The sequence below is a fragment of the Protomyctophum parallelum genome (genome assembly GCF_964188405.1).
Source record: "Protomyctophum parallelum genome assembly, chromosome: 11".
Taxonomy (NCBI): domain Eukaryota; kingdom Metazoa; phylum Chordata; class Actinopteri; order Myctophiformes; family Myctophidae; genus Protomyctophum; species Protomyctophum parallelum.
Window position 1 is genome coordinate 37,674,650 of NC_139707.1, and position 121,896 is coordinate 37,796,545.

The following is a 121,896-nucleotide window of genomic DNA, read 5'->3' on the forward strand; positions in this document are numbered from 1 at the left end:
ATTAGACGAGCGTCTAAAAATGGGATAAAAAACGTCTAAAAATAGACGTCTAAAACATGTCTAAAAATAGACGTGTTTTAGACGTCTATTTTTAGACGTTTTTTATCCCATTTTTAGACGCACGTCTAATATCCGGCTATTGCTCAGTGGGATGGTCAAAAAGGATGAAAAACGAGGATTAAAAAAAAATCAAAAAACGATGGGCAGTGGCTCACAGCCTCAGCCTCAGCCTGACTACCTCTAAACTCTAATCGTCGTAGTGGTTAAGATGTTGGCTTTCCACGTGGGAGACCAGGGTTCGATTCCCTGCTGTTACACTATCATACAAAAGAAGACCTCAACAGCGCTAAGAAACATCTGATTAATATGAATTCTGTGTTATTTAAACTTTACTAACTGAAGGCTAACGCACAAAAGATCACTTCAAAATTACCAGGAGACTTTGCCTGAGAGTGTCTGACTGATGGTGCAGTGGTCTAATCATCAGGCTTTCAGTACAGACATTCCATGTTCAAGTCCTGTTCCTCCTACAGCTCAATGCTGCAGTAATTTGAACTTTTCAAGGCTTGAATAAAAAAATAAAAACTCAAAAGCACCAGGAGACATGTGCTGAATGCCCAAAGGTGCCTTGGTGTAATGGTGTGGAGCGCTTGACCCGTTGCCTCTGCTACAGGCAGTTGGCAGGTTCAAGTCCCATGTCATGACATCAAGGTGCTGGAGGACCATCGGGAGACGGTGCTCTCTCCCCCTGTTTCCTGAAAAGTAACAGTTGGGGGTTATGTTTGAAAGAACCCTGTCCACCTAAAATTTTACATATAAGAATTAGGTCAAACAAAATAAATAAAATAAAATGCATTTGGCCCATCTGACAGAATAGTATTTGCATACTGGGCCCCGATTATAATCGTTGACAATGGCAATGTCATTTTTCTTGACTTTTGACAATGAAAAAACTACACTCTATAGTATATTTGTTTAATAATCGTCGCAAAAACCATGAACTATAGTTCATGATTTTCGCAACGATTTAAAAAACCAATATGAAAATGATGATAAAAACGGCATTCTATAGTTCATGGTTTTGGCCCATCATCTGACAGAATAGGTTGTGTATTTGCATACTGGGCCCTGATTGGTGGCCCAAAACTTGGTTGGAAAGTCCCTCTTTTATGTCTGGCTTCCAGGCCAGTTGGAAAAGGGCACACTGAGAGGTGGTAAGAGTATGTTAAATTGGACATTTTCATGGTAAAAGGTTAGCTGGACAGGGTTCTTTCAGACATAAGCCCCAACCGTTACATCTCAGGAAACAGGGGGAGAGAGCACCGTCTCCCGATGGTCCTCCAGCACCTTGATGTCATGACATGGGACTTGAACCTGCCAACTGCCTGTAGCAGAGGCAACGGGTCAAGCGCTCCACACCATTACGCCAAGGCACCTTTGGGCATTCAGCAAATGTCTCCTGGTGCTTTTGAGTTTTTATTTTTTTATTCAAGCCTTGAAAAGTTCAAATTACTGCAGCATTGAGCTGTGGGAGGAACAGGACTTGAACAAGGAATGTCTGTACTGAAAGCCTGATGATTAGACCACTGCACCATCAGTCAGACACTCTCAGGCAAAGTCTCCTGGTAATTTTGAAGTGATCTTTTGTGCGTTAGCCTTCAGTTAGTAAAGTTTAAATAACACAGAATTCATATTAATCAGATGTTTCTTAGCGCTGTTGAGATCTTCTTTTGTATGATAGTGTAACAGCCGGGAATCGAACCCTGGTCTCCCACGTGGAAAGCCAACATCTTAACCACTACGACAATTAGAGTTTTGAGGTAGTCAGGCTGAGGCTGAGGCTGAGGCTGTGAGCCACTGCTAGAATAGCAGTAAATGAAGCTCAATAACTAGCATTAAACTTTAGGAAGAGTGGGATTTGAACATGAACTCTCTGTGCTGAATAACCCCTACTACACGAAAAACGGCGTGCTATAGTATACCGTACGATATGGGCTATAGCCCATGATGAAAAACGAGGATATAAAAAAAAAATCAAAAATTAAAAAAACTATGGGCTATAACCCATCGTTTTTTTCATTTTTTTTTTTCAAATCCTCAAAAATGATGAAAAACGGCATGCTATAGTATGCTGTACGATATGGGCTATAGCCCATGGTCCAAAATGATGAAAAACTAGGATAAAAAGAAAATGCAAAAATTCAAAAAACGATGGGCTATAACCCATGTTTTTTTTTATTTATTTTTGTTTTTTTTTCAAATCCTCAAAGATTATGAAAAACTGCGCGCTATAGTATGCCGTACGGTATGGGCTATAGCCCATGGTCAAAAATTATGAAAAACGAGGTTAAAAACTTTTTTCAAAAATTCAAAAAACGATGGGTTATAACCCATGTTATTTTTTTTTCATTTTTTTCAAATCCTCAAAAATGATGAAAAACTGCGTGCTATAGTATGCCGTACGGTATGGGCTATAGCCCATGGTCAAAAATGATGAAAAACGAGGTTAAAAACTTTTTTCAAAAATTCAAAAAACGATGGGTTATAACCCATGTTTTTTTTTTTTTCATTTTTTTCAAATCCTCAAAAATGATGAAAAACTGCGTGCTATAGTATGCCGTACGGTATGGGCTATAGCCCATGGTCAAAAATGATGAAAAACGAGGATATTTTTTTTTTCGAAAATTAAAAAAACGATGGGCTATAACCCATGTTTTTTTTTTTTTCATTTTTTTTAAATCCTCAAAAATGATGAAAAACTGCGCGCTATAGTATGCCGTACGGTATGGGCTATAGCCCATGGTCAAAAATGATGAAAAACGAGGTTAAAAACTTTTTTCAAAAATTCAAAAAACGATGGGTTATAACCCATGTTATTTTTTTTTCATTTTTTTCAAATCCTCAAAAATGATGAAAAACTGCGTGCTATAGTATGCCGTACGGTATGGGCTATAGCCCATGGTCAAAAATGATGAAAAACGAGGATATTTTTTTTTTCAAAAATTAAAAAAACGATGGGCTATAACCCATGTTTTTTTTTTTTTCATTTTTTTCAAATCCTCAAAAATGATGAAAAACTGCGCGCTATAGTATGCCGTACGGTATGGGCTATAGCCCATGGTCAAAAATGATGAAAAACGAGGTTAAAAACTTTTTTCAAAAATTCAAAAAACGATGGGTTATAACCCATGTTATTTTTTTTTCATTTTTTTCAAATCCTCAAAAATGATGAAAAACTGCGTGCTATAGTATGCCGTACGGTATGGGCTATAGCCCATGGTCAAAAATGATGAAAAACGAGGATATTTCTTTTTTCAAAAATTAAAAAAACGATGGGCTATAACCCATGTTTTTTTTCTTTTTCATTTTTTTCAAATCCTCAAAAATGATGAAAAACTGCGCGCTATAGTATGCCGTACGGTATGGGCTATAGCCCATGGTCAAAAATGATGAAAAACGAGGTTAAACTTTTTTCAAAAATTCAAAAAACGATGGGCTATAACCCATGTTTTTTTTTTTTTTTTTTTTCAAATCCTCAAAAATGATGAAAAACGGCGTGCTACAGTATGCCGTACGATATGGGCTATTAGACGAGCGTCTAAAAATGGGATAAAAAACGTCTAAAAATAGACGTCTAAAACACGTCTAAAAATAGACGTGTTTTAGACGTCTATTTTTAGACGTTTTTTATCCCATTTTTAGATGCACGTCTAATATCCGGCTATTGCTCAGTGGGATGGTCAAAAAGGATGAAAAACGAGGATTAAAAAAAAATCAAAAAACGATGGGCAGTGGCTCACAGCCTCAGCCTCAGCCTGACTACCTCTAAACTCTAATTGTCGTAGTGGTTAAGATGTTGGCTTTCCACGTGGGAGACCAGGGTTCGATTCCCTGCTGTTACACTATCATACAAAAGAAGACCTCAACAGCGCTAAGAAACATCTGATTAATATGAATTCTGTGTTATTTAAACTTTACTAACTGAAGGCTAACGCACAAAAGATCACTTCAAAATTACCAGGAGACTTTGCCTGAGAGTGTCTGACTGATGGTGCAGTGGTCTAATCATCAGGCTTTCAGTACAGACATTCCATGTTCAAGTCCTGTTCCTCCTACAGCTCAATGCTGCAGTAATTTGAACTTTTCAAGGCTTGAATAAAAAAATAAAAACTCAAAAGCACCAGGAGACATGTGCTGAATGCCCAAAGGTGCCTTGGTGTAATGGTGTGGAGTGCTTGACCCGTTGCCTCTGCTACAGGCAGTTGGCAGGTTCAAGTCCCATGTCATGACATCAAGGTGCTGGAGGACCATCGGGAGACGGTGCTCTCTCCCCCTGTTTCCTGAAAAGTAACAGTTGGGGGTTATGTTTAAAAGAACCCTGTCCACCTAAAATTTTACATATAAGAATTAGGTCAAAAAAACAAAAACAAAAAAAAAAATGCATTTGGCCCATCTGACAGAATAGTATTTGCATACTGGGCCCCGATTATAATCGTTGACAATGGCAATGTCATTTTTCTTGACTTTTGACAATGAAAAAACTACACTCTATAGTATATTTGTTTAATAATCGTCGCAAAAACCATGAACTATAGTTCATGATTTTCGCAACGATTTAAAAAACCAATATGAAAATGATGATAAAAACGGCATTCTATAGTTCATGGTTTTGGCCCATCATCTGACAGAATAGGTTGTGTATTTGCATACTGGGCCCTGATTGGTGGCCCAAAACTTGGTTGGAAAGTCCCTCTTTTATGTCTGGCTTCCAGGCCAGTTGGAAAAGGGCACACTGAGAGGTGGTAAGAGTATGTTAAATTGGACATTTTCATGGTAAAAGGTTAGCTGGACAGGGTTCTTTCAGACATAAGCCCCAACCGTTACATCTCAGGAAACAGGGGGAGAGAGCACCGTCTCCCGATGGTCCTCCAGCACCTTGATGTCATGACATGGGACTTGAACCTGCCAACTGCCTGTAGCAGAGGCAACGGGTCAAGCGCTCCACACCATTACGCCAAGGCACCTTTGGGCATTCAGCAAATGTCTCCTGGTGCTTTTGAGTTTTTATTTTTTTATTCAAGCCTTGAAAAGTTCAAATTACTGCAGCATTGAGCTGTGGGAGGAACAGGACTTGAACAAGGAATGTCTGTACTGAAAGCCTGATGATTAGACCACTGCACCATCAGTCAGACACTCTCAGGCAAAGTCTCCTGGTAATTTTGAAGTGATCTTTTGTGCGTTAGCCTTCAGTTAGTAAAGTTTAAATAACACAGAATTCATATTAATCAGATGTTTCTTAGCGCTGTTGAGATCTTCTTTTGTATGATAGTGTAACAGCCGGGAATCGAACCCTGGTCTCCCACGTGGAAAGCCAACATCTTAACCACTACGACAATTAGAGTTTTGAGGTAGTCAGGCTGAGGCTGAGGCTGAGGCTGTGAGCCACTGCTAGAATAGCAGTAAATGAAGCTCAATAACTAGCATTAAACTTTAGGAAGAGTGGGATTTGAACATGAACTCTCTGTGCTGAATAACCCCTACTACACGAAAAACGGCGTGCTATAGTATACCGTACGATATGGGCTATAGCCCATGATGAAAAACGAGGATATAAAAAAAAAATCAAAAATTAAAAAAACTATGGGCTATAACCCATCGTTTTTTTCATTTTTTTTTTCCAAATCCTCAAAAATGATGAAAAACGGCATGCTATAGTATGCTGTACGATATGGGCTATAGCCCATGGTCCAAAATGATGAAAAACTAGGATAAAAAGAAAATGCAAAAATTCAAAAAACGATGGGCTATAACCCATGTTTTTTGTTTGTTTTTTTTTGTTTTTTTTTCAAATCCTCAAAGATTATGAAAAACTGCGCGCTATAGTATGCCGTACGGTATGGGCTATAGCCCATGGTCAAAAATTATGAAAAACGAGGTTAAAAACTTTTTTCAAAAATTCAAAAAACGATGGGTTATAACCCATGTTATTTTTTTTTCATTTTTTTCAAATCCTCAAAAATGATGAAAAACTGCGTGCTATAGTATGCCGTACGGTATGGGCTATAGCCCATGGTCAAAAATGATGAAAAACGAGGTTAAAAACTTTTTTCAAAAATTCAAAAAACGATGGGTTATAACCCATGTTTTTTTTTTTTTCATTTTTTTCAAATCCTCAAAAATGATGAAAAACTGCGTGCTATAGTATGCCGTACGGTATGGGCTATAGCCCATGGTCAAAAATGATGAAAAACGAGGATATTTTTTTTTTCAAAAATTAAAAAAACGATGGGCTATAACCCATGTTTTTTTTTTTTTCATTTTTTTCAAATCCTCAAAAATGATGAAAAACTGCACGCTATAGTATGCCGTACGGTATGGGCTATAGCCCATGGTCAAAAATGATGAAAAACGAGGTTAAAAACTTTTTTCAAAAATTCAAAAAACGATGGGTTATAACCCATGTTATTTTTTTTTCATTTTTTTCAAATCCTCAAAAATGATGAAAAACTGCGTGCTATAGTATGCCGTACGGTATGGGCTATAGCCCATGGTCAAAAATGATGAAAAACGAGGATATTTCTTTTTTCAAAAATTAAAAAAACGATGGGCTATAACCCATGTTTTTTTTCTTTTTCATTTTTTTCAAATCCTCAAAAATGATGAAAAACTGCGCGCTATAGTATGCCGTACGGTATGGGCTATAGCCCATGGTCAAAAATGATGAAAAACGAGGTTAAACTTTTTTCAAAAATTCAAAAAACGATGGGCTATAACCCATGTTTTTTTTTTGTTTTTTTTTCAAATCCTCAAAAATGATGAAAAACGGCGTGCTACAGTATGCCGTACGATATGGGCTATTAGACGAGCGTCTAAAAATGGGATAAAAAACGTCTAAAAATAGACGTCTAAAACACGTCTAAAAATAGACGTGTTTTAGACGTCTATTTTTAGACGTTTTTTATCCCATTTTTAGATGCACGTATAATATCCGGCTATTGCTCAGTGGGATGGTCAAAAAGGATGAAAAACGAGGATTAAAAAAAAATCAAAAAACGATGGGCAGTGGCTCACAGCCTCAGCCTCAGCCTGACTACCTCTAAACTCTAATTGTCGTAGTGGTTAAGATGTTGGCTTTCCACGTGGGAGACCAGGGTTCGATTCCCTGCTGTTACACTATCATACAAAAGAAGACCTCAACAGCGCTAAGAAACATCTGATTAATATGAATTCTGTGTTATTTAAACTTTACTAACTGAAGGCTAACGCACAAAAGATCACTTCAAAATTACCAGGAGACTTTGCCTGAGAGTGTCTGACTGATGGTGCAGTGGTCTAATCATCAGGCTTTCAGTACAGACATTCCATGTTCAAGTCCTGTTCCTCCTACAGCTCAATGCTGCAGTAATTTGAACTTTTCAAGGCTTGAATAAAAAAATAAAAACTCAAAAGCACCAGGAGACATGTGCTGAATGCCCAAAGGTGCCTTGGTGTAATGGTGTGGAGCGCTTGACCCGTTGCCTCTGCTACAGGCAGTTGGCAGGTTCAAGTCCCATGTCATGACATCAAGGTGCTGGAGGACCATCGGGAGACGGTGCTCTCTCCCCCTGTTTCCTGAAAAGTAACAGTTGGGGGTTATGTTTAAAAGAACCCTGTCCACCTAAAATTTTACATATAAGAATTAGGTCAAAAAAACAAAAACAAAAAAAAAAATGCATTTGGCCCATCTGACAGAATAGTATTTGCATACTGGGCCCCGATTATAATCGTTGACAATGGCAATGTCATTTTTCTTGACTTTTGACAATGAAAAAACTACACTCTATAGTATATTTGTTTAATAATCGTCGCAAAAACCATGAACTATAGTTCATGATTTTCGCAACGATTTAAAAAACCAATATGAAAATGATGATAAAAACGGCATTCTATAGTTCATGGTTTTGGCCCATCATCTGACAGAATAGGTTGTGTATTTGCATACTGGGCCCTGATTGGTGGCCCAAAACTTGGTTGGAAAGTCCCTCTTTTATGTCTGGCTTCCAGGCCAGTTGGAAAAGGGCACACTGAGAGGTGGTAAGAGTATGTTAAATTGGACATTTTCATGGTAAAAGGTTAGCTGGACAGGGTTCTTTCAGACATAAGCCCCAACCGTTACATCTCAGGAAACAGGGGGAGAGAGCACCGTCTCCCGATGGTCCTCCAGCACCTTGATGTCATGACATGGGACTTGAACCTGCCAACTGCCTGTAGCAGAGGCAACGGGTCAAGCGCTCCACACCATTACGCCAAGGCACCTTTGGGCATTCAGCAAATGTCTCCTGGTGCTTTTGAGTTTTTATTTTTTTATTCAAGCCTTGAAAAGTTCAAATTACTGCAGCATTGAGCTGTGGGAGGAACAGGACTTGAACAAGGAATGTCTGTACTGAAAGCCTGATGATTAGACCACTGCACCATCAGTCAGACACTCTCAGGCAAAGTCTCCTGGTAATTTTGAAGTGATCTTTTGTGCGTTAGCCTTCAGTTAGTAAAGTTTAAATAACACAGAATTCATATTAATCAGATGTTTCTTAGCGCTGTTGAGATCTTCTTTTGTATGATAGTGTAACAGCCGGGAATCGAACCCTGGTCTCCCACGTGGAAAGCCAACATCTTAACCACTACGACAATTAGAGTTTTGAGGTAGTCAGGCTGAGGCTGAGGCTGAGGCTGTGAGCCACTGCTAGAATAGCAGTAAATGAAGCTCAATAACTAGCATTAAACTTTAGGAAGAGTGGGATTTGAACATGAACTCTCTGTGCTGAATAACCCCTACTACACGAAAAACGGCGTGCTATAGTATACCGTACGATATGGGCTATAGCCCATGATGAAAAACGAGGATATAAAAAAAAAATCAAAAATTAAAAAAACTATGGGCTATAACCCATCGTTTTTTTCATTTTTTTTTTCCAAATCCTCAAAAATGATGAAAAACGGCATGCTATAGTATGCTGTACGATATGGGCTATAGCCCATGGTCCAAAATGATGAAAAACTAGGATAAAAAGAAAATGCAAAAATTCAAAAAACGATGGGCTATAACCCATGTTTTTTGTTTGTTTTTTTTTGTTTTTTTTTCAAATCCTCAAAGATTATGAAAAACTGCGCGCTATAGTATGCCGTACGGTATGGGCTATAGCCCATGGTCAAAAATTATGAAAAACGAGGTTAAAAACTTTTTTCAAAAATTCAAAAAACGATGGGTTATAACCCATGTTATTTTTTTTTCATTTTTTTCAAATCCTCAAAAATGATGAAAAACTGCGTGCTATAGTATGCCGTACGGTATGGGCTATAGCCCATGGTCAAAAATGATGAAAAACGAGGTTAAAAACTTTTTTCAAAAATTCAAAAAACGATGGGTTATAACCCATGTTTTTTTTTTTTTCATTTTTTTCAAATCCTCAAAAATGATGAAAAACTGCGTGCTATAGTATGCCGTACGGTATGGGCTATAGCCCATGGTCAAAAATGATGAAAAACGAGGATATTTTTTTTTTCAAAAATTAAAAAAACGATGGGCTATAACCCATGTTTTTTTTTTTTTCATTTTTTTCAAATCCTCAAAAATGATGAAAAACTGCACGCTATAGTATGCCGTACGGTATGGGCTATAGCCCATGGTCAAAAATGATGAAAAACGAGGTTAAAAACTTTTTTCAAAAATTCAAAAAACGATGGGTTATAACCCATGTTATTTTTTTTTCATTTTTTTCAAATCCTCAAAAATGATGAAAAACTGCGTGCTATAGTATGCCGTACGGTATGGGCTATAGCCCATGGTCAAAAATGATGAAAAACGAGGATATTTCTTTTTTCAAAAATTAAAAAAACGATGGGCTATAACCCATGTTTTTTTTCTTTTTCATTTTTTTCAAATCCTCAAAAATGATGAAAAACTGCGCGCTATAGTATGCCGTACGGTATGGGCTATAGCCCATGGTCAAAAATGATGAAAAACGAGGTTAAACTTTTTTCAAAAATTCAAAAAACGATGGGCTATAACCCATGTTTTTTTTTTGTTTTTTTTTCAAATCCTCAAAAATGATGAAAAACGGCGTGCTACAGTATGCCGTACGATATGGGCTATTAGACGAGCGTCTAAAAATGGGATAAAAAACGTCTAAAAATAGACGTCTAAAACACGTCTAAAAATAGACGTGTTTTAGACGTCTATTTTTAGACGTTTTTTATCCCATTTTTAGATGCACGTATAATATCCGGCTATTGCTCAGTGGGATGGTCAAAAAGGATGAAAAACGAGGATTAAAAAAAAATCAAAAAACGATGGGCAGTGGCTCACAGCCTCAGCCTCAGCCTGACTACCTCTAAACTCTAATTGTCGTAGTGGTTAAGATGTTGGCTTTCCACGTGGGAGACCAGGGTTCGATTCCCTGCTGTTACACTATCATACAAAAGAAGACCTCAACAGCGCTAAGAAACATCTGATTAATATGAATTCTGTGTTATTTAAACTTTACTAACTGAAGGCTAACGCACAAAAGATCACTTCAAAATTACCAGGAGACTTTGCCTGAGAGTGTCTGACTGATGGTGCAGTGGTCTAATCATCAGGCTTTCAGTACAGACATTCCATGTTCAAGTCCTGTTCCTCCTACAGCTCAATGCTGCAGTAATTTGAACTTTTCAAGGCTTGAATAAAAAAATAAAAACTCAAAAGCACCAGGAGACATGTGCTGAATGCCCAAAGGTGCCTTGGTGTAATGGTGTGGAGCGCTTGACCCGTTGCCTCTGCTACAGGCAGTTGGCAGGTTCAAGTCCCATGTCATGACATCAAGGTGCTGGAGGACCATCGGGAGACGGTGCTCTCTCCCCCTGTTTCCTGAAAAGTAACAGTTGGGGGTTATGTTTAAAAGAACCCTGTCCACCTAAAATTTTACATATAAGAATTAGGTCAAAAAAACAAAAACAAAAAAAAAAATGCATTTGGCCCATCTGACAGAATAGTATTTGCATACTGGGCCCCGATTATAATCGTTGACAATGGCAATGTCATTTTTCTTGACTTTTGACAATGAAAAAACTACACTCTATAGTATATTTGTTTAATAATCGTCGCAAAAACCATGAACTATAGTTCATGATTTTCGCAACGATTTAAAAAACCAATATGAAAATGATGATAAAAACGGCATTCTATAGTTCATGGTTTTGGCCCATCATCTGACAGAATAGGTTGTGTATTTGCATACTGGGCCCTGATTGGTGGCCCAAAACTTGGTTGGAAAGTCCCTCTTTTATGTCTGGCTTCCAGGCCAGTTGGAAAAGGGCACACTGAGAGGTGGTAAGAGTATGTTAAATTGGACATTTTCATGGTAAAAGGTTAGCTGGACAGGGTTCTTTCAGACATAAGCCCCAACCGTTACATCTCAGGAAACAGGGGGAGAGAGCACCGTCTCCCGATGGTCCTCCAGCACCTTGATGTCATGACATGGGACTTGAACCTGCCAACTGCCTGTAGCAGAGGCAACGGGTCAAGCGCTCCACACCATTACGCCAAGGCACCTTTGGGCATTCAGCAAATGTCTCCTGGTGCTTTTGAGTTTTTATTTTTTTATTCAAGCCTTGAAAAGTTCAAATTACTGCAGCATTGAGCTGTGGGAGGAACAGGACTTGAACATGGAATGTCTGTACTGAAAGCCTGATGATTAGACCACTGCACCATCAGTCAGACACTCTCAGGCAAAGTCTCCTGGTAATTTTGAAGTGATCTTTTGTGCGTTAGCCTTCAGTTCGTAAAGTTTAAATAACACAGAATTCATATTAATCAGATGTTTCTTAGCGCTGTTGAGATCTTCTTTTGTATGATAGTGTAAAAGCCGGGAATCGAACCCTGGTCTCCCACGTGGAAAGCCAACATCTTAACCACTACGACAATTAGAGTTTTGAGGTAGTCAGGCTGAGGCTGTGAGCCACTGCTAGAATAGCAGTAAATGAAGCTCAATAACTAGCATTAAACTTTAGGAAGAGTGGGATTTGAACATGAACTCTCTGTGCTGAATAACCCCTACTACACGAAAAACGGCGTGCTATAGTATACCGTACGATATGGGCTATAGCCCATGATGAAAAACGAGGATATAAAAAAAAAATCAAAAATTAAAAAAACTATGGGCTATAACCCATCGTTTTTTTCATTTTTCATTTTTCAAATCCTCAAAAATGATGAAAGACGGCATGCTATAGTATGCTGTACGATATGGGCTATAGCCCATGGTCCAAAATGATGAAAAACTAGGATAAAAAGAAAATGCAAAAATTCAAAAAACGATGGGCTATAACCCATGTTTTTTTTTGTTTTTTTTTCAAATCCTCAAAGATTATGAAAAACTGCGCGCTATAGTATGCCGTACGGTATGGGCTATAGCCCATGGTCAAAAATTATGAAAAACGAGGTTAAAAACTTTTTTCAAAAATTCAAAAAACGATGGGTTATAACCCATGTTATTTTTTTTCATTTTTTTCAAATCCTCAAAAATGATGAAAAACTGCGTGCTATAGTATGCCGTACGGTATGGGCTATAGCCCATGGTCAAAAATGATGAAAAACGAGGTTAAAAACTTTTTTCAAAAATTCAAAAAACGATGGGTTATAACCCATGTTTTTTTTTTTTTCATTTTTTTCAAATCCTCAAAAATGATGAAAAACTGCGTGCTATAGTATGCCGTACGGTATGGGCTATAGCCCATGGTCAAAAATGATGAAAAACGAGGATATTTTTTTTTTCAAAAATTAAAAAAACGATGGGCTATAACCCATGTTTTTTTTTTTTTCATTTTTTTCAAATCCTCAAAAATGATGAAAAACTGCGCGCTATAGTATGCCGTACGGTATGGGCTATAGCCCATGGTCAAAAATGATGAAAAACGAGGTTAAAAACTTTTTTCAAAAATTCAAAAAACGATGGGTTATAACCCATGTTATTTTTTTTTCATTTTTTTCAAATCCTCAAAAATGATGAAAAACTGCGTGCTATAGTATGCCGTACGGTATGGGCTATAGCCCATGGTCAAAAATGATGAAAAACGAGGTTAAAAACTTTTTTCAAAAATTCAAAAAACGATGGGTTATAACCCATGTTTTTTTTTTTTTTCATTTTTTTCAAATCCTCAAAAATGATGAAAAACTGCATGCTATAGTATGCCGTACGGTATGGGCTATAGCCCATGGTCAAAAATGATGAAAAACGAGGATATTTTTTTTTTCAAAAATAAAAAAAACGATGGGCTATAACCCATGTTTGTTTTTTTTTTCATTTTTTTCAAATCCTCAAAAATGATGAAAAACTGCGCGCTATAGTATGCCGTACGGTATGGGCTATAGCCCATGGTCAAAAATGATGAAAAACGAGGTTAAACTTTTTTCAAAAATTCAAAAAACGATGGGCTATAACCCATGTTTTTTTTTTGTTTTTTTTTCAAATCCTCAAAAATGATTAAAAACGGCGTGCTACAGTATGCCGTACGATATGGGCTATTAGACGAGCGTCTAAAAATGGGATAAAAAACGTCTAAAAATAGACGTCTAAAACACGTCTAAAAATAGACGTGTTTTAGACGTCTATTTTTAGACGTTTCTTAGACGTCTATTTTTAGACGTTTTTTATCCCATTTTTAGACGCACGTCTAATATCCGGCTATTGCTCAGTGGGATGGTCAAAAAGGATGAAAAACGAGGATTAAAAAAAAATCAAAAAACGATGGGCAGTGGCTCACAGCCTCAGCCTCAGCCTGACTACCTCTAAACTCTAATTGTCGTAGTGGTTAAGATGTTGGCTTTCCACGTGGGAGACCAGGGTTCGATTCCCGGCTGTTACACTATCATACAAAAGAAGACCTCAACAGCGCTAAGAAACATCTGATTAATATGAATTCTGTGTTATTTAAACTTTACTAACTGAAGGCTAACGCACAAAAGATCACTTCAAAATTACCAGGAGACTTTGCCTGAGAGTGTCTGACTGATGGTGCAGTGGTCTAATCATCAGGCTTTCAGTACAGACATTCCATGTTCAAGTCCTGTTCCTCCTACAGCTCAATGCTGCAGTAATTTGAACTTTTCAAGGCTTGAATAAAAAAATAAAAACTCAAAAGCACCAGGAGACATGTGCTGAATGCCCAAAGGTGCCTTGGTGTAATGGTGTGGAGCGCTTGACCCGTTGCCTCTGCTACAGGCAGTTGGCAGGTTCAAGTCCCATGTCATGACATCAAGGTGCTGGAGGACCATCGGGAGACGGTGCTCTCTCCCCCTGTTTCCTGAAAAGTAACAGTTGGGGGTTATGTTTGAAAGAACCCTGTCCACCTAAAATTTTACATATAAGAATTAGGTCAAACAAAATAAATAAAATAAAATGCATTTGGCCCATCTGACAGAATAGTATTTGCATACTGGGCCCCGATTATAATCGTTGACAATGGCAATGTCATTTTTCTTGACCTTTGACAATGAAAAAACTACACACTATAGTATATTTGTTTAATAATCGTCGCAAAAACCATGAACTATAGTTCATGATTTTCGCAACGATTTAAAAAACCAATATGAAAATGATGATAAAAACGGCATTCTATAGTTCATGGTTTTGGCCCATCATCTGACAGAATAGGTTGTGTATTTGCATACTGGGCCCTGATTGGTGGCCCAAAACTTGGTTGGAAAGTCCCTCTTTTATGTCTGGCTTCCAGGCCAGTTGGAAAAGGGCACACTGAGAGGTGGTAAGAGTATGTTAAATTGGACATTTTCATGGTAAAAGGTTAGCTGGACAGGGTTCTTTCAGACATAAGCCCCAACCGTTACATCTCAGGAAACAGGGGGAGAGAGCACCGTCTCCCGATGGTCCTCCAGCACCTTGATGTCATGACATGGGACTTGAACCTGCCAACTGCCTGTAGCAGAGGCAACGGGTCAAGCGCTCCACACCATTACGCCAAGGCACCTTTGGGCATTCAGCAAATGTCTCCTGGTGCTTTTGAGTTTTTATTTTTTTATTCAAGCCTTGAAAAGTTCAAATTACTGCAGCATTGAGCTGTGGGAGGAACAGGACTTGAACATGGAATGTCTGTACTGAAAGCCTGATGATTAGACCACTGCACCATCAGTCAGACACTCTCAGGCAAAGTCTCCTGGTAATTTTGAAGTGATCTTTTGTGCGTTAGCCTTCAGTTCGTAAAGTTTAAATAACACAGAATTCATATTAATCAGATGTTTCTTAGCGCTGTTGAGATCTTCTTTTGTATGATAGTGTAACAGCCGGGAATCGAACCCTGGTCTCCCACGTGGAAAGCCAACATCTTAACCACTACGACAATTAGAGTTTTGAGGTAGTCAGGCTGAGGCTGTGAGCCACTGCTAGAATAGCAGTAAATGAAGCTCAATAACTAGCATTAAACTTTAGGAAGAGTGGGATTTGAACATGAACTCTCTGTGCTGAATAACCCCTACTACACGAAAAACGGCGTGCTATAGTATGCCGTACGATATGGGCTATAGCCCATGATGAAAAATGAGGATATAAAAAAAAAAATCAAAAATTCAAAAAACTATGGGCTATAACCCATCGTTTTTTTCCTTTTTGATTTTTTTTTATCCTCGTTTCTGGGCTTCTTTAAAGTTGTCCTTCTGGAAATCAGTGTGCAAAGCAAAGTGTCACAGTTATGACTAATGTGGGATTTGAACCCTGGACCTGTGGCTCCCAAAGACAGCCTCTCATCAGACTGAGCTAACTGCTGAATACTACTACACAGCTTTTTTGTTTGTTTTCTTCTTCTGAAATCGGTCTTGAAAATAAAGATATGAGTCGGGTTTGAACTCACCATCTCCTGATCATGTGGCAGCGTTCTAACAGACTGAGCCACTGGGTCCAGACAATTCACACTGCTTTTTTGTTTGTTTTCTGTGAGATCAGCCTAAGAGTCAGGATTTTCTGTACAGCATTTCAACTGCCGAAAGCCTGGATGGAACCAGGGACCTTTAGATATTCAGTCTAATGCTCTACCAACTGTGCTATTTCGGCTTGTAAGTGTCACATCCAGAATATATTTTTCAATGTATTGTTAGTTCTTAAACAAATAAACTCATACAGTTTTCCCCCATTGAGATCAGCCTGGGAGTCATACGGTTTTCTGTACCTCATTTGACCTGCTGAAAACCGGTTCCATTTGTACACTGTCAAAGTAACTAACTTAATACTATCAACATCTATCTATTCTATAGTCCCTCTACAACAATGGTTCCCAAACCTTTTCTTGTCAAAGACCCCCACATTTACACTTTATTAACCCGTGGAACCTGAACCTGAACCTAACCCTAACCCTAACCCTAACCCCATAAGAGAAGATTGTTACAGATCTAGCAGTGATCTAGAATGATCAATTATATTAAAAAACGTCAAAAACTGTGAAAATGAAGAAAATGAAGTTGAAGAATTACTATAAATCTAAAACAGGTCAGAGTATTTCATCCAGTTATAAACAAGGAAGTGGTCCGGGTCTGCGACCATTTGATTGGAGGAGACAATGTAAGGAGCCCTAGGATTGGCTGAAGGCAGACCGATCTGATTGGCCAAGGAATCTGTCAATCAGAATGATTGGCACGTCAAAAACCAGCACCTTCCTACTGAGTGTGTTGGGTTTGAACTAGCACAATTCTACAAGGTACTCTACAGATAACTTGTGATTTATCCGCTGGGCCACTTAGTGGCACACAGTTCAGCTGGAATTTCCAGGCCACTTGATGTCAGTGTGGAAAGGAAAACTTCACAGTAAATAGTTGAGTGGGGTTTGAACCTTCAATCTCCAGACAATGACGACAGCACCCTAACTCAGTTACCTATTGCTATCTGCAACAACAGTCTTCCTTTGCCTGTGAGTTAGAGTTTGGAGTTGGATTTTGGCTGATATTTTTTATTACAAGGTACTCTACAGATAACTTGTGATTTATCCGCTGGGCCACTTAGTGGCACACAGTTCAGCTGGAATTTCCAGGCCACTTGATGTCAGTGTGGAAAGGAAAACTTCACAGTAAATAGTTGAGTGGGGTTTGAACCTTCAATCTCCAGACAATGACGACAGCACCCTAACTCAGTTACCTATTGCTATCTGCAACAACAGTCTTCCTTTGCCTGTGAGTTAGAGTTTGGAGTTGGATTTTGGCTGATATTTTTTAATCCTCCAAATCATGAAGTACACATGTATGTCTTCCAAACCCATGAACTATAGTATGTCTTTTTTTATCCTTCAAAATCATGAAAAACAACATATTATAGTAAGTCTTCCGAAAATATATACAGTTTTCTGTAACTCATTTCAACTGCCGAAACCCAGGATTGAACTAGGGACGTTTAGATCTTCAGTCTAATGCTCTTCCAACTGAGCTATTTCGGCTTGTAAGTGACACATCCAGAATGTATTTTTCAATGCATTGTTAGTTCTTAAACATAAACTCATACAGTACATCGCACAGTGAGATCAGCTTGAGAGTCATACGGTTGTCTGTACCTCATTTCTACTGCCGACTCACCATCTCCCGATCATGTGGCAGCGTTCCAACACACTGAGCCACTGGCTCCAGACAATTCACACTGCTTTTTTGTTTGTTTTCTTCTTCTGAAATTGGTATTGAAAATAAAGACTTATTTGGGGTTTGAACTCACACTGAGCCACTGGCTCGAGACAATTCACACTGCTTTTTTGTTTGTTTGTTTGTAAGTGACACATCCAGAATGTATTTTTCAATGTACTGTTAGTTCTTAAACATAAACTCATACAGTTCATCCCACAGTGAGATCAGCTTGAGAGTCATACGGTGTCTGTACCTCATTTCAACTGCCGAATCTCAGGTTTGAACCAGGAACCTTCAGATCTACAGTCTAACGCTCTCCCAACTGAGCTATTACGGCTTGCAAGTAACACATCCAGTATTTATTTTTACATTGACTGTTACTTGTTACTTCTTAAACAAAAAAACTCAAAGTTTTTCACCCAGTGAGATCAGCCTATAGGATTTTCTGTACCTCATTTCAACTGCCGAAAGCCTGGATTGAACCAGGGAACTTTAGATCTTCAGTCTAATGCTCTACCAACTGTGTTAATTCGGCTTGTAAGTGTCACATCCAGAATATATTTTTCAATTGATTGTTAGTTCTTAAACAAATAAACTCATACAGTTTTCCCCCAGTGAGATCAGCCTGGGAGTCATACGGTTTTCTGTACCTCATTTGACCTGCTGAAAACCGGTTCCATTTGTACACTGTCAAAGTCACTAACTTATCATCTAGTATAGACCCTCTACAACAGTGGTTCCCAAACCTTTTCTTGTCAAGGACCCCCGAATTTACACTTTATTAGCCCGTGGAACCTAACCCTAACCCTAACCCGGCTATAATCCATGGTCAAAAACAATGAAAAACGAGGATTTGAAAAAAAGACAAAATCACTTCCAGACCATGGGCTATAGTCCATGGTGTCGGAGTGATTTTCGTCCTCAAAAATGATGAAAAACGGCATGCTACAGTTCCCTAACCCTAACCCTTGATCGTAGGAGATAGTAATGTAGGACTCTACAGATCGAGTGCTATCCAGTCATAAAGTTTGAACACTTGAAGAAACTAGTACAGAAAACTGGAAACACCACCAATGTGGCGCACTGCATCCTATCCGTAGGAATGAACAATCGACAGCAGGTGACAACAGAAACAGGAGGGAAGACAATGAGGGCGGACACAAGTGTGGCCTACATGGGTCACATATAATTCGCCAGCTGGTACCCACTAAAGGCCCAATCAGATCCCAGTTTAAACCCATATAGGTAAACACAGGTGGCGCACACATGGTTCTGAAATAAAATGGCCCATTTGGATACCACCTAAGATCCAGTTAGAAACCCACGTAAGCCCATATGGGCTACGGGTGGGCCCTTTGTGAAAACTGGGTGCACGGCCCACTTGGAACCCATGCCCATAGCCCATGTCAAAACCCAATTGGGCACAGATGGACATGTTAGCTGGGTCAGTCCCTCTGCAAATGTCTCAAACTGTTGAAGCATTCTTTTGTATGTTAGCCTTCAGTTAGTAAAGGGAAGTTGAAATACTCCAGCATTGAAGGGACTGGGATTTGAACATGGAATCTCTGTACTGAGAGTCTGACCATTAGACCACTATACCATACATCTGCTGAGTGGTTTCTTAGTACTCTAGAAGTGTGGTAACCTACGGTTAGTAAAGGCCTAATTTAGCATTTAAAGCTTTTTTTTTTTTGCTTTTAAAAAATGTATTTCTTTATAAAGCTTTAGCATTTATAAATTCACTGTTCTACCCCGCATTTGTCTTGTTCAAAGCAATGAAAATAACTAAACACGACTAAACATACTGGTGGCTAAACATCGTTCCAGTGACAGAGACACAGCACAGGCAGTGGAGTACTCGGCCCCAGTACTTCAAAGTATAGATAGCCTACTCCTGGTTAAGTAGTATTAGCGAAAGTAAGTACTAATACTAGTAATAGTCGATTAAAAAAGCTCCTTGCAGTCTTGTTTCCATTCAAGTAAGTGTCCATAAATACAAATAACTTGAGTATTTGTATTTATTAAGTAAAGATAGGCCTACTAAAATGTAGAACTCAAGTAAATGTACTTGATTACTGTCCACCACTGCAGACAGGTGTTAATGTTAGAGAATGAAATCATTGGGCTTCAGAGTCATTCTTTTACAGAGCAGTGGGATATAGGCAGTGGTGGTAACTAACCATAACTAATGAATTTTTTTACAGGGGCCAGTTTAAAATTGCAGCCGCCAGTACTAAAGTGCTCTTTGAGAGCGGTTTTGAAGGAGGCTATGAGGCGATGAGCTGCCTCTGGGTTGAATGTGGTTTTGGAACTCCCTCCGGTTGATGTGTGATCGTGGATTTCGTTGACATTGAGGTATGCCAAGTATTGGGTATCTTAAGTGGTGTAGCGATTATTGTAGACCAGACCCATTGCAAGTTGCTGTACTCAACCCTAAGCCATTCTAAGGAACAAATTGATAAGATGATGTCATGTTGTTTACATTATATTAGGAACACCTGCTGTACCACTGATGCTTATATACTTCAAAGATGACAAGATACCCTTCATGATAGTTGTGAGAGATGCTTTTAATGAGTGTCACATGACTTCAGACATAGAGAGAGAGGTGTAGTCTGTCAGACTAGCATCACTGTCTCACACTATACAAAAACACTGCAAAGAATGTCGGAATAGTAGAAAAGGGGAGCCATAAATATTTGACAGGTGAAGTCTCCACTTTCATACCCCAAAATAATGTATTTATTATACAAAATAGAAAAACATGTTTCTGCTGTAGAAATAATAATAATAATAATAATAATTACAACAACAAAATTAAAAACACAAACAGACAAGACATGAGAATCAATATGATTGTAATGTATGACCCATTTTTTTATGACCTCTTATGACACAGACGCGCACACGCACACACACGCACACACACACACACACACACACACACACACACACACACACACACACACACACTACAGAACATCCACTGCACTCACTGCTAACTGTATACAAAAGTGTAAGTGATCTGGAGCGTGTTTGATCTAAAGGCTCTTAGTGACCGCGACAGGAGATTTGAAAGGATACTGTGTCCTGTGAAAGAATAGCAAGCCTCGGGGCGGGGGGGGGGGGGGGGTAGGGGTCACATGGGATTTGACAGATGAGGGTCTATGATTGACAGTTCTGCGCTGCCTCCTGCTGCAGCACCATCTCATCCTTGCGGACGGGGAACGTGTCGATGGTGGTAAAGATTTCGGCAGACGTGATGGGGAACGCGTAGCGCTGCTTGTCGATGCCCTGTTTGTCCACCAGCACCATGTGGTAAGATCGTTGTGGGATCTGGAGTAGTAACCTGAATATACAGTGATATTGTTGTATTATTATTATATCCCTGCTGTCATTTTTCAGGAAATAAGAAAACCATATATTTTTAAAACAAAGCAATACAGCCTCATCAAAGTTGGTGTTGGTGTCAATTACTTCCATGAGAGGGGGAGAGGTGGTGGAGTTAGTTTCTTTAGCAGACATTTTGTGGGTCCAATGGAGTTTTCGAATATATATAATATAATAATATATATATAATAATATTTTCGAAACAACACACAGACCTATAGGGTGTTCAATGTGTGTGTGTGTGTGTGTGTGTGTGTGTGTGTACCTGAGTTGAAGAGACAGGCCTGGGGTAAGAAGCCTGTGTCGAATGCGGCCAATCTGAGCTGGATAAGTCCCCACCAGCTCAATCACTGTCACATGCCTCAGGTCCAGACCACACTGGGCGTGCTGTAAAACACCACAGAGAGAACACAGTCAGACAGAAATCCTGTGAGTTAAATGTTAATGTAATGAGCTGCTTCCCTTGGCACTTCCCCCGTCATCTGTGGCACGTGGGGTGAAATCAACCCTCAACGGCATCTGCCAGACATAACACAGGTTGGCCCTTGCATCCAACCCAGTAGTAGAAGCCACGGGTGAACGCATGTACTGTATGTCGGACATTAAAAACCCTAACCCCAAGCCCTAACCTCAAGTCTTCACCGGCCATGCATGTCAGACCCCCGTCGCCTCGGTCATAACCGGCCACGGTTTAAAACTTTACTTCATCGGCACAAAAAAGTTGTTTGCTGTGTTGGCACAGAAATAGTGGCGTAAGCAGGATTTGAACCCGGGAGGTGTGGATTTAGATTCTACTGAGCAGGTGGCCAGAATGGGTTTTCAGGCTGCGTTAGAATATGACAACGCCCAACTCACGAAAAAAGAAAGAAACCCCGCCAGAAGCCCCACCCAGTAGGGGCCCATCCCCTCCCCATATTTATGGCAGAAGCCGCTGAGGGCTGATCTGTGGCGCTTCCTATGGTGCTTCCGTCATCTATGATGCTTCCTATGGTATATACTGTACCTGTCATCTGGCTCCTTTTTGCACAAAATGCCACAAATCAAGAATGCAGCTTCCGATTGCTGTGAAACTCACTCACAGTAGGCCAAGAAGAAAGAACCTCCACCCCTTTTTTCACATCGGCCCCATGGTGGTGCTACAACAACCCACTTAAGGTTTTGGACAATAGCTCCTGAACCATAGCTTGTACAACAAGATCATATTTCCCTTGTTTCCTTGGATTCTCACTCCATATAGGGCCCAGCCACTGTTTCTGCCGTGTTGCATTTTCTTCAAATCACACATTTTGCTACTACTCCTACAGATTAAACTCATGTGATCATGTGATCAAGATGTACAAAGTTCGAGATTGCATATTATTCCTATAGCGAGAAAGAAAGTTTCCAGCGGACTCACATGCTGAGAGCAATGTAAAGTTGGGCTGTGTATCACCAAAGGTCAAGCCTTGTAAAGCTGACAGCCATGTAATGGCTTTTGACATGCAAGGAAATATATCCAGGTCCAAGTAAAAATAAAACAGCTTTATCAGACATACAGTATGAAATCATTGCTGTGCCATTTTCTGTTCATCAGGTACTGCGACACTAAAGTCCCAGTCAATAGAAAATCCATTTGTTTATGCGTCCTTCTAATTAACCCATGTAGTGTGTATATCACGTAATCGGTTTGATTGATAGGTGCGGGATAATAATCACATACAATGGCTATGAATACTTTTTACTGTTGTACAGTTGCTAAAGAAAAAACCTTAGGCTGTCAAGAGGAAATTCACACAAAATGTTGTGAAAGTGAAGTTTGATCTCTGTGGAGGCTTAACTAGTCCACCATTACAGGATGACATGAAAACACTGTTATGGTGTTAAAGGTATCAGAAACAGCAAAGGACGAGAGGCAGAGCTGCACAAAGACTGATGAAAATTCTAAATGTACAGTACGGTAAATGTTACATAGCAACAGCCTTGTTTGTACAGGCAATTGGGGGAGTCGAAATTACATCTTATTAAAAATTCATTTAGTTGGGACACGTGTATGGTTTTCTTTCACTTTGCCATAATTTGGTGAGTGTTTTATAAAAACAACTCTCATTGTCATATCACACCTGAGGGGGTTGTCGCCCCCCTCTTCACGTCAAGACGGAACAATGCCCATAGGTGTGATATAATTACATTATACCAACCATGGCCATATGGTTGCTTAACACACTCCCTCGATTGTGTTAATTGTATGATGCCTATAATGGCCATTATCTAATGCAAATCCAATTCTGAGCCATCTGAAATCTTCCTACTCCATCTGAGTCTTCCCACCTTCCCACATGCAACTCTCATCCCCCCCCCCCCCCCCCCTCACCTGTAGGTTGGTCATCTGGAAGCGGTAATAGTGATTGGCAGCAGTGGGGGCGGAGATAATGAGAAGCCGGCGTTTCTCATAGAACTGGTCCAGCAGCGCCGCAGCTGTCCGCACGCCCACATTGATGTTCATCGCTGTGAGAACACATGACGGAACATGACAACATGACAAGGTTACGGCCGTTTCAGACGTATTGTGAAGGAAAAAAAGCTCACCACAATCCAGGTCTATAGTAGTCTTTTGATGCAATATTATGACATTTTGCTGAGGACCCCCTGAATCCCCCTCAAAGGCCTCACTCTGGCCCCTTTTCCACCGGTTGGTTCCCAATGGGAACCGGTTCAGTTCTTTTTGGTTTTTAGTCCATGAGCCAGAGCTCCAAAATTGAACCGTTAATTATGAATTGATTAGGCAAAGCCATACCTATATTAGATTGTTATCACCATGAAACTTCCCCAATTTAGTACTTACACGAAGACAATGATTTATTGTATTACAAATTTTACATTTAAATATGCAAATGAGGCATTATGTATGAAAATATGCAAAATAATCGAAAATATGAAAAAGCTACTACTGTGGAAGGGTTATAATGTATTAATTTACTTGTATTGATCCTATAAACAATTTAATATAGGGTATAGTTTGCCCACCAATTTTGGAGCTCTGGCTCATGGACTAAAAACCAAAAAGAACTGAACCGGTTCCCATTGGGAACCAACTGGTGGAAAAGGGGTCTCTGAGGCCTTTGAGTGTGGGTCCACCCGTCCATCCAACCAAAATACTCTTTGAGGTCAGTATTTGCTGAGGGGTTATTACATAACGTTGCTGTCCGGAGGAACAACCTCATAACTCAATTTTTTAGGTTTTTGATTTTATTCCATTTCCATAAAGTAAGTGGATGTTTCTAATCGATAGACAGCGTGCTATGACAAAAAACCAGACCCCGTTTTCACATCCACTGAACCACTCAATTGTAACCACTTCAGCATGGGTAATTAATGGGTGAATGTGCACTTGCTGTAAATTTAACCCATTTAGACCTGAGGATGATTCTACAAATGCCTTCTAAATGCTGACAGTTATCTGAAAAACCCATGTTTCTATGTCAGTCTTTCTCAAACAGTTTCATGTCAAGAACCCCCAAAAATATATGTATTTGTATATATGTTACGTAATACATACGTGTACAAGTGGTTTCAATGCCGGACCATGTGAGGGCAGACTGGCACACCCTGGCAGCGCTTCCCCCGATGTCGAAGCCGCCCGTGCACTTGAACTCACACGTGGCACCGTAGTTGTCCCCGTCACTGTCACACTTCATGTAGCCATTGTCCGGCGCGAAAAGGGGGCTACATCGACGCACTGCACAGGACAGAGTGACTCACATGTGACTCACGGAAACAGCAGGACCAGGAAATGCTACGTCAATCATTTATAAATAGCTGGCATTCGTTTTTTCATGTCAATTCCCAATTTTCGACCACCTTTGTCACAGACAGTGAACGGCTACTGTTTGGGAAAGTGTAGACACGTGAAGAAATGAAAAAAGATCCGCACGGGCTGTGGCCCGAAACTTTACCACTTCAGTAAATATATAATTGGGAGCATAAAATGGTGTGCAGATTCTTTTCATTTCTTCATTTGTGACTTTATTTTGATCCAGCACCCAGCCTATATAGGTATATAAATGTGCGTTTGTTCAGCCTCCTCTACTACAAGCCAGATGCTTTTTCTCTCCACTTGACAGGGGGTAGTGCGTAAAGCAGGTGGAGGAAGCTTGAAATCGGATGCACTGATGTTTACACACTGTTTTTGTAATTGACTAAATGACTGGACATTAATTAAGAGAACACAATAAAGCCCAAACTGAGTGAGCACATTTCAATCTATAAGACCAAGCCTCATCAGCAAAAACATAATTCTGAGATATAAAAGCAACAATAAAATTAAGTATAAAACAAATATTAAAATAATGAAATCTCATCTTAAATGCCACAGAACAGTAGTGCATTGAAACCATGGGTAACTTTCACTGAATGAAAGGTATTCTCCAGCAAAGATTCTAGCTTTCCGTGCGCATCCAAGTGGGGGGAGGTGCTGGTAGGCAAGGCATGAAATGTAGACCACGGGAAACTTCCTTAGAAGAGGAAGGGACCGCACACTCGCCAGAGACGCTCAGGACAAGATTATTTTTTGCTTCATTGCTTTATTTGCACGAAGCGTTTCGCCGTGTAGGCTTTGTCAGGTGCTTTGCATGCGCGTCGTGCAAATAAAGCAACGAAGCAAAAATAATCTTGTCCTGAGCGTTCTCTGGAGTGTGCGGTCCCTTCCTCTTCTAAGGAAGTTTCTCTTGGTCTACATATATATATATATATATATATATATATATATATATATGTGTAGACCTCCTCTGTGACGCTGCAGGGATTTAAGAGCTTTACCTCGTACTCGGAAAGAAAAGCGGCAGGATGCTTTGTTCGCCGCACGATCAAAGACAGTGTAGGACATCTTATGAAGGCCCTCCAGGAAGTCCGCCTTGGGGGGCTTCCCTTTCAGAATCACACTGTTGGAAAAAAATAAAGAAATTAGTTGAATGAAAGTGAAATGAGAAATGAACAATTTGGCATGGGTAGAGTGTGTGGGGGTTTAGACCTGAGAGCAGATTCTACAAATGTCTTCTAAATCATGACAGTTTTCTGAAAAACCTCATGTTTCTATGTCAGAGGTTCTCAAACTATTTCATGTCAAGGAGCCCCAGAATAATCTGAATTTGGCCACAGACCCCAAGATCTCAAAATAGGGACACCTATTTGAGATTTGAGTTAAAAATGTTCGCTGGGAAAGAATATACCGGTATTCAAAGATATCCACCGCATTTTCACGATTAAAAAAAAATAGCATACCTACAAGCTCGTAGCGCGGCACTCTGTGCCACGCTATGAGCTTGTAGATCTGCTATTTTTCTTTAATCGCTGAAGTATAACACAATGCCCAAAACACCAAATGGGGTTCCTGCCCTGAATGGGTAAAAAGTGGATTATCTGGCCCAGGCTGTAGCGTAACGGTCTGGGCACCGGACTGGTGATCCAGTCGCGGTGTGCCGCGGGTTCGACTCCCGGACCCGACACGGCCTTTACCGCATGTCATCCCCCCATCTCTCTCCCGTTTCCTGTCAGCCTACTATCTGTCCCTTAAAAAATCAATAAAAGGCGTAAGCCGCAAAAAAATATCTTAAAAAAAAAAAAAGTGGATTATCTGACTGACTCTGTGAGGATTCCATCTGCTGTGTCCATGCCCTCTGGGGTGTCCCAAGCCACCCTCGCCGTTAGCTTTCCTGGCTCTGCCCACTTATCCTTCACATTGGGGCACTTGATCACTGGAGGGTCCCCATCTGCAGAGAGATAAAGAGAAAATAGAGATGGGAATAAAATAGATATGACGGGGTTGATAGGATGAAAATAATTTGATGAAAGAAAGGTCAACAGAGATGTTTGGAAAAATCTAATTGTAAATATAATATAATTAGAAAGAAAGACATTTTTATGGAAAAATACAGCGACTATTTTTGACACCAAACTGACGTAACCTCCAAATGTTCTCTAAAAAACACACCCGTGTGAAGTGAGTGGTGCAACTCCGTGTGGGGGTCCCCGGACCCACAGAAACGCACCCAGGGTGCCGGCCCCGTTCCAGCCCCGCGTCCGAAACGGTTGAGAAATGACAGAGTTACCGTGTGGGGGTCCCTCTACTGTATACCCTCCACTACTGTACTGTACTGTCACTGTACTGTACTGGCACACCCGAAATCACCATATATACAGTTAATATGTGCGTGTGTGTTTGTGTGTGTGTTAGGTTGCGCACAGGTGGTGAAAAACAACCATGCTGTTTTCGTGCTCAGACGCACCCAGCCAGCCAGCCACCCACACACATAGCTCCGTAAGGAAGTGGATGCACCACTCAAAAAGACAATTAATGAATGGGAATCAATGACACAAAATCAGACCCGTCTGAAGTGAGTGGTGCTGTACTGTACTGTACTGTACTGTACTGTACTGTACTGTACTGTACTGTACTGTACTGTACTGTACTGTACTGTACTGTACAAGCCCTCCTCCCTGGCCTGTGTGTGTCTCTGTCTGTGTGTTAGGCTGTGCAACAGTGACACTTGGTGGTGAACAAACGCTATAACGCTATTTCCGTGCTTGGACACAGCTAGGGACAGACCCAGGGACACAGCCACACACATAGCTGTCTATAGGAGTGGTTGCACCACTGAAAAACAATATTCTGTGTCGCTACAGTAGAAGTTGAGGGATCCGACAGGGTCAGAGCTCTATGGGACTACACCAGTGCGTCTTAACCCATTCTGAACTGAGATCAGATTCTAAAAATGTCTTCTACATCCTGACAGTTTTCTGAAAAAGCCATGTTTCTATGTCAGTCGTTCTTCAATTTTTCAAAAATAGCAGACCTACAAGCTCGTAGCGCGCCACTGTAGATCTGCTATTTTTCAATAGCTAAAGCATAACATAATGCTAACACCAATTACCCTGTGATTATTAACCTTTATCAAGGCTGTATATACTGTTAAGCCATGCATGTGATAGCATAAAGACAGTCATTACATGTTCCCAGAAAATACTGCTCGTTTTGAGGCTCAGCCTGCATTTTTCAGGATATAAAACTAAGGTTGAAAGCTGAGTCATCATTTATCAGTTCCATGGTGACGGCAAATCAACCATGCGTGCATGCATTTGTCTTGTACGATTACCAAGCTAATTATTTAGTGAGGCATGAGGAATTATCTTTGCGGCAGGCCCTCATCCAATAGGCTCGAGGACTCTCCTATAAACTCTGACCAGCTATGTGGATACCGACCCCACTTTTAAAGGTCGTATATAAATCGTTTACACAGCCGGTTTCCACGGTGCACAGCACAGCCCTTATGTCAGTTAGAATTCAGACAAACAACAATTCTGAGATATCATTTAGTTTAGCTCCTGCAGTCTGTTGAGTTGCCTGCAGGCTAAATTCTTCTGGCTCAATAACAGTGCTGGGGTTGTAGTTGTAGCTGTGCACACATGCGTATGTAGAACAGTAGAGTCAACACAATTATGCTCATGCTTGACACGCAAAAATCTAATGCACACATTATTATTATGATTAACTTGAGGCATTACTTGCTGTTTAAAGGAGAATTCCATGCTAGAAGGCTTTCTTTTATTTTTATTTGTAGTAGTTACGTCCAGGTGTTATTTTGTGCAAAAGTGCATTATTGGCTATTTCCCCTACCATAAGCCCTCAATGAATTGAATTGAATTGCATTGAATTGAATGGGGCATTGGGGTGTTGTGCTAATTCGCTTATTTCCATCGCTCAAAAATCGACTTTTTTTATATATCCTCTCTTCATAATGTAAATAGTATCCCAAGCGGCACACTTTACTACTTATTTCGATGTAAATATGGCCAAAAACTGATTAAACTTTGCTTTTTATTGAACAATACGGAAGATACCGGTACCCACCCTAGCAGAATTGTAACATCCATGGCCCTGGGATGAGGGCCATGGATGTTATTTATATTTGTAATCAGCAGAGGCGTCAGGTTCCTATAACGGCGGTGGGTGCAGCCCCCCCCCCCCCCCCCCCCTCCGCGGGGAAAAACGAGTTGTTTTTTTCGTTTGGTACTTTATTTACAGTTTGCTAATGAAGAGTATACTCTGAATATATTCTTTGAGGTTTGGCCTTATATCAAACATACTTGTTTCAACATTTCAGCATGATCAATGATAAACAGTAAAGCAGTCGCTTTGTGGCGGTCGCTTACGAGGAAAGTGTTTCTCGAGTCCTTACAGCTATAACATTAAATTGTTTCAGCATCTTGTTTCAACATTTCAGCATGATCAATGATAAACAGTAAAGCAGTCGCTTTGTGGCGGTCGCTTACGAGGAAAGTGTTTCTCAAGCGGGCTCTGGTGGGAGCAGCCGGGTCTTTGAGGCCGCAGCGGCGGCGCCGAATTGTAGCATGGACTGGACAAATCTCTTCTTGGCTGGAGGGTGCTTCATCATCGTAGTCAAATAAATCCTGTACTGTATTGTATGCAACATTTATACGCTCTACCTGGCAGCAGAACAAAAGCCACCTTATTAGCATTTGAATGCCCATGGGCGGCGGCCCAACACCTATCTGGCCCAAGCGCCCACAACCCCCCGTAAAGGTATGTGACTTACAGTGACTATGTGCATGAAAACATGACCACTGGGGAAGGGACATTTCAGTCAGGACAGTGGGTGCATATTCTGCTTCTGCATATTGATATTGGCGCCGCTTATTATTTTGCCCGTGGGTGCTTCTGCGCCTGTAGTCCAGGCAAAGTAGCATTTCCAGACAGACTAATTAAAATAGAATTTTTTTCACCATAGATCATCTCTATGAGGTGTCTAGAACAACATACTAAAAGTCCTAAGAAATCCTAGATGCGGAAATATGTTTAATTCTCATCAATTCAAGATGTGTGCTAATACCTCGAGAAAACTAAACACCCTAATGGGCATTATTTTTTCTTTTGTCCTATCACAATGAAACTTTCCACAATGAATCTTAACATGAAAACTAAACTTTTTTGTATTACAAGTTTCTCTGAAACTTAATTTGAATATGCAAATTAGCTTAATATATATTGAATATGCCCACATCACGAAAATTACTTTTCCCCAAAATGTATAATATTTACATTGTTGTTTGTTAATGATCAGACTTTCATGAACCATTTCATCGAAATATTGTGACTTCATAGAATAACATCAAAAACACCATTCATATGTATGACAAATTTATGTATGACAAATGCATAAATCCATCAAATCTTCCTCCAACCATCCTACTGCTAATGGTTGATGGCAATGCTGCTTTTGGACTGGCCTCTAACCTGAAACCTGCCGGGCTTGGTTGTACCTACCGGGGGCATAACCCCCACCGGTATAGTCCTCAGGGTCACAGAGGCCAGGTGACCTACCTCTGGGAGGACATCCCCTGGCTGCAGCAGTGTCTCAGTCCATCCCAGTCTTCTTGTTCCTGTACTCTGCAGACGCGCCTGAAGCTGTTGCAGGCCATCTCCCACCTCCAAGTAGACTCCATCACACATCTCCCACCTTCAGGTAGACTCCATCACACATCTCCCACCTCCAGGTAGACTCCATCACACAGCTCTCCCACCTCCAGGTAGACTCCATCACACAGCTCTGTCACCTCCAGGTAGACTCCATCACACAGCTCTGTCACCTCCAGGTAGACTCCATCACACAGCTCTGTCACCTCCAGGTAGACTCCATCACACAGCTCTGTCACCTCCAGGTAGACTCCATCACACAGCTCTGTCACCTCCAGGTAGACTCCATCACACAGCTCTGTCACCTCCAGGTAGACTCCATCACACAGCTCTCCCACCTCCAGGTAGACTCCATCACACAGCTCTGTCACCTCCAGGTAGACTCCATCACACAGCTCTGTCACCTCCAGGTAGACTCCATCACACAGCTCTCCCACCTCCAGGTAGACTCCATCACACAGCTCTGTCACCTCCAGGTAGACTCCATCACACAGCTCTGTCACCTCCAGGTAGACTCCATCACACAGCTCTCCCACCTCCAGGTAGACTTCATCACACAGCTCTGTCACCTCCAGGTCCAGGTAGACTCGATCACACAGCTCTGTCACCTATAGACTCCATCACACAGCTATCCCACCTCCAGGTAGACTCCATCACACAGCTCTGTCACCTCCAGGTAGACTCCATCACACAGCTCTGTCACCTCCAGGTAGACTCCATCACACAGCTCTGTCTCCTCCAGGTAGACTCCATCACACAGCTCTCCCACCTCCAGGTAGACTCCATCACACAGCTCTGTCACCTCCAGGTAGACTCCATCACACAGCTCTGTCTCCTCCAGGTAGACTCCATCACACAGCTCTCCCACCTCCAGGTAGACTCCATCACACAGCTCTGTCACCTCCAGGTAGACTCCATCACACAGCTCTGTCACCTCCAGGTAGACTCCATCACACAGCTCTGTCTCCTCCAGGTAGACTCCATCACACAGCTCTCCCACCTCCAGGTAGACTTCATCACACCGCTCTGTCACCTCCAGGTCCAGGTAGACTCCATCACACAGCTCTGTCACCTCCAGGTAGACTCCATCACACAGCTATCCCACCTCCAGGTAGACTCCATCACACAGCTCTGTCACCTCCAGGTAGACTCCATCACACAGCTCTGTCACCTCCAGGTAGACTCCATCACACAGCTCTGTCTCCTCCAGGTAGACTCCATCACACAGCTCTCCCACCTCCAGGTAGACTCCATCACACAGCTCTGTCACCTCCAGGTAGACTTCATCACACAGCTCTGTCTCCTCCAGGTAGACTCCATCACACAGCTCTCCCACCTCCAGGTAGACTCCATCACACAGCTCTGTCACCTCCAGGTAGACTCCATCACACAGCTCTGTCTCCAGGTAGATTCCATCACACAGCTCTCCCACCTCCAGGTAGACTCCATCACACATCTCCCACCTCCAGGTAGACTCCATCACACAGCTCTGTCTCCTCCAGGTAGACTCCATCACACAGCTCTGTCACCTCAAGCTAGACTCCATCACACAGCTCTGTCACCTCCAGGTAGACTCCATCACACAGCTCTGTCACCTCCATGTAGACTCCATCACACAGCTCTGTCTCCTCCAGGTAGACTCCATCACACAGCTCTCCCACCTCCAGGTAGACTCCATCACACCTCTCCCACCTCCAGGTAGACTCCATCACACAGCTCTGTCACCTCCAGGTAGACTCCATCACACAGCTCTGTCACCTCCAGGTAGACTCCATCACACAGCTCTGTCTCCTCCAGGTAGACTCCATCACACAGCTCTGTCACCTCAAGCTAGACTCCATCACACAGCTCTGTCACCTCCAGGTAGACTCCATCACACAGCTCTGTCACCTCCATGTAGACTCCATCACACAGCTCTGTCTCCTCCAGGTAGACTCCATCACACAGCTCTGTCACCTCCAGGTAGACTCCATCACACAGCTCTGTCACCTCCAGGTAGACTCCATCACACAGCTCTGTCACCTCCAGGTAGACTCCATCACACAGCTCTGTCTCCTCCAGGTAGACTCCATCACACAGCTCTCCCACCTCCAGGTAGACTCCATCACACAGCTCTGTCACCTCCAGGTAGACTCCATCACACAGCTCTGTCTCCTCCAGGTAGACTCCATCACACAGCTCTCCCACCTCCAGGTAGACTCCATCACACAGCTCTGTCACCTCCAGGTAGACTCCATCACACAGCTCTGTCTCCTCCAGGTAGACTCCATCACACAGCTCTCCCACCTCCAGGTAGACTCCATCACACAGCTCTGTCACCTCCAGGTAGACTCCATCACACAGCTCTCCCACCTCCAGGTAGACTTCATCACACCGCTCTGTCACCTCCAGGTCCAGGTAGACTCCATCACACAGCTCTGTCACCTCCAGGTAGACTCCATCACACAGCTATCCCACCTCCAGGTAGACTCCATCACACAGCTCTGTCACCTCCAGGTAGACTCCATCACACAGCTCTGTCACCTCCAGGTAGACTCCATCACACAGCTCTGTCTCCTCCAGGTAGACTCCATCACACAGCTCTCCCACCTCCAGGTAGACTCCATCACACAGCTCTGTCACCTCCAGGTAGACTTCATCACACAGCTCTGTCTCCTCCAGGTAGACTCCATCACACAGCTCTCCCACCTCCAGGTAGACTCCATCACACAGCTCTGTCACCTCCAGGTAGACTCCATCACACAGCTCTGTCTCCAGGTAGATTCCATCACACAGCTCTCCCACCTCCAGGTAGACTCCATCACACATCTCCCACCTCCAGGTAGACTCCATCACACAGCTCTGTCTCCTCCAGGTAGACTCCATCACACAGCTCTGTCACCTCAAGCTAGACTCCATCACACAGCTCTGTCACCTCCAGGTAGACTCCATCACACAGCTCTGTCACCTCCATGTAGACTCCATCACACAGCTCTGTCTCCTCCAGGTAGACTCCATCACACAGCTCTCCCACCTCCAGGTAGACTCCATCACACCTCTCCCACCTCCAGGTAGACTCCATCACACAGCTCTGTCACCTCCAGGTAGACTCCATCACACAGCTCTGTCACCTCCAGGTAGACTCCATCACACAGCTCTGTCTCCTCCAGGTAGACTCCATCACACAGCTCTGTCACCTCCAGGTAGACTCCATCACACAGCTCTGTCTCCTCCAGGTAGACTCCATCACACAGCTCTGTCGCTACAATTATGTTGTGTGTTTCCTACTCCTTAAAGGTTTCACATGTGACATTAATTCATTTATTTTTAATGTCACAATCCCTTTAATGTGTTGCAAATTCATCCATCCATTCATCTTCATCCGCTCATCCGAAGTCGGGTTGCAGAGAGTTCCAGACTTCTCTTTCCTGGGCCACGTTAGCAGGGGAACCTCCCCTGTTGTTGCTACCTTGTCGTGGTGGGGAGGCTTGTGTGCCTCTGTGACCCTGAGGACTATACCGGTGGGGGTTATGCCCCCGGTAGGTACAACCAAGCCCGGCAGGTTTCAGGTTAGAGGCCAGTCCAAAAGCAGCATTGCCATCAACCATTAGCAGTAGGATGGTTGGAGGAAGATTTGACGGATTTATGCATTTGTCATACATACAGAATGGTGTTATTCTATGAAGTCACAATATTTCGATGAAATGGTTCATGAAAGTCTGATCAGTGTGTTTGATATCATTAACAAACAACAATGTAAATATTATACATTTTGGGGGAAAGTAATTTTCGTGATATGCAAATGTGGGCATATTCAATATATATTAAGCTAATTTGTATATTCAAATTAATTTTCAGAGAAACTTGTAATACAAAAAAGTTTAGTTTTCATGTTAAGATTCATTGTGGAAAGTTTCATTGTGATAGGACAAAAGAAAAAAAAAAGCCCATTAGGGTGTTTAGTTTTCTCGAGGTATTAGCACACATCTTGAATTGATGAGAATTAAACATATTTCCGCATCTAGGATTTCTTAGGACTTTTAGTATGTTATTCTAGACACCTCATAGAAATGATATCTGTTGAAAAAAAAACTATTTTAATTAGTCTGATTTTTGGGTCTAAAATGGGCTAGATTGCCTGGACTACTGAGCACCCCCGGAGTTGACGCCGCCGGTAATCAGAATTTGTGTAGGCGTAAGCCGTAATGGAGAATGTGCGTAAAACACTTCAGTCCATGGCTACCATCAGCATTGTGAGTCTATAGATTTTTTGTTTATGCTGGGGACCTGGGGTTCAAGTGGTTTATACTCAGAGTATCCTTATCTCTTTATACTTTATTGCATGCGTCAAGTTGCACAAGCATAAGCACCACTTAAATCAGAGATATGCCTCTCCATCTCCCTCTCCCTCCATGTTACAAAACATTGTGTAACATATCAAAAACCCACAGCCATTAAGTCATCAATAATGTTTATAGAACACATTGGCATGGCAAAGTGCGGTCGAAACGAATAGTGTCGGTAGCTAGCCTACTTGGAATTCACTAAAACGTGTTATATAAACATCATTGATGAATTAATGTCTTTTTAAAATGTATATTATGATACGTTTCAGTGATCATATCTATAGAAAAGTGTCTCTTACCATGCGAATATATAAGGCCATTGTGTTGTGTTGGATCATGTCCAGCAGTCAAGGAAAACATTCCAATCGGCCTCTAGCTTGTTTCATTTTCTAAAGTAGCGTTCCTTGTCGAGTGGCAACAAGGATCTGTGCCTGTGATCTGGCAAGCCATGACGCCTACTTTTAAATTAGTAGTATTTAAAGCATCTGCGTTTGAAAACCCAACACTGAGGCCACTGTTTATTCCGGTTGGGAGAACTCTGACCTTTACCCCGGCTCCACCCCCCAGCTATATTGACGCCCCTGTATAGGGGAAATTGCTAATAATGCACTTTTGCACAAAATAACACCTGGACCTCTTTGGTGGGGACGTAACAACTACAAATAAAGGTAAGAGAGCCTTCTAGCATGGAATTCTCCTTTAGCTCCTTTCCATAGAGAAATATTGTGAAAATGCTATTTTCTAAATGTTTTCCTCTTTCTCAAGAAATATTTCACAATTTGGTCAATGTTAGTCATTTTGATAACATAATTGATGGATTGATTACTTTTGACTTAGTAATATTTAAATATTTAATTTGAAGTTGATTTAATTAATTTGAGATTAAGGTCTTCAATTACAGTGTTTATTGTTGGGTGAGAAAACAATGTTGCACATTAAGCTAAACATCTGGGGACCCCCCAAAGTCACCCTGGGGGTCCCGTCCCACAGGTTGAGAACCACTGTTTTAGCTGCGTCTATCAGCGTATTAGCCCATTTTGGGGCGGGAAACCCTTTTGGTGTTTTAAGCATTTCAACTCAGAGCCTTGCTTCTGAGTCTACATATTTTCAGATGGGGCTCGGCGGGCAATTACATATATTTTTGGGGGTCCTTCACAAGAAAATGTTTGAGAACGACTGACATAGAAACATGGGTTTTTCAGAAAACTGTCAGGATTTAGAAGACATTTGTAGAATTGTCTTCAGGTCTAACTGGGTTAAGGTCAGTTAACCGAGTGCCGCGCTACGAGCTTGTAGATCTGCTATTTTTCAATAGCTAAAGTATAACTATAACACAACGCTTAAAACACCAAAAGGGATGTCTATTTGAGGCCAGGTCACAGAAGCACCACACATCACACAAATACACACACACGGCCTACAGTATGTGAGTCAGACTTACCAAAGCAGGTACTGTCTCCAGCACTCCACATCTTGTTGTGCTGGCAGACGGTGGTCTTCTGCCCCTTCAGAGTGTACCCCGCAGCGCAGAGGTACTCGCAGCGGGAGTTGAAGTAGGAGCCATCCGAACACTTGTAGCCCCCATTAACGGGCATGTTCAGCTTTGGACATCGGACCTCTGTGGTGTTAGAGCACACACACACTTTTTGATTTAATGTTAACTCGTGTTACAGTAACTACTTAAACTTTATCTAACAATTCATTCTAGAGATGTGTCTGTCACTTCCGTAGTACTGCACAAAACTGCTGCTGGCTTATAATGATAATTAATTTATTTATATAGCACATTTCTAGACAAAGTGCTTCACATCAAAAGAAAACAACAAAAGATCAACACATGCAATAGCAGGCATAGAAATACAAAACATACATAATAATAATAATACAAAAATGACAGTTAAGAAAAGGCTTTAACATAAAGGTGGGTTTTCAGGAGAGATTTAAACGTGGATACTGATTTTGCACATCGTAGGTCAGTAGGCAGGGTGGTTGCCCTGGTTAGAAAGGCCCTGCCGCCTTTAGTGACCAGCTGAGCTGTAGGGGTCTCCAGGAGGGCCTTGTCTGAGGACCTGAGTGGGCGCACAGGCTTATAGGGTAACATTTAAAATAAATTCTGAAACTAACGGAGTCATCTTTAAACCAGACAGCGCTCGGCGCACAACATTGCCCTGTGCTCTGGCCTCAATGTACACTGCTGACAATTAAGCACCAAATATCTGCTTGCACTATCTTAATTTACTTAATTCGTGCCAAAATCACCTCCTAGCATCGCGCTGCCATTTCCTTACTCCGATTGCCTACCACACGCCCGTCACGCAGTGAAATCAATGCATGTTGGGATACAGGTGCATGACGGGAAGGCAAGCAAGTAAATAATTGAATGGGTCACAGCTTTCTGTGCAACATCGCCATCATGTTATCAACAACTAATTCTGCTACACCACACTTACTAACCTATATAATTCCATTTTAGAACGACGCACGTTGCGCATGCAGCCTGCAGCACGTGTCTCTGAGATACAAACACACTGTCACTACATGCCTGCCACCCGACCTGTGTGTGTGACATTTGCGCGACCTATGTGTGAGAGATTAGCGCCATACGGATATCACTTCTTTCTACCACCACCGCCATCTACAAAGCTGTGTGTGTGTGTGTGTGTGTGTGTGTGTGTGTGTGTGTGTGTGTGTGTGTGTGTGTGCGCGTGCGTGCGTGCATTTTTGCACATGCGTGTGTTGTTGTGTGCACATGTGTACATGTGAAGGTGGTGTGGTCAGATGATTAATGATTAGGTCTCACCTCTGCAGGCGTAGTTAGAAGACCAGTGTTTGCTGGCCATGCACACCACCTCGGAGCCCTGCACCTCGTAGCCTCGCTTACAGCGGATCTTGCAGCGCGCTCCCAGCACGTTCTTGTGGTGCTCTCCTCTGGGAGATCGGCAGCTCACGTCACCATGCTTCACCTTAATGGGAGCACACCATGGGGTCCCTGAACAGCAGAGACACTTTGTAGTTAGTTACCGAACAGATTCAATAGAATATTTGCTTGGCTTCTCTACTGAGGAATATACCGCAGCATTATTTTTGTTAGTGTGTCTCATGTTGCTCCACGCTCAAGCAAACACACCGACCGGGGATTAAAGTTAATTTGACCAATGTTAACTATTCTTTTTTTCATTGCTTGTACCTGCATGAGTAGTGACAAATGAACCTTGATTCTTGAAATCCTGAAATCAATATCTGCAGACTATCCAGTCTAAATCAGGTAGCTATAAAATCCTCAGTCAAAACTACTACTTACCTGTGGACTATGAGAACATAAAAGGACATATATTAGGAGAAGGAAGAGTAATGATGTACTGTATATGAAAACCCACCCATCAACTGCACACAGACTGATACAGTGGATTTGTCATTACCTTATCTGCTTCTGTCTGACTCTCTTGAGAAAGCATCTGATAAAAAAAGCGTGGAGAGCTTTTGTTTCCAAGTGTGTGTGTGTGTGTGTGTGTGTGTGTGTGTGTGTGTGTGTGTGTGTGTGTGCGTGCGTGCGTGCGTGCGTGCGTGCGTGCGTGCGTGCGTGCGTGCATGCGAGAGACAGAGAGAGTACAGCTGCTTATTGGCACTTCTCACTAGTGATTTAATGCATCACCCAACTCTTTATGGCTCTGACCCTGAATCCATTTCCATTTTAGAACAATATGATTGAGGGATAAAGATCTATCATTGGTGAATTTGCCTTTAACTTGTGCCGGATGATCTCTACAAATCTTTTTAGGAATGCCAAGTTTGAGGGGCCACAAAGGTTCGTATTCCATGCAGGGAAATAAAACTCTGCAGCCCATTTCTTGCTGGCTTGGGGGACATATTCACCCTACCCCATCCACCCTGTGAACCTACATAAACACACACACACACACACACACACACACACACACACACACACACACACGCGCGCGCGCGCTTAGGCTAACTTCCATTTGGAAGGGAGATGAGTATTCATAACAGTGGCAGGCCTTCTCCTCTCTCGCTCTCTCTCTATCTCTCTCTCTGTCTCTCTCCCTGCATGTGTGTGTTGGCAATGGCTCCACAACAGTTGGGTAAGAGAAAATAATTTATACTACAGTCAAGTTTTACAAAAGAGAATGGGAGTTTGGCTTGGCCTGGAGGATAATGTTCTACGTCTAACTGACCCTAGAATTAAAATCTAGAAGTCAGTTTGTACAACAATTATATTATATATTATCATGTGTACATTGTTAAAATGTGTACACACTATAAGATGTGCTTGGGGGTTTGGGGAAGATGACTTTATCTTGCAAGTATGAAATGAAATGCTCCTGCCTTGTGAAAAACCAGAGTGAATGTAGTTTTCAGTCTGTGTAAAGAGTGTCTGTGTCCGTTAAAATCAAAATGAACATATCACCTTTATATCTACGAGAATACCAGTCTTCATCGTCTCCATAGGCTTGCTGTCCCGACCCTATAGGGGAAAAGAAAAGGGGGAAAAGCAACAGCTAACTGAAAATAAGAGCGTGGCTGCATTCAAGATGTCTAGCAATGTTTGAAAGCATTGTCTTGTTTTACTGTGTCCTGCAGGGCCTGTACTGCAAAACAACATAAAAAGACAAGAGCTTGCAGAGCAAAGCATTAGCAGACCCTTTCGTCCAAAATGAACCGCATGAGGTGATCTTTAAAGGATCTCATGGACAAGATGGAGATTGGAGACAGAGGATAAAGCTCAAAAGGATGCTTTTCCTTCCAGCTGGTCTTGCCAAAATGAATCATAACAAGGATTCACTTTGTTCAACCCAGTGGTGGTCTCCCAGTGATCACCCTTGTGTTCATTTGGAACTAGGAGTAAAGGTGTTTTTGAAACATGCACAGTACTGCACTTCAAAGTCTGTTTCAAGCTGCTGTCTCCTGTTGCTGAGGAGTACTTAATGTTAATGTGCACTGCTGTCTGTGTGCCAACAGTGTTACACTTTGTAGTCACAAAACGCAGAAGTGAATGGGTCCCGTCATCATCAGATTTCCAATGTCTTTTCTTCCAATAGTGTTTTTGATGCAGATAATCCAGGAGTTTCAGGTTCTATGCTATAACATACAGTAGATTATCCACATGGCTTTTTTATTATTATAGATTAGATTAGAGATGATCTTGTCGAACAAAAACATTGTTTTGCAAACTAGTTAATTTTTTAGAATGTATCCCAAAGCTAAATATTCCATTGGAAATCTGCAATGGAATCCCATGGCGGAGGTAACTTCTGGGTTGGCCTACAAAACATCATCCCTGTAGGCTGTAACACTTTTTCCTTTTGTCAGCAAACTTCCTTTTAATGCAATAATAAACAACCTATATTATTTGATGGGTATTTCAGGGAGAGGCTGACACAGGAGGCCTGTGGATGGGTGATTCAATTCTCCCAAATGTTTGGGGAATTGCTATGAGGGATGGGGGAAGAGACGCAACCTTGCTTTTCCTCCCCAAAATCACACAGAACTGTGACGAACACAGAACTGCCTCTCACATGAGGCATGAAATAACTCCCAAAACCCCTGCTAAAATCAGAAGACAGCATGGAGTTGCCGTTAAAGTGCCTTTGCGTTCAAATCCTTCTCATCGCAGTGTTTATTTTAAGGTTAGGTTAGGTTTTAGGCATATGACTTTTGAATGTCACTCGGCCCAACTTGGTAAGAAAATACTTTAAAGAAAGGACTGTAGCAGTAGTTAGGCAAAAAACTGTTACAATTAAAGGAGAATTCCATGCTAGAATGCGTTCTTACCTTTCTTACCTTTATTTGTAGTTGTCACCAAAGAGGTCCAGGTGTTTTTTTGTGCAAAAAGTCCTTATTGGCTATTTCCCCTACCATAAACCCTCAATGAATTGCATTGCATTGAATGGGAATTGAATGGGGCTCAAAATAAGTAGTAAAGTGTGCCGCATTATGAACAGAGGATTTGAGCGATGGAAATAAGCGAATTAGCACAACACCCCATAGCCCCATTCAATTCCCATTCAATTCAATTCATGTAGGGCTTATGGTAGGGAAAATAGCCAAAAAGGAGGTTTTGCACAAAATAACACCTGGACCTCTTTGGTAGGGACGTAACAACTACAAATAAAGGTATGAAAGACTTCTAGCATGGAATTCTCCTTTAAGGAGGCGCACCATCTCTGACGGGCATGAGCAACAAGAGGCAGCTCATGCCCAAGCTGTTGTGCGGAGCGTTGCGCCACTAGAGCCGACTCAGCCCCATTTGAGTTATGTGTATAGATAGGCACAGAATCGTAAATAATTATATTTCCCACCACTGTGCAAAGCCGGGCAGAATGTGACACATGACTAGAGGCACAGAAGGGGTCGTAGCCAATTATAACACAGGTCGTTTCGAAGAAGCAATCTGATTGGTTGAAACAGCCTTCTAGCCATGGATTAAACCAGCACCATTCACCACCTAATCAAAACAAATAATTCAGCTGCTGTGTTTTCCCAGAGCGCTAGCAAACTCGGTGGCTAGGCTAGCTAGTTTCTTGGGACATTTGTGGTCGTAGTGACTACATCTGTGAGTCATTAAAAAAATTACAGAGTTCCGCATGTGATGCTTGCGGAACTCGACTACGTCTCGTTCCTGACCGCATCACTGTCGTGGCAATAATCATTAATCACGTTAAACCACACCCTCTCGTGTAATATTGCTTAATTGTGTGATTTCGGGGAGGAAAAGCAATGTTGCAGGAGAGACTAAAGGGCCGGAAGTATGGTACTGGATACAACAGGTCGTTTCGAGGAAGCAATCTGATTGGTTGAAACAGCCATCTAGCTGAAACAGCCATCAATGATGCTTCAAACCAGCATCATTGAACGGCTAATCAAAACAAAGAATTCAGCTGCTCTGTTCTCCCAGAGCGCAGCAAACTCGGTGTCTAGGCTAGCTAGTTTCTCGGGACATTTGTGGTCGTAGTGGCTACATAAAATAAATTGTTTTCAGTGGTTTTCTTAGTTTAAAGGTAACTGTTGTATAATTGCAATATTACACTCGATGGGTTGGTTTAATGTCATTAATGCACGCCTGCGGTGCTGCAGGAATATTGCACTCTTGTCTCGTGTAATATTGCTTAAATAGGATCCACCGCCTGTTTTCGACCGGCACCCGCCCCGACAGACAAGAAATCATACAGGCTGGGCCAGGCTATGAAGGACTCAGGTTAAAGGGGGAGGGGATTTGTATTGGCCCCAGGATGTTAGCTATGAACCCCAGTGTGAATGTGTCCTCTGTTCAGCATCCATGATGGGTACAAGAGAGGAGTGTTCCACTAATGGCCACACCTCCTATAGGGTCACACAAACATCACACACCAGGGTGTAACTCCAGGGTTTAACATTCTGATTTCTCATCTTCTTCATCGTCATCTTAAAAAAACAAAACAAGATGTCTAGCTTAGATGCCACAAATCTACACACACACACACACACACACACACACACACACACACCTCACAACAGTTGAGGTTTCAACAGTTGAGTTACACAGCATGTTTGCTACTGAGCAAAACCAATCAGATCAGATTTAGCCATCTAAGGGGAAAACCTTGCATCCCTGGCATTCAAGATTCAGACAGACAGGAGAGATATGGGAAAATAATTGTGTGTGTGTGTGTGTGTGTGTGTGTGTGTGTGTGTGTGTGTGTGTGTGTGTGTGTGTGTGTGTGTGTGTGTGTGTGTGTGTGTGTGTGTGTGTGTGTGTGTGTGTGCGTGCGTGCGTGCGTGGTTGTGCGTCTGTGTGAGTACATGTGTGAGTACATGCATGCCTGTGCGCATGAGTCAGAGAGAAACAGACAGCAGACACTGTGATATATTCATCCCTTGAAGTTCAACATTGCTTACAACCAAATATGCCCGTACATTGATCGGCCAATAACAAGGTGACAGATTTTCACTGCCCACGGGATGACTGGGATAACACAGCACACAGCAGTTGGCACAGTGCGACATTTTAATCTAAAAATGCTGAGTAATTATTATGGACATCTGCCTTGGGCATGACCAGTAATAGCACTGACAACAAAACAACAATGTAATCAACAGTGAACAAAGATTCCATCTCATCAAAACATACTCAATCTACAGAAGAAAGTATGGAGAACCAAATTTCCATTTCCACAGAGAGCACTTTATCTAGTTCTCTCTCTGCGTCTCTCTCCCTCACACACAAAAGATGACTTAAAAAAACTGTTCAAGTAACAACAATATGCATAAGTCCAGGGATGGGTCATAACATATTCCAATATAAAAGCATAAGCAAACAAGACGAGATCTCCTCCTTTCACTTATATGTGTTCATCATGTGATTTCCAGCGAAGCACTGCCAGATCCAAGACCAAACTAATATGAATGAACGGTAGTTCATACAGTATTATTTTTTAACCTCAGATAAATCTGTCAACGTGCTGAGGTGTGTCCTCTGTGAGAGTAAAATACATCGGACTGTTAATGCGGCAGGCAGGAATGACGCCCACCAACTCGCCAAACCTCTGGGGGTGAAAAGGGCCTGTAATAGGTATTATTTCCATCACAAAAAAGCTAGTCATGAACAATGAAGGGATATACTGTAACTGTGAGTAATTTGCAGCGTAGGAAATACTGAGTGGGTATATCTCCCTCCTTCTACTCAACATCACATAATTACAGGGCAAGTTGCATGATTCTTTCTGTAACACATAATGATGATGATGTTATTAATGAATAATTCTAGACACTTTTTTTTATTGCATACATGCATGTATACACTGTGGTCATGACTTCTCCACCATTCTCTCTCTCTCTCTCGCTCTCGCTCTCGCTCTCGCTCTCTCTCTCTCTCTCTCTCTCTCTCTCTCTCAGGGACACTACTGTAGAAAAACTGTTCTCCAGAGATATGGGGCTTACTGGCAGTTATTTCCCCTGGTTACATCACAGACGGTGTTGGACTGACCTACACAGACCCACATCGTTACGAGAAACCATGGAAACTATCACCAGTCTTTCACTAGTGTAAGCAGGAATGCAGTCCACAAACCAAGCAGTAAATAAACTGAACCCAAAGGTTTCCAGTTCAAAAAGTGCACTCTCTGGAGTACCTACTTCAAAACAAAACCCCACTACTATAGCTGACTTTATGGTCTCCAAAAAGAGACACAACCATATTCAAATTACAGGGTCTTGGATCTCAAGCAATTTAGTCAGCTGCCACCCACTTTTTTAGGCATGCACACACACAAATGATAATGGTCTAATTGACCCCCTGAACAAACACGGCGGTGTAAAATAAAATCCTTGTGAATACTGCGTGTGCGCACACACTCACACACACACACACACACACACACGCACACACGCGCACACACACGCATACACAAACAAATGACCAGTCAGTTTGACAAGCTGTGTTTACCCCGTCAGCATAAATCTACCTAGCGGCTTGTTTTCATGTTTCAGCCTGTATGATCATACAACCATAGTGAGCCACACTCCACCACTCTACAGGGATTATGCTTATACATGTGCGCACAGACACACAGCTGGAATTTGGTGCTGCATCAGCTGCAGACATATCCAAGCTTCATCCCCGTCCCATCTTTGAAGTAGGCCTAATTTCAGCCTCAATGCTGCTTTTCAATGGCTGCATTTCAACAAAGGTATAACAGTCCCCGTTTTTATGTTTGAATTAATCCATCTGGAGAACTGGTGTGAACATATATCACATATCAGAACATATTAAATGCATACAGTATTATGAACATTAATTAGATATAGTTACTAGTTAGATATTTCATAGGCTACTTTGGCTATTAAAAATTTGCAGAACTATAGCTCACAACATGTTGCAGAGCTTGTAAATCAGTTGTTTAAAAAAAAACGTGTAATAATTAATTTTATAAAATTCAATTTACACAAATCTTCTCTTAAGCCCCCCCCCCCCCCCCCCCCTAGTAGGTACAACCTCTTTTGAGATAGGGGTACGTGACCAAATGAAAATGTTGTGAGAGAGAGAGAGAGAGAGAGAGACAGAGAGAGAGAGAGAGAGAGAGAGCCAGCCAGCAGGAGGGGGAGAAACAAAAACAGTGTTGGAGGAGGGTAGCTAATATTTACTCAGCAATGAGCATCCATCCCTGCCAAGTAAGGCAAACTTAAGAGGTTTTAATTCACACAGATCAGAGTTGTGCTTGATATTCAAAAATGACTAATTTATCTCACGTTTGGACAAGTGGTGGCTATCTGCCTGTGGCTCATGTGTAACAAAAAAGGATCAGAGTCAGACTGATGTGTAAAACTCGCTGGCCTCATTAGTTTTTCATTCATACTATTGACGGAGTTTTCTGCAGAGTACAGAGAACGTCCCCCAGATGCACACTGCACTCCCCCCGCTTTCAGCCCCCTCCACGTAAACAGAAATGTGGTTCACCAAAATGTAGCGGTAAACTAGCCCTGGTCCAGTGCGTTAAGAACAGGGCTAATAAAGCTTCAACGTGCAACGTAAAAAGAAGAAATATGTACACTTACCAGTTTATAAAAAAAGAAGGCTTATAGGTATTACTGCAAGTTTGGCCAACACACATTTAAATTCTAAATGGACAGATCAAAAACTATCAATTTCGTTATTTGATTTTTCTGGAATCTGGACTCAGTATTATGGTTAATTAGTTTGTCAATCCTACCTTCATACCCTAAGCAGAAGCAAAGCTGGACAAGCACGAGCACCAGCGGCCAGATGTCCATATTCAGACACGGGTCTCTCCTCAACATCTGAAAGTAGCCTCAGCAGGAAAACTTCCAACGCATTCCTACAGCTACTCTCAAAGGCCCGCCTCTTGCTGCAGAAACACGAGAGTAGCCCCCTAAACTCGGTGTTGCCCGGCGTGTGCACTGACCGAGGTTGTCCAACTCTGTCTGAAGGCAGATGGCCTGGGGAAGATTTACTGGATTAATTATTATTCCCTAATAGTTTTTTTCTCTTTCCTATGACATTTCAATCATTCTCATGCACGCACCGGCCAGGTTATTTAATTTCTTACCCAAGTGTCTATCATCAACCATGACAACCACATGGTCCACATCACATCAGGCCAACAGTAGTTGTAGTTAAGTGTAGTGCGTGTTATGTTAATCTGTTTGGAATTTAGAGTATATACTCTAAGGTTTGGAAGTCTCCACATCATATGCATTACAAGCGCTCTCGTCGAAACAGGAAAGGGACGGGTGTGTGGGGCAAAATGAGCCAAGCATCTCTCAATCTGTTGTGAGTTGTGCTTGAAATGTACCGTAATTCTGCAAGCTGTTAATAAATAGCCTACTTCAATCAATCACTTCCACGCGGGAACGGGAACAGAAACGGACACGCACGCGCGAACACACACACACACACACACACACACACACACACACACACACACACACACATTGATTGATTGATTTGTTTGTAGAACAGTTTGTAGAATTTACAGTACATTTTAAGCACAAACTCAATACAAAGACTGTCAACTGTGAGTGGACGACCCAATTAAGCATTACACTTGTTTACAACAGGGTCCACATTGTTAAATTCATCAAAACATTTAAAGACATACAAACATTTAGAGACATACAAATAGACATTTCTATGTAGCTAAAGAACAGAACAGGAATTCATCATATGGGAAGCAAAAAAGGGAAAAGATACAATATACAGTGAGGGAAAATGGGGGGGGGGGGGGGGGGATTCAGATTTTACAGAGGCCAGTTTCGAATTGCAGCCATCCGTAGGTGCCCTTTGAGAGCGGTTTTGAAGGAGTCAAGGGATTCACATGTCTTAATGACTGTTGGTAGGGCGTTCCACATTTTGGTGGCATAGGAGCGAAAATAATTTAGTCCCTTGTTTGTGCAGAATCTGGGTTGCACATGGTTTGTTGCACTCCCTCTGGTGTTGTGGGTGTGGACTTCGTTTACATTAAGGAAGTATTTAGACAGGTACATGGGTATCTTGGTGGTGTATCGAATCTTCTGGACCAGACCCATTGCAAGATGCTGTACTCTGTCGACGACCCTAAGCCATCCCAGCCTGTCAAAGTGGGCAGGGGTGAGGCCAAGTAGGAGCCTGACCAGTTTGTTTTGGGAGGTCTGGAGCCTCCACACACACAGTTTGTAGAATTACAGTACATTTCAAGCACAAACTCAATACAAAGACTGGACGACCCAATTAAGCATTACACTTGTTTACAACAGGGTCCACATTGTTCAATTCATCAAAACATTTAGAGACATACAAATAGACATTTCTATGTAGTTAAAGAACAGAACAGGAATTCATCATATAGGAAGCAAAAAGGGAAAAGATACATATACAGTGAGGGGAAAGGGGGGGGGGGGGGCGGTGGGGGGGATTCAGATTTTACAGAGGCCACACACACACACACACACACACACACACACACACTCTCTCTCACACACACACACACACACACACACACACACACACACACACACACACACACACACACACACACACACACTATCAGGTCAGAAGGGGCAAATCACAAGTATTCTCAAATGCGCTGTTGCAAAAAGAACAGTTACTGACTGTACATGTTGTGCAAAGCTTTGGACTCTGAAGTCTGAAGCTTTACATTTGTTTTATCTCTGCTCAACGGAGGCTTGCTTATAGGCTGCCTGCAACTTTGATGTGGTGGTACATGTTTGGCATGTGCGGATCAAGTGTGCCTACAGTATTATCCTTTGTGTTTTGTCCTGTTCTGTTCTCTGTTGTCTAGAGCTTACAGTTACTTGTGCTCCGTGTGTATATGGTGCTCTGTTTATGTCGTACAGCATTACATTCAGCTTTGAACATTTGTAGAACATTTAGCATCATATGCAGGTGAGAGCTGCATATGTCCTTTTTATGAACATATGAAACATGGTGCATGTTTGGTGTGCCCAGGCCAGTGCCTACTGCCCAGTATAGTAATAAGAGAGCTTGTTTTGACCAGGGCCAGATTAACACCTCTGAGGGCCCCTGCAGAGCACTGAAGCTCGAAGGGCCACCCCTTCACATGCACACGTAAATCTTTGTGCAACATTTTTGCTGTTTCGGGCCGTTTGGGGTGGTTTTATGTTGTTATAATGGCCTATTTCCGGTCGCCTCCCCCCCAGAGTGACAGGCTAGCCAATCTAGCGCATTGTTGCTGCTTTACACACACAATTGCACTTTTCAGCTGCCTTCTCACTAACAATAAAACACTAATCTTTTTAGACATCATTTATGGTACAGGTACAGGTACAGGTACACTTTCTTTATTATTTATTTCTTTCTTTATTAGGATCCCCATTAGCTTCCACAAAGTGGTCGCTACTAGCTATAGTCTAAAATCTAAAACAGACTTTTTTGAACTCCCTCACATTAATTAAAATGCACTGTTGTGATTTTGGTCGATGTGTACGGATATCAATATGTTTACGTAGATGAGTGTTTCACCACTGGGTCAAGCAGCTAAAGGTCATGCACCAAAAGAGTCTCAGAATCTCACATCTATCTATAAATGCACCACGTCTCATGTGTGTACGTCATCATCATCATCATTTTTCGACGTAACTCAAGAACCGTTCGCCCCACCGACTTCAAATTTGACACACGCGTTCCACAACCCCCACAGGGAGTGTAGTGCCCGGTATCGAGTCCGTCGGATAGCCAGTTGTCCAGAACCAGCACAAAAGCCTTTGCATGGACCTGATCACCCCTATACAGGGACGTATCCTTAGCTGTCAACATGGGGGGACTATTGATTGTTGTTTCTCCGTAAATGTCGTGTGTCCGCTGTCCGTGTATATTCTCGGGCCATCGTATCACGGGAAGGGAAACCACAGAGCTGGCTTGAGAACACAGGGCTAGGGTCGGTGACGTATCGTGGCCACAAAGTGCGTAGGCGGCGCTTCTGCTTGCTCAGCATGAGTCACGGCCTATGACTTGCCCAACTGAACTGTGCACGAAGTGTGCACGCACAACTTGTTACCGTCTCAAATGTAATAATAAATGTGTTTCGGCTTAAAATGGCAATAGCCATAAAAAACAGAAGTATGTCTCTGAGGCCTTCACATCCTAATTGATCCAAAATTTGGTAACAACACTCACCTTTATACTTAAGGGGCGTGGTGTGCTGCATGATAACATTGGATAACATGAACAAAATGGAGACTCCTTCACAGCGTTCTTAAATGTGTGGGCTATGGAAATTATGATGAAATATGGCAACAATCCTGCAATTGAGGTTGTGTAAGGGTTAAATATTATATAATTATATTATAATTTATATTATATAACACGTTTGTTTATTGGAAGGAGTGATCCTATATGCTCTTAACCGGGTTCTCAGATTTATTACACACTTTCTGTGTGTAATACATTTCTGCGCATTACAGATAGAAAAGAAGTGAGTTTAGTTCAATTTCATGGTCCAACGTTTCACTTCACTGTTTTACCAAGTGGAAAATGCCTCCAAACATGCACGCACACACGCACACACGCGCACACACACATACACGCGCGCGCACACACACACACGCATGCGCACGCAAGCATGCATGCACGCACGTTGCACGCGCGCCAGTATGCTGAGCTGCACATTTTGGTGGAAAAGTCAGTGAGTCTTCAACGTAGCAGCTTTGTACTCTGGAGTGCACATACTGTACAGTATACAGACCCAGGCTCAAGTACTGGAGTGACTCGCAAGTCACGACATGAGCTACAGGATGCATTTTCTAACCTACACATCGTTAATGTTCAGGACATTTGCTTGTGTATCAAAGACAAGCCATAAACAGTGAAATTATTAGACATCGTGATCACAGTGATGAGAGGACCAGTTGTCCTCTTTGGTGACATGTGTCACTAAAATGTGTTTTGGCTGTTGCCTGTGGGTTTATAGCATTTGTGTCGCAGTTGTCTTTGTGGATAAAGGGATCACATTTAGCTATGGATTTGGGGGACAGAAAGGGAGATGATACTGTACTTCTGGTTTAGATTTAGACTAGGGCGCTGTGGAAAATACCTTACTGTTACATCTGAAACTAGATCACTTGAGTGGTCAGAACAGACGGGGCTTGTATTGTGGATTTGGGGGACAAAGTAGAAATAGCCAGATTTGGGTAGAGATTTTTCTGATTGTAGGTGTAAGGCTTTCCTCTGATAGTGGTTTGGAGCAGTGGTTTTCAACCAGTGGTCCAGGGGACCGTCAGTGGTCCTTGAGGCGGTTCCAGGTGGTCCCCAGCTAAATGATGGAGAGTTGGTAACCAAATGGACCCTTATAGATTAGAGCCGTACGTACGACGGTACGGGTCTATTTGGTTTCATTTTACGTTCTCAAGAGTTACATTATTGTTAAACATCTCCATTACTTCATTTACAATAAGACTACACAATTAGAGAATGTAGAATAATTGTTATTTTGATAAACGTTTGCCTAAAGCATGGAATTGTAGACAACATCTTATCGAACGACAACAAAATATTCATTCGTTTTAGGTCTGAGAGGCAAAAATGTCATCAAACGGTGGTCCGTGGCTCAAAAGCAGAATAAATAATGGTCCTTGAAATGAAACGGGTTGAAAACCACTGGTTTGGAGGATGATGAAAGGGAAGAAGTCAGAAGTTAATGCCACTGTACGGTTTGGGATGTTTCGAGACTTTGGCAAAGAGGAGTTGATGAAACCAGATATAAGAAGGAGAAGCTCTTTCCGGAAAAAAGTACAATCTCTCAAATCTCCACCAAAAGTAATCCCATGCCCAAATTGCCCATCTCTACGCAAAACTCAGTGTTTGTGATCGTGCGTAACTAGAGTTCATGTACCTAACCAGCATCGTGGCTCGGCATGGAACTTTTTTCCCATCGTCATGCACTATTGCAGTGAAAAGCTGTTTAAACTTTTCTGTCTCTAGTAGATTTGGCAAATATAACTTGGCAGTTTTATTATAGGATGAGGTTTGTTTGATTTTTACTTATTTTTTATTGAAAAAATGTCAACTGATTTTCAAACAAAAACGTCAGATGATACTGCATACTTATAATGGATACATGTAAAAAATAACTTTAAGCAGATAAGCATCCTGAATCTGTTATGTAATAAGTAATATAATACTTGTTTAAGGAGTAATATGTAATAAGTAACATATTACTCTCTTGCGTAATATTGCCCAACACTGGACACAACTAAAAGGCCTTTAGAAAGAATAGCATAAAAACCTGAATATCTGTTAGTGGCCTATATATAAAATGTATACTAAGAAGCATAAAGGCTGAGGTACTCAGTCTCTTGTGCCAAGAGACATCACATGGCAGCAGATATTAATATGCATGAAATATGTATGAAATGTGTGGGAGTGGAGTGTATTCATAGTCAATCATACAAAACGTGCAGTGTAAAGGAAGCATATAACTGACATGGAGACAGGGCTCTGGTCAGCAGCCTAAAGGCTGTAGAAACTGTCCCTTTATTTTGTTCATGCAGCACTGTGGTATTCGCCTAGCACTATAGCAGCATGAACAGATTGTGACTGGGGTGGTAAGTGTCTTCAACTTAAGGGTTTTCAAATGACTGCAAATGACTGCGGAACAGTGCGGAACAAGAACTAAGTCTGGTGACACTGTCTGTTGTTTTTTTGTATAGACTCCTTTATATTATACACACATAGGCTACATCAACAACAGTAACTATGCACATAATTTCACGCACGTTACTTGTGATGTGACTCTGATTCTGATGAGGAGTTGTCTCACATGAATGATAGACCTTTACTGGAGACTGGAGAGCACATATGCTCTGTCCACTCAGAGGCCTGGTGGCTTGAACAATGAGTTTGGGATCCCCTCCTGGTTTCACGGTGGAATTGTATAGGCGCCTGTCTGCTGCTGTGCCAGTGATGAATGGAATCTCTCCAGCAATATACTCAAATGGAGCAGGTGCATTGAAAAATGTCCCAAACTGCGTTTGCCTATCATATGTGTGTGCAGTTAACTATGTTACAGGAAAGTTACAATTAAAACAACAAAACAAAACAGTTGAGAACTTATAATAGCGTCCATCACCTAAAAAGGCACAGTGTTTGAAACAAACCTGTATTAGACTACTGTATGATCTGAAACAACTAAAATTTGCAAGTAGTAACTAATTTTATGAAAACATTCAAACTTCCATGATCAATCAAGTGAAATGTTAAAACATAAGGACCTTTTTCTTACTGTAAGGTATACTGTAGTAGACAATGAGCTACAATCTAATCTTTTATCAAAACAAGCCACTAACTCCAAGCTGGTAAAATAACATGGTCTACTCTTTACAGCCAGTTGTGTTTGTTTGATTGTTAATAAATTATAAAATAAGGTTGTACCGATATGGCCATAAAAATGCCATATCGGAACGGTCTCAAAATAATACAGATTATTTAATCGTTTTCATCAGCAAAGAAAATCATAAATTAAAAAAGATTCTACATTTAATTTGTGTAGGCCTACTCATTTCATTCAGTAGTCATTCAGTTGTGAAAACTGAAAACAGACAAAAGAGTATAATGCTATTTAATGATTTATTGAATACTGGCTTTGGGCCAAGCCCTTACGGACTAGGATTGTTTCCATTGTGGTCCTCTGTATAATATCGGAATCGGTCAGAATCGGTATCGGCAGATATGACCCTGCAATTAATCGGAGATCAGATATCGGTCATAATGTCATAATCGTGCACCCCTAGTTTAAATCTGTGAATATATTTCCAATGATACAAACTATACTACTAATAATAAGAAAAACTGCTGAATGAATTTACTGCTTCAACTGTTTTGACCGCTGTTTTTAAGAGATACCGTATACAGCAGATTTCAGTATATATCTTGCTCCAAACTGCTCACGTAGGCTCCCCTCCCCTCAAGTCGAAGAAACATCATCCACATCCGCATCATCAACACACCCACTTGCAATGAGTCTGACCTACTGTATCTGCCCTCAGTGCCCTGACACATACGAATGGGGCTCAATCATCACCACACTGACTATGTACTAGGGAGTCGGCAGTGTCAAGTCTGGTGCATGTCAGGTCCTACTGAGTCAGATATTTATGTTCTCACAGCCCCTCTCTCTCGCACGCACACACGCACGCACGCACAAACGCACACACAATTGCACAATAGGACTGTCTCTGCCTGCCTCTCGGAGATAATAAAAAGACAGTGCCTCTGCAAGAAGACAGCAGTATGAGAGAAGACTGCCCCCATGTAGAGGAAAAGATTCACTACAATCACCAATTAAATGATATGACCATAGTTGAAATAAAGAAAAACGTTTGATTTCCCCCGTCGCTGTCATTCGTTTGAAATGTGAGTAAGCAGAGCAGGTGCTAACTATTTCTGTGTACTTAAACTCCATGGTTCTCTGAAGGTTTCTGCATCACTATTCATCCAGACTAAAGGTGCAGGTCACTACCTCATACCCTTTACATCACAGTTGTAAAGATACCCATGTACCCATGTATCTAAATACCTCCTTAATGTCAACGAAGTCCACACCCACAACACCAGAGGGAGTTCAACAAACCATGTTGCAACCCAGACTCGGCACAAACAAGGGTCTAAATTCATTTCGCTCCTATGCCACCAAAATGTGGAACGCCCTACCAACAGTCATTAAGACATGTGAATCCCTTGACTCCTTCAAAAACGCTCTCAAAGGGAACCTACGGACGGCTGCAATTCGAAACTGGCCCCTGTAAAATCTGAATCCCCCCACACCTTTTCCCCTCACTGTTTATGTTTCTTCCCAGTTTACCTCCTTTTATGATGATTTTCCAGTTTTTTATTATTTGTACGTCTCTAAATGTTCTGATGAATTGAAAAGGTTGGACCCTATTAAGTGTAATGCTTTATGGTGTCGTCCACAGTTAACAGTCTTTGTATTGAGTTGAAATGTACGGTAATTCTCCAAACTGTTAATACATGTTAATCATCAATCAATCAATCAATCAATCAATCAATCAACCAAGTTATTATACACTACATTATCTGGACAGAGTTGAACTGATGGATGTAGTTCTTCTCTCCTAACGTGTTTCCCATAGCGACCATCACCAGAACTGGAGAAGGCTACTCTGTAAAATTGTAAATAGTAAATGGTGCATTTATATAGCGCCTTTGTCCAAGGCGCTTTACATAGATTGTGCATTGCATTCACCCATTCACACACACATTCATACACTGATGAAACCATCCAAGGCACTAACCTGCACATCGGGAGCAATTAGGGGTTCGGTGTCTTGGTCAAGGACACTTCGAACTGACAACCTTGCAGTTCCCATCCGGCCACTCTAGCCCTGAACCACCGCCACCCCTCTGTCTGTCAGCAATATGCGTTAAAAAGCCTATTTACTGTGGCACTGACTTAATGGTAGCATAGCATAGCATTCAACAAGAGTTTTTTTTTCCCTGAGATGGTTAATGTAGTGTGCCTGAAAAGAAAGCTCGCAACTCACTTAATGATGAATGACATTCATTATAGGAGCCATTTGCAATGAAAAGACATTTACTGGGGTTTGGACACTTCACATTTCCTTTTAGGTTAGCACAGCACACAATATTATTATTATTATTATTATTAATATGACTAAAGTGACCTTGTGACTTTTTCACTGAGCCAAACTGTCCTCTCTTACTCGACTCTCTCCGCATGTGACCACTGTTCCACTCGTTTAGGTAAGGTAGGTCAGCCTCAAACAGAAAGGTCCCATGCCCCAGCTGGGGGCTGGGACCCAGTGTTGCGGACTCTATTTTTTCCCATGCCCCAGCTGGCCATACTGACCATGGCCAAACATGTAGATAGAGGCATAGAAAATAAGGAAGAGGCAGTGGATAAGATCTAAAATACAAAGGATCTAGTCTGTTTAAGTATTACCTCAAATCCATTGGAAGTCATATATTTTGTTTGTGATAGTAAATGTCACTTAATATGTCCATTAATGGATTACCGGTATTACTTGTTTTTGTATTTGTATTTGTATTTGTTCATCAATCATTCCATTCCTCTCCACAGGACACAATCTAGAATGCCCTGCACCTTATACATAATGTTTGGCCAGTTTCTAGGGAAGCCTAGAGGTCTCCACTGGGACCAGGTCTAAAATATACGTGTATTTCTTATCACTATATTGCTATTGATAGCATATGCTATTTGGTGATATATGTTAATTTATTTGGAAGTTCAATGCAATGTTGCTACAGGTCTATTTAACAAAACTGTGTGTGTGTGTGTGTGTGTGTGTGTGTGTGTGTGTGTGTGTGTGTGTGTGTGTGTGTGTGTGTGTGTGTGTGTGTGTGTGTGTGTGTGTGTGTGTGTGTGTGTGTGTGCGCGCGCGTGCGTGCGTGCGTGCGTGCGTGCATTACCTGTGACAAATGCTGAGTGATGTTAGTCCCAGAAGACCCAGAACACTGACTGTCCTGTACTCACTTCTCTGGGATCTGGTCCGAAACTCTCTTCCTCCAGACCTGTCTGTCCCAGTTATCTTGCCACACAAAAAGCCTGCCATTCTGTATCAGAATAAGCAAAGCACATTCTGAGGAAAACCATGGATGCCATTACCAGTCCAAAGTGTGTGTATTCATTCAAGCAGAGAAGAATGTGTGCATGCTGCCATCTACATGTGACAGTATAACATTGCTTGTCACTATCCCAACTTTTGAAAGGTGAAGGCTAATTAATGGCCACAGAAAGAATGCAGTAAGTTAATTCATGTAATGTCATTACAGTGGCCTATTATCCCCTTTACCAGTGGTTTTCAACCTGTGGGTCGGGACCCCTGGGGCGTCCCCAAATTATTGTGGGGGTCCCCAGATGATTAGCTTAATGCGCAACATTGTTTTCGCACTCAACTGTAAACAAACCAGCATACAGTATAAGTGTATGCAGGGTATCTGCACATTTCTGAATTGACAATTTAACTACTTTTAACAAGAACTCTGTAACGCCTCTGGAATTAATTTGACATTGTGTGAAAAGTAATCAACAAACTATAGGCCTACTATAAGAACTGGTCAAACATTGGCCAAATTGTCAAATAATGAAAGAGACAGACATTTTGAAAATAGCCGATCTACAAGCTCACAACGCCTCGCAACACAATATTTATCTGTGGAACAGAGTCCAATAAAATGTAATGCCTCAAAATTCTACATTACAAGTGATTATCAGGGTGGGGCTTCCCAGTTCAAATATGAATATTTCGGGGGGTTCCCCATTTCAAATGTGATTATTAAAGGCAATGCAAGTGCCCAGGCTACTGTAAGGTACTCCCCCCCCATAGACTAGCCTACTCATGAGGAAATATAATTTAGTATTTTAATTTATTTTATTATTTATTAATTTAGTATAAAATAGTACATAGTATTTTGTAGGCTATATATAATGCTGGTATCATGTTAGCTCTGGTCCATAACACATTAGAGCTATGGACCAGAGCTAGTCTCATGTGCAGACAATAGTGAGACCTCTCCGCCGGCTGTACACTGGGAGGCCAGAGCCAGTTGGTAAACGGGCGACTTCGTTGGTATTCCAATTCACAGACTGCTATATAAAAAAAGATATAATTGGGGGGAAAATAAACACTGACAGAAATGTTGCTCTATTCTGACCTTTCACTGTTTCACAGAGCTAGGCTTGTTAATTATGTTGGCAGCAGATATAAAGAGCAAGAAAGTCAGAAATAGGAATGATTGAAAATAAAGTTCCTCTAATCATCCTAGTCAGTAGGTGGAAAGTCTGCGGTTACCTAGTCAGTGGGCCAATGGTTCCCAAAGTGGGGTGGGGACCCCCAGGGGTACTTGAGGTTGTTCCAGGGGGTCCCCAGCTAAATGATAATTTGGAACAAAATGGACCCTTATGGGTCTGTAACTCGATCAGAGAGTTGTCCGCTCTCAGAGTTAAATTAGCATTGATTTTACAATATGGGGGTCCCAGAGATAGACATGCTATTAGATGAGTCCATATAGACTAATGCATGTCAAACTTGGGGTAGGCTACTTGAAATTAAACAGGTTGAAAATAACTGCTAGAGCCATACAAATCTTCTCTTATTGGGTTTGGGGTCCCTGGCATATGTTTTCAAATGGGGGTCCGCGGGCTATTTTATTTAGTGTCAATTTTGGGGTCCTTGACATGAAAAGGTTTGGGAAGGTTTAGGCTACTACAGTCTGCTTACTCTGCTATTTTCGACACCGCAGGTCTCCCTCCCTCAGCGAATACAAGAAGACTCACCCCGTTTCTGTTTTCCTCCCAGAATTTTCCCCAGTGAGGGGTGGGAGAGGCTGGACAGCAGACGGCTGGATTTTGAATTTCTCTAACTATAAACTTTCATGACAGACAGCCTAAGTACAAATATAATTTATGAAAAGCTACTACAGTGAAGTCTGTTCACAGAAGTTGTTGTAGGATATGTGGGGATTATCTGACGAGGTACTATTTGAGGGGGCAAAACCTAAATAATACTAAATTGTTTATAGGGTCAATATAAGTAATATAATATAGCCTTTCCACAGGAGTATCTTTTTATATTTTTCCAAAAAGAATACAAACAGCCAATAGCATATTACAAAGTTATCCCCCTCACTGGGGAGAATTCCGGGAGGAAAGACGGGCACTCACCGGGGTGAGTCTTCTTGTTACCCCCTCAGCTCCCTGGTCCCTGCTGCTGCGGCATGCTGTCTGGTGGTCGTGTTCTGCTGAAATAAATTAACAAACATTACCTTTTACAGTTACAGTTACTTTTGTCCTAGTCTGGGATATCAGTATTGAGTCGCAATGTCAACCAAATTATTCACAGTTGTAAGGAGTTCCGCTTTGACGTGTTTGAAAACTTTTCAAAACATTCCCACGAGGGGCTTTAGGTAAGTGACAAGTCAGTCCAGCTACAACCAGAACGCGTCTTTTGGTGCATGACGCTACCAAAGCAATTTGAACGTTATCGTTATGAACACAAATGTGGCTACGATAAGACACCATTCTTGTTATATTTCTTCTCACTGCTGATTCACACGAAATAATGAATGCATTTTGTTTGTGACATGTTGACAGCATTGGAGCCGCATTGCTTGGTTCAGTCAATTTAAAGGGTCGCAGTTTTCTCACATTAAAAGATTACAATTCAGATGAAATCAAGACTATCCTGTCGATCTCAGCGGATCTAAAACATCGGATCAAGCATGAAAAGCAGGTAGTTAGCGCCCATGTCCAACGCATTTTAACAAAGGAGACACAATTATCAAGATGATGTAACTGGTACAAAATCCCAAGGGAAATTACATTTGCCCAGTCTGAACATTTTTTTTAAATATGTTGAAAAAGTGGCTGATGGGCAAGTTAGTAGTGTTTTATTTATCTATTTATATCTATTTGTCTTTTGTATACTGATCTATAATGGCCTGTTGTAAATGTCATTATTATTGTGATTTTAGTACACACATTCTTCTTACCATATGCTGTAACTATTTATTTGGATCACAATGGCTTCAAAAATGACTTTTTGTGTAATACTGATAATTCTGTACTGCTCTTTTATTAATTGTATCATGAATATATCAAATAAATCAAATCAAATCAAACTGTCATTTCCATTTCAGTATCTCCCTCTTCTTCAAGGAAAGTCAATTGCCATGATATTTGAGAAGAGGAGCACCAGAACAAGAATGTCCACTGAAACAGGTGTCAGTTTGCATCAGGATCTAATTGCATGCTAGTCTATAGTAAAACATTGTTATTATTGAACTTGTGTAGACTATACTGCGCTATAGGCGAAGCCCAGTTGGCTATTACATTCATTCTAATTTGTAGAGCAGATTAACTAGGCTACTGAAACTTGTTTTTTTATTTGAGTGAGATGTGTGATTGTATTTTAAAATATAGCCCTATGCTGCCACACTAGTAGCTTAACCCATGCCATGTGTTTAGTGGCCCAGAAATGATACAGGATACAATAGAACTGCTGAAAGCCTCTGTCTGTGCCTCCCCAAAAAGCACAACGTTGTTTTCTGTTTTTTCCGCAATACTTTAAAGTTTAAAGTATTGAGGGAAAAACAGAAAACAACGTTGTGCTTTAAAGTTTGTTTAAAGTTTAAACAATCAGTCTGTAAGTTATTTTCATGAACAAGGCATTGGCCATCTAGTTCATTTGGGATTTTTTATTGTAGTTGTTAATATAGGCCTAACAATCATTTTATTTAAGCATATTCATAAACTTCCTTTCCACAGGCTGGCAAATACATTGAGTCCTTATACACTTCAAATCAAAACATTGATAAATGCACAATTACATCTATTGCAAACATTTGAACAAGTGCAGACTCCATTTTATTTTGTTGTTTCAGCTCAGCAAATTATATTTTACATTTCTTAATATAAACAAGCACTTGTGTTCTCACTGTTCTGTGATAACATTTACAGGTTTTGCTCTGCTGGGTGGCCATCCCTGTTTCCTCACATCCCAGGACATCCACTTGGGGGTGAATGAGAGTAGCACCGATACAGCTAGGTGAATCTTCTCATGGTCTAGAACTCTAGATAGTCAAATCCTATTATAAATGTAGAAAATCTCTGTCATCTATTGTTCACGTTACACGCATCTCAAGTCGAGAACTTCTAATTTTGCTTGCGCGTCGCAGACGACCCGAGGAAGTGCGATTAAGTCTCTTGAATACTGTATGTGTATAATACAGTATGCATGTTTTGTTAATTCATCTGCAACTTAGAGGGTGTTGTACACTCTCAAGAGTTAATTTAACACTGAGGATTTACTGTATATGCAGGGTTCTATCTGGACTCTGTGACATTGTCTTGGCAAGAGTGTACAGTCACTCCACACTGGAGGAGCTAGATCGAGAGGCCTCCATCCCCATCATTAATGGCCTGTCTGACCTTTACCACCCAATCCAGATCCTGGCCGACTTCCTCACCTTACAGGTACCGAAACACCCATTATATGATATACAACTCGGAATGCATTTCTGCTTGCTAAACTACCGTACTATCGTATAATTGTAGGAGCATTATGGTTCCCTCAGCGGACTAACAGTAAGCTGGATCGGCGATGGAAATAATGTCCTCCACTCCTTCATGATGACTGCTGCCAAGCTGGGAGTGCATCTTCGCATTGCCACGCCCAAGGTCTACTACTTTTCCATTAGACTACTGGAAATTCTGGACTGTACCATACAGAACTACAGTATATATCAGATTCATGTTAACAGCTGTAAATGACTCATTGTATATTTAATCATATTCACTGATGATACTGTTCATACTGTATATTATCCATGTCCCCACTAGCTGGCTGACGTCATATATCAGCCTCCCATCTATCGGTCTATCAATGTACCAATCTCTTATCTATTGATCTCCAGTGAATTAATAGTTTTTGATCTTATTTGTGCCCTTCTTTGTTGTAGTTCTCTAGTACTAAATGAAAATACATTCTGCAATAATAATTTAGTCCCTGCACACTTTGGGGTATTTTTGTCACAGTACATTTACATTTACCCTCTGCATTTCCCCATCCCAACTAGTCTGCAGACAGACTCTCTCAGCTATTGCTGCCCTGTAAATAGTATAAAGACTCAATGTAAAAGCATCTCATCTCTAATTAACTGATGGAGCATGTTGAGACAAATGTACTGTACTTGTTTTCAGGGATATGAGCCAGAAAGAAGTGTGATTCAAGAGGCACAGAGACTCTCCAAGCAGGTGAGTGGTTCCACAATAATACTATTCAACTGCATTGACATAGCACTTCAAAATAGGGTGCATACGTTGGTTAAAATTAGGTGCAGTCTAAAAGATAAATCTAAGAAGTGATTTTAAACTTTTTTTGTTGTTGAAAAGGACATCCATATTATGAACCAACGCAGCTTGATATAATTTGTCTCCACATATTGATTTAGCACGGGACAGAGCTAGTGATGACCTCTGACCCAATGGAGGCGGCCCACGGGAGCGATGTCCTGGTCACTGACACCTGGGTGAGCATGGGACAGGAGGAAGAGAAGAAAAAGCGTCTCAAAGACTTCCATGGATACCAGATTACTATGCAGGTAGGTGAAATGAAATATCACAGTTTGTAGCAGCATTATAGACTGAATTTACTGTACTGTATCTGTAGTAACAATATAATAAGATAAAAATGCAATAGTAATAAACAAAATAGCTTTACAAATAGGCAATATCTTCAATCTTCTGTTATCCAGGAGAGAGAGAGTGTGAGTGTGTGTTTGTGCCCCTATCCATCATTGTTATGAATAGGTAGTTAAACTGTTGCATTACTCCACTCATGGAGAGTTGATGCAGACCATAATTTCTGACCTTGAATGCTCCCTACAGACGGGAAGCGTGGCCAAACCAGACTGGACCTTCCTGCACTGTCTGCCCCGGAAACAGGAAGAAGTGGATGACCAGGTTTTCAACTCAAAACGCTCCCTCGTCTTCCCCGAGGCTGAGAACAGGAAGTGGACCATTATGGTGGGTAACCTAATATACTCTGTATACTGTAGATTTGTTATTTATTGGTTTGATCCCATTTGAATCTGTCAGAACAGTCAGTCTATGCTTGTCAGTTTTATCCAAGTGTGTTTATTCTCTTCTTTCAGGGACTGATGGTGTCTCTGCTGATTGATTATACTCCACTGAGGCCAATTAAGTTTTAAATTAAGTATCCCCAGCCTCTGTCAAATACCAAGTCACAGCTTTGTTAAAGGAGAATTCCATGCTAGAATGCTTTCTTACCTTTCTTTGTAGTTGTTACGTCCCCACCAAAGAGGTCCAGGTGTTTTTTTGTGCAAAAACTCCTTATTGGCTATTTTCCCTACCATAAGCCCTCAATGAATTGCATTGCATTGAATGGGAATTGAATGGGGCTATGGGGTGTTATGCTAGTTCGCTTATTTGAAGTTATTTCCATCGAAAGAAGTAGTAAAGTGTGCTGCTTGGGATATTATTTACAACGGGGCGGCGGTGGCTCAGGGGTAGAGTGCCTGGATGGCAACCGTAAGTTACTGTCGAAGTGTCCTTGAGCAAGACACTGAACCCCTAATTGCTCCCGATGTGCTAGTTGGTGCCTTGCATGGTTTCCGCTGCCATCGGTGTATGAATGTGTGTGTGAATGGGTGAATGTAATGCACAATCTCTGTAAAGCGCCTTGGATAAAGGCGCTATATAAATGCACCATTTACCATTTACATTATGAAGAGAGGATATATACAAAGAAATTATAATTTTGAGCGATGCAAATAAGCGAATTAGCACAACACCCCATAGCCCCATTCAATTCCCATTAAATTCAATGCAATTCATTTAGGGCTTATGGTAGGGGAAATAGCCAATAAGGAGCTTTTGCACAAAATAACACCTGGACCTCTTTGGTGGGGACGTAACAACTACAAAGAAAGGTAAGAAAGCCTTTTAGTATGGAATTCGATTTTGAGTGAGTGTACACTGATTTATAACATGGATGCACCTACTCAGTCGCATTTGAACGACAGCTCAGGTGTAAGTGATAATGGGGCAGCGGTGGATCAGGGGTAGAGTGGCTGGATGGTAACTGCAAGGTTGCCAGTTCGAACCCGGGCTCCCCTAGAGTTAGTGTCGAAGTGTCCTTGAGCAAGACACTGAACCCATAATTGCTCCTGATGTGCTGGTTGGTGCCTTGCATGGTTTCTGCCGCCATCGGTGTGTGAATGTAATGCACAATCTATGTAAAGCGCCTTGGATAAAGGCGCTATATAAATGCACCATTTATAATATGCCATCAACATTGTGTCCCCGTTCAACTCTGGAAGAAACATTAAAATTATGAATCACAATAAAAATGTATGTGTACAGTATAAATCTTAATGGTGGTACTGAAACATTCTTTAATTCATTCAAACTTTTATAATGATGTTTAAACATCATTGAGGTTTCCCTTATTTTATCCCTTATTTGCAGAGTTCAAACTAAATATACAGAGTTAAACGAATCAAAGAGGATGGTACTCACTAGTCAGTGAAAACAACAGCACACTGAGGTGACTGACATGGTTCAAAATCAAGATCATAATTTTTAATCGTCTAGGGCGAGTGTTGATCATCAAGATGTGTTTGGTTCACAAATAGCATAATTTAAGGGGGATTTCCCAAATTCTAAATAAAGCCTGCAGGATTTGGAAACACGAGACAGTAGTTGAGCAAGTTTGTCAAGTTCCTGTGGTCCAGTCTATCCAATATATTATATCATAATAACTCATCAACCCAAATCCAATGTTGTTACCGTAATTAGGCTACTCCAAATATGGATTTACACCAGAAAAGGTAAATCTTCTTTCTTGGATATTAATTGCTACAGCAGAAACAGAGCCATCTCTGGAGGTAAAGTGCACGGGCGCCACCAAGCGGCCCGAGGCGACAACATCCCTCTTTTCAGATTGGTTGGCTGGCTGATACTGACGTATCTGTGCGGGAAGCTTTGATCTTCTTTGGTGGTCCAGGAGGATAAAAGTGAAGCTACACTTCATTCACATTAATATACTAGTGCAGATAGACCTACTATAAATAAAACGTGCATGCATCAGTCAGTGTCTTTCATTTTCACTTGTAACATCATTCAGAACCATCTAGTTTACGACATTTACGAGTAGAGAGCAGAAATAGAGATAAACGTTTGAATAATTTCAAATATGATTGCAACGAAGATGTATAATATACTATACAATACACATATCAAAATGCAATTAAAATGTCAACAACACGCACTGATCGAGTGCCATAAACTTCCTGTCCACGAATAATGAAGTTGAACAAATAAGCAAAGTCGCCAGACCACCCACACGCCCAAATCCGCTAGGAGAGCAGAGAGGGAGAGTTGAAGTTGCAGGGTTTAGTTGGGAGGAGGAGGACGCCATTGCGACCAGCAGCTGCAGCAGCTGAGGAGGAGGAGGGATAACTAACGATGGCAGTAGGGGGGTTTCTGTCCGAGTTGTTTTTAAGTTCAGTCTTGGTTCAACTACTAATGTAATACAAGTTATACAACAGAACAAATATAACGGGACCATTTAATTTAGAGGAGAAAATGAGGACCAACACCATCCTAGAACCGGTATGTTTTTGGTACTTTCCCCCCACCGTTTTCTTTGGGGCACAATGGAAGAAAGTTTTCGCTATAGGTTGTTTTTGCTAATGCTAAGTAACTAGCAAACCTGTGGTCACTGTGCGGCGGCACTTTGTTCACAGTTTGAGACCATTAACCGTACCTTGGGTGGGATTGCTGAGGAAATGTTATAACGTGTACTAGTGAAAGTTGTTTACTATTAAACGTTATATTTGGTGTTGATGTTATGCAGGTATGCTTCAAGTTGAAGATATGTGCCTGGAGTGATGAGGCGAATGGATGTTTAAACGGTTTCATACTGAACTGTGCTAAAAAGTTACAAGTAACGATAGCAAAATAATTTAACAGACCGCTAGTGGCTCTTGTTGACTTAACCGAGGCACAATTTAATACATAATCCACTTGAAATAAGCGTAAATTATAATTGTCATTGTTGCAATTATCTGCCATGTTGCATAAAGAATAGTAGCCCTGCTCCAGTGCTTATAGCGAGTATCTGGAGATTCTGGACCAGGGCTAAAATAATAGTTCGTGAGATAAGCTTAAATGAAAGTCACGGCTGCATGATTTTAATTTGCGCCGTGAACAGCAGGCCAGGTTAAGCAATGCAATGTTAATTAAATAAATCCCCAGTGTTAATCAATTATTGAGGATGTGCGCATTTAACCAAATGGTCCTTAATTTACGGGTCCATTTGGTTACTTACATGATCTGTACAGACTGCGGTAAATCCTAGCCCTCAGGCCAGGGTTCACACTTCACACAATCTGTTCACATGATGCTCGTCTCTAGCAGACTCATCGTGACTGCATGCATTTATAATAGTCTGTGTACTGTCTACTCACCCAGTAATTTAATTTCTGCGACTTGGAGTCAGACATTGTCCTCGTTTCTGTTTATATCCATTCGAAAGTTGTGGCATCAAACGTTTTTTTAGGAAAATATTTAACTTTTCCACGAACTTCACACGGAGCACATTCTCCTTTGGTGAGCACATAATATTATATGGGCGGGGCACACAATTGACAGGTGTTGTCATTAGTATGGGTTCACAGAGAAGATTGTGTGCACAATGCACATCTCAAAGGCCAGGTGCTGGATGTTAGGCATCAAGGCAAACATCCGCACACTAGTTTCTAGAGCTCCAAGAGACCTACTTTATTAAGAGGCAACAATTGCAAGAACGTTTCGACCTACAAGGCAAATATGGTTGGTATGGAGTAATTCATCACACCTGTCAATTGTGTGCCCATATACTGTATGTGCTCAACAAAGGATTGTCAATCATTTCGGGCTCAACGTTGGGTGGGAAAAGTGGAGATATTTGACTAAACACATTTTCTGCCACATCATTCAATTGCATGTGAAATTAGAGGGCAATATCTGACTCAGCTTCCCCCATGTGACATGTCTGCTACCATAGCACCCCATACATGACTTAACTGCATGACGTAACTGGAATACATGAAAAGTATGTAATATTACAGCCATTCTAGGGCTAGGAGACCCCTAACTAACCGCAGATGTGCTATAAAATAACCCACTCTACCATATAGAATGGTTAAATATAGTTGTATTACTATTAAATGTTCTGGATTGCAGCTTTAAATTAACATGTCTTTACAGTGTCTTGGACTAACGTTTCATATTCATCGATATTTCTTCCAATCATGCACTCTGTCAACAGCACTCCCCAACTATGCCTTCACCTCTGTGGACGCCTAGTCTCTCACCATGAACAGCAGCAGGAACAACTGCACTCTGGGACATGGCGAAGGCCCCGCGGTCCTGGAGTCGGTTTCTATTGTGACCATCACACTCCTGGCCTGCCTGGGGAACCTGCTGATTGTGGTGACCCTCTATCGGAGGCCTTACCTGCTCACGCCCAGCAACAAGTTTGTGTTCAGCCTGACACTGTCCAACCTGTTGCTGTCCGTACTGGTGCTGCCCTTTGTGGCGGTGAGCTCAGCCAAGAGGGAATGGGTATTCGGGGTGGTGTGGTGCAACTTCACCGCCCTGCTATATCTGCTCATCAGCTCTGCCAGCATGCTCACTCTGGGGGCTATTGCCATTGACAGGTCAGTCACAAGCCATGCAGATAATTGTGTATGCATGTGACCCGATCATAGATGTTTGCATGTGACTGAATATAGTCATGGACCTGTGACCTGTTTTAAAGTATGATATATATTCACAAAATGAAGGTTGAAAACTTTAAGAGATTAGTAACAAGTGATTTGGCTGGATTTCCCCTTAAATGTGTGTACATTTGTAAAAACAGCTAAATGAATGCACTATTCATTGATAATTCTGACGTTCTCCTATTTTAAGCAGTTTGAGTTGTAGATTAGTCTAAAGCTTTCTATTGGACCTTGAACCATCTATTATTTAGGCTGATTTGAAGAAAGCAATGAAAGCATTGTGTTTTAGGTTTGTTGGGAATTGATACTGAATGCTACTTCTGTTACACTCACACCGTTGGTTACTCCACATGTGATGATGGATCACAAGGTAGTGTGAAATGTAGATGATGACCTAATAGCATTTTTCAGCGTACAGTATTGACTGTTTATACATGGATTTCACCTCTGGGGATTTGAGTACTGGGGTAGATTTTGTATTGCAATACCCCAACTAAGGCCAGGCAATATGACGGAGCACAGGGTAGGTTATTGTGGGCCAGTAATGTTCGGAATTCAGTCATTATAGAGGTGAGTGGAATCTGTAGAAGTTGAGGGATAAATGACATGTTGATGAAATTATTGCACAGACAATGGAGACGCCGCGTTCATGATTTGAGGCATTTTGTTCAAAGCGAACCACTCGTGCAAACTTTAGATGCCAAATCTTAGCCAATCGGGATGGAATAGGAATATGAAGAATCAGACATCACATGACTATAGAAATAATGTGTGCCAAGCCCAATTTGCGTCGGGTTTGGACAAAATCTCCAGGAGTAATGTAAAAAAAAAAATCGGCCTCCTGTGCTGTAACAGGCGGATCAGATTATATTTTCTGGCAGAGGTTCTGCTCTGGCATGGCATTCAGGGAGTGTGATTGTATAGGTTCATGTCGATCAGGCCAACGTGCTGGAGCTGTTCACGGACGGACGGACAGGGGGAAAACAGTCTCTGCCTGGAGGAGACAATAATAATATGATATCACAATAATGTAACGTTTGCCTCAACTACCGTTTGCAATTTTCGTACACCACCATTGGACAACAAAGTATAATACACGGTTGAGTGGTTAATTAGACAAATCAATACAGGGACTGTATTATTTACTTAACTCTAAGATTGCTCACGTGTCATCATGTTGCATGGACCAGATATGTTTTGAGAGATATTTGAATTCACTATCCACAATTTCATTCCTCTCACCTCAACAGGTACTATGCCGTGCTCTACCCTATGATCTATCCCATGAAGATTACAGGAAATCGGGCTGTCGTGGTCATCGCCTATGTGTGGCTGCATTCTCTGGTGGGCTGCCTCCCCCCACTGTTTGGCTGGTCTTCCTACGAGTTCGACTGCTTCAAGTGGACCTGCGTCGCGTCCTGGCACCGGGACCCAGGCTACACGTCCTTCTGGGTCATCTGGTGCACTCTCCCGCCGCTGTTTGCAATGTTGATCTGTTACGGTATTATATTCCGCGTTGCCCGCATGAAAGCCCGGAAGGTACACTGTGGGACCGTGATAGTAGCCAAGGATGACTCTGCGGGTTCCCAGAAGAATTCAAGCCGTAAGAATTCGAACACCTCGACCTCCTCCAACAGTAGCCGACGGAGTCTGGTGTATGCTGGGAGCCAGTGCAAAGCCTTTGTCACCATCCTGGTGGTCGTCGGCACTTTCCTCATGACATGGGGTCCATATGTGGTGGTTGTATGTACTGAGGCCTTATGGGGGCAGGGGAGTGTCTCCCCGGGGATAGAGACTCTGGTGGCCTGGCTGTCCTTCTGTAGTGCAGTGTGCCATCCACTTATTTATGGCCTTTGGAACAAGACAGTACGGAAGGAGTTACTGGGAATGTGCTTTGGAGATCGTTACTACAGAGAGTCGTTTGCCACTCGCCAAAGGACATCACGCCTCTTCAGCATCTCCAACAGAATCACAGGTGTGAGCGGGCACAATTTTGCATTACTGTTCCCAAGTTGATTTTTTATCCTGGTTGCTTTAGCTAATGGAATTGCAAACACACTTGAGATTTCTGTGTTGTGTTTGAACAAGATGTATTGTATGGTGATTAACCTATTGTGGTCTTGCAGACTTGGGTATGTCCCCACACCTGACGGCCATGCTAGCTGGTGGGGGGCAGCTGGTGGCCCCTGGGAGCAGCACAGGAGACACTGGCTTCAGCTTCACTCAGGACTCATGTAAGTCTTTCTCCAAAAAAATTGTCTGCCTTTAAATTCTACCCAAGGAATAAAGTGATCTATTGCACAATAAGATGCCTTTGGTAAAAGAAGATGTGTTCAATTTCCATTGCACAATACCTCCAGCACTGTGGTAGCTCACATTCCTGTTCCACAACCTTGGCAGATGATGCATCGGACATGTATTGTCATGCGTGATGAGAAATATGCTTGATGGCATCATTGGTATTCTTTCCCTTGAAGGTGGTAGCCAGTCTATTAATTAGTTTACTGTATATTAATTACTGTACTGTATTTTATTTATGGAGAGTAAAATAAATAAAGTATATTTAAATACATAATTAATAATATTAACATTTAAAAGAAGAGTATACTACTATTAATAATCAACTTGATTTCTTCTACAACTATAATTTTAGTTGTGATTGTTCAGTGGGTAGTGCACTCGCCTTTGATTGGCAAGGTGCTTGGTTCGATCCCGGGCACTGCCAACTCAGTCTATGATTAATATGGGTACTGGGAGCTGACTATTGGTGTGGTGCTCCACCTCAGCAATCCGTCTCCCAAGAAGTCTAATGCACTGTAAAGGTTTGGTTAAATCAGTGTTTCCCAACCTTTTTTATGCCAGGGCACACTTGCCTTGATGTAATAATAAAGAAACCTTACAGCACATACAGTGACACGACACGTTCAATTTGTCAGTGCAAATCTCAAGCTTGGCCAATGTGTGCAGTAACCGTGCTTGTAAGATTCTCGTTTTTTCTTTGCCTGTTCATTTCATTCAGATGGTTAAAATATCGGCCATGCGTGCTAGTCTTGCACTGCAGTATGCAAACAGTTCTGCATATTGTGATTGCTCAGCAGACAGACGGTGTTGATATATAAATAGTTGTTATAAATAGGGTAGGATATAGAGCAGAGCGGTATAACTTACAGTGGTGGGGTGTTCCCAAAAAGAAAGAGGAGACAACAAAACAATAACTTCACCAAAACCTGAAACCTAACACTCCTTTCCGAAGGGAGCTAGACATAAACCAAAAGGATAAGTTAACAAACAGAATAATAACAAACAGCTAGAGCTAAATAAGCGATGTTATCTCATTGGGAGCCAGGCAAAGACTGTCTCTTATAGTAGACGCTCCCTCTGAGGCCTCAGAGCGTCACATGACCGAAATGACAGTTACCATGTCCCAGGGGGTCCCTAGGGGTCCCTGGAACATCCAGACCACCAGGAACGTGCCCAGGGTGCTGGCCCAGCCGCCCCACGTCCGAGAAATGAGTTACCGTGTGGGGGTCCCTGGAACATGCGCCCAGGTGGCTGGGCCGGGCCCGGGCCGTTTCCGGCAAGCCGCCCCACATCCGAAATGGTGAAAACCAACCAAGCTATTTTCATGCTTGGACAGACAGACGCAGGGACAGACCCAGGGACACCCATAGCTGTGTAATCGAGTGGTTGCACCACTCAAAAAAAAAAGAAAGAAAAGTTGCTTGGTGGGGAAATGTACTGGTACTTTGTACCAGAGATTATGGAGTACCAACCCAATTTAAGCACGTAACTTCTTAATGTCATGTCATAGTCAAATTATCAGAAAGCCTGATTGAAAGAAACATTTCACTCAACCAGCAGAGGTCAGTGTGCAGCCTAATGGACAACAAAGAAGGCCATGTAAAATATTATTTTCTCATAAAAGACCATCAAAAAAATAGTGTCTCACCTGACTGGAGAAATGGTTCAATACTACTAATAGTAATATTTAGCTCAACATCTAATATTTGCATAAAAGTAGTGGATGGAAATGTGCATAAATTAGCGTTTTTCTTTTGAAGATGTTCTGAAAATGTGATAAATATATCCAATATATTTGACTGGGGACACCCAACTCGTAATACAATCTGAACTACATGTCACTACTGGGTGTTTAGTTCCTTGTGGTTGTACTGTAGGTCTAATAGCCTAAATGGCAAACTATTATTCAAAATCCCTTCTCTCTCTAACTTCTTTGTTGTACAGGTACAGATGTGATGCTGTTGGATAACTTCTCCACAGATGGCTCCTCCACTCCCCACTACCATGGAACTGTAGCAGGGAAGAGGCGGAGCTCAGTTACCTTTGAAGACCAGGTGGAGCATTCCAAAGGTAAATGTCACTATGTCGCTTTGAAAGGAGATTAGAGGGAAGCTGGCTCACCGAGTAATGAGAAGTCTGTCAGCACTCAGCAGACAACTAGTAGGCCAAAAAAAAGGAATGAGTGAATAAACGATCTCAAACAGAAGCTGTCCTAAGATGTTATGGCAAAGTTCATACCAGCAGTGATTTTTGTATCGCTTTTTGTTGCAAAATGGGACCATTTGCTGAATGCTGTCTCTCTACCGTCGCTATCAAAAAAGGCAAAAAATCCCTGAAAGTCATTACTTTACAGTCGGTTTCTGTTAATCTCAAGTTAGTGAATAATACACACGCAACAACACTTGAGATCGACAACCTGCTATATATGGAAATAATTGTATACCTAGTCAGTGCCTACTTCAGAGGAGAGCACACTTCTGGATGACTGATGCTACGCCTTTTGCATAGTCTATGCCTGGTGAGCTTTCCCCATCTGCCACGATGGGGAAAGCTCACCATAGACCATTGAACCATGCCGCTGTCTCAGAAGGCGGCAGCAAAAACAGCTGCTGGTGTGAATTCAGCATTAGTCTGTTTTATAAATATGAATTCAACATAACATTAATATTGTTCAATATTTAACTCCACTCCTCAGCTGAAAACGTACCCACCGTCCAAGTCCACGCAGAGCTACACGAATCTCTGGACACCTTTGCTTCGTGCCTGGCAAAGGCAATTGAATGCGACGTAAAGTTCACTCTCTTCGGGGAGGAGACGGCCCTGCCCGGGGGACTATCTGCGACCAAGACAACGCCACGACCCAGATACCTCGACGGTCAGAGGCTGCGACTGGAAAGTATCGATGAAGGGATTGTCAAAGATGACAGAGAAGACGATGACGAGGACGTGGAGGATTTATCAGCCTAAATATATCTCTGTTGGGTGACATAGTTTACAATGCAAACACAGTAGATGAAGTTACATTTCTCTACCCATGAGTGGTCCATACTTGAAATGAGGATTTTTTTTTAATTAATGGCACATTAATCATTCCACTATGTTGGACTCTTATGACTTGCTCATAATCTTACGTATTCATGTAAACAAATAGGAAGCCTTTTACTACTGCTTCTTCGCTGATTCAACTTTTCTTTTTAAAACACAGGTTTTGTTTACCCCCTGATATTAATCATAATCTTGTATCTCTGGATTTCATAATTTGTGCCTCACTATATTAACAGAATCTGTTAGCCACCATTTGTAGCATTAGTCAGGTACTTAGATGTCCTATTTATCGAGTGCATTGAGTACATGGTACAATGATGGTTCCTAAAATGTCATGTATGCCAGTTTGTCATATTCTTGCACTTGAATATGCAGTATGAATACTCTGTCCTCAGCATACTGCATGTCAGGAATGATAATCCTTATGTCAGTGTTAATCTATACAGTACAGTCCCAGAGGGAGAAGCATTTTATTAATACCGTACGCAATCAACGGCCAATAAGATAGACACAGGGTGTGTTTGATGCCAATTTCCAGACTAAACAATATTTCCAAAGATGGAAAAGAGAAATGCCGTTTCTAAACCAAGTACACCACAATGTGATCAATGCGTTGTTCGTGAGCTTGAACTCGGCAGAATGAATTTTTGCAGAAGATATTTGGGGGGGGGAAAAGGAGTGGACACGACAAAGTATAGACTCCTGGGAAGTATATACTGTGTGGTTTTAGCAGTTAAGACTACAATTTCTCAATTACTGAATAGACCTGGATTTAAAACAAATCATGAAAGTAAACACAGAAGTAAAACATGTAGTTTTGCGCTTATCTGTAAATGCAGTTTAGTCTAGGCTACAGTCCTGTAAACTGGTGATAAGGAATATTAGTCGAGGGATCCTTTTGTATATTTGGTTTCCTCTGTATTTATAGACTGATTATTTTAAACACTGAATATTAGTTTTTTACACAAGTAGCAGATGACCACACAAATTACGACTTGTGGATTTTGTTGACCAGTTCTGGTGTTTTAGTCTTACCTCAAGTTTTTGTTGTACGTTTGCATTTGGTACTATATTGTAAGAAGACATAGTACAGATCAGTAATGGTATTTAACATTTGATTTCCACTATAGCTTAAAGCTAATTTTGCAAAGTTTTGTATTTTTTTTTTGTATGAAAAGCTTTGTATAAATGTTTTTACATAAACTATTGCATGATATCATTGTATTTATTCCAAGATGTATTGGACTGATTTATTACTTACTTATACCTACTACCCATTCTAGGGCATATAGGCCATCAACAAGCGATCTCCAGGCATCTGTCTTGAGCTGTTCTCTGGTTCCAGGTAATCTTCATGGTCTTTGTGTCTGCCTCCAGATCTCCAGGTTTATTACCCTATTTCCTTTGTGGTGTAGACCGTAGACAACGGGGTGAGGCGAGTTGGGTGTAAATGTAGGCCATCCTGTGTTTAATGGACAGCGATGGAATAAGTACTCACCAATACTGCAATGTAGAATTACTGTAAAAGTATTGGCATCCAAAATATACTTATGTATAAAACATCTTTTTGTAAACAGTGTGGTTAATCTAAACTTTAATATTCAAAAAATTGTGGAGTAGAAGTATTAAATTGGAAATACTCCAGTAAAGTAAGTACCTCATTGTACTTTAACTATAGTATTTGAGTACATGACCTCAATTACTTTCCACCCAGCCGTCCTACAATGCATGCATGATGGAAACCTGTTCCTCTTGTGGGTCTTCTGTGGCACCCAAACACTCGAGTATCACTAGAGAGTGCTAGAAACGCTAAGAATCACTGTGCAAAGATCAGATTGTTCTTTATTTGTGGAAATAATTTGCCAGTTAATTTGCTTGATGGGGTCAGTTACACAACTTCTGGGTAATCCTGACCTGACAATCACAACTCTGAGATGCATCAGATTTATTTTATTTTCTTCTTGCATGTTTTTGAAAGATTCGTTTGATTTAACTCTTTGGGGATGACAAGCAAAGATTTGTTTCAACAAAAAGAGTTAAAGCATACTTTGAGTATAGTTTACTTAAATCAAAAAATCTTGTTTACATGCGTAACTGCAAGTGCAGTACATAAACATTTCAGGTCTTTTACCTTGTGCTACAAATAAGAAATTTCACACATAACACTGATCAAAGCTCACTTTCTCCTGACAAAATAATATTGCACTTAACATCTTAACACACCAGTCACCATAGTTCCCTCACTCTTTTATATATATATATATATCGTATATATATATATTTACTTGCTTGCCCTTTGCATTCACACACATTTTCTCAGATGTAGTTTTCTCATACAGAAACATCAGTAAGAAAGTCATCTTAAAAAACAAGAGGGGACTACAAATTCAAACTAATTCTCATGAGGAAGTATTTCTACAGTATACTTATACAAATCTCAAGTGCTTGAAAGCAAAAGAAAAAACGGTGTTCAAACAATCAGCTGGGGCTATTGCTCATCCTCGTTCTCCTGGCCAGAACCTTCAGAGCGATCACCCTCCAAACGATCTAGGAGGAAGTAAATGGGCACATGTAAAGGGAGTAAGAAAGTACTGCCGAAGCAGACAACCAGCAGCACTCCAGGTTAGAATTAAAGTCCTTACGGTGCAAGGCTCGAAGTTGAAATGAAGAAAATGCCAGCACTCATTGTATGTCCTTTTCATATGAATTTATTTACCTCTGACGTTGATAACAAACGCGTTTCGGCCTGTGTGGCCTTTGTCAGCCTTATCATGACAAAGGCCACACAGGCCGAAATGCGTTCGTTATCAGCGTCAGAGGTAAATAAATTCATATGAAAAGGACATGCAATGAGTGCTGGCATTTTCTTCATTTCCACATGTAAAGGGAGACCGCAGCCAAATCAAGCAGGCCAAAGGCATGACATGTTGAAGGTCAATTATGACTCAGCCCAAAGTATTAAGGGGCTTACTGATGGCATGACTGCCATGCATAATTACTAATCATTTCTTTATCAGAATTTGGCTAAGTAAATAACCAGGCGTTTGTGTACCTGTTCTGATATGGTTGAGGGAGGCCAGCATGCGAAGCATGAATGAGGCTGGGACTGTGATGGTGTTCCTCGTTTCCTCTAGCATCAGCTCGTTGCGAGTTATTACCTGGGAAGAGAAGAGAAGAAGAGTATGAGAGAAGGCTGGCAGAAAGACAGAGCGGGAGTTTAGAGTGTACGAATTTGACAATAGTGCTCTTAAATAATTCTCTCATTCTTTTCTCTCCAAGTAGAATGACGACACGGGTGAAATTCTTCCCTGACAGTAGAAACGCCAGACAGAAAGGCTCCCTGTCGTCTTTTTTCTTTTGGCAAGGAAGCTTCCTCATTAGGCACCATGTTTGAGTGATGCTAGCCCCTCTCCTATACACAGTAGTGTGTGTGTGTGTGTGTCTGTGTCTGTGTGTCTGTCTGTGTGTGTCTGTGTGTGTGTCTGTCTGTGTGTGTCTGTGTGTGTGTGTCTGTGTGTGTGTCTGTATGTGTATGTGTATGTGTATGTGTGTGTGTGTGTGTGTGTGTGTGTGTGTGTGTGTGTGTGTGTGTGTGTATTTCTAAGCACGGAAATACAATTTGTTTCCCTAGTTTGGTTCCTTGATTAGGTGAAAAGATAGCGAAATCATCAAGCGGTTCCTTGGCAGTTCTTCCCCCCTTTTAGCCACTGCAGATTTCCCAGGTCTACTGCTGTCTCTGTCGCTGCTGACTGTTGGCCTGAGGAGGGTGTAATTTCCCATGTGCCTCCTTCCAGTACCTCTTCTTTTCATCAGACAGTAGTTTCACAAGGAAAGGATAAGGTTCATGCCATCTCCTCCAGACTCCCCTTCCTGCTGAATAGGCTGAACCAGACCAAGCAGCCAGCAGGGGTCGCTGGTGCAGCGACAAGGACATGATTCCTTGCTTGGCTTCCCATCCTCAACCTTGTTTTTGAGGGGATGCACACCGTCTCCTATGCGCAGCTATGTGTGTCTGTCTGTATGTCCGAGTACAGTAATGTACGTATGTCTGTATGTCTGAGTTCCTTTTTTTTCTAGGTCCTACATATGCCATGGATCCCTTGAAATAATCTGTCAGGGCCCACTCCCACTTCCATTGTTTGTGACATCACTGTTCTATCCGTGGTATTGTATTTTTTCTAGATGTTTACCAGTTCAGTTTGACATTCCTACCTCAGAAGCAAGAAGCCTGTTGAACGACGCTGACTGTTCCAGAGGAGACCAGATCTTGATATCATAGTCTATCCCTGATGAGGCCAGAACTGGGGAAAAAAAGAGCAGAGAATGAGCATGAGCACAGAAACACACAGAACAAAACCCAATGGTATACAATAGTACTCAAGGTTGTACTTTGTTACATCGTGTACAGGTACTGTACATAAGAGTAAAACGTATTTGTGTGTTGCTTCCAAGTTCCTTCAGACAATGCAGCATAACATAACATCAATCACAGCAAGCACAGCTTGTGAAACCGACACAGGACTTGCACGTTAAAATGCAAACCCTTACACCAAGAAATAAAACACCATAGACACTTGTCAACTCAGTTTCAGTTATTATATTGAAGTTTCAACCAACATAACTCAGTTCATCACAGTTCATGAATCAAAAGTCAACTGTTTGAAATGTTTGTGAATAAACAAAAAGAAAACAAATATATGTCACAAAACTCAAAGGTCTGGGGTTACACACATAACCTTCACTCGAAACCACACGTCAAATAATTTCATATCAACCATTTAATACAACACCACGGGCTGGCTTGCAATGATTGTTCCAGATCCATGCACGCACGCAACGTGAATGTTAATGAAAAGAGTGAGTCCGTCTAACCGTGTAGAACGGCTCTTAACGTTTCCCAAAACGTTTTAAACTCAAACCTTTGCTTCTGGGAGGTCCCTGGAACATTGACATGAAAACGTTTGAGAACGACTGACATAGAAGCATAAGGTTTTTCAGAAAACCGTCAGGATTTAGAAGGCATTTGTAGAATCGTCCTCAGGTCCAACTATGTCACTTGGGGTTCAGAAAACACAGACTAGACACTAGAGTGTAACTCACTGGGGTCGTAAGGGTGTGGCTGTAGGCAGTTCACCACATGGTTGTCGGCCTCGAGCAGCATGAGGTGCTCTCCGGAGTGTCGGTCCCAGATGAAGATGTGGCCACAGTCTGAACCACTCATGACAAAGTTATTGCCCCAAAAACAGGATTCCTTTATCTACGGTACAAATAAAAAACACAATAATTTACAAGTTACAAGTAATGTTTATGAAATTTGTCAAATACAATTTGATTGTGTATGTATGGTTTGAGAACAAACCATTGTCCTGGAGTTGCGGTGGCCCTTGTAGACCTGTTTAACTAAGTGTATGTTTAATGTCTGGTTTGAGAACAAACCATTGTCCTGGAGTTCCGGTGATCCTTGTAAACCTGTTTAACTAACCATTGTCCTGGAGTTGCGGTGGCCCTTGTAGACCTGTTTAACTAAGGGTCTCCTGATGTTCTGGGTCTCACTCTCTTCCATCTCCCTTCTCTCCTTCCTCCTGCGGAACAGCTCCTGAATACGGGCGGCCGCTGAACGCCTGTGAAACACAAGGGAACTCCATCTATCATTCACGCTTCTATTGACCCCCATGGCATCACTCAATGCTCTATTATCCTTTAAAGAGCATTCAATAACTCACGTTTTCTAGTCCGGAGAGCTAAGAGACAGTCACTGATCATGCTACTAAATTATCTATTATACCAAAAATAACTTCAGTAAACACAACTCCAAGCCAGAAAGCAGCCTCAATGCATTCAAAAGAACTAATTCGCTCAATCACCACTACTAAACTATTGAAGAATAACATGGATAGTCTTTGTGATAACCACCCACTCATCCATATTAATTCAACATTTTCTAGGACATTCAGTATGCACGAAATGCAGCTAAGCCTGGAGGTAAAGAGGCCGCGTTAGAACTAAATGGTTGCAGCTTGTGTGAACCTCTGTACCAACAGCGAATGTCACATACATGATGCCCACCAACTCTGCCATCAGTGTTGTTTTTGGCAGCAAACTTCTGTTTTGGTTTAGTCATAGTCTTTGGAATAGAACTTCATTTAGTTTTAGTCATATTTTAGTCACCTGGAATGTTTTAGTGTCAAGTCTAGTTTTAGTCAACTAAATATCATAAGATTTTAGTCGACTAAATCTACAGTTGATTTAGTCGACTAAAATGTATTTTGGCGGGCCTTGATGCCGTCGTAATGACAGATCTTTCACTTGCTGAAAATAGCCGATCTACAACAACGCGTCGCGCGTTGTGAGCTTGTAGATCAGCAATTTTCAGCATGCAACCAAGTGTAAAATGACTTATACTAGATCTATTGTCCACTAGTCCCTTCTTAACATTTTAGTCTAGTCTATTTGTTGACGAAACTCAAAGCAAAACAAAACACTGAACCACCAAGCCAGGGGCACTAAACTGCCGTTGACCGTGTGCTCTGACCTTTGAGCAAAGTGCATGTGACTGTGAACCCAGGAGGGATATACTTCTGGACATTTTCCAGCCACAAACTCTGGCTGTCATAATGTTTTCGTAAATCTTTGGCTCCCTCTAGTGTGTTTATGTGCTTAGGCGATGTAGTAATGACTCAACTGGAGGTGGTGGACAGTATACAACATGCAAGGCATGCTTTAACACTATCGTTAGCCATGTTTTGTTAATCAACTGCAAGCAATATTGGCCAAACCTTACAAAACAAAAACCATAAAACAAAATGGTGAAAAATGACGAATCACTTTTTCCACCTTGATCTTTTTTTTTGTTTTCTTTTTTTTTTTAACTTGATGCCACACGCGTTGCAGGTTAGATGCTTTAATTGTCAATACAAATATTTTACCTGATCATTCTATCTCCTACTGCAGATCCCCTGGAATTAAGTCTATATGTACAGTAGTAGAATCATCAATGGCAAGGCATCCATAAAAGAAAACATAATGGCACACCTTTAAATACCATGCAAAAGGAGAGTGATACTTGAATCTAGTAAAAAAATAAAGTGTGCACGCCTTTTCTTGCACACTTTCTATGTACACAAAGTAATTATATGCCATTGGTTAACCCATTCAGGACAGGAACCCCTTTAGGTGTTTTAAGCATTATGTGATACTTTGGCTATTGAAAAATAGCAATCTGCAAGCTCATAGCACGACACCGAGTGCAGCGCTACGAGCTTATAGATCTGCTATTTTAGAAATAAATGGGAAAATGTGGCACAAATCTTGAATATAATATTCTTTCAGAGCGAACGTCAAATCTTTGCTTCTGGGGGGTCCCTGGAACAACATATCGGGTCACCGGCCAAATTACATATAACTTGTGGGGGTCGTTGACATGAAAAAACCACCGATATAGAAACATGGGTTTTTTCGGAAAACGGTTAGGATTTAGAAGTCATTTTGTAGAATCTAGTCTCCGGTCGAAATGGGTTTTAAGGTAGAGTATGCATTGGTCCATACCTCTGGCCCTGTCCTCTGTACCTCGAAGAAGGGATAAGTATCGGATCGTCGTCACTGTCGTCAGAGTCCTGGTTACTCCGCGCCGTCGGCTGCACGGCCGTCCCCCCTGCTCCCTCCTGGCCGCCCGCCTGGCCTTCCTCTCCCACTGGCTCCTCTCTCCTACACCCACCTGAAGTGTCCTCCATGCCCTCCGGCTGGCTTCTCTCCGGGGGAGGAGGGGAAGAGGACGACGTGCCACCCCCCTCAGGGGAGGAGGCCTCTGCTGGGGCCGGGGCAGACAGACTGCCCTGTGTGCTAGAGGAGGAAGCCTTGCACGCCGGCTCCGTACGGGGAGCGGGCCTGCTCTGGCTCGACTCGGACACGGCCGGAACAACTGGAACGCCAGCGGGAAAGGAAAGGCAAGACGAGGTGGAGTCATGAACAGGGAACGCACTTACGCCCGACTTCTACTTAGTGCGCCGGTGTCTTTTATTTTTATTTATACGTTTATTTAACAGGGACAATACAAAACACTGTATTGTAAAAACATGAAACCGTTGCATTGTATAATGGGTTTGTAGCAAAGGCTAATTTGCAACCCCAGTCCCTGGTTAGGCCTTTCTATACAGCTATACATCTACCTAAAACAATCTTTTACAACTACACATCTACCCAAAACAATCTTTTACATACAAATACATCTAATCTAAGTACAAAGCAATAACAGTTTTAAAATGTGCCTAACATATGTTCGCACCTCTGGCCCCGATTTATAGCAGTGAAAATAGCAGATCTAGAAGCTCACAATGCGCATGATGCACAAACAAGTATATAAATCAGGCTTTACAGGCCTCGTTCTTTTTCCCTCCATTTTTGAGGGCCTCCTATGGCCAGCTTTGTGTGTTTGTGTATACCAAATTTGTGTATACCAAATTATTTTCTTTTTTTATGTTTTTTTTTCTTGCCTTTTTATAGAAAGACAGACAGTAGGCCGACAGGAAATGGGGGGGAGAGAGATGGGGGAGTGACATGCAGTAAAGGTCGTCGGGATCGGGAGTCGAACGCACTGCACACTGCCATACTGACTACCGGCCAAGGTGCCTGGACCGCTGAGCCATGGCCCATTTTTACACGATAAATTAACACTCAAGGATTTTACCGTTTCATCAACGCATCATCAATCATCAATAGTTTCTCTATTGGCTGTGTTTGTGTCACCTTGCTGTGTTGTGGAGCTCTCTTCTGACAGCTCTTTGTTATGTACAGGGCCAGATGGTTTCGGCCCTCCGCTGGCTCTGGAGCTCGATGTTCTGCTACTCCTGAAAGAGGTCAAAATAAGAAAATAAGATGCCTGGGAAACTAAATCAATTCTCAAATGGAAAAGCGTGGAAAAGTGTGGAAAAGCTTAAATGATCGGATGGATTTCCCCACAACCTCTCTTTTAGTATTATTATTATTCATTATTCAGTTCACCATCAAGTACAGAGGACCTCATTTTTGGAATACATTACTGCCTCACATCAGAGACTGTACTAGCCTTAGTTCTTTCAAGAGTCAATTACTGCAGTTCCTATTATCAAGCTTGGGCAACACGCCCAAGTCACCCTGCTCTTTATTATCATTACTTGTGCAAGCAGAGTGCGCAAGTACTAGTTTCGCCCAGGACGATATCCGATGCGTATGCACCGTCCCAGCAAATGACGTAATGACTACTCACAATGCAAGGCATTAGTTTCGCCCAGGACGATATCCGATGCGTATGCACCGTCCCAGCAAATGACGTATTGACTACTCACAATGCAAGGCATTGGGTCCTTTAATACCCTGACGTCATTTGATGTCATTTGTGAATTTTTCACATCTGCTCTTTATAGCGCCACCAGGAGGCCGACATATGTAAAACACATTTTCTAATATTACTGCTTCAGATTTTATCAAAATTTCACGCAAAACAGTACACATAGTCATGTGATCAAGACGGGTTTGTTTGATTTCTCATAATCCACCCTCATTGGCTAGGATTGGCATATAAACTTTTCAGGAGTAGCCCGCTTTGTACAAATCACCACAACTACTCAACGCGCACGCACACACACACACACACACCCCCCCCCCCCCCCCCCCCCTGGCCTATATGTATTTTCATTAGATGTTTTAATTTAATTTAATATAATTAGTTAAAGCTCACTTGGCAGCTTGAAGGAAGGCCACTCGATAAGCCCCGCTGGGTTTTTTTTTGGCCCTTCCGGCACATTGTTTTTCTGATTTTTATACAAATGTATTTCATCCCATTTGAAATTTCCTTTGTTTGTTTTTTAATGTACAACAAACTAAATGTGCAAATAAACTAAACTAAACTAAATTATTATTTTTGTGCAAATAAACTAAACTAAATTATTATTTTTTACCAGAAGTCAGTCTCACCACTCATCTGTGAAGTCCAGTTTGATAGTACTGGTGGTGGTTCCTTCAGAACTGTAGTGCAGGCTCAGGACTGGTTCAGCTGCACTGGTTCGGCCACTGCTACTACTTCCAGTAGTGGTGGTGGTGGAGGTGCTGCTGGAAGCCACTGGCTCACTGGTAGCTGCAGGCCCTGTTCCAACAGGGCATGGAGGAGATACAGCATCTGATGAGCCTCCTGGAGAAGGCAAAAAAACAAAGAGAGATGGAAAGAGAAGCAAGTGTGAATTGAGGATAAATCACAATCAAAACACCCGCCTGGTCAAAACATTCAGAGGATAAAGTGACACATGGATAGGTCTCGGCGGTGTTGATTTCGTCGACTAAAACTAAATGAAAAATGTCCGTCGACTACCTTTTTTCACTGACAAAAACTAAATAGAAACTAAATGAAAACAAAGCTATAATGACTAAAATATATCGATAATTTCGTCAATAAATAAAAACTAGACTAAATTGTTAGGAACTTGGAAGGGACTAGTGGACAAGATATCCAGTATAAGTAATTTTACACCTGGTTGCATGCTGAAAATAGCAAACGTAGATTTAGTCGACTAAAATTAGACTAACACTAAAACATTCCAGGTGACTAAAACTAAATGAAAACTATTCAAAAAGACTATGATTAAAAACTAAAATCAAATGTTGCTGCCAAAAACAACACTGCGTCTCAGCGACTCTCCCAACAGGCTTGGTTGTGCATAGGCATGCTAGCACACCAACAACACATGGGGCACATTAGCTCTGGTCCATAGCTCTAATGCGTTGCATTTAGAGCTATGTTACTCTCAACCTCCACCGCTCGCATGAATGCAGACCAGCCTCTCGTCTTTAGAGTAAATAAAAAGAAAGTTTTTGCTACTCAACAAAACAAAGGCGGGTTGTGTCATTAGAAAGCCTACTTTCCTTCTACCTTCTACCGATATTGCCCAGAGAATTGCCTCATAGAGAATATTTTTCTTTCTGGCCAAAAAATACCGTTTATAGAGTGCTTCCACTAAGGAAAGTAGGCTTTCTAATGACACAACCCGCCTTTGTTTTGGTGAGTAGCAAAATGTTATTTACGCTAAAGACAAGAGGCTGGTCTGCAGTCATGCGAGCGGTGGAAGTAGAGTAACATAGCTCTAAATGCAACACATTAGAGCTATGGACCAGAGCTGGGGGCACATGCAACAATGCTGACAGGTTGGGTAGAATACACGCACGCACACCACACTATAAAGATTATCTAAGAGGTATCTATTATCAATAGCAACACAGAAAACACACAAATTCAAGCCCGTGAAAAGGGAACATTACACTCAGCCCAATTTTTTGCTAAGGTACCAACATGTTGCTTGTGGAAAAAATAACTGAAATCAGCTATTGTTCAGCCTTATTCATTTATTTATTTTAAATCAAAAGGAACACCTTTGGAAAAATTATATCAGCCATTCCACTGACCAACATGGGGAAAATCAACAGAGAGACAGGATATTTCTCTGACGAAAAACAAAAGTAGTGGTTTCGACCCAAAAGGCAAAACAGGAGTGCATGATCTGGATCAGATAGGCAGAATCTATCAATCCACATGTACATTACTGAGTGAGGGGGAGATTGTCTCATGCAAATGCAAAAGCCGCATCACATGTGGAGACATAGAGAAGGGGCAAGGGGCAGCGGGAATGTAGTGGTGGATAGCGAAAAAGCGAGAGAGTGGAAGAAAATGATGGGAGAAAAGGACTGGAGAAGCGTGTGAGAGAGGGTAGACTAGAGGCTGGGCACACCTGAACTTCCATGCGCGGCCAAAAGAAGCTGTCTGCCGGCGTTTCTTCCGGGTTTTTAGACAGCTGGTGGATGGAAATGAAGCTCCACACACGCGGCAGAATGCTGCTGGGGCAAGCTTTTCCGGGAATCTGGCCGACGCGGCAACCTGCCCCGAGGGCGGAGCTTAATTTCCATCCACCAGCTTTCTAAAAACCCGGAAATGACGCTGGCAGACAGCTTCTTTTGTCCACGCATGGAATCCTAGGTCTGCTTACATCCATAGCCAGACGATTGGATATCTCCACCTAGCCAAGCCTAACTAATCAGTAGGCAGAGATCTCTGAAAGTCTGGCTATGTGAAACCAGGGTTGAGGAGGCCAGAAGAGAAGAGAAGAGAAGAGAAGAGAAGAGAAGAGAAGAGAGGAGAAAGCAAGAAGCAGGGAGAGAGAAAACGCACCCTGCTGCTCATCAAGAGTCATGGATCCCAGCTGTTTGTTTACCACAGATGAGGGGGAATCTGGAACACAAATGAGACTGACTAAACATCGGACAGTGAGTTCAAACCAATAGGGGGCACACAGTCGGGGCACATACAGGATAAGAGTTCAAATTCATGTACATGTCAAGGCCAAGCATGAAGCCATCGAAATGGGCAAAGAAAGGGCATAATGCACTCCCTCAGCGATCCCGGCGTAATGTATTGTATGTACATTGTACAATGGTAAATGGTGTATTTATATAATGTATTGTACGTCTTGATAATGAATTAAGTACAAAAGGGCCACAATGGAAACGAGCTCCCCGGGCTATCCTTGCGTTAGCCTTTTAGCATAGCTTTTGTAACTGTACTGCCCTATACCGTTTTCCCAAACTTGCTAATAAAGTATTCAATCGATCGATTAACCAACATATAACACTGTGAAAACCACAGTTGAGCTTCAGTGTCATTCACTATAAATTCGAGCGCAGTATACATTGCTTAGACCAGTGGTTCCCAAAGTGGGGTCCAGGGACCCCCAGAGGTCCTTGAGGGAGTTCCAGGGGGTCCACAGCTAAATGATAATTTGGAACAAATGGACCCTTATGGGTCTGTAACTCTGAGAGTACAAATGAGAGTACAAATGTACATTTGTACACTCAAGAGTTAAATTAAAAATGATTTTACTATATAAATTGGGGGTCCCAGAGATAGAAATGCCATTAAATGGCTAAAACATGTCCTTGAAATTAAACTGGTTGAGAATCTCTGCCGTAAAAATCTTCTCTTATGGGGGGGTCCCTGGCATATCTTTTGAAATGGGGGTCCGCGGACTAATTAGCGTCAATTTGGGGGGTACTTGACATGAACGTTTTGGAACCACTGGCTTAGACTATCATTACACCCATGACAAACTCACAGGAGCTTATCTTTATAGAAACAATGTGAGAGCCCACAGAGAAATATTCACCCCCCCCCCCCCCCAAAAAGGTGTAACCATATAAGCACCTCTCTGTTCGCCAGCCTGTAAGCTATGTACGGTACAACTGTAAAATGTTTCTATGTCAGTGCCAGTGGTGCTCAACCTTTTTCATGTCGAGGACCCCCATAATTATCTGTATTTGGTCGCGGGCCCCCATCTGAAAATTTGTTGTTCCAGGGACCCACCCAGAAGCAAAGATTTGAGTTAAAAACGTTCGCTCTACATTAACCCGAATGGGTTAATGTATTAAATATCCCATTAGCCTGTTCTGCTTTCTTTCATTCCACCAAATTTTGAGGGTTCACATGCTAGAACTCTACAGATAAAAAGAAAGAAAGAAACGACAAAACTTGACATGTAATTCAGCATAAAATTGTTTCATGCCGCTATAAATCAGCTGTAGTGCAATTAATGATGGGACAATATGGCGAATGTATTAACAGCAGACTGAGCAGAGCACACATGACAACCACACAAACATCCAGAATTTGTGTCGGAAGTGTAAGTGATTCATTAATAGTGCCGTTTTCCCCACGTTAGATCAATATTATCCGCTTATGGCTGGATTGGGTCATCGATGATGTCTTCTAGTCATGAGACTTGAGCATTGTACATTCTTACTGCACCGTCAAACACAGGTACACAACCACACAAGCTGTGGGGATGCCAAAGCAACGCTCCATTGTTGGCTGTTGCCACTCCAAAACAGGGGAACTATGGAGGACTTCCAGCAGCAACTGGATTAAAATGAGGAATCGGGAGTTGAGGACTGAACATCACAGCAGAAAGGGGATAACATTAACATCACAGCTACACAGTAAATCCTCAGTGTTTAATTTATCTCAGAGTGTACAAGTGTAAACAAATGGACATGTAAGAATTCACGTGGGACCTCCTCTGTGGATGGATACAGAACAGAATGGATACAGAACACTGGATTGTACTGTGTATAGTGGTTAACGTGGACGGGAGGTGTGATCTTGTCAATGGGTGACGGTTGGGGATCATTTTTTTACTTTGTCACAATTATACCAAGCCACGACCTCCTAAGTTTTTAGCCTAGGGCTACACTTAGTTTGTGCAAAAAAGAGACAACTCCGCCATGCCTAGAAGTGGTGAGGAGCGGGATGGGATGGGGGGGGGGGCAGTGTGAGTTGTTGAGGAGGAGGAGGCCAGGCAAACGACAGCTATGAAAAGGGGGGGGGGGGCAGGAAACCTGTACGGGGGGGCCTCTCGGCAGCAGCAGCAGCAACAGTGGCAGCTCTTTGTGACAGTCTCTCAGTCATCATGGCTTCAGAAGAGGAGGAAGAAGAAGAGGCTGTCCCGCGCTCACCCTGTCCCGGAGGGTCGGCCAGCAGCAGGAACCTCTGCAAGCGCCTACATACTAAACTTACCGGCAGGTTGTGAGGGTCGTACTCTGACAAAGAGGAGGTAGAGGGGAGAAGAGGAAGAGTGAATACTGGGGTGAGGGGAGGGAGGAAGGGAGGAAGAGGAGGGCGATGAAGAGAAGGAAGAAGAGCGACAACTGAGGCAAAGAAAAGGGAAGGAAATGAAGCAAATAGTATGCTGGAGGGGGGGGGGATAAGAGTGAGGTGATGCTGCCGCTTGAGTGGAGTGCCTCCAACACACATCACACACACACACACACACACACACACACACACACACACACACACACACACACACACACACACACACACACACACACACACACAACGGAGACTCCGCGCTACAAATTATGCAAATGAAGAGGCAGATATTACTCTGCTGGACTGGGGGGGATGGGGCACTGACTTTCTGGGACTGCACTTTTATTTTATTTACGTGCCCAGGTGGAGGAACAAGGAGTACTTTGTGTGGATAAGGACGAAACTCTTACCGGACAGTGTGGGGTCTGAGGTGGGTGTGGGCGTTTGCGTTGGTATGGGAGTCCCCCCAGCAGTGTCGGCTCGACTCCTCTGCTCCGAGTCCGGGGAGGAGGACGTGGGAGGCGAGGAGGTGGTGGCGGCCGAGCTCTCCATTGACGAGGAGCTGGAAGGAGCCGGAAGGGGAGGAGGTGCCGAGACGCTAGACGACGACCCTGATGAGGAGGAGGTGGGTGATTTAGGCGTGGCGTCGGAGGCAGCGGGGCTGCCACCACTCGCCTCCGGTTCGACCACCGCAGCAGCAGCATGCCTCGACGCTGGAGTGGCGCTCGTGGGGCCCTGAGCGGAGGCCTGCAGCATGGGGGGAGCCGGGGCAGCGGAGGCCTGCAGCATGGGGGGACCCGGGGCAGCGGAGGCCTGCAGCATGGGGGGACCCGGGGCAGCGGAGGCCTGCAGCATGGGGGGACCCGGGGCAGCGGAGGCCTGCAGCATGGGGGGACCCGGGGCAGCGGAGGTCCCCTCTGGACGGAGTGCCGTTCCTATAGGCGAAGAAGAAACAACACAAATGGATGCTTAACCCCTTTTGGGGCATTATGTTTTGCTTTAGCTGTTGAAAAATAGCAGATGTACAAGCTCATGGCATGAGCTTGTAGGTCTGCTATTTTTGAAAAAACTACATATTTTCAGATGGGTGTCGGTAACCAATTACATATAATTGTTGGGGTACTTGACATGAAATATTGAGCACCACTGACATAGTGACATTCAGAAAACTGTCAGGATTTGACATTCTTTTTATTTTGATGTCAGGTCTAAAGGACCACTTCATCACTTTTCAACCTATCTTCATATAATTGGTCCTCACTAATGTTCATGATAAAATAGCACGATTATTTTCTACTCTGTAGTCCGTGTCTCATAGGAGGACTGTGGGCAGTCCAGAAACCCATCCACCAGTGACATCATCGTTAGGCAGATTTTTGCATTTAAACAATATATTTTTAAACAATATTTAGATTTTCGTGAGAAACGATTGCTTCCATTTTCGCATTGAAACTTTTCAGGTATAGAAAGCCTGCAGTTTCTATTAGCTTAGCTATGTCACTGGTGGACAGGTTTCTGAACTGCCCACAGCCCATTTCTTTTTTTAATATTTTATCATGATCATTAGTGAGGACCAATTATATGAAGATAGGTTGAATAGTGGTGAAGTTTTGAGCGAGAACCCCTTTTGGTGTTTTAAGCATTAGGTTATACTTTAGCTGTTGAAAAATAGCAGATCTACAAGCTCATAGCGCGAATGCTGTGCTACGAGCTTGTAGATCTGCTATTTTTTTTAAATCATGAAAATGTGGTGCAAATCTTTGAATATATTCTTTCAGAGCAAACGTTTTTAACTCAAATCTTTGCTCCTGAGGGGGGGGGGGGTCGAAGGCCAAATCATATCATACTATAATTAACCGAATGTCTGTGTGTCCGTGTGTCTGTCAGAAACAGTGCCGTAACTCCTTACTGCCTGCACCAATCACTCCCACTTTTCACACAGACATTGACCATATGCATATGGAGGGCGTAACGAAGCCCTTTTTTTATTTGACACATTAATGATTATTAATTAATGTATTAGTCAATTACAAACGCACCCGGGCGCAGTACCATTCACGGCCACAATGGGGGGGGGGGGGGGGGGGGCAAATATCTCACAACGGGTAAGGACTAGTACATATAATTCTGGGGGTCCTTGACATGAAATAGTTTAAGAACCACTGACACATAGAAACATGAGGTTTTTCAGAATATTGTCCATTTAGAAGATTCTTTTTTAGAATTGTCCTCAGGTCGAAATGGGGTAAGAGCTTTCATTGTCCCGTCTCAACATCTGCAGGAATAAAGCTGGACTGGCGTCGTTTTAGTGTGTCTCACCCCTGGGTCGTGCCTGTGGCCTGGTTCCTCTGCTGCTCTGAGCTTCGCTGGCCTCCTCGAACCAGCGGGACAGCATGTCTGACATTCTTTGCATCAGAGACACATTGGGACTCTGCTCTCCTGCACGAGTGTGGACAACAGTGATTTAAGATCAGACTTGGCGCAAACTAAATACATAGCCTTACAACACGGTGTTATTAATGGCAGTATGAATCATCGTGAAGTACAACTAATATGGTATTGCATTCTCATGCCTGTTCACAACAGACGCCTGCTAACAGCTTCAGTCTTCATTCCAACCTGGAAGGATGCCGTTATGTCCTGTGTGTGTGTGTGTGTGAAGCCCTTTCCCCACTAGACATGCTGCACACAGCTCCTCACTACACTGGTGCTTGCAAGTGAGCATGCAGATCAATCGATGTAAGAGAAAATACAGGACACACACGAAGCAAAACATTATTAAGGGTGCAGGGGCCCTTGAGATGGTTCCACTTTAAGTTGCTCAGGAGAAGGAGGACAAAATAGGGGGACTGCGACACCCATGCTGAATGCGTGGAATACTGTGCGGTTTTGAACATTGGCTCAAGTGTCACCTTATTCATTTTGTTCTTCTCAGAACAGAAACATCCCTGAAAAAATACAATTCATGAAGTTATGGTATTCTTCATGTGACCACCGCGCTGACTTTAGGTGCGTTAATACCTGTTCAAAACATATCAAATAAATAACGGTAGTGGGTCGCACATACCAAGACTTCAGTTCAAAATGAAATAAATGTTTTGAACTGAAGTCTTGGTGTGTGCGACCCACTACCGTTATTTATTCTTCGAAATATCACATTACTTCTCTTCATATCCCTAATACTATATATGTGCTAGTGTGTGCATTCTTTTCTTTCTGTAAAGGCTAATGGCATGCCTGCCTGTAGGTTGGCCAGTGCTTATTTCAAATTCACGGCCAAACTCCGGACCTGGAGATTGGAGATTGTAGCGGCACTCAGACATACAGGTACATTCAACAACACATGTTGCTACACAACTGAGGAAGAGAGGAATTGACCCTTTGCTAAACCCCACGACAAAAGCAACCATAGCTAAGGTGGGCAATGTCACCTCATAGCGGTCAATGTTATTTTGCATGGCTGTGTTGTTGAACACATACACAGCCCTAATGTAACGTCGAGAAAGTTACATGACTGACCCACCCATGTGATGGCAATAATACTAATCAAAGTAGTCTTACCGTGCATGAAAACTCCTGTCCAACGGTCGTTAAAGTTGATTGAGTTGGATACTGTATAAGATTTCCTCGTATTTTCTAGTTTATTGAAATAATGTCATGCAAATCTTTCCAGTGCATAGCCTACTACAGGCCTTGTTGGATAGATCGGTTATTTAAATGGAGAATTCCTGTCATTTAACATGGACAGCTTGCCATCGCAGAGTGGATGGAGTGTGTGGGGCTTAGCGAAGGGTTAATTGCATATGTGGAACAGCATTTTGGGCAACTGGATTTCCACTGCCGTTCAGAGATTTGTGTGTGCCATGCGGGTCGCGTGGTGGAACTGCTGTTCGGAGATGTGTGCGTGCCATGCGGGTCTGCTGTGAGTGCGATTCAAAAGACCTCTCACCGTCTCTCTCTCTCTCACTCTCGGGACGAGCTCGGGGCCCGGTGTCAGACCAGTCCCCTCGTAAACGAAGACGCTTCACTGGGGGTTGCCTCAGCTGTGGACATATAAACACACACATGCACACACACAAGAAAACTGTCAGTCAAAACACAGTTAAAAATAACCCATCTGCCAAAGCAAAACACTACATGTCTGTCACTATCCTTTTTAATGACCCACCACCATCTTTCTAGCAACATGACTGAGGTCAAGCTATTTTTCCATCCACACATTTCGGCTCTGTGCAGAACAACAGGCTGAGAGCCAGAGATGAGGGGGGGGGGGTCACAGTGGGCCGGAGCTATCAAAGGATTTACACAGGAAAAATATGGTACTAACTGGTCTGGTTATGGAAGGACAGGTGCTGCAAGAAGCACGGGACATTCGAGATTACAACAGATATGACAGACAGGAGGAGAGTCAGACAGAAAAGGAGGGAACAGGAAAAGGACAAGTGGAGCTACAGGTTGGAAGGAGAAGACCGACATGGTGGGGTCAAGTGGAGTAAAGGGAGAGGGGGTAACGAGACTCTCCTTGGCAAGGCCCTCCACTTCGCCCCGGGGTCTATTTTTGTCGCGTGGCAGTGAACCGGCCTGCGTCGGTCGCTGTATTTGGAATGGAATGTTGTGTGGTGGTTTGAATGCAGACACAGCTGAACACTCCACGAGCCAGTGGAAGGGCTGGCACCGTGACCCAGCACATTTTGTTCATGCGCACGTGAAGCTACCCCCCCACCCCCCCCTCCAAAAAAACATTTCATATTCTGGATGAAATACCTCTACAGGGGAAACAGGTACGGTCGCCCCTTTTCAATCTCGCCCCACTACTCTACCTAGCTGTAAATAACAAACATAATTCATGTTGGTGATTATTTAAAAGGTATTATCATATTAATTTATCATTGTTAAGTTCACTCGGTATATCCACGGGCATAATAGCATGCTGATGCCATTACAAAACATGGGTATTAACTGTTAAATACATTTAAAAGATTTGCGGGGGCGAGTTGGTAAAGGGGCGAGTTGTTTGGTATTCCTACAGGTACGTAAATGTACACGTTATGATATGTGCAACTCTTTCTTTTACAGACCGGGAGATGCACAGCAAGACCTCAGACTTCCAACCTGTGTTAATTAAACCAACAGGTACCAAATATGTGGTGGTGCAAATGAGATATAAATTAGTTGCAGAACAGTACATTGTCATGCAAAGGTTTTCATATTCATGGTGTGGGGTGTTTTGGTCACAAAAACAGTTCACAATATGGATTCCAGCTTCTGGCTGCACTTGACTGGTTCCTTTCATTGTAGAAAAATTAATCTTATTGTATAATCGGAAATCCCTTATCTCTGGTTCCTCTCTCTCTTCTCATCCTCTGTCATCTTGCCCTGGCTTTTCAGGGTAATCAGGGTGATTTAATTGCTCTATGTCAGTCGGCAACTTTGACGATGGAGAGGGCCACTATATTTCCACACTCACTGCAGAGGGCCACATTGCATATTAGTGTTGTAGCAAAAATAGCTGATCTACCAGCTCAAAACGCGTCGCAGTTATAGATCAGCTATTTTTTGCTATATTTGAATTGAAATCCTGATTTTTTTTTTTGCCATTTCATAATTGCAATCCTGAAGTAACCGCGTGTGTCGAATGTGAAGTCGGTGGGGCAAACGGTTGTCGAGTTACGTGCATTACAACCGTACACACACACGCACGCACGCACGCAGACACGTGGCACATTTATAGTAGGATGTTAACTTCATGAACTAAATACAAATACATTAGACATAAAAAAAAAGACAATAACATTTTAATACTACTCATTAAAGGTATATTCAGTGATTTCACTTAATTCAAATATCACTTATTTTTTTGTTTTGTTCTACTATAGAGTGTGCTGGCCATATAAGGAGTTCCTCCCTGTCCCCAGTTAACCCCTGGGGGTCAAAAAACCTTAGGTTTCGTTTTTGACTCTCTATCCTGATTGGACGAAAGGCTGGGTCCCACAGCCAAAAACGAAACCTAAGGTTTTTTGAGTGAAATCACTGAATATACCTTTAAGCTACTAATTTGGACTGAAGTAAAGCCGGTCATGTTTGCATGTTTGGAATTATAACAGCTGAAATCAATAATATATCAGTATTGTGATATCAACACATTATGTGACCTTTCATTCTTTCAAAAGAGCGAAGTGGGGTGCCCACATTTAGACCCACATTTTGACATTTTGAAGAAAAATAATAATAATCCTAGGACATCTGTGGACGTCTTGGGCATATATTGTGTTAACCTGCAGGCCACATTAAGTGAAGGTGAGGGCCGCATGTGGCCCCCGGGCCGCCCGTTGCCCGTGTATTTCTCTATGTGCTGTGTACAATGGCTTTAGCAGCGATGCGTGCAGGGAACTTTGCACACCGGCTGGCCAAAACAAAGTCTCATCTTGTTTATAATACACATCTCATGAGCAGAGAGAGGGTGAGATAGTATCTAATTAAAGCCTCTAGTCTACATGCAGTGTTGCGTTACAGTCCCAAGCAAGTGTATACATGCATGTACTGTAGATCTACTACATGTACCATATAGCCAGGTATACCAAGTATAACTTGATGTTAACACCCCAATCGCCCAGGATGAAGTTCACCGTCCTTTCAATTAGTAACACCCAGCACACAGGATGAAGTTTTATCCAAAAGATAAAAGAGATTATTGATATCAAGACCGATCGCATCGCTCCACAGCCTAGGAGCGCCTGTTGCGCAATACTCAATGTTGCGTAACAGTGGGACGCCATCGAAAATGTTCCCCAACCGGTTTAGCCGACGAGACCAAAAATCTTAAAACGGTATTAACTCTTGATCTAAATCCTCCTGTACTATTCTAAGAAAAGATCATGTGTTCGACGGCCCACCGCGGTCGCGTCACTAGTGGCGATAGAATTAAATCATACCTCCCGTTGTTGTCGATCGGCTCTAGGGTGTTTTGGCTACATTTAGCTGCTACCGTACATCCACATCGGGGATAACATACGGTCCGTCGGTAAAAGTACTCCGTTGCTATAAATCGCTGGGCGCTATGATTTAATGGATTAAATAACCCCGGGTGTTAAAGATAACATATCGTGAAACGTCACAAATACAAAGCTGAAAAGTTGAGTCATACAGTCAGAAAAGAAACATTATTTGTAGCCCGTTTCAGACAGAACAGAGTATCACCACAGGCCTGTTCTGAGCATCCGAGACATTGACGTATGCATGACGTGTTCAGCACAGCCTCACCTCCTCCCTCCGCTCTTCGGAGGGGCTCTTCAGCTGTCTGGCCTGGTCGTCTTTGGGATCAAACAGGTAGATGTAGTCAGAGGAGTAGCTGACCAGCACCTCCTGACCGTCTCCGCTGTAGCACAGGGACGTCACTCGGCACGACTTGTTGGACAGGTGGGTGGGAACGAACCTCACGCACATGCCCGTCGTCCCACGGCCCATGTAGTTACCTTGTAGTTTTAAAAGGAAGAGAGTTTTAACGTCTATTCAGTCAATGTGAACTTGCATATCTCTGCTGTCGGGAGGAAAACTCATAACTCCATTTTTGACATTTGAGTTAAATATTGTTTCGAAAATATTGAACCAATGGAAAGTAGTAAAAAGTGCTAACTCCATTGGACCCTCAACCTGTCTGCTAAAGCAACTAACTCCACCACCTCTCATGGAAGTAATTGACAATATATAAAGGGACAACACCAACTTTGATGAGGCTGTATTGCTTTGATTTAAAAATATAAGGTTTTCTTAATTTCCTGAATAAAATATATTTTTAATTTCCTGAAAAATGAACATTTTGGAGTTATGAGGTTTCCTCCCGACAGCAGAGATATCTTACATCTTACATAACAGTAAGATTTTGCTATATAAACACGGCTGAACTGAATAACCAATAGCATGAACTCATTTGAAAATGTGCGAATAAAAACAGGCTACTGAACTAGTGGAGTAGTAGACTGGCTAGTTGCCTGAACATATACAAAACAAGTCTATTCACGAGACCAGCAGAACACCCAGCACTCTTCATTCCACTTGGAAACCCTGGCTCATAATAACACTGGCTCATATTAACACAACCAATGTATCTTTCACGTATCATCCTTTCCTTTGCACACGCAAAGGATGATACATGCTCTTATTGCCCATTTATTTCCGTCTGTAAATATGAGGAGGACAGATAAGAAAGATGGACATCACAAAAATAAGCACAATCACATTAAGATCAAATTCAATCCTAGTACAATACATGCAGTATGAAGAGAGCTGAACAGCACAGTGTGTGTGCGTGTGTGTGTGTGTGTGTGTGTGTGTGTGTGTGTGTCCGTGCGTGCGTGTGTGGTGCAGTTTTACCCGTAGCTCTGGTGCCCAGCATGCGTCTGTCATAGATGCGCACTGAGCTGTCCGAGCAGCCCACAGCCAAGTAGTAGGGCACCAGTGGAGAAATGGAAATAGAAGTCGCTGCCCTTCGACAGTTTATCAGTATGTCCTGAAATCAAAATTTCATAAACAGGTTATGAAACGTCACAATTGAGACAGATATACAAAAGACTAGTCTTCCATGAGATTAAATCACTGCTTGTATTCAAAGTGTTGCTTCTTGTTGTTAATTTGAACAAAGTGTACGGATGACCAATAGAAGCGTCTTGTATCATGCATTTAACAGAGCTGTCATGTCTTATCCTGAGTGTTGAGAGATGGTGACAGCACTTCCAATTAAAACTCCCCCGACAGCTTTAAGCTCACAGCTACTGATATTAAGTACGCACACACGCAAGTCAGCTCCAGTTGATGCAGCTGGGCATCAGCTGCGTCAGAGACCGAGAAAATGATTTGTTTTAACACCAGTCTCTCCATTAAGAGAGGACAGAATGGGCACAGAAGCAAGTAAAGCACAATTCCATACAACAAAAAAAAAAGGTTTTTGAGGATTGTAAAAAATAGAGTGGTATAATGGTTGCTTCCGTACATCTTTGCAGTCTTCTTTAGTGCAACTAATCTTCATGCGCAGGTCAAACCACCGGACTGTGCCGTCCTCCCCGCATGACAGAAACGTGTAGGGGTCATTTGGTACCGTCATAATCTGCTCAGAAAAAAAAAGAGGAAAAAAAAGCATTAACATTTAAAAAGCAATGGTAAAGTGCAACACGGGTAGCAAGAGAGAGTAACACACTACCCAAAAGCAGAGGCCTATTTTGCACAGTCTTAATTTAGTCTATGTAGGCCACTAGTTGGGTTCTGAAGAAGATTGATGAGAATTCCTGTTGTCCGGCACCTCGTATGCAGTTCCGTAGTGGCAGGTGAACTGGCATTGTCTGTTGAATTCGTGGCTCTTCTCTGTGTGGGTGTAGTAGATGATGCCATCCCCCGAGCAGGAGATGATCTCCTGGTCGTTGGTGTGGGGCATGAACTTTGCACTGAAAATGTTCGCACGATGACCCGACCGTATGGACTTCTTAACCTGAGGAGCAGTAAAAAGGAATCAGAGAGTAAAATAGATCAATTCAATAACGTTGGTTCGGCTTGGCAGCTCAAAGTAATTCTGTGTTTGTGTGTGCACATGGGGAGGGGGGCCACTGTTTTTGGTCCTTACTGAACTTTTTTTTCAAACAATCAGAACCTTGTTGGGAAAAGACGCACACTGCTATTAACGGCCTGCTTCATGAATTTTGGGTATTAATAACAGAGATGACTTTTACCTTCCTGTTATATGGGTTGGTGATGACCAGGAAGGTGTCATCTGAACCCGACAGGATGTATTCTCCTGTCTCATTCCAGGATATTGTGTTGACCTGTGTGCGCAAAAGGTACACAATATACAGAGCATGACGTGAAATATGTATTGTACATTCACACTGAAACCAATATAAATGACTAAAGCAAAGGGAGGGGAAAAAAGAATACTACATGATACACAGTTTCACATTTTTGCTGTCTTCTCTACAGATCAATATTTCATTAACACCTCCTCGACAGACACGGTTCAATCAGTGATTTCACTTAATTCAAATATCACTTATTTTTTTGTTTTGTTGTGATAATCCTCCCTACTATAGAGTGTGCTGACCATATAAGGAGTTCCTCCCTGTCCCCAGTTAACCCCTGGGGGTCAAAAAACCTTAGGTTTCGTTTTTGACTCTCTATCCTGATTGGACGAAAGGCTGGGTCCCAGGCCAAAAACGAAACCTAAGGTTTTTTGAGTGAAATCACTGAATATACCTTTAAAGGAGGAGTGAGCAATGTTTTTGGGGAAAAATAAATAAATGCCAATTTAGTCATTATGCCAATTTCCTCAGCACACATTTCTGTGCTGTCGCATCCTACTGACTCGCCTGCCAGTGAGGAGCCCCCATCGGGAGGACGCGGAGCCTTCGTCCTATACTCCTCCTCACGCACCAAACCCTCCCCGCTGACAGGTGCCGCCCCAGCCCGTAGGAGTACACGCAATGACCAATATCACCCTCCCTGCCCGGCTTCCTTCCCCCCCAAACACAGGCCAATTGTGTTCGCATAGACAACCTTTGCCACCCAAGCACTATAGAAATTGTATCCAATAAGGTGCAGATACAACACAAGATACATAGATTTTTTTTTCGAAAAAACGCGTCCAGTGTACAACCACCTTAAAGGTCCTTTCAGACAGGCAGCCACTGACGTGGCGACAACACAAGCCCCCGGTCCCGTGGCGGGACATGGATTGTGTTAAGCTTCTTTTTTTTTTTTACACTACGCAAGTCGCGCCCCTCATGAGCGGACCTGGAGAGCAGACCTGTCGTTGATCCAGGCCACGTCTGCGACTGCGTCACACGCTCCCCACCTGAAAAGGCCTTAATGCTATTTTTTTTATCTTCGTCACCATCTAATGAAACCTTAATTAAAAACTCTATACTGCAGTGCATACCCACCAACAGTCTCCTTATTTTAGCCCTTTATCCAGCTGTGCTCGCACTTGGTGTGAGACCTTCCCCTTTCCAATCCCCGATACATTCCATTCTAACTGCGACACTAAATGTACACTTTGTGTCCTGCTGCATTTCAACGTCTGCTAGATGTCTTCTGAAACGGCACCAACAACACCCGATAAAAGAAAGTAAAAGACAATATTATTTATGAAGCATGTTTCCTACATCTTTCTCCTTCTCCTAAAGTTTAAGAGACAGACGGTAGCACAGACAGACGGGGAGAGAATGGGGTAATCGAGATGTGGAGTACTACGTGACACATTTGAAAGTGAAAGACTGACTATCTTTGTCCCCGATATAAAGAGGTTGTCTTCCCCAGGAGGATAGAAAAGACAGGGCGACCATCCTATCCTTTTGTCAATGCTCGGCCGGCTCATATTTCAAATGCTGTACGGTATGCAAAAATGTCTTGCGTGCGTGCACTGTGACGTATAGTATAGAGACTAGCTACACTACACGACTACAAGTTCTGTGTCAGGTTTCTATATCAGGTAGACAGACAGCGGACACCATCCGATGCTTAGAATGTGTTATTATAGTTTATCGTCAGACACATGCAGATTTTAGTCAAGCTAGCCCGGCACCGCTCTGGATTAAGGGCGTCTGCTAAATGTCTAAATTGTAAATTGTGTCTTTAGAATAATACAGGGAACAACATAGCAGTGAGCAGTACTGTCAGAGTCTGACATCATCAATATGATCTGTCAAGTCAGTAAGTCGCCGCCATATTTTTTATATATGGCGGTGATTTAATAAACCATAAAAAAGCATAAATTGTGTAGAAAGAAATGTATCCATCCATCCATCCACATAAGTGTTGCCTTAATCAGGCTAATGACAGATACCATTACCATCAATTCCAATAATGCAGGCACACTTTGGTAGGCCTGTAGCCCTGTACTCAACATTGCAGCATTCAAGTGACCTGCAGAAGGCCTAAACTAAAAAACATAAATGGTATCCTCTAAAATGTAGTTACTATGGGCAGGGTTTGGATCACAAATATAGCCTTTTTTATAATATCCTATTAATCCTATTATAACAATTAATCAATTAATCAGACCCATCTCTAGTTAATTATGAATACACCATTTACGTTTTTAGTAAATGTGCATAACATGACAAGCTCAAAAATCATAATGAATAGTCCCTGTTCATTATTAAATAAAGCCTGTTCCCTGACTGTGTTCTGAAGAGTGCTATAACACATGGATTATTCCACGACTATTTCCGTGGAATGTTCATGTTTAGATGCAGCTCGCAACAATCTAATGTTTCGGTGTAAAACAAAAAATGTTGAAAGAGAGTTACAGAAAAAGATGTACAATACATTTCACAATGTAACACAAAGTCCAATAAGAGTTAGAGCCGAGCTACAACAGTGCTGGTGGTAGCATGCTTCGAAGTACTCAACTTCCTCTAATACTTCCCGTTTATGTCAGCTAATAAATATGATCTTGAACCGCCTGAGCAGTTTGATAGAACTAGATATGGAGAAGGCTGCAGCGAGAACGAATTGGTCAGGCTGTGTCAGTGCAAGTTATAACATTGACTGAACCTACAGGGGTTCTCATCCTTTTTGGCTAGGGACCCCGGAAATGCTTTGGCCATCTCTACAAATTGCTACAATAACCTTATAATAGAGAAAAGACATCAGAAATAACTACTGAAACCAGATATAATCGTTAAGGAAGGTCTCCTGACCCACTTACTGAGAACCCCTGCTCTATAGTATTGAGGGTATAGTAATTTTGTCATTTTTATTGAGTCTATACAATACAAAAAAATGCCAGATGTATCATGTTACAACTTACAACAAGCCAATTTTTTTTATAATGTGTGGAGGGATTTCCTGGGTAGTTCCATGACAGAGCTTGTGACCGAATGTCAGCCTCGGGTTTCTCAGAGGTATATTATATCAACAACCTTGGCTTGAGGCTCAAGCTGTTGCTGCTCTACTACTCTGTGTCCGAACCAGGATCTCACACTAAGACTGGCACAGAGAGAGATAGAGGAAAGGTGACGTGCAACAAAACATCAGCGGACACAGACAGACAAAAGAATGCATACAAAAATAAATAACGTAACAAAGAGGCACTTACACAGCCATCATGTACATTCAGCGTTGCTTCGAGTTTAAGCCTCTGGACAAATTCTTTCCTACCTGTAAGAGAAGAGGAAAATGCATTCTTTAATCGTCTCTACACTACACAACTACTTTTTTTCTTTTTTGTCTGATTCGTGAAAAGAGTGTGTGGACTGGAGTAGGATTAAATGTCACATTAAACATTTGCATTCAGAGTTTCCGTTGCAAGTAATGCATTATTCATCTGGAGGAAACCTCTCACACATCTGCTGGCACCATCAGAGAATGTAAAGAAGAACAAACAAATGCCATATGCTAATATTCTAGATTAAAGGTATATTCAGTGATTTCACAAAAAAAACCTTAGGTTTCGTTTTTGGCTGTGGGACCCAGCCTTTCGTCTAATCAGGATAGAGAGTCAAAAACGAAACCTAAGGTCTTTTGACCCCCAGGGGTTAACTGGGGACAGGGAGGAACTCCTTATATGGCCAGCACACTCTATAGTAGGGAGGATTATCACAACAAAACAAAAAAATGATATTTGAATTAAGTGAAATCACTGAATATACCTTTAACATTATAAATGCAATGTATCAATGTGTTTCAGGCTTCTTTCATAATGCTGAATGATACATTTAAAAAAAGTAATCAGTAAAAACAAAATTGCCTTAAGACAGTTTAATTTAATTTCTCTACTTCCGTTCTTCAAAACATCATGTCATCAAAACATCAAGGAAAATGTCAAATCGCCAGGATGTCTGTGTAGTTTCTAGCCCTGGAAAAGAGTGGTTCGTGTTCCGTTCACAATTACTGATGATGTCTTAAACAGAAATAAGGAATCATGTATATGCAAGACTCAAGACTCAAGATGGATACAGTATGCCTTCAATTTAGAGACAAATGTTTATAACCGTTAGTTCAGGTCTAACAGTGACTGTAGTGTGTGGTCATGATGTTAGTGTAGATACAGGCTGCATTGATGTAGGAGTGTTCCTTGTGTAAGCCATAGCGATACAAATAATTTGATTTCCTGTAGTCATATCGCCACATGGTATGAGCTGTAGAATATGTATCTCCCCAGTAGTTACATTTTATTTTTGTTCAAGGCCTGTCTTTGTTTAGATCCTTTGTGTTTTATACCCAACATCATATGTTTAGTTAAACCTATGTTAGGTATTTTGTTCTTTCTTTAAAACATTAGTTTTTGTTTTTTTCCCAAAATGTAGGCAAAATCTAAGCCCGGCTTAGACTCTTCCTCACAATCAGTGGTCAGAAGTTTATAGTTCTTTATGAACTGACAATATACTCTGCTTTGTTTAACCTGAGTTATGTTTAAAAAGGGTAGGCGATATAAGCCTCAGCTTCTGCCTTCACCTTTTCGGTACCACTAGTTAATACTAGATTTTAATCTGTATGTACATGTGCTCTTTTTCCTTTTATGGACAGAAATAAAATCTATCTATTTCACTTGATCGATTTATAAGTCTTACTCTGGAAAGGAATACTCTGAAATGAGTTCATTCTGAAAAATGTCTATCATCTTTTAATGTATTTGTGTTTAAATTGTATGTTATGTTTACTGAAATCAGGGCATCATTGGAAAAGAGACCTGGCTCTCAATTGACCTCCCTGAATAAATAAAGGTGAAAGAAGAAGGAAATATGTATACGTATTTGTCCCTTGATTCAAGAAGCAAGCTCATGCATGTGAAGTTGTGAACCATCGACCTGCACAGAATGATACAATGAAACAAGTATTGTCTACAGAATCAGTATACATCTTATTTTATTAGACTCAACTTCCCTGGTCAATGCATCTAAATACTATTACTAACTAATAATTATTTCAGCTGACATTTTTTGAAAAATATAAGATTACACACAATCAACAGCAGACAATGGAGGCTTGCACAAGGGCTGCTCTCAGTATGTAAATAGAACAATTTGATTCCTGCTAACACTGTACTTGCCAAGACAAAATTGCATAGTATAAAATTTGGAGATGCACGGATGAAAATCAGAAAGGTGGTGAGTGCTATAGTTTAAATGCCGACAAGGTCAGTCTGCTAACTGTGCCGTGAATAGGAACGATCTATGACTGTGTGTAACAGAGTGGTCCTCTGCACAGCATATTGGCACATTATTAACTTGCGCAGTTGTATTTTGATATTATTGTTGAATACCGTTTCCCGTTTAGCTGAGATGGCCACTCAGTCAACAAGTTCCACCTGGGGAAATGCTTGGTGAACAAACATGAGGGTGCAATGCGGGTTATATTGCAATATGTTTGGGAAGTGCAGCAATGTGGAGTTTTATTGTTGAGGTTTGATTGATTGCCTAACAATTGCCTGTGATGTGATTCAGTAAGGATTGGGCTGGACCATGTCAGGATAGCAGGGGGGGTTAAGATGTGCTATAAATGTAATTTTTGCACTTTAATAAAGGATTATGCTCAATTATAATTATAAATCCTGCTCCACATAACATACACTGGGGTATCTGAGATTTATTTTACTTCATATGTGATTCTCTTTTTTATCCTTCAAATGGCTGTGTTCCTGTGTCCGTCTCTCTAAAGCCCTAACCACACCAAAGGGTCAAGGCGGTTTTAGCGTTGTCCCTGCGGTGTGACATGTCTTGTTGCACGTTGACCCACGTTGACCCTAGTGATTCATGCATGGAATTCAATGGACCAAACAACACCAAAGGGTCAAGACGGTTTTAGCATTAGCCGATAACTCCTTGCAACCGTTTGGACCCAAGGAGTTGCATATTGACCCTTTGGTGTGGTTAGGGCTTTAGCCTATGGGCTCCATCTTGCGCCACCCTTATCCCTAAACTTATTTGCCATTTTTTACTATTTTGAAAATCATTTTAAAATAGTTCAACTAGCCTATCTACATCTACATGTTGTGAGCTTGTAGATCAGATATTTTAACTATTTTAAAAGGTTTTTTTAAATAGTAAAAAATGGCAAATAAGTTTAAGGGTAAGTGTTAAGTGGTGGTGTGCATTTAGAGTAGGACCTATCGACCCCTTACGGCTTACGACCTATTGACCCCTGCTGATGCTGGGCCATTCACACTAACCACTCACCCATTGACCATTGCAACACAGAACACACACACACACACACACACACACACACACACACACGTGTTTAAATGTGTGTTTAATAAAAAATAAATTAGGGGAGCTAGCCCATCCTATGCCCAGTTTTGTGTGCATGTGTACCACTAGCCCCTTTCGGGACCCTACGTAAAACTTTTCTGATATTTTGTTGAGTTTTACGTTGGGTCCCTGCTCACTACTGTATTTTCGTATGGAAATTCCTATTAACGGAAGTGGAGATTCTCTCTAAAATAGGACCCGCGGCATGTGACGCCATTATTTTCCTTGAGTTATTCTGAATTCGGTAACTTTAAGTAGCTATACATCCAGCTGCGAATATCTCCTGTGGCGCGGAAGCCGTTAAGTATTTTTAATCTTTGTTTGACCGATTTGGTCGCTTTATTTCTTCTTGTTTGTTTACCGTTTATTGTACCGCCTCCCGGTGTGCGGTTGGCTTGTGAGGCTACGTCCCTGCCTCTGATCTGCTGTGTCATAGCTATAGCGCCACTAGCTAGCCAGATATGCGGTACAATGAGGTGTCAATAAACAAGGAAGGAAAAGAAGAATCCAAGCTTCCAAATCGGGCAAACATATATTAAAAATACTTAACGGCTTCCGCGCCACAGGAGATATTCGCAGCGGCATGTATGGGTACTTATACTTTACATATTCAGAAAGCCTCATACTGAAGAATATCGTCAAAGAGCGCGGAGAGGCGGTAAACATGAGCCAGTAAATGTTTTAATCAGGTGGCATGGACGACGTGGAACAGGACCCAATGCACTGGGTCGAACAAATGTCAGAAACTTCAGTAGCATTTGGGTTCTGCTTGGAGGGCTAGTGTACCACCAAATGCATTAAGATTATCTTGGATTACAAATAAACATATCCCTTTCAAAACACACAGATGTGCTACAGTCGAACCTCTCGATGCCTCAGGCTCAGAGCAGACTATCTGATGGGAACTTGGACATGTAAATGTAATTTTTTTGCACAGTAAAATTATTATTAACAGATTATAAAACCCATGCCACAAAACCTCAGAGGGAGGCACTTGCACTGGGGTAATTGGTTGTATCACCTGAGAAGATTTCTTAGTTCATTCGTTCTGATTCTCGAATTTATAACAATTATTAACAATAAGATACCCATGATGAATAATACAATTTACAGTGATTATTACAGGTTTTTACATAAAACTATTCATGGACAAAAAAACTACACAGTAAAATCCTGTGGGTTAAATTATCCTTTGCTCTGATTAATGTACAAATGGAAATCAAATCGACCCATACCCGGGCGGTCCATTTGTATGAGAATGTATAGCATTTTACTGTGTAATGTATGCTACGAAGAACAGTAAAATAACACTGACCAAAGTCAATGTTTTTGTTAGTTCAGGTCAGTAGTGACTGTAGTACTGTGTGTGAATCTTATTTGTTAAGTGTAGAATAGATACAGGCTGCATTGAGGAGCGTTCCTTGTGTAAAGCTATAGCGAAGCTCACAAAGGCTCGATTTTAACCTTACCCAAATAGTTGGTCCTGATGATATTCGGGTCGTTGTATCCAATTGAGCGTTTGTTTACATCCCAAACCAGATTTCCACTGCAGGCCATTGTGAAAGAAGAACGCGGCTTTTAAACAATAACATTGAAATTGTGAGAAGCCAACCCCTCTTCCTCCTGATGAATGTCGCTTATTATTATTGTCGTCGTTTATCCATCGAGACGAACCCCAGTCAGAGTGTTGGCGGGGCACAAATTTAGCAAGCTACAGCATTGAACAGCGGCATAGCTGGCACTGCCATCCTCCCTTCACCCTTTGCTGTCCTCAGCGCCTGAGTTTATGATGTATGTCTGATGTTGTTAGCTATCTGTCTACAATGTATCTGCCCTGCTAGCCTAGCCTGCTGCTCTGCTCTGCTCTGTGGCTTGTCTTGCAGTCAGACAGCAGTTCGGCTGTAGCCAATAACGAAGCGCTCCTACAGACCCCAACAGCGTAAACAACGCGATAAATGCATGTTGGCAAAGGTTTTAGAAGCGCTCGATTTATAGCGCACTATAACATTCTAGCAGCTGAGCATTATATTATGGCATCGGGGACGGGTGTGTGTGCGTGTGTGCGTGTGTGCGTGTGTGCGTGTGTGTGTGTGTGTGTGTGTGTGTGTGTGTGTGTGTGTGTGTGTGTGTGTGTGCTACCGTTCAGTTACTGAATACGAGGAATACAAAAAACAAAAAACAAATGTACCCAAATCAAAATGTTTTTCATCTGAATTATGGGGCTTTATTATCCCACCATTTAACCTCTCAAGCACTAAATACTTTTTAACCGAATGTGTATTATTTTGTATATTTTTCAATGTATGGGTCAGTCAGAACTACCTTCCTTCTCCTTCCTCTCGTTCCAAGTTTTGACTAAAAGCTCAATGGTTATTTTTGACAACATTGTGAAATATCCACCCGCTCTGGTGACACCGAGTTGCAATTTAAGCGTACCTATTCTGAACCAATCCGATACCAAGCTACTGATCCAACGTGCCAATGAAAACAAGAACAGTATAGTTCAGATCCCATATTCCAGAGGAGCGGCCCTTGTGTGATTGGCTCGTTGGTTGTCAATTAACCTCTGATTCGTTGTCAATGTTGTTTACAAAAACTGCAGACAAACAGCGTTATCCTATCCTGCATATCCAATCACTTTGTTAAACTACCCTGCTTATATGATCTATTCAATCTGAGAATCCCATCGTCAAATATTCGGGAAAACAGCACATAACATCCAAGCTTTAGGTTTAGGACATATTTCTGTTTAAAACAACCACCCAGTGTATGCATGATCGTTCTTGAACGTCTTTAAATTATAATTATTGTTATTGTTATTGTTATTGTTATTATTTTACAACCCCGTACGTCTCTTTTGTGGTTGCTTGCTGCTTGGCAACCAACTAGCCAATCAAAGTACGAGAGTCCCTCCGAGCTATGGCAACTTGATCCTACCGAGGTAGGTAGGTTGCACAACGGGAGGAGGAAAGTCACCTCGTAGCCAAGTCCGGGTCGGATTTATCATTCACCAACTGCTGGGGGCGCTTATAGCAGCACTAGCATGCTCATAGTGCTGTTTTGCAAGGTCGACAGCAGGACAGCATCATTTCGGCCCATATAGTCTATTACACTGTAACGTTGCGCCTAGATTCTGACAGATATTTTGATTTCAACAAAGGACTTTATTCGCAAGCTTGAAGCCGGCTAGCTGAAACATCTCAGTTTGGTATCTACTATCTATCTACTGTATTAGCTAGCAGCAGCTACTGTAAACCATGGCTGCACTGAGAGCGTCCTACCACAGGATTCTGGATAAGATCGAGCACGCCCTGCCCGCCAAACTTAGACCACTGTACAACCACCCAGCAGGTAATGTACAGACAGTGCACTGTCGTTATTGGTGTGTACAGTATTGACAACTGCAAACTTGCCTCAGTGTTCCTTTATCAATGAGGGTGTGTACAAATGTATCAGTGGAACCACATGGAACAGCATGTTACTGTGTACTGTGTAGCTCAGCCTCAGTATGATGATGATTAGCCCTCCAAGCAGAACGGCTAGATGATGATCATCATGGTGTAGCACTCACTCAGCAGACCTATACAATAAAAAGCTGTACTCGTCTACAATTGACTTGTCAGCAAAGGAGATTGAAAGTATGTTGTGACTGCTGTGGGACTATTTAGTTCTGTTAAAAAAATGGATGTCATCTTTGTCTAAATAGAAAGGCTATAAGATTTGTGCAGACTGCATGTTGACAACTTGTTTACTGATAAGTCAATATGGTTTATATTATTAAGTGCTTAATAACTGTAGTATTTAGCACCCAAGCACCTACTGTATAGCTCTGGTCCATAGCCTTACCGCCGTTGCATTAAGACAGCATTAGAGCTATGGACCAGAGCTTCCAAGAACCCTATTGTCCTTTTAGGGATTAATGTCTTGAACAGTGAGTGGACACTGGTGCGCTGCTGTCATAGAGAAAAGAGTTATATCTCTATATTCTGATAGTATTGCTATTGAGGGTTCGTTCAGTAACAGTAACGGAAGCTCCCCACCTCTCCATGTCTCTCCAGCTTTTAATTAAACATATTTTAATAACATATTTTCATTTTATCCAATCAGCATAGAGACGTCAGACAGGATACAGTCTACAGATTAAACCAGTTAAATTGGAAGTGATGACACAAAACAATGAGAAGACAAATTGGAACACTATAAAAATGAAGCTGATAGTCCTAGTAGATATGGGGAGACTCCTGTTACTGAACAAACACTCAATAGCAATGATTACAGAATATAGTGCTTTAACATTTTAACAAAAAAAACAAAAACGTTTGTATTAACCAAAACACATCACTTAACATACATTTTAAAGTCTAGGCTGTCCTACTTATGGTGGTGGATTTAGTGATTAAAAAGATTACGCTTAATAATATCTCATGTTCAACACATGGTACAATGGCTGACACTAAGAGTAAAGTCCTTGGAACCAAAAGCGGAACAAAGATTGTCTAGACAGACAATAAAACAGACCAGGTTTTACCACACTCGATCAGCACTTTAAGCAGCATTGTTGTTTTCATCCAATTGCATCCAATACAAAGTTAAAGGCGTAGAGAGCAGTTAAAGAAACCTAGATTAACATAAAAACAAACAAAAGAAAACTTTCTGTTCAGTTTATTTAGCATAGCACTTTTGGACAACATAAAAAGGTCTGTGTAATGTAAAAATCAGTGCATATAGAACGAGGCACAATCTAAAAAAAAGTCCAAGTTGTCAAGTCCATTTGACATAATAAGGTGTCCATAGAATAGGGTGACAGGGAGAAGCATAATTCTTACCGAGGCTCACTTTGCATGAATACATTATTTTAAGCTGTCACAGTGTTTACAGCACACTTCAAGAAAACATAATTAACATGGTGTTTTTTGCACACATACATACATACATACAGCATACCCTCCCACACATTAGACCAGTCAATAATGTGTCAAGCTGGTTTGTCTGTGCATTGTGCAAGGGTCCATAAGTACAGTAGGCTCAGGCTATCCTACTTATTATGGCGGTGGATTTAGTGATCAAGATCATCAAATTTATGACTTCTGAATAGTTATTGTGAGATAAGCTTTAATATAGCTCATGTTCAACACATGTACAGGTACAATGGCTGACACTTGAACAAAGTCCTTGGAGCAAAGAACGGCACAAAGATTGTCACTCTAGATAGTCTAGACACTAGACAAACAATAAAACAGACCAGTAGCTGACCGATCGACCCTCTTCAGAAGTTGGGGTTGTTCACTGTGAGTGTGTCACTGCGGTGTTTTGAGCGCTCCCCAGGGGGCGAAAGCTACGCTAGCTAAGGCAAGCATTTAGTACATCACCATACAAGGTTTCATAATTTAACTTGGCCCATGTTTTAACTGGTAAAAATGTTCTTAAATAAGCCACACTCGGTGTGCTCTGTGACGTGACCACCCAGCGCACACAAAAAATCAGACCCATCTGAACTGACTGTGTGTATGGGATTATCAGATTGCATACATACAGTATATATATATACGGACATACATAGGGACACACACAGAGGCACCGCGTGTGCATATCCGAACGTACCCAGTGTCCATAGATGCCGAAAAAAGTGTCAGATAAGCATAATGCTTATCGAGCCCTACCCTTGGCTCAGTGCATAAATAAAGGTGTCACTTGTCACTGTGTTTAAATTACAGCACACTTCAAGAAGACATAATGGTGTTATGGCCCCTGAGCCAGCCATAACAATACATACAGCATACCCTCCCACAAATTAGACCAGTCAACACTGTGTCAAGCTTGTATGTCACTCTGTGCATTGTGCAAGGGTATAGAATCCAGGTTGTCAAGGACAACTTCCTGACCATTTACTGAGGGGTGGTGACAAATGTCAACTCCCTTGAAGATGATTGGTTAAGATAACCTGTCAGATGTTTCTTTTCTCATGATTGGTCGAGAGCAGTTGAGACATGTCTCTCTCTTTTTTCTATCTGCAAAGCAATAGTTCACAAGATAGACCTAAAGTTGATAGACCAGAGTGGTTTCATGTTCTCTAAAGTGACTAGACCAGAGTGGTTTCATGTTCTCTCACAATTTTCCATCCCTTAGGCCCTAGGGAATTGTGTGTAGTGTTTTGAGATGTTTTCTGATATGTTTCTGTGCTGCATGTTTTGGCAACATATACAGTAAAGCTATGTTATCAATACAAAGCACCATTTTTATATTCTGTATTCTGGCATTGTCTCCCACTTTTAGGGGATAACCTACTCACCTTTTAGGTCACCTAAAATGTGATTTTATTGAAAATCACATTCTGTGATCACGCCGCTTTCACCTAAAAGGTGAGCTGGTTATCACCTAAAAGTGGAGTATGCTACAGCCTAAAATTCTACGACACTGATAGGACAGCAGAAGCTGGTAGGTAGAGAGGACGTCGGGATCAGAAGGTTGCCGGTTTGACCCTGTGTTCTTGAGCAAGACACTTTTAACTCCTAACTAACTGCTCCCTGGGTGCTGTAATAATGGTAGTCACTACCCCTAATAGTTAAGCTAAATGCAGAGCCTGAGGACACATTTCCATGTACACTTACTTGTACAGTATATGAAACTGGTCTTTAACAGCTATCATTAAATAACTGCTTTGTGTAACAATTTGTCTTCTTTTATTCTAGGTCCAAAGACTGTCTTCTTCTGGGCCCCAATGTTTAAATGGGTAAGGAAGTATGTTGTAATGTCTTAGACATTAAAGAGTATACCTGGCACATGTGTATAAGTAATCAAGGTAATCCACTGTTGTCTAACCTAGGGCCTGGTCGGGGCTGGACTGGCTGATATGACCCGACCAGCAGAGAAACTCAGTCTCTCCCAGTCAGGTGTGCTAACGGCTACAGGTAAGATCATTTTATACTGAGAAGCAAATACTGCAATGTTCTTCCAGACAGGACAGTGGACACTGGAACCCTTTAAACTTGACCAAATGCACAAATGTGCTTTTGTTTAAATGTACCACACACAAAAAAGATCCATATAATACCCAATCCCGATATGTTACAGGCTTCATGCAGATCTATTGGTCTTGAAACTGCTTATTGGATACAAATAGTGGATATTTTGGTATGTTAAACTTAAAAATGACTCCTGTGAGAGTCATGTTCCGTGGATGTTCTGTTCCCTCTAGTTCCTTGGTTTAACAATCATTAGTTACCCAACAGAAATTTTAAGAAACCTAGGATGAATGCCTGTGCCAGGATAAGTTGCCTTCCTCCTGTGACCTACAAGTGAGGTGAGGTGACCCACAGTGAGGTGCACCTCACTGTGACCTACATGAAAACATGTAACTTTATTGATCCCCAGAGTAAAATTCAGGTGTCATAGCAGCAGCAACAGCAGTGAGGTTGAAACACAGGAGAGGTACAGAGAAGTCTCGTGAGCCAGACTGTTGCCTCCCACAATGTTCTGTCTGAACTTCAGTCTGGAGTGGATGTGATGCATGCATACCATTTCATCTTTACCTGTCACCAAATTTGTCTTAATATAAATCAAAATAATCAAAGCAATGGTGCATTTATAGAATAAATGCATTTACAGAATACATGTGTCTGAATGAGAGGAACCCAAGTGGAACAATGAGGTTACAATGAGTAGAGGTAAAGAAGCTAGAGGAAAACCTAGGTTGGGGTGCCGGTGCTCCATAATACACAATAAAAGCAGACATTTTTTATTAGTGTTCAATTCGTGTTTTTTTTTCCTTCCTAATGGAGTTGAGGACGAAAAGCGTGCAACCTCGCCCTAAGCATCCGCCTGGGTGACAGGAGACTGCTGGGCGAGCACTGGCGCTTTGGCACGGGGGGCAGATCAACATATGGAATTAATTCTGTACTGGCCATACATGGAGCGTGTCTTGAGTGTACAGGGTTTGATGAGGTCAGATCAATATATAATACCGAATGTCGGAACAGGTCAGCTCCATATATGGAGATCTAAGTGTGGCAGTGGGGACAGTGTCTTGAGTGTACAGGGTTTGATGAGGTCTGGCCATATATGGAGCGTGACTTGACTGTACAGGGTTTGATGAGGTCAGATCAACATATGGAATGAATTCTCTACTGGCCATATATGGAGCGTCTCTTGAGTGTACAGGGTTTGATGAGGTCAGATCAACATATGGAATGTCAGAACAGGTCAGCTCCATATATGGAGATCTAAGGGTGGCAGCGGGAGCAGTGTCTTGAGTGTACAGGGTTTGATGAGGGCCCAGGTAGGGCCATTTCGGGCCTGTTGAGAACTCAGATCTACCGGTAATTGATGATCCAGTCTTCTCCGTGTATGGCTATCCAGAGTTAGATGAGGTCAGTGTCGTGATCTTATATGGAGACGGCCATGTATGGAGCGTGTCACAAGGCGTGACAGACTGACAGCCATATATGGTGGCGTGACGTGTCACTACGGACTGACTGCCATACTGTATATGGAGGCGTGACGGACGAATCGAGATCGACTGACAAGTTTTGCAGGTTTTCATAGTAGTGTGCGACTTGCAGTCGCAATATAAACAATACTAAACGTATTAACAGCCCTAAAGCCATTTCTAAAATGAAGAAGAAGAATGAACGGAAATGACGAACAGCTTCCGTTCTCGGCTTTCGGGATGTGTAGTTCCAGACTCTATATAGCATATAGCAATAGTTGTCTGGCTACGCAAGACTACGGTCAAAGTAAAGTCACACAGGCCCCTTTTCCACCAAAATAACTTTGAACTGGTCTAGAACTAGCCTCAGAGACCACAGGCGTTCTTGGAACCTTGGTGCTTTCAGGGAACCGGCTGCGTTTCCAGTTTCCACCAGTTTAAAGCGCTGGTTTTAGACCCAGGTTCGCCTCCAGGCATGGCCAGCAATGTCTTGAATATGATCGGCCAAACTGTCCATTTCATGGGGGAAATTCAATTGAGAATGGCAGATAGTTTCCTTTTTCTTTCTTTTTTAATGAAGATTTTCCGCTTGCTTTTGCCATTGTTTATGTCGCAATCTGCATCTTCCAACCTGTAGAACCAGACACTTTGATTCCCAGTTCAGGGCAAGAAATAAACAAATACATTTTCAGTGGAAATACTCTGAACTGGTTAAAAATTAGGCAGGGGAAAAAAGAACCGGACCGGTTCAACCCCGAGGCCACAGAGAGTTTGAACGGGTGCAGTACGTTGTTCAGTCATTAAACAAATGACAACCCATCTCCTAACCTAACCATATGCGGATGTATGTCGGACTAATGCCCTGTCTGATTAGCGTACGGACCCCATTTGAACCACGGCTGTGGTTCAGGAGGTAGAGCAGGTCGTCCAATGATCCATGGGTCAGCGGTTCGAATCCCGGCTCCTCCTGTCCACATGTCGAAGTGTCCTTGGGCAAGACACTGAACCCAATGAGTCGGTCGGTGTGAGCCACCTTTGGTGTGTGAATGTGGGAAGTGAGGACGCTGGCGTCGACTGTTTGCCGCTTCACTTCCCAATGTATGAATGAATGAACCATTGTAAAGCGCTTTGAGCACTTGGAGCACATTATTATTAAATAAACAATCCGGAAATGCATCAGTGAATATTGATATAATTGATGGCTCGTTTATATAGGTTAAAGTTGCACTATGTAACTTTATTTAACCGTTTCAGTTCATACGACGCATGAGGCCGTCATAAGGATCCCGAAAAATTTGTGCCTACGACGTCTGAGGACGTCCTAGTGACACGGGCGAGATAAGAATATTCAGAATTTTTCCTTTTTTTGGCATTTCGCTTTTCGCTTTCCGTATGCTAACGCTCTGTGCAACTATTAGCTTGTCATTGACTCCCATGTTAGCGCGGCGGAAAGAATGACTCGTATCTCCTAATCCAAGGCGCTCTCCGTGGTGATGAATGGATCGATATGCTGGCGCTTCATTTCTGCTCCTCATCCGTCTCTCCCGCAAAATATGAACGCTTTTTGGAGCGTAAAAAAATAAATTAAGATGATCGGGGATGTGAGGTCACTTAGTAAAGTCAACTTTTTTAGGAAAGTGTTTCCGGTTCATGGCTTTCAGAGTAAAAGCGATCAGACAACTCTGGCACCCCGGAGCTTCTATTTTGATGCACTTCCGGCACTAAATGTGTTTTAATGAATACATTTTTATTTTGCCCAAACTGTAGGGTAGATAATACGATACGATGATACGATTTCTATTGAGACATTTAGATTGTGTCAAAGGTCTCACCTAGACAAATTTTGACCTGATGATCGTGCTTCAGTAGAGCTTCCTTATGTCCTTTTAAAAAAAAAAAAAATTACCTTTCACCATATGACTCCTCTGTGAAATCTAATTCCAATTGCATTCCTACTAATTAAACTGCTAAAATGCATCCATTGATGGTAGTTGATTTATAATATTGTTGCTGTCGGGAGGAAACCTCATAACTCATTTTTTGAGGTTTTAGATATTTTTTTGCATAAATCCAGTGCTATAGAACACCCTTAATACGTCTGTGTGTTGTTTCTAAAATATTGAACCAATGGAAAGTAGTAAAAAGTGCTTTGGACAAAACCTCTTAACTCCATTGGACCCTCAAAATGTCTGCTAAAACAGCTAACTCCACCACCTCTCCCCCTCTCATGGAAGTAATTGACAATATATAAAGTTACACCAACTTTGATGAGGCTGTATTGCTTTGTTTTAAAAAATATAAGGTTTTCTTTATTTCCTGAAAGATGTATATTTTTCAACTATTGTATGAACTATTGTTTATTTAAATTTGGAATGCTGTGCTCAGCTGTTGCTGTTGTCTGTCTCCCTTAGGTCTGGTTTGGTCCAGATATTCTTTGGTCATTATTCCAAAGAACTACAACCTATTCGCTGTCAACTTCTTCCTTGGTTGTGCAGGAAGCAGTCAGCTCTACAGGATCTGGAGGTGAGTGTGGTCTCCAGTGCCCATCATCAGCACCTACTGTATAGCTTGATCCTAAGTATTTAGTTTGAGATAAATGCACAGAAGCAAGTAACAAGTTGTTTATAGTTCACCTAATATTAGCCCCCGTCCAGGATTCATCTGGCCAGTCCAGGAATTTTGTTGACTGTCCAGGAAACAAATAATGACATAAAGAATGTAACTATTTTCAGATGTTGTATACATGAGTGTTGCTTAAACACAGGAACCCTTGTGCCCCCACCTGGGCATAATAGATCGGTGAACATTCTGAAAAATGCTTGTTGTAGCTCTATTTTCACTTATTGTCTAGAATGTCAGCCATCACATTTTTGTAATATCACTGCCAGTCTGATCATTTTCAGTCGAGATTCAGAGATTAAGATATCACCATCAAATGTGGCATACAGTCCTAAATGTAATGTAAAAATAAATGTATTTGCTTTTTTTCTGCATATTTAGTCATCCATAGTGTAATTGACAAAGCTGGCTAACTCACTAAAGCTGAACTATGCAAAACCTGGAACCCCTTCTTAACCCTAGATTGCAGTTGTTTGTAGCCTAGCCATAGAGGTCTGATAATTGGAAACTAGGATTGATTGTAATAAAATACATACATCATTCTTTCATTTGTTCTATTAGGCATGAGCAAGATAAGAAGGCTCAGCCGGCTATAGAGTCCTGAGTGTTTGTACTGCCAATCCTCCACTCCAGTGGATCGAAAGGGAGACCCCACACTGGGCACAAGCCTGCACCGCCTCGTCTCATATACATCCCATGCCGTCTCCTTGAAATCCACGCCTAACCATTATTTTACCACAGAAAGCAGCCCTGTTGGAGATGTAGTTTTTTCTGACATTTCATAATTTTCTCGGGATGTTAAGGATTTATTTTTAACACGCCATAGTCAACATGTCTATGAACGGTTCAACGCTCATCAACGCACAAGTTGTACCATTGTACATTCGGAATTTAATTTCATGCTTTCTACAGTATGCCATGCGCTCATGTGGGAAAATATCTATTCTATAAACATTCAATTCCTAAGAATAAAACTCGGTTGTGTTGAATGTGGTTAAAGGAATGTTATCAAGTGAATTTAAGGATGTAAATTTTTCATCATGTCTTTTCAAAATCATTAATCATTTAAAACTGTGCCGGAATGATTTAAACATTTCTCGCAATTGAACGGTTTACTTTAATGTAGTTGTGTGCAGTAGCACCTTAAGTATTTTATTTAATTTCCTCATTGCCTACATCTTATAGAAATGACACAATTTGTGCACATTGTTTTTAACACTTTGCCAGATACGTGGTGCTAGGGAATAGGAACATTAATGGGATTCACTGTATGTATTAGACACATTAATTTGACTTGAATATTTAATAGAACTTGGGTGTGATCTGACTTTATGGCTCTGTGGCTATGTAATGGCAATAAAAATTTAACACCTACATTTTGCCTGATTGAGTATTGTAGTTTCTATCGGTAGCTAAACCAGTAGTGTCCTATACAAAGTGTCAAAAGTGGGGTCCCCAGCTAAATGTATTAACAGAACCACAATCATTTAACCCCATTCAAAAATAGCACACAGCATGGCACATACATTTTAGAAAAATCTTCTGGGAGTTCCTGGCACAAAACATCTTTTAAGATGGCCAAATATACATAGATTCAGGACTCCTTTTAACAAAGGTTAGAGCTCCTAGGACTACATTAGTAGCCCATTGAGAGACGTTTGAGTTTTAAATCATATATTGGAGTATTTAGTGTTCAGTGTTGACAACTGTCTCTCAAAATGGTTGAATATTACATTTAGTTGCTCGTTCCACATATATCGTAAGAGGCCTCGCATTAACTAAAAGTGGGTAGGCCACTAGTGTCCCTTTGTCTTAATGCAGATTCAATGACCTTTGAAGAGAGGAGTGGACTTATAAAATAGCACTCTATTAAGAGAGAACGCATGATGAACTCCAGGACTCAGTCAGATATACCTTATTGTATATACTGCGTTTCAATATGTATACCCATTACCTCTGGCCCTTTTATGTGACAAGATAACAGAAAACTCAGATATTTTGCCTTAATTCCTATATATGCATTTAAGGACTTTATTGTCTGACAACGCTGATAAAGGCTTGAACACCGAAACACTTTCGTTGCTGCTCTGCAGCATACCATATCAACAATTACATTAAGAGTGCCTCAAAACATGAGTTCCGTGAGTGCTGGTTCACTTTTAGAGAAATTTCTGTTAAACAAAAGGTTAGATAACTACTGCTGTAGACTCGCGTAAAGAATCCAGTATGAGACCAAACTCACTCACCTAAAGTAGATTGTGAGCTATGGGTTCCACAGCCCCACCAAAAGTCAAAATATTGAATGGTAAAGCAGTGATGTAAATAGGTTTTCAATGTAGTCCCGGGATGCAGGGGTGGTCTTTTAGATGAGTCCCAGGGACATTTGATGAGATGACTTCAACATTAAGAGCAATGTCATTTTTACAAATTGCAGCATTTAACTCCCACTTCATATGGTTATATTCATGTAGAAAACAGAATAAATGATTTATTATAACTAAAGCTAGCAAAGTAAACTAGAATTTAAAAAAAGCTCTACATATTTCATAGTACAGTAGTGCATACCATGGATGCAGAGGTCGTTGTATTGTCCCTTAACTATAAACTGGGATGGAAAAAATGCACCCCATTTTAATCTCTGGTAAAGTATACTTTCCTATAGTGGAGCTTTGTCTCCCTCTTGTGTTTTCATAATTACATTGCTGAACAGAGCTCTAGTTCCGAGTTGAGAAATGCATCATGAATTCCATGTAGCGATGCATATCATAGCGTACGAAATTGACCATAAAAATTCCATATAGCTTCGGTCTCAAAATATTCCAGATTTTCACCGATATTTATGATGCAATAATAATGTGAGTCAATGGCTTTGTACTCACAGAGCAGCAAGTCTGCCTTTTAAGAGCATCAGCTGTTAGTGGGGAGGACTGACCATCTACTTTCACCAGAAGAAAAAAAAAAGTCAATATAAATATATTACAGTAGTACATAATGTAATATATCGGAATAGGCAGATATGAACTTGCAAATAATTGGAGATCGGATATCGGTCATAATTCCAATATCGTGCATCTCTAATTCCATGTTATGCCATCTCAATATTCCAGTGGGAAAAGAAATACCCTTAGAATCAACACATCCTTGGAAAATGATTAACACAAGTTCTAGAGATTACCAAATGGAACATAATGGAAGCATTATAAAGTCACGGTCACACAAAGTAGTTATCCAACAAAGTTTTATTCACAATCAAAATAAACCGCTTCTAGCGTTTTCCTCCAACACGAGGTGCATTCACCTTCATAGGCTTTGCAACCTTCATAGGCTTTGCAGCCTTGGTAGGGGCCTGCAAAGAAATAAAAACATATACATGTGTCACACCCAAGCATTTCAAACCAAATCATAAGAGTAATTCGATAGTCTAGTCAGTGAATACAGAAGATAGAGAACAGTAGTACGTTTATAAATCACACTGCTGATTGTAGTGGCGGGGAAAATCATTTGCCTTTTGCAGGGGGTTAACAAAATTAAATTGAAAATATTTAACCAATATTTATCATAAACCGAACAGCATTACAGCACTGCATGAGACTTTGCCAGACATTTTGGCTAACTTGGTCACATACAATATAACTCACATCCAGAAACCCCCATCTAGTTGAACTTGGCAGGTACAAATCTACCCACCAAGAGAAAAACATTTGTTCAAGAGAACTTAATTATATAAAAGACTGAATGATGACGCTTCTGATGCTGTGTGACCATTTTTCAGGCTTTAAACGGACTAAAAATGTTTTGCCAAGTAGTACTAAAGTGCATGCCTGATAGTGTCGTTTGACTCGTTTCTCACATTTGACATCCCCACCCCAATTGTTCCCAGCCAATCCAAACCGTTGAACTTCCAGATGAAAGATTGCTTCACTGTCAAGTCAAACAATCCATGTTAGGATTTATTTTTAGGAAAGTACCTGTAGAGTGATCTTACCTTAGCACTGGTTGTAGAGGGCTTCTTTGTTGCCTGCTTTGCCTTCTTGGCATCCTTGGCAGCCCTGGAAAATAGAGAACCATGAATGAGCCACAAACTACATATAATAGCCAATACATGGTGGCTACAACAATATTTTAGCCACCAATTAACTAAATCACATCAGCAAACGGGTCCCTTATAAGCGCATAATGCACAGGAAAGGAGGGCTGCAACTATTGATTATTTTTTAGTACTATTATTCTAGTAACTTGTAAGAGAATATGGAGGCCGACCGTTGGTATGTCTAACAAGACGTCAAGGGCCGGTACTATGATCTCTAGTTTCTCTATGGCTGCAGGTGTGGAGTGAGCACTGTTGCACAGGCTGTAAGACACAGCCCAGCGACAGCACATAACACAGACCAAAACTATGCACACCATCCACCCACAGCCAAACATGGACATGAATATCCGAATGGTGCATAATTTATTGCAAACTATCATTTTTAGATTTGTATTAAATTATTATGACATTTGTGGCAAATGTATAGGCTACAACAGCATGTAACTTAAAGATGCTGGTGCTGGCGATGAATTGAATACACAGAACCACAATGTAAACAAGCCCACAGGGCTTTTTGCATTATGCTTTTAACATTATACAACTGTACCTTTGCTATTAAAACTTTAAAGTATTACTATTCAATCAAAAACAATTGGATGGTATTGCTGTGACATACTCCTTGAGCCATATGAGATAAGATCCAAAATGGAAACACGCACATCTCAAAAAGTTGACGGGTGCTGAACAAATAAATATACATACAAAAAAAGGGTAGGAAGGATGTCTGCACACCGTTCTTAGTGCTACCAGTAGTATTTTATTTAAGATTCAACGTTACTTTCGACCCCATCAGGTCTTCATCAGGAATTGGGTCGAAACGTTGAATCTTAAATGAAACACTCTTTGAGCCACCCAGAGCTACAGTGAAATCGGAGATCACAGATAGCTATTCAAAAACCATCACACTGGTGACAATAAACTGTGGACCAAGTAAAATTTGGTGGAGAAGTTGCCTTTGCTTGCCAGTATTTTTTTGTCAAAAGCATGAGATACAATCAGACAAGGTTAAAGGATAACGAAGATGTCCTGGGGACTTGCTGTCAATTCAGATTTTTTTCCTTTAGATAAACGTCAGTACTATAGACAAATAAGAGTTTTTAAGTCAAAGTTTTATTCTGACCCCCCCCCCCCCCCCCCCCCACCCCCACGAAATGGCCTAGTTGTCCTGACCCCTTATCCATCATTTATACATTATGGATAATTAGTGTGGACTTAAAGCGTTATTTGTCTATAGTACTCAGGTTGCAGAGTAGTGTTCTTAAACCGCCATAAAACCGGAAAGAAGAAGTAGTGTTCTTACCTGATGGCCTGCTCACGCTGGGCCTTACGGACCTCAGGCTTCTGGTTCCTCTTGGCCATGATTTCAGCCAGAGAGGCCCCAGTGATGGCCCTTGTGAACTTCACTGCACGGCGTGTACGCCTCTTTGACACCTCTTCCTGTTAGGACACATTTTGATACAACTTTAGAAACAGGCATTTCTTCCAATGTAGACAAATGTCCTATACTGAACATTACAACCTCAGCAGCCTGACAAGGCAGATGCTGTTCAGATGCTGCACATTACCCATTTCTGTAGTATAATAGTTTTTACCTTTTTTTATTACGTTCCAGTATTATCGTTATTATCTTGTTATACAGTATAGTTAGCAGTCTTACAGAACATACCACAATTGACATTTCACTACTACTATATGACTTGGTAACAAATAACACTCTTGAAATCATTCTCAAAACACCACCATCTCTGCTCTACTCTCATGACAGAATATGATAAATGTACAAAGTAGCTTGTAAGAGAATACGGAGGCCGACCAATAGTATAATCAAGGGCCGGTACTATGATCTCTAGTCTCTCTATGGCTTCAGGTGTGGAGTGAGCACTGTTGCACAGGTTGTAAGACACAGCCCAGCAACAGCACATAACACAGACCAAAACCATGCACACCATCCACCCACAGCCAAACATGGACGTGAATTATGCAAATAGTGCCTCACTCAATGTTCACAAGCACGTTTAGATTTATTTGTATTACATTTTGACACTGTGTGGCAAATATAGGCTACAGCATGTAACTTACAGACAGGCCCTTCTTGTGCTTGCGTCTGTACAAGACAGTCCAGTTTATCTGTCTGGGGTTCCTCTTGGCCAGGAACGCCGCCTCGCACTTGGCATTCAAGAATTGGAACACCTGAAGAAAACAAACGAATATATAACCACCACAGCTTACAACACTCACTGTAGCATGACAACAAGTAACGTATGATCAGATACATGTGCACGCCATTTCATTAATGGTTACTAATGAACTTAATACAATGTGAAATACATTACAGGCTTCAAGTTAGTATACAAACACGCAGAAACGTGGACACGGTGCATTTCGTACACAAGAGAACACCAACACAGACACGTTAGCATTAGCAATTGCTAGCAAGTGTTCAGTTAGTTAGTTAGTTAGCCCTCATGAACACTTAGCTGCTAACTAGGCCAAGGTGTTTCAAACGTTGCTTGTGTTTACTGAACAAGTAAATGTAAAACAAAGACAATATACAAAGAGTAATTGCTGCTGGTGTCAGTATCAGGCCCAAGCGTTACCTTCCCATCTATCCTGGCGTATCGGCGGCCATGGCCGGGGTATATTTTATACCCGCTGAAACTGCACAACTCGACCCTAAAATGGACAAATAAACATAATGACCGATAGAAGGGGATACAATGATATACATAACATCGATATTACTTAAAGATAGTTTATTTAAAGGCTGGGATGCCGATAGATTATTTTGTGAGAACTCACTTCATGACGGCTACGAGAGGGCACAAAACCGGAAAGAAAGATGACGCATACGGAAGCTGATTTTGTGTAACCCGGATGTGTAACATTTATAAACCAGACCCGTAGAAGAAGACGCTGCCTCAAACATTGTTTTAGTCATTTAAAAAAAATGCTTTATAGAATTATAGTTTATATTCATGTAATATAAGATCAAAATGACACTCGAGTATTTTTTAATTATTTGTTTAGTATTCTTGTGTCAAGACTCTCGATCACGACAGCCGGCAAATTGCCAATCGACACTCTCGCGAGAGTACATGTTGCTCATAGGGTATATTGTTTTGTCTTGTTTGTTAATTGTAATGTCAAATCTGCATTACTTTCAACTTTTTAACTTCTTACATTTCTTACGTTTGTCGCAAAGAAGTCGCTAAGTATGTAGTTATAGCCTAACTTTTCCTGGATAAATTATATAAAAAATAAGTAAGGAATTGCAGTTTAGTTGAAGAAGATTCATTGAGCCCTTTTGATATAATGTAGGCCTAATACGAGTCATGTGTTTTGCTATTTGATTATAGTGTGACTGGTGGTGACTATATATATATATATATATATATATATATATATATATATATATGCATTATTTTCATTTATTTTCAATTTGAAAATAATAGGAGGGGCGCTAGCTTTGTGTCTTTGTGTACCATTGAAATTATTTGATTGGCTGAGCACAGAATGTGATGTATGATGATGGATCATCATACATCACATTCCGTGTGTCATTGCTGATGTATAGTGATAAGAGCGCCCCTCACTTCACACAGGTGTAATTTTTCCTTAACGAATTATCGGACAAAGGTTGCAATTATTAGAAAACGTTGTTCGTTCATAAACAGAGGTCAAACTGAGTCAGGGTGCTACTATTGTACATGTTGGCTCACTGTGCTGCTACCGATATGATGATAGGTCACTATTTTGCATTAAAGGCAGCAAGGGGTATGTATCCACATATAGCCTACATAGGCTAGTAAGGCTACTGTATCTTTATGATGTCAGAACTAGCCACTAGGACATAATTGTCAGCTGTGACTATACAATCAACAATGTCACTGTGATGTCAGAGCAGTGGCTTTATATTCTATGCAGAGTTGGTTTTATGTTAGTATAATTTTGGCATCTGATGAACGTAGGTGCAGTATGAACCTTTAAAAAAAAGGGTTGAGCCCTGAATAGTTTTATTTATTAGTCTTATTTCAATTAATGCATTTAGTAAGATCCAGACAATGGACAAGCGCCGCCCCACAGAACTAAAGATGTGCAAGTATTATGCAAACTACATTGTGATGAAATACCATTTAGAGAACCTAACACAAATCCTGGAAGAGATGTTTTCAAACCAGCAGACCTGCCATGAGGAGAAAACACAACTGGTTGAAGAGCTGAAGGAGTTGGCTGAAAGGTTATTACAAGCAGACAAAACAATTAAAATCACTGAAGAAGAGCGCACAGTGAAGTTACAAGAGTTACAAGCAATGGCTGAGACTCTCCTACAACTCCAAAAGACGTTGAAGGAGAAGGATAAAGAAATCAACTCCCTCAAGGAGAGCCTCTGCAAAGGAACACCAAAGGAA

General features: G+C 41.7%; 6 protein-coding genes across 9 annotated transcripts; 3 read left to right on the forward strand and 3 right to left on the reverse strand.

Moving 5' to 3' along the window:
• Window positions 1-20,169: 20,169 nt before the first annotated feature.
• On the reverse strand, window positions 20,170-45,628 carry srpx (sushi-repeat containing protein X-linked; the record flags this gene model as incomplete). The annotated part of the gene is given in 12 exon segments (XM_083776374.1): window positions 20,170-20,969; window positions 21,276-21,397; window positions 23,361-23,494; window positions 24,546-24,725; window positions 25,805-25,926; window positions 26,628-26,754; window positions 36,243-36,419; window positions 37,602-37,790; window positions 39,228-39,284; window positions 45,505-45,586; window positions 45,588-45,605; window positions 45,608-45,628. Coding segments are annotated over 12 exon segments (1,413 nt in total). The 3' UTR covers window positions 20,170-20,785.
• Window positions 45,629-57,617: 11,989 nt separating this feature from the next.
• On the forward strand, window positions 57,618-61,583 carry otc (ornithine transcarbamylase). The gene is made up of 10 exons (XM_083777289.1): window positions 57,618-57,731; window positions 57,919-58,057; window positions 58,464-58,545; window positions 59,284-59,371; window positions 59,646-59,799; window positions 59,881-60,003; window positions 60,526-60,579; window positions 60,777-60,926; window positions 61,213-61,350; window positions 61,479-61,583. Exons 1-10 carry the CDS (start codon window positions 57,646-57,648, stop codon window positions 61,533-61,535), a joined length of 1,071 nt encoding a protein of 356 aa, XP_083633415.1. The 5' UTR covers window positions 57,618-57,645; the 3' UTR covers window positions 61,536-61,583.
• A 2,174-nt stretch (window positions 61,584-63,757) lies between these two features.
• Window positions 63,758-72,066, forward strand: gpr161b (G protein-coupled receptor 161b). The gene is made up of 6 exons (XM_083777029.1): window positions 63,758-63,960; window positions 65,660-66,050; window positions 67,364-68,088; window positions 68,240-68,347; window positions 70,359-70,484; window positions 71,110-72,066. Exons 2-6 carry the CDS (start codon window positions 65,707-65,709, stop codon window positions 71,379-71,381), a joined length of 1,575 nt encoding a protein of 524 aa, XP_083633155.1. The 5' UTR covers window positions 63,758-63,960; window positions 65,660-65,706; the 3' UTR covers window positions 71,382-72,066.
• A 1,217-nt stretch (window positions 72,067-73,283) lies between these two features.
• Window positions 73,284-104,262, reverse strand: dcaf6 (ddb1 and cul4 associated factor 6). Of its 4 annotated transcripts, XM_083776114.1 has the most exons (21): window positions 103,823-104,261; window positions 99,200-99,261; window positions 95,835-95,927; window positions 95,411-95,596; window positions 95,105-95,218; window positions 94,489-94,624; window positions 93,379-93,590; window positions 90,068-90,161; window positions 88,438-88,557; window positions 86,529-87,053; window positions 85,866-86,066; window positions 83,647-83,706; window positions 81,408-81,621; window positions 80,202-80,302; window positions 79,005-79,377; window positions 78,386-78,427; window positions 76,942-77,080; window positions 76,560-76,716; window positions 75,672-75,760; window positions 74,512-74,617; window positions 73,284-74,006 (listed from the first exon to the last, which is right to left on the reverse strand). In XM_083776114.1, the coding sequence occupies exons 1-21, from the start codon at window positions 103,908-103,910 to the stop codon at window positions 73,948-73,950; spliced, it is 3,171 nt and encodes a 1,056-aa protein (XP_083632240.1). In that variant the 5' UTR covers window positions 103,911-104,261; the 3' UTR covers window positions 73,284-73,947. The 4 variants fall into 4 exon arrangements, with proteins under 4 accessions (XP_083632240.1, XP_083632241.1, XP_083632242.1 ...); XM_083776115.1 differs by lacking the exon at window positions 78,386-78,427 and having other exon boundaries at window positions 103,823-104,262; XM_083776116.1 differs by lacking the exon at window positions 85,866-86,066.
• Window positions 104,263-105,340: 1,078 nt separating this feature from the next.
• LOC310866338 (mitochondrial pyruvate carrier 2-like) lies at window positions 105,341-114,778 on the forward strand. The gene is made up of 5 exons (XM_083775948.1): window positions 105,341-105,704; window positions 109,043-109,083; window positions 109,177-109,261; window positions 113,190-113,301; window positions 113,959-114,778. Exons 1-5 carry the CDS (start codon window positions 105,611-105,613, stop codon window positions 113,999-114,001), a joined length of 375 nt encoding a protein of 124 aa, XP_083632074.1. The 5' UTR covers window positions 105,341-105,610; the 3' UTR covers window positions 114,002-114,778.
• A 1,840-nt stretch (window positions 114,779-116,618) lies between these two features.
• On the reverse strand, window positions 116,619-120,346 carry rpl24 (ribosomal protein L24). The gene is made up of 6 exons (XM_083776310.1): window positions 120,287-120,346; window positions 120,085-120,160; window positions 119,567-119,677; window positions 118,788-118,924; window positions 117,383-117,446; window positions 116,619-116,743 (listed from the first exon to the last, which is right to left on the reverse strand). The coding sequence occupies exons 1-6, from the start codon at window positions 120,289-120,291 to the stop codon at window positions 116,663-116,665; spliced, it is 474 nt and encodes a 157-aa protein (XP_083632436.1). The 5' UTR covers window positions 120,292-120,346; the 3' UTR covers window positions 116,619-116,662.
• Between the last annotated feature and the right edge of the window lie 1,550 nt (window positions 120,347-121,896).

Excerpts from the sequence above, each read along its gene's own strand:
- otc (XM_083777289.1), top strand. The coding sequence starts at position 57,646 with ATGTCAACCAAATTATTCACAGTTGTAAGGAGTTCCGCTTTGACGTGT. Across the intron at positions 60,004-60,525 it reads TTCGCATTGCCACGCCCAAG|GGATATGAGCCAGAAAGAAG; the intron begins GTCTACTACTTT and ends ACTTGTTTTCAG. Across the intron at positions 60,927-61,212 it reads GATACCAGATTACTATGCAG|ACGGGAAGCGTGGCCAAACC; the intron begins GTAGGTGAAATG and ends TGCTCCCTACAG.
- gpr161b (XM_083777029.1), top strand. The coding sequence starts at position 65,707 with ATGAACAGCAGCAGGAACAACTGCACTCTGGGACATGGCGAAGGCCCC. Across the intron at positions 66,051-67,363 it reads GGGGCTATTGCCATTGACAG|GTACTATGCCGTGCTCTACC; the intron begins GTCAGTCACAAG and ends TCACCTCAACAG. Across the intron at positions 68,348-70,358 it reads CAGCTTCACTCAGGACTCAT|GTACAGATGTGATGCTGTTG; the intron begins GTAAGTCTTTCT and ends TTTGTTGTACAG.
- dcaf6 (XM_083776114.1), bottom strand. The coding sequence starts at position 103,910 with ATGGCCTGCAGTGGAAATCTGGTTTGGGATGTAAACAAACGCTCAATT. Across the intron at positions 95,219-95,410 it reads ACTACGGAACTGCATACGAG|ATTATGACGGTACCAAATGA; the intron begins GTGCCGGACAAC and ends TTTTCTGAGCAG. Across the intron at positions 75,761-76,559 it reads GCCACACCCTTACGACCCCA|TTCTGGCCTCATCAGGGATA; the intron begins GTGAGTTACACT and ends TTTTTTCCCCAG.
- LOC310866338 (XM_083775948.1), top strand. The coding sequence starts at position 105,611 with ATGGCTGCACTGAGAGCGTCCTACCACAGGATTCTGGATAAGATCGAG. Across the intron at positions 109,262-113,189 it reads AGGTGTGCTAACGGCTACAG|GTCTGGTTTGGTCCAGATAT; the intron begins GTAAGATCATTT and ends TGTCTCCCTTAG. Across the intron at positions 113,302-113,958 it reads CAGCTCTACAGGATCTGGAG|GCATGAGCAAGATAAGAAGG; the intron begins GTGAGTGTGGTC and ends TTGTTCTATTAG.
- rpl24 (XM_083776310.1), bottom strand. Across the intron at positions 119,678-120,084 it reads ACGCCAGGATAGATGGGAAG|GTGTTCCAATTCTTGAATGC; the intron begins GTAACGCTTGGG and ends TGTTTTCTTCAG. Across the intron at positions 117,447-118,787 it reads CAGCGTGAGCAGGCCATCAG|GGCTGCCAAGGATGCCAAGA; the intron begins GTAAGAACACTA and ends TCTATTTTCCAG.